Below are 144,179 nucleotides of genomic sequence, written 5' to 3'. Positions count from 1 at the left end.
AACTATTGTTGTTAGGAATTAGTTTCAGGGAAGAAAGGCACTTTTTAAGCTTGTTACGGTGTGGTTTCGTGACCACACGAGCGTGTGCCACACACTGGTGGTTCACACAGCCGTGTACAATTGGGAATTAGGGTTTTGGGCAATTTTTGGTGCTACACAGCCGTGTGGCTAATTTTGAGGATTTTAGTCGGCATCTATACGGGCGTGTGTTTTGGACACATGGTCTTGTCCCGTAGCCACATGGGCATGTGAAGTTTCCATACGACCATGTCTACTCTGAACCTAATTTGGCATTTTAAACAAAGAATTACACAAGCTATTCATACAGTAATGTCCCCGAACACACGAGTGTGTGTCATCTTCACACGGTCGAGTGCCTCCCTTCACACAAGTGTGTGCCTCTTGCACACTGTAACACCCTAAAACCTGGCCTAGAAGTTTAGGCCGAATCTCAGAGGTTACATTGATCACCGAAGTGATCGTAGTAAAACTTTGGTTCTACAAGTGAGAAAACAAACAGAATTTTGGTTACATAAAAATTTTTAGTTATCAAATCCCGATGTTCAAACACAAAGTAGTTCAATCCAAATAACATCTACTTGCATTTAACATAAAATTTCATACCACAATATTTAAAACAGAACTTACAGTCCAAAATCAGTTAAATAAAACTGAGATTTACAGAAAACACTTTATTAACCAGTTTTTTTTAAAAACATGACGTTTTCGAGACCTCTGCATACTGAGTCCAGCATCAGAATTCAGAAATGTACCTGAAAAGGGAAAACACTAAAGGGGGTGAGCTACACGAGCTTAGTGTGAGTTCGATACATGACTAATAACAGAGTTACGAAACTCAATTCAATAGCGAAACAGGCTTACAAATATACACAGAGTTAGAAAGTAAACTTAAAACTAACGTCCCAACAGAATGTAACAACTCAAGCATGCCAAGTCAAACACAAACACTCAGTCACAAGTGTTATTCAGTCAGACAAAATACAGTGACATAATCTTACACCCAGAACACTCAAACAGATGCGTATGAATGCAATCAAGTAATAAAAACCCACCCATCTAGCCAAAACAGCTCTTTGTCCCCGACCACACCCCAAAAGATCTGTTTAAGCTTATCCAACCAAACATACCACATAGGACCTCGAAAAGCCAATCCAACCCTACACACCATGTATGTAGACTAAGTCACTCATATATTAATACACAACAGGGCTAGAGTATATGCAATACAATACAATACGATAATTCGTTGTACAGACATGTTGCAGTTTAAACTACCAGATCAGACAATGGTATGCAGCAAAGTTGACGTACGTGTGGTATAGTGCGGTAAATCGCTTTACAAATAAGTTACGGTAAAACTGCCAGATCAGAATCAGTCTTCCTTCTCTTCATATCCAACCCTAAAATTTCTTTATGCAAGTGCATTTATGCTTCTAACCTCACAAAAACATTAAACACATCGATAGACAGTCAGATAAAAACAGATATGCACGCACACCCAGCTAACCGGGTTTAGAATCAGACATCTCACACAATAGTCACAAATAACATATAAGTAAAAACCCAAATTAGAGTCTTAACTACCCTCACTAAAGCCTAGCCAAGGGTCGGAACACTCAAATACATTTGCAGATAAAAAACATACACAGAACTAAAGTTGATGACTTAGGACCACATGGTCGTGTGCTTTGGCCGTGTGGAAATGCCTAGACCAAATGGGAGGTCAACACGCCCGTGTGGGAGGAAGCACATGACCGTGTGGGCCAAGGACATGGTCTTGTGAACAAGTCGTGTAATTCTCTGTCCATTTGTGCTAAAATAGAGTACAAGGCAGACACGTCTGTGTGTCCAAAACACATGCTTGTATGGAATCCCTAAATCCTCAAATTAGCCACACGACCGTGTGGCTAGGCTATATGGCACCAAATCACTAAATCCCTAATTCCAAAACACATATGCCTATGTGCCCAAGGGACACAGCCATGTAGAAATCAATAAAAATCCCTAAATTGGCCACACAACTGTGTGGCACCAAAACTTGCTGGAAAACCCTAATTCCTAAATGCACACGGCTGTGTGGACCGCCCATGTGGCCATCTGTGTTGTCACAAAACCACCCATAAACAGCTTAGAAATCGATTTTTCCAATCACTAAATCGACCCTCAATTGATGGGATTCAAAAACACACCAACATATACAGATTTCCATGCCATTCAATAGTATTACTGAACATCGACAACCAATTTCCAAAAGGCACATAGATTGTTGCATTCCTCCATAATCAAACTTACAATTCACAAATAAAATTGAAAAGTCTCGAAACCCACACTTGATTCGTGACCAAGGATGTCCAGACACTGACTCGAAGACAAATGAGCGAAATTCTCCCAAAGCCCACAAGTAAAACCGTTTTCAAAGAAAAAAGAAAAGAAACAAGAACAAAAAGAAAAGAAAACCTAGAAAGAGGAAAAAAATATCCAACAAGAAAAGAAAAAATAATAATAATAAAATGAATATAAATGGTTATAAATCTTAACTTAAAACAAAACTACTATTTAACAAAACAAAACAAAATAATAATATTTCTCCAAAACGCACACACAAGGACTCGAACCCAAAACCCAGAGGCACACTAACACTAACTCAATCACTAGACCAGCAAGCCCAATCTGTCACTTAAACGCCCAACTAAACACAATAGCGCAACCTTCTCACTGACCCTATCCACAAAACTCAAAACTTCTAACCCCAAAATTTAGGGTGTCACACACACAGTCGTGTGGCCCTATTTTGCAAATTTTCATTTTGTAACATAATTTGACCCGTTCTAATACTTGTGTCACCCAAAGTTTGTTGGGGCCTCCGTATAAGTGTTAGAGACTCTGATACGGCTTAAAGTCGTGTGATTATTCGTAAATATAGTGTTAAACTTTCAGTTTGTTCAAGTGTGTTTGTAATGTGTTTTATGAATTGAAACATGTTTGATGATAGGACCTGTGCTAATCTAATATTGAGCCGTAAATGAGTAACAGCATGTCTGATTCTGTATTTTGTTTATGTATGTTTGTCTACAACCAGTGTGCATTTTGCATTTGCATCAAAATTCTGGGATTTTGGTTGTAAAGAGAAGGGAGTCTATTTGAGCATTTTAACTGCAATATTTCTGTGTATGGTGGCTTAGTTCCACATATATGGTGTGTAGGGTGGACGGGCCTTCAAGGTCCTATGTGGTGTGCAGGGTTGGTTGAGCTTCCTATAGCTCATTCATGGTGTGAATGGGATTGAAGTGGTGTTTGGTTGGTTGGGTGGGTTTTTAATCTGTTGCATTTGTTTTGCATCAGTACATACATTTGGCTATTTGCTTATTTGAAAAATATGTTAAATATATTATAACGTATTATGATTATTGCGTACGGTTGGAACGTTAGTTCTGTGTTTCGATATGACTTTTGGAATAAATTCTAAATGAGTTACCGGTTTGAGTTTTTGTAAGTGAATTTCTTACGGATACTGTTCTAAATCATTGTTGTGCTTTCCGTCTTTTAATCATTTGTTGAATTCAAACTCACACTGAGCTCGTGTAGCTCACCCCATCTTAGTTTTCTTACTTTCAGGTATCTTGCGAGACTATGGTACGAACTAGGCACATCAAAGGTCTCATAAATCTTGGTTTGTCTCGGTTTAGATAAAAGTTAGCATATATTATTACATTTGGTTTTGAGAATAATTATAAGGCGATTTAAGGAACTGTGGTATAGTTTTGGTCCATCCGGACTGATTGTTAAATAACATGTTTTATGTTTTGAACATCATTTTGGAAATTTCGCGCACATTTTTGTTTTCAATTGGGCTTCTGCTATTGATCCAAAATTCCAATTTATTTGAGAAAATTGCATATTTTTCTGTACATAATTTACTTGATATTTTGAGTTGCAATTCGACTAAATTGACATTTTGAAACCATATAAGTATTACCATTTTAAAGTGCGAATTAATTCCTGTTGCAAAATGTAAGTTGTTAAATGATTTAATTCGGTTTTTGACAAACTGTGTTAGAAATGAGTTTTAAACGATTTTTTTTTATTAATTGCTTTTCGGTCACTTCGGTGGTTAATATGACCTCCGAGATCCAGTTAAAACTTTTAGGCCAGGTTTTAGGGTGTCACACTATAAATAAATCAAGAACTCTTACTTCATTCTTAAATAGGAAAATTTTTATTTTTAATTATAAAATATCATGTTTGACTTAATAGTCCGACACATGAATAAGTTTAATCATATGATTGTAAATCAATATATAATTTGTTTTTTTTATGCTATAAAATTGAATTGATCATTTTAACAATACATGAAAAAGCTCTCATCCATGTTTAGAGGTGATTATTATTCGAGACAACTCACTTTTTCTTGATTTCTAAGTTTTTAATTTAACTATTATGTAATACTAATGAATTGTTTATGGACAATTAGAGAAATAACTGAAATATTAAGGTGAAAAAAATTATATTTATTATGAAAAAATAAATTTAATGCCAGCTAGACATCAAATTTAATTATTTACTGATTATTTATTTTTATCTTTAAATGAGCATATATTTCTTGTATGATTTTTATAAAACTAAATTAATTTGACATCCTTTCATTAAGTTTTTATAAGGATAAATATGAAATTTACACATGAAATTTTATCAAAGATATAATGTAATACATTAATTTTAATTTGATGTAATTATCACTACACCAAAACAGGCTTTTAGCGGCGCTTTTTTAGGCCTTTAGCAGCGTTTTTTAGCGCTGCTAAAAGAATTTGCGGCGCATTGAGAAGCGTCACAAAAAACGCCGCTAATGACAGCGTCGCTAACTTTAGCGGCGCTTTCCCACAAACGCCGCTAAAGACCATGACCTTTAGCGGCGATTTTCCCACAAACGACGCTAAAGACCATGATCTTTAGCGACGCTTTTCCGACAAACGCCGCTAAAGACCATGACCTTTAGCGGCGCTTTTCCCACAAACGCCGCTAAAGACCATGATCTTTAGCGTCGCTTTTCCGACAAACGCCGCTAAAGACGATGACTTTTAGCGACGCTTTTCCGACAAACGCCACTAAAGACCCTGACCTTTAGCGACGCTTTTCCCAAAAACGCCGCTAAAGACCACAACCTTTAGCGATGCTTAAACAACAAACGCCACAATGAAAATGAGTTTTAGCGGCGCTTTTTAACAAACACCGCTAAAACATGGCTTTTGAAAAAATATTTTAATTAAATAATATTTATTTGTATGATAATTATTATATTATGTTTTGTTTTGATTTTAAGGATAAAAATATTAATTAAATTAAAATTTCTATTAAAATTTTAACTATAAAGCTAAATATATATTTCTATGTAACAGGAATATAAATTCGTACCGATTTCAAATATTTCCTATAAAAACCTGTCATGACAGTGATATATATTGCATGCTTGATAATATATCAACCATCACAACCGCATATATTTCAAGACAATTCACAATTCTTAAACACCCATTCTCACAGAAAAATTTGCTAAGTATGACAGGCTTCAGATTGTTGAGAAAAATCAATACAAAGATTTATAACCTCAAGCTATCAAACAATTCCATTCATCTAAAGACATCCTTCATAGAAAATTTATGAGCACTATGTCATACTCATTTATCAGCTATTAAAAAATTAACGGCATGTATGACCTTGCAATTCAATTAATCACCACATTTCGTCCAGCAAGCACTTTATTGGCTTTCTATAAAATTTAAGATTCTTAGACTATCCCCAGAAATTATCAGTCTAGATATTCAACACCACATTTAAAAGGGAAAAACAAAGATAATCCGTTTTTAATGACTTTTCCATAATTAGTGACTACAAAATATGCTACTCAAAACAATAACATTTGAACATGCTAATCAAAATTCTGGACCGCTAGACACAACATAAAAAACCTCTTGATAACTTAAGCCACGAGTTGCATGCATAAGATTTTGGTGGACAAAAATACCAAGCCGAGGAACAGCAGAAGCAATTTCAGTCTTCCATGGGCTGATTCTCTTCTGTCTGTGCTTGGGACACATTGACTTTGATTTTTGGAAGACAAAGAGATGAATCTTGTGCAAGTGCGAGCGGAGCTTTGACCAAGTGAATGCCCAGCTCCAATTGCTTCCTTGCTTCTTTCTGCCTCTGGACCTTGCCTGTCTTAAGCCTGGAAAAAGATTTAAAAATGGAAGGGTTATTATTTACTAAAGTGCATGTTATAATATATTTCAATGGGAACTGAAAGCACCACAAACCAACCTGTTTTTGATGTGGTCAGATGCCCTGTCTGATCTGATTTTATCAATCTTTTTAATGGCCTTCAGAGTATTCTCTGCAAGGTTTCTATCATATCTCTCCGGCCTATTACGTTTTCTCTCAAACTCAAATGTTGAATCCTGGTGCAAAAAGAAAAGAAATAGAAATCATGCAGTGTTTTGGTATAAGCATTGTAATAATGCAATAAAAAGTCCAAAATCAATGCCTTAGGTCTATCACCTGTGTCATGTCCTTTCCATGCAAACGCCTATAGGCCTTGGTCCATTTTACTTTACGGGGATTCCTCTTCATCTTGAAGTTCTTGTGGCATTTCGATCTACAGAAACAGAAAATCTGCAAATGTTTGGACCATCAGAAATTAAAATCAATGCAAACAGCACGAATGACATGTAGGGAACATAGTACTATAAATTATTTTAATTGATGCCCTCAATCTGGCATAAATGTTGCTGAAAACTGCATGTATCTGAACACTGCCAAGCATAAACACATACCAAGTATCAAATTTTAGGCCACTACATAGAGAAATGCAACAAAAAATAAAAATACTGCAACGAGAGTAACTAAAAAATGGATGAGAAAGACAGAAAGGCGACTTCTGGACAAACCAAAGGCCAACTCCATAGAATCAAACCAAATGTGTAGCATGATAAGCCAATATGGATAATAACTAAATAGAAACAAACAAAAGCGAAGAACCTTTAAGAGCAATAAAGTAATATAACCTTTGAATACATGTAAAAGTAAGAAAGAAACTCCTACCTTGGCATCGTTGCGAACAAATTGAATACCATGCCCCGGATATACAGTGGAGGAACAAAACCAGCACTTCTCTAATCTCATTCTTCTTAAATTAACTAACAAAACACAATTTCCTAAACAGAAAATAACATTGACAATATCAAAAATCATTTCATAAAGAGACTAATTAGCAAAATTTAAGGGGGTATCACAATCTTAAATTGCATAAGTTGACATTAGCATGAAAAGAGAATCATGTATAACCTGAAGCATATGATACTTCTGTACATTCAATTCATCAGGTTTTCAAGTTTATTCGTCAGAAATTATCAAGCATAGACGAGACATAAAAACCCTAATAAAGAAATTCCACCTAATTATTTTACCCAAGTGAAATATTATAGACGGTGAAGTATTAAACCATTCCAGGTACCATAAAATAGAAATAGGAGTCATTTCTTACCGCAAACTAGCTACAATAGCCAACACACAATCCCTTCTAGCTCCTATATAAACAAATAATCATTAATCCTATTCACTGCATCCCAATCTGACAAGCTTAGAGTAGTCAATAAACCAATTATTCATTAATGTATAATAACAAAAGAATCGAACATTTGGTCTCTATAATGCAAATTAAATGACAGCTTTAGATGAAATTAAAATAGGAGATACACTGTAGAACATACAAAGATAAGGAAAATAGTAGCAAATTATTTCTTACATGCATTGTAAACATGTTTGCGCCGTAAAGGTGGAGCACCTACTCACCATGTACTGACCAAACTTCTCTTTGATTGCAGGCAAATTAGCACCACCACCATTACCTAGCTCAACCTACTAGTTAACAATTATAAATTTTTTTTCTACTAGTTAACAATTATAAATTTATAATTTTTTTCTCATCAAAAATCTTTTACCAAATTTTCTTATATTTTCTCATCAACCAAACACCCAAAATACAGAAATATTATTAACTCATGTTAACAATAAATGCGTTAACGATTAGAAATAGTATTCTTCATTTGGAAGCCAATGAAGCTACAGAAGGATGAATCATTAATTTGTAACGAAAACTGCATGGAACAGTGGCTAGGACAAAAAGGAATACAGATTTGAACTTAAAAACTGCATAAACTATATCAATGTAGGCATAAGTAGAAGGATGTTCTGGTTTTGCTTGTTTAGACTAGTTGAATTTTGAAATTCTTTATCTTTTCCCTCGGTATAAAGATGATATACTTTTACATGTATTTCTTACATGAACGGCACTAGTGGTATTTGAAAATTTGAATAGCAGCAACAATTCTTCAACAGTTATAGAAAATGGCATCAGCATATATAAATTGTCTAACTAGGTAATGTCATCATTATTAAAAAGAAAAAAAATGACTATCAAATCTGTAGATATCTACCTGCTTGCAAGGTCAATACCAATAAGGTCCTTTACAGTATCTATATTTTCACTATAGAAAGAAAAAAAAAGACAGCGAGAGATTAGAATTTTTTTCTAAAAGAGATGTTTGCTGCTAAATTAGAAATATATATGCTAGAGAAGCATTGCAGTGGCAAAAGAACTATGCAAGGTAACACTGCTCCAAATAAGAGATCCCTAATTTTGAAGAAAAAGTTTGATAAACCAAAAGCAACAGCTTCAAACTGTTTCAGTTGTTTCAGTTGTTAAAGGCACCATGGACTTGCTCAAATTTTGCCAGTAAGTATAACTCAGTATATCTAAATGACAAATAACAAGAAACCTACCTAGAACCAGCTGATCGAAGAGACTGAGAAAGAGTGTATAAAAGTTGTGTCCAACACTCTTCAGCATCCTGTAAAAGACCCCAAATTACATATCAGAATATAAACAAATCTGGGAAGAACAATTACAAAAGAAAATGATAAAAGTTTGGGAAGAACAAAATAAGAATTGAATTTCATCATTTTTATTAAATAACGATAGATATGTACCAAAAGAAAACCAACAGTTCCATATTTACCATACAACCCGCTACGATGTCTGGTAAAAATATATATGAATTAATCATAAATAATTCAATCTCACGGGCAACCATTAAACCTTACCACATAAGCCACCCTGATTAAACTTGTTTTCCATCCAAAGATCACAGTGCAATGAATCAAATAATAATAATAAATGAATCCCTCAAGTTTTGTTCTCAGTGGAAATAATAATAAATAGAAGCAAAATTAGCCGATAAACACATGAAACACATTAAAAAAGTGAAGGTAAAACAATTGATAAACCGAACTTTGTGAGATAAACATGTAAAAAGCAGATAAAAGAAAATTTGTGAGATAAACATATAAAAAACAGATAAAGTTTGTAACCCAAATTAAACAATTAAATATACCTGATTTCCTGTCTTTTTTTTTTCTAAATAAATAGAATGGTAAACCATGGTTGAATTCTTTTTCATTGAAATGGAAGGGAAGGAATTGAGCAAGTAGTATTGGAAACAACTGAAAGAGACACATTTTCTAAACTGTCATTCAAAATTTCAGTCATGGCTGCTATTATTGCCTCGGCTTGCTTCGAAGGCAGACCTTCCGCCTCTGATCTCCTAACCTATAAGTATAAGCACCATGTCTTCAGATATTTTCAAGATTCCAAAAATCAAACAAAAGTTCAGTTTCTAAAACAAAAGAAGGAATCATTGTAATTTACCAAAGCTAAAGTGTCGATGAGAAACAATCGCTTTCCATTAGATTTAACGAGCTGAGAACAGTGCATCCGCTGTGAAAATAGAGTGGGAGAAGCTAACAATCGAATCGCAGAGGGAGGAATCGCAGCGCGTCGTTCTGCTCCTCCAAATTTTTTCGATTGGGATTTTATGAACAAATCAGCGCGAATTTGGGATTTTTTAGTTTTTGGGTTTTAGGGGGAAATTTGGGGAAAAAAGCAGCGCCAATTTTTTTTAAGCAAAATAAATTTTGTGGCGTTTTAAAAAAAAACGCCGTTATTGATTATATATCAAATGGTTTAGAATAAATATTAGTATTTGTGGCGCTTTTTCAAAAACGCCACTAAAGTCTCAAAAACTCAATAAAATGACGTTGTTGGGCCTAGTTTTTTTGCGGCGCTTTTCTAAAAACGCCACTAATGCTCATTTTTAGCGGCGTTTTTCGAAAAGCGCCGCTAATGCTTATTTTTAGTGATTTTATTTATTTATTTGTTAAAATTTTTTATTTTATTTATTAAAAATTATTAGTTAAGTGATTTTATTTATTTATTTATTTTTTTAAATCTAATATTTAAATATATCAAATGGTTTAGATTAAAAATATTTAAATATAAAAGCATTAATTGATTGTATAAAATTTCATCATTTAACAAATCTCAAATAAACCTTAAATCCTAAACCATTTAATATATATAAAGTTTATCGATTATCTCTTAAATAATTTAAACTATAATCATAATTTTAATATATTAAAATTAATATTATCTCTTTCACAATTATATAAGAAATTATTTAATATATAAATTAAAAAATACTAATTAATCTAAACCCTAAACCCCTATCCCCTAAACCATAAATCATAAAATATACCCCTAAACCCCTAAACCCCTAACCCCTAAACTTTAAATCCCAACCCTTAAACAATAAACCATAAACCGTAATTCTTAAACCCATAATCCATAAACCTTAAAATAATAACTCTTAAACTTTAAACCCTACACCATATACCCTAAACTATAATCATAATTAATTCAATATTTTAAAATTAATACTTTCTCTTTTACGATTATATAAATTAAAAACAATCAATCATGTACCAAGAACACTATATTTAATATATTAAATTATTTAATATATAAATTATTTATAAAGAATTTAAACTATAATAATAATTTTAATATATCAATTTAATATTATCTCTTTTACAATTATATAAGAAATTATTTAATATATAAATTTAAAAAACTAATTAATCTAAACCCTAAATCCTAAACCCCTAACTCTTAACTCTCAACCCCTAAACCTTAAACCTCAACCCTTAACCTATAACATTAAACCATAAACCGCAACCCTTAAACCCTAAATCTTAAACCATAAACTATAAACCATAACCCTTAAACTCATAATCCATAAACCTTAAAATAGTAACTATTAAACCTTAAACTCTAAATCATATACCCTAAACCAAAAACCTTAAACTATAGAGATAATTAATTCAATTTTTTAAAATTAATACTATATCTTACGATTATATAAGAAATTATTTAATATGTAAATAAAAAACACTCAGTAATGTACCCAAAAAACTTTAAAATTATTTTAAAATAATAGTATTTTAAAATTTCCATTTTTAATAAATATTTTTCTTTTTTTATTTCAAATTATTTCTAAGTGTCATTATTTCAAATTTATCCATTTTTAACAAATATTCAATTAAAAATAAATAGAATTTTAATTAATATAAATAAACAAATTAAATAGTAATTAGACAAATAAAATGTTTTTGCGGCGCTTTTCCAAAAACGCTGCTAAAGACCAGAGCATTAGCGGCGCTTCTCCAAAAACGCCGCTAAAAACCAGAGCATTAGCGGCGCTTTTCTAAAAACGCCGCTAATGTCCCGAAAGGTCGATCTTTAGCGGCGTTTTATTTAAAGCGCCGCTAATGCTCGATTTTTAGCGGCGTTTTTTACCCAAACGCCACTAAAAATGCCGCTAAAAGCCTGTTTTGGTGTAGTGTATATACAAACAACTTTAATTTAATTCAATTATATACATGGATAAAAAAGCACAAATTTATTTTCATGTTAGATAAATATAATATTTATGTATACCATATGTAAATGTAAATGTAAAATGATGCTACATGCTACATTGATAATAATATTTTTAGTAATTTGTTAAAATTAAATCGAATAAAATAAATTATGTATAATTATACAAAATCAAAATTCATGTATTAAATTGTATATTGGACCACAAATCATGTATAGTTTTTATGACTTTTTATCATTAAATATATGCCAAATAAAATAATATTCTCAATTAAATTAAATATATATTATATTACTAAATTAAACCAACGATTTGTCTCAATTATTATAGGTAAATTTCCATGTCACTTGCTTTTTTTAATATTTTATTTTAAGTACAAGTGTAACGTAAAAATTTAATATGGCTTCGTTTTATTAATGGTCTATATAATGGTTTTGGCTCACCATTTACTTTTTAACCTTATTTGAAAATACTTGTATAACCAATAGAATAAACCTAATATTTTAAAAAAAATTATGCTCAATCAATTTAGAAAGATATGTCCAAGGGTAAAATTGAAAATGACTCAATGCCCTAAGGGATAAATGCGAAAGAAAATAGGCAAATGAGAGGCATATATGCAAATTTACAAAATTAACAACCCATACTAAGGCTATATAAAGATGATGAGAAATCAGAAGGTTCATACAAAACAATAAGCATTGTAGGTTTTAGCACAACGATGGAGGTGTAAAGTGGTGAGTCGAGCTCGAGGATGAGGAAGTGGGAGAGACCACCAGCAGTAGCAACAGGCTAAGGAGCAGACACCATTTACGCTAGCCACCTTCAAGGCGGTGAAAGAGCAGGCTGAAAAAAAGGGCAATACGATGTCATCGGGTGTCATCGTCAAGTACTTTGACAACACCAATGCTCCCTATCTATGACTGGTTGCTCGTGGGTTGGATTGTCAAAGAGCACTTTGTTCCGTCTGATTTTAAAGGTCGCGACAGGATTTATAAGGTATATCAAACCACCATTGTTTCCTTCATCCTACATACATGAATGCAAATCTTAAGATTATAATGATGATGATGATGATGATGGTGCAGTACAACTATGATCCAATTGGGCATCTATACCACGGCAAACGTTAAGTCTTGTTTGCATGGGAGAAATTAAACATCATTTGCCTTGATACTTAATTATAATTAATCAGAGGTGAAAATGCCATGGAATCCAACACACGCACACACAGAGAAAAACCCAATTTTATTTGGCTTATATATATAAATTATCTTTCTTTTTTCATTATTTTTTTGAGTTAATTAAATTGCAGGGTTTCTTTTTTAAACATATTAGAGTTATGAAAAAGTTAAACTAGAACAAGAACTTAAACATGTCAGAGTTCTTGTAATCTTAAGATTTGCATACATGTATGTAGGATAAAGGAAACAATGGTGGTTTGATATACCCTATAGGTCCTCCCGTGACCCTTATAATCGGATGGAACAAAGCGTTATTCAATAATCCAACCCGGGAGCAACAGTCATACGGAGTATCAATGTTGTCAAAATACTTCCCGATGACACCCGATGAAATCCTATTGCCCCTTTTTTCGGCCCTCTCTTTCACTACCTTTTAGGTGGCTAGCGTCAATGGCAACTACTCCTTAGCTTGCTGCTACTATGCTGTCGCTGCTACGACTAGTGGTCTCTCCCACTTTCTTTTCCTCGAGCTTGACTCACGACTCTCCACCTCCATCACTATGCTAAAACCTACAATACTTTTTGTTTTGTATAAACCTTCTCATTTCTCATTATCTATATATAAGCCTAGTGTGGGTTGTTAATTTTGCAAATTTGCATATTTGCCTCTCATTTTCCTTGTTTCTTTCGCATTATCCCTTAGGGTATTGAATCATTTTCAATTTTACCCTTGGACATATCTTTCTAAATTAATTGAACATATTTTTTTTAAAAAATTAAGTTTATTCTATTGGTTATACAATTATTTTTAAATAAGGTTAAAAAGTAAATAGTGAGCCAAAATCATTATATGGACCACTAATAAAACAAATCCACATTAAATTTTTACCTTATACTTAAAATAAAATAATATAAAAAACAAGTGACCTTGAAATTTACCTGTAATAATTGAGACAAATCATTGGTTTAATTTAGTAATATAATATAGATGTATTTTTATTTTAATTGAGAATATTATTTTATTTCATATATATTCAATGATAAAAAAGTCATAAAAACTACACATAATTTTTGGTCTAATATACAATTTGATACGTGAATTTTGATTTTGTACAATTATATTTGTCTATTAGTAATAATATTAAGAATAGAGTTGGAAATAAAAGAAAGATGCAAAGTGATATCTAATTTGATTTTTAGGATGTGTTTGGATACTACAAAGTATTTAGATGAAAGTGTAATTATTAGTATAGAAATTACACTTTTTTATAATTACAAGAATTGTAATTTTCTAAATCAATTTGATTGATAGAGTGTAATTACATCATAATTCCTTATCTTCTGTGCTGGGTAACGATCAAGTAGTGACTATTTCCCGTCTGGGTATGAGTGCGATATATTCTTTTTCTTCCTCGTTATATGTTATGTATCCTTCTTTCACGTGAAGGTTAAGTGGTTTTATTTAGGTCTATAGCTTCCAATGTAATCATTTTTGGGATTTCTGTAGGTGAAGATCGTGTGACGATTACTCCTCCAGTGAGTTAAGTGCTTTAAGAGGCACTATTTCTTTGGGTAAGTATCTAAAAGTTCAAATTTGGAGGCTAGTTGTGCGTATTGTTGCAAGGGCCGAATGCCTAATGCTTTGGACCGAACGCTTGGTTTGAGCAATGGTTTGTTAAGTTGTGTTCGACTTAGGTAGTTATGTTGATTGATTAAGTTTTGGTTTCGTATGCAGATCTAAAAGTGTTGCGGTGGTGATGCCACTTTGACTGCAAACTGGTGTGTAACTCTAATCCTGAAAAATCAGTAAATGGTGCGAAGTCAAAAACCTTATTATTGGTGAGCACACCTACTTGTCGATTACACTGACCAGCGCTGGGCACAACTTACTATTTTGAATTTATATGATAAACATTGGGTGCCAAATTGGTGTGATTGGTTGGATTCGTGTATCCATCTGGGTCAGGCTAATAGCGAGTAACTGTGTAATTACAATTTGTGCTACTAGAAAGAACATAAGGAATTATGATATAATTACACTCTATCGACCAAATAGGTTTAGGAAATTACAATTTCTTGGAATTATAAAAAAAAGTGTAATTTCTATATTAATAATTACACTTTCATCTAATTATTTTGTAGTATCCAAACACATCCTAAAAATCAAATTAGATATCATTTTGCATCTTTCTTTTATTTCCAACCCAATTCTTATTATTCTTACTAATAAACAAATATAATTGACCTAGAAATTTATTAAAAACTAAACTTATTTTTTTTGTTTGAAATGAAGGATAAGAGCACAATCGAAGTAATTCAAAATAAATAAAACTATTGTTGGGTCACTTTGTTTTCAATAGAAATGAAGGAGAATTAAAAAAAAAGTACCTCCTATTAAGAACTAAAGTTGCAAATGTAACCATATCAAAAATAAGTTCTAAAAAAGCTATGGGTTACTTGAAATGTTATTCCAATTTTGATCCTTCAACACCTCATATGATATTCATATTACTTTGTCAATTTTTCTCAATAATATTGTTAATAATAGTTGTATTTGATATTAGGCGTAATATTAGAATTCAATCTTCAACTAGGTATAAGGATGTTTTAAAGGAAAATCTTGTAAGACAAATGTTTTCTATTGTTTTTACGGTGGAAAAGTACTTTTGGCCTTGCAACAACAATAAAGAACACCCCCTTACTTACTTTTAATCTAACCGATGTGAACATTTATTTTCTCAAAGTTTCTGTAGAAATTGTATTGACTAATTTGAATCTAAATACTGAACTAAGTGAAGAAAAAAAAAACTCAAGCTATGAATAAATCAAGAACTCTTACTTTATTCTTATATAGGAAAATACTTATTTTTAATTATAAAATATCATTTTTGACTTAATAGTCCGACACATGAATAAGTTTAATCATATGATTGTAAATCAATATATAACTTGCTTTTAACAATACCTGAAGAAGCTCCCATCCATGTTTAGAGATGATTATTATTCGAGACAACTCACTTTTTCTTGATTTCTAAGTTTTTAATTTAACTATTATGTAATACTAATGAATTATTTATGGACAATTAAAGAAATAACTGAAATATTAAGGTGAAAAAAATTATATTTATTATGGAAAAAATAAATTTAATGCTAGTTAGACATCAAATTTAATTATTTACTGATTATTTATTTTTATCTTTAAATGAGCATATTTCTTGTATGGTTTTTATAAAACTAAATTAATTTGACATCCTTTCATTAAATTTTTATACGGATAAATATGAAATTTACACGTGAAGTTTTATCAAATATATAATGCAATACATTAATTTTAATAACACTCAGCTGAGATATCACACGTTTCGTAGACCGAGGCTCCAACCTTGAAGGACTATGATCTCTTTTCTTCCTATAATCTACACACCTACCCTAAACCATTTCTCTAGTTCTTTATATGCTAGCCTCGAACACTTTCTCTAGAACCTCTCTCACTACATGAGTCAATGCCTCAGTATAACCAATAAATGTAACACCCCTTACCTGTATTCAACGCCGGAATAGGGTTACGGAGTATTCTCGGACTTATTACACAATTAAACATACATTTCTCATACGTTTTTTCCATTTCAATTATAAACCATTCATAATCAATCACATTGTCCCTAATATAAGCCTACAAGGCCCAAAACACGCATTAGGAGTGGTTCGGGATTAAACCGATAACTCAGGAAATATTTGGAAAACTTAGAAAATTTTACAAAATACAGGGGACACAGGCCCGTGTGGCCCGACCGTGTGTCTCACACGGCCAAAGACACGCCCATGTCACAGGCTGTGTGGACATTTGAAATGGGATCACATGGTCGTGTCCCAGCCCGTCTCTAACCCCATGTAACTCTCTGACTTGTTCACATGGCCAACCACACGCCCGTGCGACCAGCCCGTGTGTCCTTCGAAGTGGCCTCACACACCTGTGTGCCAAGCCGTGTGCTAGGCCGTGCCAAACCTATAGGGTATACTGACTTATGCCACACAGCTAAGTCACACGTCCGTATGTTGGGCCGTGTGGAGCATACTGACTTGATTTCTAATTAAACACCAGGGGACACACGACCGTGTCACCTGACCGTGTGTCACACACGACAGAGACACACACCCGTGTTTCTACTCGTATGGATAAAAATAGGCTATTTTCCAAGCCATCTTTCTCACCTAATTTGCATACACCTATACCAACCAAAGTTTGCATATAACCACATCTTCAAATGGCATCTAAACTTATCTAAACCAAGTTCAAATCATGCTATATCAATACCATAAATCACAAGACACACAAGTATCACAATAGGCCATTCAATTTCATACCAAAATCATATTATCAAATTATTAATATGGTCACTTTCATTTATACAACACTTTACCTAAAACCACAAGCAAACCGATCTCAAATCTCAACCATTTGATACTTCTAATACCAATTCACAACAAGCATATAAATGGAAATTATACACAACATATCAAAAGGCCTTTTTCATATATATACATATATCACCAACATGCCAAAATAAGCCAAATCACATGGTTATAAACATAACGAACCATTTATCATTTACAAGCCAACTCAAATGGCTAAATCCATTACCAACACATACCAAAATGACCATATCTCCTATACATGTCATATAACCAAATACATAAGCTCAAAAGCACCAAAGTGATAGCTTGATAGTGTGATGCAATCTCCAACGACTCCCAATCCGAGTTAGCTTCGATATCACTATAAAACATAGAAAAGTAAACAGAGTAAGCTATAAAGCTTAGTAAGCTCGTATGAATTAATAAGCAAAACTCACCATTCAATTCACCATTCGAATAATATGAACATAATATACTACAAATATTTAATCATAAGGTTAACATATATTTAATCACATAATTAATCATGAATTCACAAGTTCCGTAGATTCAATGCTCATATAGTTTCTGTACATACATGTACCAATACGTACAAATTTCATACTCATCCATATCCTGGATATATCCATTGAACCATTTGGAATACTATCGGATACTCGGGAATCTCACACTCTAAGTGCCACATACATTGTCGAAGCTATTTCAATCACATATCTCATAATGCTCACTCTCGAGCCATCAACGGATCTGCTCACACAAGCTGACAGTCATGACGTAGCTACACGGTGCTACTCACACAAGCTTACGAGAATCTGCAACACATGCCGGATAACTCAGCCACTGATAGGACGAATGGAACAGCACCCAAATTACATAACCCCGACTAATCTATTCCTAAGGTTCAGCCGGGATTTCACATTTTCCAAATCGTCGTCGAACATATCCACAAGGTTGTATTCACAATTTATTCAATAATAAAGCCGTAATACCTCGAAAATTTTTACAGTAAGATACTATCCTTGATATAGTAAAATAAGGAAATAAAGTGACAAAAAGGAAAATTTTGAGTTATGTCAATATTGGGAAGTATATTATGATATATTAATTCAAGAAAGGACTAAATTGTGAAAGTGAGAAAAGTTTTGTTGCACAAGAGTAAATACTCAAAATTTAAGGGGTTAAAGTGAAAATATGAAAAATTTAAAGGACTAATAGTGTAAATATTTTAAGGGTGGAATGGTCTAGAAACTAAGGAAAATGGATGAATTAGGGCCAAATTGAATAGGTGAAGAACTATGAGGGACTAAATTGTAATTTTACCAAATTAAATGATGGCTCAAGGATGGAATTTTAAAAGATAATAAAGGGAAAAATGGTCAATTGGAAAAGAGATAAATATAGAAAGTATTGATGATGTTGATGATATTTTATAATTATTTAATTAGATAAATATTATTTTATTATTATTTTATTATTTATTTAGTATAAAAGGAAGGAAAGATGAAGAATTATCATCATCTTTCCCATGCACTAACGTGAGAGAAAGAGAGAAACAAAGAAAATTTTGCTTTCTTTAAAATTTGGTCCTTCTACCAAAAATTCACCATTTTTACCCAAAAATCAAAAGAATTTACATAGCTACCAAGAGAGAAAAATGTTAAAAAGACTATGGGAAGTTAGAATATCAAGTTGGATTCAAGAAATGGAAGCTGAAGGAGAGAGAAAATCAAGATGAAGATTGAAATCAATAGAACAAGGTAAGAACATCATGATTTCAATATATTTTTAAGTTTGATATTATTGAAAAAGCATGGGATTGATGTTAATGTAGAGTTTCCTTACACATGGTCCTATGTTCTTGATATGTTAGTGAAGAGAAAACAAGAGAAAATGATGAGAAATAGTGTAGAGAAAAAAAATAAAGGTGTTATAAACATGGTAATTAATATCTTGCACTAAAACAGTTTTGGACAGCAACAGTGGTCTAACTTTGAAAAATCACCAAAAATTGTGAAAACTGAATTAGAAATTTGAATAAAATATGAAATTAAATTTTATTTAAACTAGTTTTTCATAGAAGAAACAGTGTAAGTAATGAAATTGTAAATGGTGAGATATAACAAATTTAGTTAGATAAGGTCAGAATGATTTCGGGTTCCCTTGTCCTAACTTTGAAAAATCATCAAAAATTGGATAAAAATAATTAGGGGCTTAAATTTATATGATTAGAATTCTGAATGAGTCTATTTTCAAGATAAATAAACAGAAACATCATTTGAATTCTGTATGAGGAGATAATTAACTTTTAGTGAAGAAGGGTCAAAACTGTCAGACAGCAGAATAAGGGTAACTTTAAAGAATAAACTGTACTTATTGGCTAAATCAAAAATTTTGAAAATTTTATGGTAAGAAGATATGTGAGTCTAGTTTCATTAAAAATTAGCAGATCTTAATTTCGAGTTCTGTAGCTCAAGATATAAATAATTTAGTGACTATGATGCAAATGGACAGTTTTGAATATACATATAAGTAAATAGTGAAATTATTGATAATGTTACTTGTAGCATGTTATATATATTAAGGATGTGGAATGGAGAGGAGGGGGAGGAAAACAAATATATGAATTTTCAGCTAGCAAGGGTTTTGTTGGGTTTTTCACACAGGAAGAAAAATAGAACCAAGTTATCTGGATGAAATATGAAGCTCTTGTTGAAGCTAGAGCAACAAAGTAATAATTCCGGATGAAGTATGAAGTAAGTTTGAGATTCAAGGACTTAGCAGTTGCAACCAAACGAACAGAAGCAAAAGGGATGAAAAATTGAGAGAAGTATTTCATCCGGGTAACATACATACTGCTGTTTGTTGCCACCCTTAATAGGTTTACATTTAAAATGGATAATTTGTATGTTTTAGACTCAGGGACTAAATTGAATAAAAGAAGAACTATAGGGGTAATTTAGTAAAAATTCCAAAAATGACCAAAATGAAGGAAATGAGTTGTTTTAGTGATTAAATTAATATATTGAATGAAATCATTAATTTGGATCAAGATTGGGTGAAAATCGGGGAAAATGAAAAATTTACCAAAATGCCCCTAAATCTTGATATTTCTGAAATTTCGCCAAGTAAGTTCGTGTAACTTGAATTATATTCTTAAATGCTTGGAATGTATGTTATTGATGTGAATACGATTTGAATGTTCATTGTATGAAAATTGATGAAACATTGATATATTTGATAAAAAGGGAAAGAAATCTCAGTTGAATGAAAGGAAAATTCGGTGGATCTCTGAAAAGGAATTGACGGTAAAAAGGATCTAGCCCAGACGGGTGATCCTATTCTGATATAGCCCTCCCGAAGAATATGTGGAAAATGGACTTAGCCCGGACGGGTAATCCGAATTAGGGTCTGAATTTAGCCTGGACTGGTAATTCAGATCCAAGCTCATTAGAGTAATTGTCGTTGCAGGGGATTTAGCCTGAACTGGTAATCCCGACAATACTCTATGAGTTTATATTACAGGGGATTTAGCCTGGACTGGTAATCCCGCTATAAGGATGAGGTTCACGGGAGTGTGCTTTCTGAAATGAAATATGTAAGACCATGGTTGAAAGATACCATGGCAACATGATATGAAATGTGTAAGACCATTGTTGAAAAATACCATGGCAACATGATATAAAATATGTAAGACCATGGTTGAAAGATACCATGGCAACATGATATGAAATGTGTAAGACCATGGTTGAAAGATACCATGGCAACGTGACATAAAATGAATAAGACCATGGTTGAAAGATACCATGGCAACATGACAGAAAATGAGTAAGACCATAGTTGAAAGACACTATAGCATCATGTCGAAGATAAATAAGATCGTGGATGAAAGATGCCAAGACATCTGTTGAACAACTAATATTCAGGTAATATGTACCAGATGACAAATGGTTATATGAATTGGTTATACAAAATGGTTGTGTGAAATGTTTACAGGAATTGGTCATATGGAAATATATGTACAAAATAGTTGTATGAAATAATTAAGAAGATAGATAAATTAAATAAGTATGGGTACATCGAATTTAATTTATGTTAAGTTTAATATGAACTATTACTGAAATAAATATACATAAGAAATAAGGAAGTGATGCTGCATGAAATATTGATATAACGAAATGAATGATATATGCTTATGAAGAAATGGTAAGAGAATAATATGTTTTGTGACATGTACATATATGATTATCTTTGATATGTTGATACAAAGAATTTATGTAAGTTGAGACTATTATTAAACTCAAGTGTGATATGTCGAGAAAATAGATATATCAATGTTGAAATTATATGAAATATGTACAAGTATATTAACAATGCTGTTGTTTGATACTTAGAGAAGTGTCAAGCTATTGATTGAACGATAATATGTTTATTTATATGATGCATTGAATCGGTAAGTGTTTAATTGAAATTTTTGTTAAATGATATGTAAATTCTATTAATGCCCCGAAACCTTGTTCCGACAATGGATACGGGTTAGGGGTGTTACAAAAGCATTTAAAACACAAATATATTAACACTTACTAATATACAAACTTACCTCGGATGCAAAAATAACGAAATAAGTCGATTAGTCCGATACTTTATTTTTCCCCTGATCTAAATCTGAATTTCACTTTTCTTGATCTATATGTAATCAAATTTAACTTATTCAATTATCATTCTATTCAATTTAGCCCAAAAAGCATATTATGGCAAAACTACACTTTTGCCCCTAATATTTCAACATTTTTACCAGTCCTTAGCTCATAAAAACACAAATTCATGCAATTAAGTTCCTACCCATGCTAGCCGAATTTCATTTAATATCATAGAAGCCCATATTTTTCATTCATTTCACATTTCCACCACCAAATTTACACATTTCTTAATTTAATCCCTAATATGCAATTTCACCTAAAATCACTTAACAAATATTATTTATCTAACAACAAGCATACATTTTCTATCATCAAGCATCAAAATACACCTGTATTCATCAATGTAAAAACCCTAAACCTTTAAAATTTTACAAATTAGTCCCTGGGCTAGCTAGCTTAAGTTACAACAATTCTGAAAACATAGAAATCATTAAAAACGGGACAAGTTTGAACTTACATGCATGAAAAATAGCTTGGCCGAACCCTAGCTATGGCTTCCCCACTAAATTCGGTTGAATAAATGAAGAAGAAAGATGATAGCTTTCTTTTTCTTTCTTTAATTTTGATTTATTTTAATAATTACCTATTTACCATTTACTTATACATTAAAACATACATAAATAATGTCCATAAATGTCCAATTAAGAAACCAATGGTCTAATTACCACATAAATCCTTCAAATATTTAATTTCATAGCCATTTAGTACCTTTATCTAATAAAACTCAAGTTTTACGCTTTACGCGATTTAGTCCTTTTTATCAAATTGAGCATTCAAACGATAAAATTTATTAACGAATTTTTTACACAATCATTCTATCATACTGTATACATTAAAATAATAATAAAATAATTATTTTTACCTCAAATTTATGGTCTCGGAACTACTGTTTTGATTTGACTAAAAACGGGTTGTTACAACAACAATGATTAATCAAACACAATCTTGCCTTTCCCTATCACCAGGAGAAATGAATTTAGAAGGAATTTTTTATATTGATGGTTTTTTATTATGTGTTTTTGAAATCTCCTAACTTGGCTTTATATAGAGGAGAGAAAATGAATGAAGAGATTTAGACCAATTCATGAAGAGTTTTGTTGAAAAAATAATAGATATAAGTGAATAGAGACAATGAATGAAAAAAAAATGCAATATTAAACCAAGAGACACAATTGTTTAATTTGAGCATCAATTTATCATTCATCTCTCAACAATTATTTTCCAACAAAAATAACTTTCTAAAGTCATGACAAGAATGTTTATTATCTATAAGATATGTTATTGAAGTTGTTGGACACTTTATAAAAACTTTTTTTATAAATGTTATATATTATAACTTTTATATTATTTTTAACTTAATTTATATATTATAAAAAAAAGGTTATAACCTAGTATAATTCTTTTTCCAATTTTAGTGTATCTAAGTTTTTATAATTAAAGTTACAGACTATTTACATCGTGAACCCAAATATTATATGATAGATGTTAATTATGCAAATACATAAAGGCTTTTTTGCACTATATTATGGGGCATGATATCATTTGAGAGAATGGAGCTAGACATAAGCACTAGAAATGGCTCGTGAACTCTTTAAATGAAGACATTTAAAGTTTAGAAATGTGGTTGAGAGGACATTTGTTATTCTAAAAAAATATTTCTCATATTAACAGCATCACCTTAGTATGCCATATAAAAATAAGGTTGGATCGTACAAGAATATTGATAAATAAAATCTATACTTCGAAAAGTATATGAAAGAAAGAGGTCTTGATAATCTTAATGATTTAGATTCAAATGATGATGATGATGATGAACTTGGTCAAGGACCAACATTTGACGAAAAGGAGCTTATGTTGTTAAATATTAAAGAGGGAATAACCAACAAATATGGAACACTAGAACATTTAGATAAAATTTTATATGATGTTTATTTTTCTTGTTATTTTTATTAGTAATCGTATTATCAACTACTTTTTTGGACTAACATAATACATATGATAATTTGATTTTAATTTTTGTTACTTAATTAGATTTTATTATCGTGCAAATATTTTTTATAGTAATTAGTATTTTAAAAAATATAAATTATTTAACTTTGTAATTACAATTTGAACTACCAAGCATAATATAAAAAATTACAAAATAATTACACTATGTCTACCAAAAACCTCTAAAGAACTACAACTCTTTGTAATTACAATTTCAATTATTCTATGATGTCCGAATAAACTCTTAAGAAATTACAAATCTTTATAATTATAAGAAGGTGTAATTACTATATTAATAATTAAACTTTCATCCAATTAAAAATTAAATTAAATATCACTTTTGCTTCTTTATTTTATTTCTAACTCCATTCTTAATATCCTTACTACTAAATAAATAAAATTGGGCTGAAAATTTTATTAAAAACTTTATTATTTTTTATTTGAAATGAAGGATTTATAACACTATCCAAATTATTTATTCAAAATAAATAAATTTGATGAACTAAAACAATTAATTATAATATGTTAATTTTTTTTGTTAATTATACATGATTTTAATTGATATAATACTAAATTTAATTGTCAGTGTTCATATATTTTGTGTACATGTTGATAAAATGCGTAAATATTGCGGACTAATTTTAAATCGTGATTAAATTGATAGAATGTGTAAATGGTGTTGGTTAAATTTATTAAATAAAAACTAAATTGATAAAAGTTATAGATATTAAGAGCTAAATTTATTACTATACCAATCAAAATCATGTATAATTGAAGAAAAACATGAACGCTGTGATTAATTCTCTTTAATCTTTTACTTTTAAAATTGACAGGGCATAAATTGATCTCATTTTTTTATAGGGACCAATTTGTCAAATTTCAAATTTAAGACAACCGTAAGAGGTTTTTTTACCAAAAAAGAATTAATTTCTAACTGGGTTTAGGGTCGAACTGTGGAAGAGCCGAGCCCAACACTGCGGTCCAAATCTGATTTGAAAAAAAAAAGCACGTGGAAATAACATTAACATTATTATAACATAACAGAGTACTTTGGAGTTCAGATCTAAGTTCAAAGACTCAAACCAAAAATCTTTGTCCTCTTTTTTTGTGTCTCTTTCAAATTTTCATTTCAGGTAATCTTTCATTTTATTTTCTTCCTAATCTAAAAATTTTACCTTATTTTTTTCAATTTCAAGATTTGGGTATGATTTTTTAGGCTATATTTGGCTAACGTTTATTGTTTTTATTATATATAAATTTAATTTTAAGGTATTGTTGAGGTTCAACCCAGTTAATGCTCATAGTTAAGATTTTCTTTTCATTGGTTTTTCTCATCAACCAAACAGAAAGTGTTTTTTTTTTCTTTTTTTTCAAATTCGTTATTTGTCTGGGTTATTTTTTGAGTAAAAAGAAATTCCCCTTTTTGTGGATTTTTTTTTTAAAAACGAAATTTTAACTTTGATTCTCTTAAAAATAATAAGCAAATAATCTATCATTCTTTCATTAAATAGAATAAAGTTAACTGTATAATTTTAATTTTTTTTCTTGGATCATCTTAAAATGAGAAAATAACAAGGATTTCATGTAGTTTGATGGGTAAAATTTTATTTACTTATTTGAAAATCATATATGTGAAGTTCATGTACTTTTTTTTTTTTGCAGGGTTTTTGGTATGAGGAGATACAGTCCTCAATACTATAGTCCACCAAGGAGAGGTTACGGAGGCAGAGAAAGGAGTCCCCAAGGAGGGGCTATGGTGGTGGTGGTGGTGGTAGTGGTGGCGGCGGCGGCGGTGGAGGAGGGTATGGGAGAAGGAGGGAGCAGAATAATGGAAGCCTTTTGGTTAGAAACATTCCTTTGGATTGCAGGTAAATATTTCATCATGAACCCCTTTTCAAATGCTGGTTAAATGAATTGTTTTAGTTTATGTTTTATTACTGTTTACAGACCTGAAGAACTTCGAATTCCATTCGAGAGATTCGGACTTGTTCGAGATGTGTATATTCCGAAAGATTACTATACAGGGTTTGTATTTCATTCTTCTTTGCATTGTTCTAATGGAAGTTTATTCTTTGTAGTTTATGATTGTTTAAGGCATCTTAGGTTATGTTCAGTTTAGTTTTATCCAGATTAAGCACGAACTCCGTGTTTTTTTTAGTCGAAGCCGAGATTGTTCAGAAAATTTGATATTCAACTCCCTGCCACAACTGGTGTAACATTCATTCTTTGTAGTTTATCTTTGTTTTAAGGCATTTAGGTTATGTTTGGTTTAGTTTTATTGGGATTAAACTTGAGCTTCATGTTTTTTTTCTTCTGTCAAACCCAAGTTGGTTGGTTCGGAAAATTTGATGATCAGATCCTTGCCATACTTGGTAAAACATTTATGCATAAACCGACCATAAACTGATTGTCCTTTTCTTTTTTAGCAATTGCTAGCTATAAAAACGGCAATTTGTGGTATAAATGGATGGTTTTATGAAGTTTTGTGATAGGTGGCCATCTACTTTTTTGTATTCTAGCGTTACATTTTATGTCATTTGTACGCTTCCTTTGAATTGCTTTTCCTGCTATCCCATAAAACGGGTTGACCAGGCCAAAAACTGCTGAGATTGTTCTCATTTTTTATATTGAATGAGAAATCGGAGCCGACTTTTCTCTATCTTTGGCCATTGCTAAAACTACCATAGCTCACCGTGTACTGTCTTTTTCTTATTCTCCTCTTAGATCTTTAGTCATTGTATGGTCAGTACATATAAACAAAGTTAATTCCTTTGGATTGCTTTTCGTGCTATTTCTTAAAACACTCGTGTTCCTTTTCTTTTCTTTTTTTTAACCTGGAGTGAATTCAATTTTGAACTGGTTTGTCAGGGGGTATATTGGTTTGAAGTAAAAAACAAGCCGAAGCCCCACATTTGATGAATCCGAGGATTTTACGAGTAATGATCATATGAAGAATGTTCCTTTATGAAGCGAAACTATATAATTACACAATCAAATAGAGGTTTTTTTGAGGAAGAAGATTGATTCACGAGACCCCGACCAATTGAGGACTACTTGAAGAGATATTTAGTTAGAGGAAAATTGTTGATATTGAGTGCTTCTTATATTTTCAAGCATGTGAAGATTTTTCGACTCACTTGCTCCTTTTGAAGTTGCCTTTGATAATATTAAGGGAAAAGGTCAGCCACTAAGCCCGTTTTTATGTAAATTTGGACCACATATGGAGTCGTATTTGGATGTGAAGTGTACAAAGTGATGGCAATGTAGAAGTAACATTACATTCTAGTTCCGACATCCCCGTCCCATCTTGTTGTTAACTCGCATCCGTAAGTGAAGGCTAGCTGTATGCTTTCTGCAGGGCTCCTCGAGGGTTTGCGTTTGTGCAGTTTGTCGATTCTTATGATGCTGCCGAAGCTCAATGGCGCATGAATGGGAAGATATTTGGTGGGAGAGAGATATCTGTCGTTGTTGCTGCGGAATCAAGGAAAAGGCCAGAGGAGATGCGGCATAAAGCAAGGCAAAGGTAATCTCTCTCTCTCTCTCTCTCTTAAGTGCTCAGTGTTTTGTTATTTTACTTACATTTGCTTGGAGATTTATATGGCATGTAATTCTCCAGAGGACCATCGGGATATGGGGGACGATCATCTTATTATGGTATGTTATTACGGACATTAAATTCTGTTTTCATAGCATCCTTGTTAGATACATATCCATATCTGACACTCACTTCCGATCCCGAGTGTGGTGAAATGGGTAGTTTGCTTCAGATATATGCAAATTATCATTCATTTATTTTTTTCCACTATGTGATAGTAAACTAATTCGTTGCGGTTCCTTACACGATGTGTTAGGGCGTTCCCGGTCTCGTTCAGCATCTCCAACGCGCTCCCCTCACCGTCCTTCAGGTTCTAGAGGCCGATATCGCTCAAGGTAAGCTGTCAAATTGCCATCAGAACCTTGAGTGTTAGCAAATATTCAATGGTTAAATATTGGTATTGTCAGGTCGTACTCCCCTGCTCCGAGACGAAGAGGAAACTATTCAGTTTCACCAGATAGAAGACATGAAGACCATCCAAGATCCCCAAGAGGTCCTCCACAAGGTTGTGGCGGTGATTACAATCCCGGACCATATTCTCCAGGATATGAAAATGCTGGTGGAAATGGCTATGGCGAGTAAGTCAGTCTATTTCACCATTTCAACTGGCACCCCATATATGCAAAGAAATGACCTATTACGGGCACAACACGACCGATATTTACTGTAGCTAACCACTGTGATATTCATATTGTCCGCAACTTAGCCCATAATTTAAATCGAATCTATCCTTTGACCTACTTGTAGGAAGTCTGCATACGAATCTGAGGAAGCACCACGGGCTGCACGGAGGCCATCGCCACCTGGTAGAGCATCAAGGTCACCGCCTGGGTCCAGGTCTAGGTCGGCAGACCCATCACCTAGGCGTAGCCGTTAAAAGCAGTCGATAATCGACCGCAGAAGCGGGCTAACCTTATGGTTTTTAATATGGCATTTATCATATGGTAGATTTTATAATAGTAGGCTTGTTTATGTCGGATTTTGAGATAAGAGAATGGATTGCATGGAATTTGAGGATTTAAATTTGAATTTTATGTATTTGTAACAATCTTTCCGGCTTTTTTTAAGAAAAATTAAACACCCCTTTCAATTTCCAGATTACTCAATCTACTTGAATTTTTAATATAAAATTTAAATTTAAATTTTATTTTATTTTTATTCCAAGTTAATCCTACCTAACATAAATTAAAATGCCATTATCAAAATCTTTTCATTACTCGTAATTCATTCTCAATCCACAAATAAGAAAATAGTGCATTTTAGTGCACTCGAATCTATGTCTTCTTACATTGGTAACAATATTTATGCCAATTAAATTACCATTTAACCAACAAAACTTTTATAATTTAAATATGAATTATTATTTAATCAATAAAACATGTTGATTTAAATTTAATTATTAAAAGACCTAGTTTTTTTTTTTTTTTGGTAGCCATACATTTTAAGAAAAATATTTATAGTAGATTATCATAACTCATTAAATTTTCGTCTAATATTATATATAATTAACGCTACCTATTGTACCAAAGTACTTGATTTAATGAGTAAATGCATGTAATTTCAGTTAATATTTCTTCATAATTTTCTCTTAGCCAAAAATTAACACTAAGAAAAAACCTTTAATAAGCTGAGCAGTATCAACAGCCGTCTTAGCTCAGCCGGTAGAGCGCGTGGCTTTTAACCACGTGGTCGTGGGTTCGATTCCCACAGACGGCGATTTTAGAATTTTTAGACCTTTTTTTGTTTTTCTCACATTATTTGAAATTTCTTTATGCAAGAAAAGAATCTGTGGAGCTAACATTTCGGCTTTACCAAACGCACTTCTGATTAGACGCATCACATAAATAAATAAATAAATAACAATTAATAAACAAAACTACCAAACGCACCCTTGACTCGAAAAGCGACTCAAGTCAACATTCTCTCTCATGTATTCTTATTATTGCTGTTTCATATTAAAAATATATATCTCTATAAAGTTAGATATATTAATAATTCATATTTATATAATTTAATTTTTTAAGAATATATTTCATATTATATTTTTTTATAAATTTATATTATTTTTTAGAGATAAATCTCAAAATTATATATGAATTATAGTTTAATGTACAATTATATACATGAAATTGTGATTTAATCCAGTCCTGGTAAATTATTAACACAATTATTAATATAAAATTATTTTATGTTCATATATTGTATACATAAATAATTATATTTATTCAATATAAAAATAAATTGATGTATTTGTTTCTTTAAATGTGTATGATTAAATCAATATTGAAGTTTCAAATGTACATTTGAACCATAATCAGAGTTTCATATGTACAATTGCACTAAATTAAAGTTTATATATACAATTGCACATTAATAGTGGGTTTAGATGGGCGATGGGGTGCAGTGTGTTTAGCTTACTTTTTGTCTCACTTTACAGTATCGCTACAGCATCTAATTTTACTGTCACCGTTATTTTTACACTAACCGTAAATAAACACACCAACCATCCAAACCCACCCTGAATCAAAATTTGTGTGTAATTTTAAATTTTATCCCTACTTTTTACTACCATAAATCATATCTTATCCAATATTACTTAATATATTCCTTGCCATGTCTCAACTAATCTTTCATTTTAAAAGAGAAAACACACCAATATTTGACTAATTACCATAATTGAAATATGATTTATTTACTTAAACAAAAAGAAAGAAGAGAATCTCCATTCTGTCTTTAAATAGTAATTTATTGTATTCTAAAAAGTATTATATATATTTTGCATTCTAATAATAACATAAATTCCTAAGCTAAAATCTATAAAAACATAATTGATTTAGTTAACATATTTTAGGGTTGTGTAAAATTAAAGTTATGTTTTTTATATTTTTTTGTAATTTTTATAATTAACAATTTAACTATTTAACTATTGAATTTATTAAGATATTTGTAATTAATATGCATATAAATTTTTAAATTGATCTGAATCTAAAACATTATCTATATAAATATATAATTAACGATTAAAAGTTATTAATATCAAACAAATAGTTAAATTTTTCTAATTTATGCCAAACATATTATCCATATGAAAATAATATGGAATATGATAATTAAATTATTAAAATATAACCGCTTAAATTTTAAACAAGTATAAGGAAATCTCTCCCTTACATTATTAATTAATAAGCAATTTTCTACTTATTTCTCCTATTGAAATTAGCAAAGGCATTATATTTAAGTTTTTAATTGAGACGCTAATTCTATGTTTAGGTTTAAATTTTCAGTTTTCATTAACCACGGATTTAGTCATTGAATAACTCCTTGTTAAACTAGTAATTCTTAATTATCGTGCAATAATAATTAAATAAAAATTATAAAAGCAAAACAATAATAAAAATTCTCTAAAAACTAATAATAAAACTTATATTAAGCCTATAACAAAAATATTGTGTTGTAGGTATAGAAAATTTAGGTTTGATCTCTCGAAATCTTGTTTCTTTCTCAATTATAAAATAAATTAATTAATTAAAAATTCATAATGAATTTGTTTTACTTTTCAACCAATTTAATGAATCAGTTATAATAGCTCAACTCATTGGAAAAATTCCTTTTTCTCCTAATCCATTTTCTTTTTCTTTTTCTAATTATTTTCCAACCAAAACACTAGATTAAAATAATTACACTAAATTATTATTTTTTTTAAAAAGAGTTGAAGCCACGAATGTGTTGACTGTTCATGGACTTCACGTCTGCAATTTTATAAACTTTCCAGTTTTCCAACAATTAAATAAATTCATGAGATGGCCATGCTCTTCAAATCCATTTTACAACTCACCGCCCAATCACCTCCACCGCTTCTTCCCTCCAATTTTTCGCTTCCATTAATGGCGTCATCCCGAATATAATCTCTTTCTATATAGATCGATTTTATCTTGGATGAATTTCAAAACTGAAATCTGTGTTATTGAAGAAGACGATGAAATTCGAAGATTTTTTGATGGAACGAACTGAGGAAAAGAAGAAGAAGATTGAGCTTCAAGAAGAGGTAAGCATTTGAGCTCCATTATTTAAATTTTTTTGTTAATGCAGGAATTAATGGAGTATTTTTAAGGATCTAGTGAGTGTTTGTTGACAAACAGGTCGATAAATTGCAAGCGGAATTAGATGAAGAGAAAGAAGTGAACAGGGTTTTGCGGCGGGCGCTTGAGGCTTCGCCGCTGTCATTGTCGCAGCAGCCGCCATTGCTCCCACCGTTGCTTCCGTCTCAAGTAAGTGCATTTATGTATATACACACATATGGATGATGCAGATTCAGTACACTAGAATTTATTTAGGATGGTTGAACTAAAACCCGATTTATCCATCCATCCATCTATTTCTTATCCATTTTTTATTTTAAATACAGAAAAAAAACGATATGTTTTACTTATTAAAACATTTTATGTATTTTTTTATATTTTTAGTATATATACTAAAATCATATATACAGGTGTAATTATCATTTTATTTTATTTAAAATTTAGAATTTAATCACATAATTTGATAATATATTTTTAATAATGTTATTAGAAGGTTAAAATTAATAATACTTGATGATATGGATTTCTTTTATTATTATTTAATGATACAGTTAGAGTAATATTAAAATTTAATCAATTACCCTTAATTAATAATAAATTTTCATTTTAATCGAATACATAAAATTGTTTGAAAGAAAAAATTGTAAATAATTAAATAATGTTAATATCCATTTGAATATAGTAATTAATAATATTATAAAAATAGAGAAAAAAAATTAAAATTTCATAAAAAAATATATAATTTAAATAGAGAGATTAAATATCAAATATCAACATAATAAAAGACTAAAACTAGATTTCAACCTATATCTATCTATTTATCTATAATAAATATATATGCCACAAATCTAGAATTTAATCTTTATATTTTTATTTTTAGAAATTTGGTTCCTTTATTTTATGGATTTTAAATTTCAAATTTATAAAAATTGCATAAACTTTTATCATATTTTAATCATATTTTAATAATAACCCATATATATGGGAAAGATAGACCTAAGTGTAAAATTAAAATAATTTTATATACATGGATCAACTTATTAGTAGTTTTCAAATAAAATATGGATATAAAACTATATGTGGGAGTGGCCCAGAAAGTTCCTGTATTTTGTGAAAGTTAAGGATTTAATAATTATATTTTATTTGGATCAATTTTAGTTCTTATATTTTTTTTAATTGGTCAATTTTAATTTTTGTATTTTTTGAAATTTTGGTTCTAATCCAAATAGTAATAGTTAAATTTATTTAGTTAAATTTAATTATAAGTCTTGTATACATACAGGCATAGATTTAATTCATGTCCTCTAATTGAATCATTTTAAATCCCTATACTTTTTGAAATTTGAAATTTAAAATTTAAATCTTGGCATAAATGGCAGTCATTAATCCATTTATTGAAATTTTTAGTGAGTACTATGTGAAAATAACATGCCTACATAGCATTACACAAATGATAATATGTCTACGCATTAGTTTTGGAAATAGCAGAACTTAATAAATTTAATAGTTATTGTTCGGTGAGGATTAGAATTTTAAAATTTGAAAAGTATAAAGTCTAAAAATATCAAATTAAAGTATAAGGACTAAATTTATAACTTTCATAAATTACAGGGACTAATGGCAGTATTTAATTTATAACAAATTGTAATGACCTGACAGATGCGCACTAAATTGCAATTGACACTTCCAATATTGTATACGTACTTTTTAAATTTTACGTCAGGTTCAGGCACTTCTTGCTGAACTAGCAACGGTTGAAGAAGAGATTGTTTGGCTGGAGAGAAAAATCGATGACCTGAAAATGAAACTGTATCAAGAGAAAAAACTAACCCAACAATGGAAAATCCGGCAACAACAGAATCAGCTCATATGCAAACCACCGAGAAATGACGACGATGATCTAAATCAACGAACCAGATCCCAAAATTATGATATCCTCAGAAAAAGGAGAATTAAAAGCCATAGGCGAGCCTCCATGGGTTCTGCTTCAGATATCCTAACCTTGTCTTCCTCACAATGCTCTACTGGTAAGTTTATGATGATGATGATGATGATGATTTAAAGGTATCCATGATCAAATTTTAAGAGCTTTGTTTTTTTTTTTTTAGCAGGAGAAGTTAATCAACGATCAAAGAAATTACAAACATGGAGAATTCAAAAGCAATGCCCGATCATCAATGACAAACCAAATGAACTGTCGGAAGAACTTGTGAGATGTTTAATAGGCATATTTCTTGAATTGAACCAGCAGGGATCACAAGATAAAGAAGGATCCGCCATTGTAGCAAAGCTTAGCTTCTCTTGCATGGCTTCGAGAGGATACTCGGCAAAGAACTCATTGATTAACTTCAAATCACCCATTTTTGGCTTCAATCAAAATTCATCAAACATTGATCCTTACGGTATAATCCCAGAATTTGATGGCCTTTTTAGAGATATTGGGGATTACAAGAACTTCATCCAAATCACAAGACATTCCTTCGATCTCACTCGATTCTCTGATTGCTTAGCACCAATTGGAAAGTTGAGGTATGTACGCCCTAAACCCTACGATTCTCACAATTTAATCCTTTTACTTTACTTTAATATAATTCCATTGTTTTACAGGATATTGTTGCATAGATTATCTAATGTTGACTTGACATTCTTAACCTACAAGCAAAAGCTGGCATTTTGGATCAATATCTACAATGCCTGTATTATGCATGTACTGTAAGACACCTTTAAAACTCAAAAAAATATATGTATTTTAGAATAATATGATCATCAAATTAAAAGCAGCAAAATGTCTTAATTATACTTTAATCACAATTTCAGGTATTTCTTGAACATGGGCTACCTTCCACACAAGAGAAATTATTAGCACTTATGAATAAGGTAGACTTGTTATCACTATCAGCCCATTATTTTGTGGTTTCGTGTTCTTTTTTAATATATATAGCTATTATCCATAATTATAATATAAATAATAATTATAAATTCATTTGGCTTTGATGGTGCAGGCTGCATTGAATGTGGGCGGTATAGTACTGAATGCTTTAGCCATTGAGCACTTCATTCTTCGCCATCCATGTGAATCAGAATATGTGAGTCAATATACACATTGTTTACAATTTACCTCTTGCATATATATATATGTATGTATTTATATTTATTTCATTGTATCTATTCAATCGTGAATTTAATATGTAATTAAGAAAAAAAAAACGAAAATCTATTCGAATTATAACAGATTTTTCATTGATGTGATTTGACATTGGAAGGGTCCAATGGATGAGAAAGAAATGCTACTAAGACATGCATATGGTTTGGGGTATCCAGAACCCAATGTAACTTTCGCCCTGTGCCGAGGCACGTGGTCCTCACCAGCAGTAAGTCTTTTTCATATTATTTGAACTCGGATGTTAGTGTTGGATACATGAAAGTAATGAAAATGAAAATGCAGTTAAGGATCTATACAGCGGATGAAGTAGTGAACGAACTGGGGAAAGCAAAAGTTGATTATTTGGAAGCATCGGTCGGAATTACGAGCAAGAAGAAGGTTTCATTGCCGAAGCTACTGCAATGGCATATGAAAGATTTCGCGGACGACATGGAATCGTTGGTGGAATGGGTTTATAGCCAATTGCCGCGTTCTGGGTCTTTGAAAACATCCATTATGGATTGTTTAAACAAAGAATCTAAATACCAGTTTGCCAAAATGGTTGAAGTTCAGCATTATGAATCTGAGTTCCGATATCTGCTTTCCTGCCCTTATAATTAATTATTATGTTATTCGGATTCAGATTTTAAGTTCGAGTATATTTATTTTTTAATATTTTGTAGGTATATTTTGATAAACTATTCAATTGATCCAATTGGTTCAATTAATTAAATTATTAAAAAATTAAAAATAAAAGCAATTCAACCATTGCAATTCCTTATCCTAAATTAGTACTCCAATTGGCCAATCTGTTCAGATTTCTTTAGACTTTTAACGAGAAAGGTTTTAAATATTTTATATTTATATAAATTTTGATCTATTAATAATTTTATATTATATTAATATGTGTATGTATTTTGCAAGTTTTTATGTGTGTAAACTTGTATAAGGATTGAGGTTTTTTTTTGTTTTGGATTACTATATGTAGGAATCAAGCTAAAAATTTTGTTTTAAGATTAAAATAAAAAAATTAAGGTTAAAGTTAAAATTTTCACTTTTACATTACTTAAATTTAATTATAAATTAATAAAATAAAAACACATTTTTAATTAAAAAGCTTAAAAATAAATGAAATTATTAATTTTTAAAATAAGGAAAAAAAATATTATTTCATTTAATTTAATAATTATTTTATTTTAATCATACAAATATTCTTTAATATTATTTTAGATAGTGACACAAACTATTACACTTTAACTGACAATAAAACAAAATAATTTTCAGGTCGCAACTTCATCCATAAACTCCTTAAATTGTACAGTATTTTGTTTATTTATTTATTTTTATTATGTAATTTGTTTAATGATTGAGTTATCACATACAAGATTTATTCGAAATTTGAAAATTTTTATTTAAAGATATTAAATCCAAAAAAATAAACTTTCATGAAAAAATTAATTCAAACTTAACTTAAATATTGAAAGTCCAAATTTGAATTTTTTTTTAATTTTTTTAAGTTTATAATATATTTTATTATGCTACTTTTAATAAATAGAAATTAAAAGTATAAAAATTAAATTTAAAATAATTTATAATATTATAATATAAAAATTAAAATTTTAAGTTTATATTTTACATTAAATAAATTAAGTTTAAATGAAAATTTATTTTATAAATTTTTTCCACCACATCATTTATGGTCACGTAACTATAGATAACATAATGAAAATGATTCATAAAATAATTTATCAATTTATATAAATATAAAATATATTAATATCAAATCAATTCCAAAAAAATATAAAATATAATAATATCATATTTAGACTCAATCTCAAGATACAATCATATCCGTCTAATATTACCAGGTGTCAAAGTAATTGCACCCTTAAATAATTCCCTGAAAGTAGACAATAATAAATAGTCTTTTATACACTAACAATTGTGTAATCTTAACAAAATCAGAGCTCTTGGGAGAAAGCTCAAAATTCTCAGAATCAAAGCAGCTCATATCTTGTGAAGGTAAACAGTTAATTTTTTTTTACTTCTTTTTGTTTTCTTCTTCAATTTATTTCATGAAAATCCTTGTTTTTGCTTTAATGAGAGTTGCATTTCTCTGTGAAAATTTCTTGACTTCAGTCAAATCGTTTCTTTTATCTTTTTGAATTTTAGATATTGTAGTTGTAATGATCTGCTGCTTGTTTTGATTTTTTTTTCCTGCATTTTTGTTACTGTGATCATGAATGGGGGGAGGGGGCAGTGGAAATGATCGTTTAGGTCCTTGCATGCATTTTCTGTTTATAAAATTTTAACATTCTGGCGTTGTTTGGTTCCTGTGAAAAGTAGGTGAAGAAGAACGGACAATATTTTGTTTGGTTAGATACTGCAATGCAACGTCTTTTTTCTTGTAATTTTGTTTTCTATAGAAAAATGAGAAACAATGGATTGAAAATTAGCAAATAATTAACATGCAACACTAATTAAAATCATAGTATTTCGATTTGTTTCTATGTTACTTGGACTCGAATGTGAGTGCGGATTATGGGTATGTGTTCGATCGTCTTCTATTTTTCCGAAGTTTTTTCTGTATGTTTGGAGAGTTTATAGAGTATCATATCTACTTCAATAAAATAAAATAAATGGTCGGAGCAACATATGGCTTCTGTATCTGGCAGGAAAAGAAATGCAGTGACAAAATTGTACTTGAGCATTTTAATTATTTACGTATTATCAGCTAGATAATATTCGAGGCTTCTGTTTGAAGGAGAAATTATGTTTACAATTTTGTAATTTAATTGGCCTATAAATTATTCAGACCTATAAGGAAGTGTATGGTTTGCTATTGGATGTTGTTTGATGTTTTGTTTTATTGTACCTTTTAGGTTCCCTTGAGAATGGATATCAGCTCAGGAGATGATTCGGATATAAGTGAATCTGAAATGGAAGAGTATGAAGATAAATCATATGAAAAACTAAAGAATGGGAAGTACACAGTCATGGTTTCGGATGAAACTTATACTTGCCCGTATTGTCCCAAGAGTAATAAGCAAAAGTACCGATACAAGGATCTCCTTCAGCATGCTTCTGGTGTGGGAAATAGTAGTTCTGCAAAAAGAAAACCACGAGTGAAAGCCAATCACCTAGCTTTGGCGAGGTATTTGGAAACAGATCTTGTGCCTGTGGTTAGTTCATCAAAACCTGTTGTTGAAGAGGATCCTCCTAGTGGATGTGACCATGATGAGAAAATTGTTTGGCCGTGTACTGGAATTGTGGTTAATATTCCTACTAAAAGGTCCGCGGATGGGCGATCTGTAGGAGAAAGTGGATCCAAGTTGAGGGATGAGTTGATCAGGAGAGGGTTCAACCCCGTAAGAGTTCACCCCCTTTGGAATTTCCGTGGTCATTCCGGGACTGCTGTTGTGGAATTCCGTAAAGGCTGGCCAGGGCTACATAATGCCTTGTCGTTTGAGAAGGCTTACGAGGCGGATCACCATGGGAAAAAAGACTGGGGTGCTAATGATGATGTTAAGCATGGTCTTTATGCTTGGGTTGCCCGTGCTGATGACTACACTGCGAGTGGTATTATTGGAGACCATTTACGCAAGATTGGTGACCTTAAGACCATTTCCGAGCTCATGGAAGAAGAAGCCAGGAAACAAGATAGGCTTGTATCAAATTTGACAAATATCATCGAGACTAAAACCAAACACATAAAAGAACTGGAAGCAATATGTTCTGAAACTTCCAAGTCCCTTGAGGTTTTAATGGAGGAAAAGGAAAACCTTCTTCAAGCATATAATGAAGGTGTGTTTTTAATTCTTATCAAGTTGTAATAATACACACATTCCATTCATCCGTTGGTTTTATTCTGTTTTTGAGTGTTCAGTTCTGTTTGCAGATGGTAGCCTACGTCGAGTCTGTTACATGTCATTAATGTTTTTATACAATACTGTGGTGTTCCGTTACTTTAATGTTTGAAACTGTTTTCGGGTACTACTGTAGTCTCAAAGGTATCAAACACATGTTGCTACTGTTCACAGAGATTAAAAAGATTCAACTAAGTGCAAGGGAACACTTCCAGAAGATTTCTAGTGACCACGAAAAGCTTAAGTCACAGCTAGAAACTCATAAAAAGGAACTGGAATTGCGTGGAGTTGAACTTGAAAAGCGAGAGGCACTCAATGAAACTGAAAGAAAGAAGTTAGCTGAGGAGCTTGAACAGGTGCTATGCTTCATTTTTCATTTTCACTTTAGCTTGTTCTCCTCCTTAAGTTTTATATTGAGGTGTTCTCGGTGAAAATACTGTTTCTTATTCTGTTCATATGACCACTTCGGAATTGATGCCATTGGAACTCATAATCCTGGTGTAGAGTTTCTTCTTTTGCAACCATGTTGTCCTGAAATCAACATTTTTGTTCCTTATTGACAGTCTTGATAGAAATTCATCTATCACAAATTGTGGAGATAATCGTTGATTCTCAAAATCATTAATCTCCTGAATAATATGTAATCATATATTCTGAAGGGTAAACATAGGTGCCTACATTGCAAGCTAAAATCTAGAATTGGTGATTTCCTACCATTAATTTCTTTTATCATGAAGGCAAAACGATAAAAAGAATAAAATCAACTTTGGTTGCTCTTGCAGCATCTTGATGTGTTTCATTTTAGTTGTATACTCAGGAATGTTGATCAAAGAGTTACTGGGGAATCTAAAACTAACATTTTTCTTCTTCAAGAATGCTGTTCAAAATAGTTCATTACAAATGGCTGCTTTGGAGCAAAAAAGGGCTGATGAAAATGTAATGAAATTGGCTGAAGATCAGAAGGTTTGTTTATCATTCGTGCCCTTTTTTTTTCTTTACCAGAATACTACCTTTCCGGTTTTACAATGCTGAGAACTTCTTATATGATTGGACCACCAATTATCCAGAGGCAAAAGGAGGAACTTCACAATAGGATAATTCAACTGGAGAAACAATTAGACCAAAAACAGGCATTAGAACTGGAAATCGAGCAACTGAGAGGTTCGTTGAATGTAATTAGGCACATGGGAGAGGAAGATGATAAAGAAGTATTGCAAAAGATAGAGGCAAGTCTTAAGGATTTGAGAGAAAAGGAGGGAGAGCTTGAAGATTTAGAAGCACTGAACCAAACTCTTATTGTGAGCGAACGTAAGAGCAATGATGAGCTGCAGGATGCTCGCAAAGAATTGATTAATGTGAGTTTTCTTTTCAACCTTGTGCATTACTGCAGACTTTAGTTAGCAGATGTCCACTTGAAAGTCTTTAAACATCTTTGAACATATATTTTTCCAATGGTGATATTGAGATTATGATTTGTTGCCTTACAAGGTAAGCTCACTTGATCATGAATTATATGATGCTATTGGGAAAACCAAAATAAGCCAAAGAAATCAGGTTCATTGGATGGTAGTGCATGGTTTTTAGCTAATTGGTTGTATTTCAACACCTTTTCCTCACTAAAAACTAATGGATATGATAAAAAGATTAGCTGAAGCACAGGTGATCAAAAGCAAGTTGGTTGATTGTGTATATTTTTTTTTCCCCCGAGATTTTGCAGTTCTGCCAAATGAAATATGGGTTAAGGCTTTGCAACTGTTTTTTTTACTGAATTGTTAGGTTTATCAGTCAAATTGATTTGCGAACGTGCTTTTCATATAATTTCTTAAAACTCTGCTTCAGCCTTTATGGCTCATGACACTTTCTATTCAGGAAGTACTAATTCAATCACTTTGTAGGGATTAAAAGAAATATCAAGGCGTGCAAATATCGGTGTTAAGAGAATGGGGGAACTTGATGGTAAACCGTTCCTTGAAGCAATGAAGAGAAGATATAATGAGGAACTAGCTGAGGAGAGAGCTTCGGAAATGTGCTCATTGTGGGAGGAATATCTGAAGGATCCGGATTGGCATCCTTTCAAACGCATTAAACTTGAGGGACGAGAAGAGTATCAGGTCTGTATTTCATGACTCCCCTTAAATTCATGCTGCAGTCCCCCTTTTCCCCCCTTTCTCAACTTCAGCACTGTTACTATGAAGATGTCATATATATGTGTGTGTAAGTGTGTGTGTGTGTGTGATTAGTTCATGGTAGTTCTAAAGTTGCATTGCTCTCTTCCTCCTCCATTGTAAAAAACATGTACACTATTAGATTTCCGTTGGAGCCTACCTCGTGCAAAACATTTTATAATCACAAATGTCAATTTCAGGACAGCATTACTCATTGGTTTTTGTTTGTCCTTGGAAACTTGTAAAAGATAGAACTGGATAAACCCTTTACCTCTAATTGTTCCACTAATCATAGCTACAGCTATGTATGTATTATGTATTTATATATGTGTGTATAAATATATTTCCTGATAGAGAAGTAAATCTTTAGTTGGGTGCAATCTCTTGTAACAGTCCAATGATGTACTTCAAGATTCACCAGTCTTACCCGCACTTACCTTTTAGGTTAGCCGGCTATAATTTTTATCTTTGTTTGTTGTAGGCATCATAGAGGGCTGTTTTTCTACATATGCAATTATTCATTCTGTTCATTGGATATCCGGATGCAGTTCTCGATGTTGAATCAGCTAGAAAATAAATTTAAAAGTTATCATTATGTTTTTTCTTGTGAAACACATCTAGCGTGTTCTTTGTTCCATTGCTTTCTTGTCGGTAAAAAAAGGGTTTGCTCAAAGTTCGATAATTGCTGGTTCAGGAAGTGATTGATGACGAAGACGAAAAGCTGAGAGATTTGAAAGCTGAGATGGGCAATGAAGCATACAAGTCTGTCACTTCGGCCATAAAAGAAATAAACGAATACAATCCAAGTGGAAGGTACGTAATTTCCGAGTTGTGGAACTACAGAGAAGGAAGAAAGGCAAGCCTGAAAGAAGGTGTCGAATTCTTACTGGAACTGTGGGAAACCGTTAAACGCAGACGAGGAATGACCTGAAAGGATGCTAACTCATTATTCAGGTAGGTATTGTTGAAAATTGATTCTGAACCCTTGGAGATGTTTATCTTGAATCGCTAATCATAGTATCTTTGTTTTCATCGCAGGAAATAATTTTCCGACTACCTAAAGACTGAATGCATATTCGGAATATCGGATTCGTAAGTATTGCATGAATTCCATGTTAAATAAATTTTCAGCTCCCAGCCCATGGTAGAATATACCTTAGTGGGAAGAAACTGCATTGATTTTAACATGTTGAATTCAAGCTCATGAATATGGTATGTAAGACCTTTGAGAACTTTTCTGAGTCCATGGAAGACTTTTAATGTAGCCTTCACGGTTAGTGCAGGGGACACCTTCAACCTCTTACACCTATTTTCCTTTCTTTGTTACTTTTCTTTTTCTATTAATAGGAAATGATTATATTATTTATATTTGAATAAATATCGAATATAAATATATTTATTTAATTATTTTAAAATTACTTATATACTTCGAATATATATAAAATACAGATTAAAAAAAATCCACAAAAGCAAATATGAAGAACTCTTTTCGTTGTTCTAAACAGGTTCTGAACACGAAACCAGAAAAACTGAGTTTAGACTTTAGAAAGTGTTTGGGTTATCTGTTTATTTTGATAAAATTTGAGGGTTATTTATTTATTTATTTTGAAAAGTGGGTTACAAAACTTTAAATTTTTTCTTGAACTTTAATTAGGATATCTGACGAGTATTTGATCTGTTTTTTTTTTGGATTTGGAGCTGATGTGGATAGATATTTCGGGTATTTATTATTTGAATTTGTAAATTTTTTATTAGAATATTAGCAAAATTGAATTTAGATTTTTGTGAATTTGAATATTTGAAAAATGATAAAAAATTTTAAAACTAGATATCCAATAGATAATAGTGTTTATTTCGGTTTCGGATTTGGTTGGTAATACTCGGATATTTTACCTAAATTGCTATCATTCTTGCTGTCTCATGAACTTAATCATATTTTCCATTTAAAGAGTCAAATTATTATTATTTTTAACGGTAATATAAATTAAACTATTAAATTTTTAAATACAGAATGACAATTCATATATATTAATGTTAATTTTTTAAAAACTTTTTATTTATTTTTTGATTTTTTATTATTAGAAATTTTTATAATTTTTAAATTATTTTTTGATGTCATATAAGACAAATAATGTAATGTCAACATTTTTAAATAATAGCATAATGACTTATTTGCCTCTTAATTTTATAAAAAAATTTATTTTAGCCATTCATTTAATTTTGGTCTCTTTTAGTCCTTGAAATTGCGTTGTTTGTCCAATCACCCCAAAATGTATAGAATTTTGCTGATGTGGCATCCACGTGACAATCAACATGTATATCACATCAACAATTAATTTTTTTAAATTAAAAAAATATTTTTTAAAATTTTAAAAGAATAATTAATTGTTAATGTGGCATCCACGTGAATGTTGTGTCCGCAAAGTTAACAAATGTTAATTTTTCCATCCATCTTGGAATGATTTGACAAACACTGTAAGTTTAAATACTAAAAGAGGCGAAAAATCAAATGGAGGGCTAAAATAACTTTTTCTTTTTGTAAAATTGGAGGGTCAAATAAGTCATTATGCCTTAAATAACTAATGTTTTACTTCACTGATAATACTCTAGAACGACATATTTTATGTGCTAATTGTATCATTATTTTGAGTATGATCCTACTAATTTGGATTATTTTGTGGTCTTTTATCTTTTAGGGACTAAATTGGAGGCAAGAGGAAATTCAAGGACAAAAAGTATAAATTTGAAGATATAATGGGCCAACATGCAAAGAAAGAGAGAAGTGATGCCAAAAATGCAAACATGGAAGACCCAAGGACTAAAATACAAAAGAAGGGATTTTATAGCGCAAGACTCTATTTTAATTTCAATTATATTAGGATAATTATTAAGGATTTTCATTTAGATTTAATTTTAGGATTTATTTTCATTTATCTTTATTTATCTTTAATTATCTTTATTTATTTGTATTTATCTTTTAGAATTTTATTAGGAATAGACTAGGTTTTCTAGTACTATAAATAGGGGATGGAGTGTCATATATTTGACATCTCTTTTTCCTGTAAACACTCCCTCTCCCAAAAACCCTGTCTTTTTATTCTCTCCATATTTTCTTCAATAAAAATCCCATATCTATTTTATTTATTTCTTCCCCAAAAATCATGAGTCACTAAACCAATCTAGCCGAAGGTTGTCAAAATTCCCCAAAAAGATTCATGAGGCTTAGAATCCGCGCTTAGCCTTCTTAACAGGGTATTCATCGCTTCTCCGAACTACGGGGCTAACGCTTACGTCCATGTCCCTTAATAGGTGATCTTTTCAACTTGTGCAAGAAACGGCCCCTTTGTATGTTTTGGAAAGATTACACAGTCGGTTCGTTGGCTTTCTGCGTCAAAGGTTGGCGAATCCAAGAGACAAAACGGTGCGGTATTCACCGTTGGGAAGTGGTGATTTAGCAGAAGATAGTCACACAAAAGCGATTATTGGCTAGAGTCAGGTTCCGCCAAATCTTAAGTCTAAATCTTTGGAGCTGGCAGTCGTAGGCGTCCTCTTCCACTATAACTGGCTTATCCTGCTCGAGAAGGGTTACTTAAAAGCCAAAGTTTGAACCCAAGGCGGAACGAGACAACCAGAGGCTGGAATCTCACCACATAAGAAACTTTCTCTTTTCCCAACTCTATTTATTTTTCCTCATTTTAATTTCTGCAATTTATTTAATTTCGCAATTTCAATTCACTTTAAATTCTGTTTTTATTTTTCTAGATTCTTAATTTTATTTTTTTATTTTTCAGGAACGCATGTTTTCTTGGCCAAGAAATTGTCCAAGATTTCAAGAAACGAGAATTCATACAATCCGGTCTCTGAGGATTCGACCCTACTTCCCATTTACTGTTATTTTTACTATTTTATAGGGAATAGGATATTTTTTGTGCTCTCAACGACCGCATCAAATTTTGGCGCCGTTGCCGGGGACCGATAACGTACTAATCTTGTTTTTTGTTTCTTATGACCAGATCTGCCCCAGGAACTCTTGCGTTTGATTCAAAGATTGAAAAGACTGCGAGAGCTAATCGCAATGAAACAAAGCTAAAGAAAAAGCAGCCAGCGGTGGTTGGGACTCAAAGTAATCTACCGCTAGAAATCAGAATCGACAACGAAGCAGAGTCTAGGGTTAACGAAAACTCTACTCAAACTTTTGAAGGTGAAAAAGTAGAAGTCGATTCCCCAGAAGAAGTTCTTAACACTAGGGTTGACATAAACCCTAATTTAGCACCTCAACCTATAGCTCAGACAATTCGGCAACTGGCCGAAGCGCCGACGAAACAACCGCCACTATGCATCACGTATCCTACTATGGTATTGATTTTGAATTAAAGTTAGGCTTGATCCAGCTACTGCCAACTTTTTGGGGGTTACAAAACGAAAATCCCCACAAGCATTTGAAAGAATTCCATATGGTTTGCCTTAGTATGAAACTTCAGGGGGCAACTGAGAATCAAATTGAACTGCGTGCTTTCCCTTTTTCCTTAGTAGATTCTGCTAGGGAATGGTTATTTTATTTACCTCCTGGATCTGTAACGACTTGGGCTAAATTGTCTCGTTTGTTTCTCAACAGGTTTTTCCCAGCATCACGTGCAGCCGAGTTAAGAAGAGAAATCTTGGGAATAAGGCAAAAAGACGCAGAGTCTCTATACGACTATTAGGAGTAATTTAAGAAGTTGTGTGCAAATTGCCCACAACACGGTATAACGGAACAGTCTTTGCTCCAGTACTTTTATGAAGGCCTGAAACCCATGGAGATGAATATGGTAGATGCCGCGAGTGGAGGAGCATTGGTCAACATGACTCTACAACAAGCAAGAGACTTAATCTCCACAATGGCTGCAAATTCTCAGTAATTTCGAGCCAATCCTAAACCCTCTAGAAGGGTTCACCAGCTAAGTTATTCGACCTTAGAAGATAAGGTTGATAGAATTGCTAATATTTTGAATTCTCTTGTTGCAGAAAAAGTAAAGACAGCCCGGGTATGTAGAATATGTGCTACCCCTGAACATACAATTGATGCATGTCCCAGTTTGAATGATGATACTATGGCTCATTTAGATGCTATGGGAAATTTTCTTAGGCCACCACAAAGGCGATACGACCCTTACACTAATACCTACGACCCAGGATGGAGGGATCACCCTAACTTAAGTTATGGGGCCAACCTATGATTTAACTAGTCAAACCAAAATTGGTTCCCACAACAGGCTCGAGATTCAGGTAATTCTCTAGGAACCATGGTCAATAAATTAGCAGCTAATATCCTTGATTTTTAACAGCAAACTCTTAATTTCCAAAGAGAGACGAAGGATTTCCAACAGAAAACCAAGGCATTCATAAGGGAGTTGACCATATCAATTGAGAGATTGAACTCTTAAGGGAAGTTGCCATCACAAACAGAACCAAACCTGAGGCAAAACGTAAATGCAGTGACACTGCGAAGTGGAAAGGTACTGAAACCAATTACTGGCAGAAATATTGGTCAAGAAACCGCCCAAGAAAAACCCAAAAACGACGAACAGGTCCGAGCAAAACCCCCACTGTCGAAAATCTAACCTCCATTTCTAGGACAATTAAACTAGTGTCGAAAAAGTAAGGAAAACAAAGAGATCCTCGAAACATTCAAGAATGTCGAGATCAATTTACCACTGCTGGATGTAGGGGTGAGCAAAATCCGATTTGATTCGAAAAATTAAATAAAAAAATTCAAATTTTGAATTAAATAGTTCGAGTTATTTGAGTTAATCAAGTTATTTGGATCAACTCGAATAAAAAATTAAGTTTTTCGGTTTAACTCGAATATGAATTACACAATTCGAGTTACCCGAAAATTCGAATAAGAAAAGACAAATCTACGTAGTTTTGATAAATGTTTACTTTATTAAAAGTTAAAATTCAAAATAATTAAGTTAAAAGGTAAAACTACGTCGTTTTGATAAATGTTTACTCATTAAGTTAAAAGACTAAATCATTATATTGTTCATGCAGTTAAATAATCTTGTACTTCATCTACTAGTTAAATAATCGATCCATCTAAACACAACATTAAGTATAAATAATAGGATTCGTTAACTCGACTCGATTTGACTCGAAATTTTTTTACTCGATTCGATTCAATTCGAAAAAATTTCAAATTGAGTTCGGTTGCTAAAATAGGATTTGTCAACTCGACTAACTCGAAAATTTTTGACTCGATTCGACCCGACTCGATCAAATACTCACCCCTAGCTGGATGCCATCAGACAGATTCTGCGATACGCCAAGTTCCTCAAAGAGCTTTGCACCAACAAATGAAAACTAACAGGTAATGAAAAGGTAAGTGTTAGTGAGAATGTATCCGTAGTGCTACAGCGAAAAATGCGGCAAAATGCAAAGATAGGGGTATGTTCGCTATACTATGCAAAATAGGCTATTTGGGGATCAAGAAGGCCATGTGTGATTTAGGGGCCTCCATAAATGTTATGCCTTATTCTATTTATGAATCACTTAACGCAGGTTTTCTGACGAAAATAGGTGTTATAATTCAGTTGGCAGACAGGTCTGTTGTGCACCCCAAAAGAGTCCTTAAGGACGTACTGGTAAAAGTTAACGAACTTATTTTCCCTGCAGATTTTTATGTGATAAAGATGGAGGAGGAAAACACTACTAGATCTTTAAACCTCCTGTTGGGCCGACCTTTCATTAGTACCGCTAGCACTAAGATCGACGTTTGAAATGGAACTCTTACGATGGAATTTGATGGGGAAATCATGAAGTTTAATGTTTATAACGCCATTAGTCATCCAAGCGAAATTTTGAGCGTAAATCGTGTCGACATAATCAACTCATTAGTAGATGAGACTTTTAAGTCGATTTATGAAGATAAATCTGAATTTATATCTGATGACTATGAATCTGTTAATGAGTTATTGTCTCCATCAAATACTAAAATTTTACCTTCTGTTGTGCAGGCTCTAGAATTGGAATTGAAACCGCCTCCCGAACATCCTAAGTATGCGTTTTTGGGAAAGGTAATACCTTACCAATCATAGTTTCCAACAATCTCTTTAAGCTCGAGGAAGAAAGTTTGATTCAGGTACTGAAAAGTCATAAGGACTCGATTGGCTGGACCATTGCCGATTTGAAAGGAATAAGCCCCTTGACATGCACACACAGAATCTACTTGGAGGAAAACGCAAAACTGAGGCGAGAGGTCCAAAGGTGATTAAACTCAAATATGATGAAGGTGGTAAAAAAGGAGATAATCAAATTGCTAGATGCTGACATAATCTACCCCATTTTTGACAGCAGATGGGTAAGTCTGGTTCAAGTCGTGCCCAAGAAAACGGGTGTGACAGTAAAGAAAAATACCGAATGTGACTTGGTACCAACTCAAGTACAAAATGGGTGACATGTCTGTATTGATTACAGGAAGTTGAACTCTTACACTAGAAAAGATCATTTCCCTCTTCCTTTTATAGATCAAATGCTTGAACATTTATCAGGTAAAACTCACTTTTGTTGTCTTGATGGATACTCAGGTTTCTTCCAAATTCCAGTCGCACCAGAGGATCAGGAAAAGACCACTTTTACATGCCCATTCGGCACTTTTGCGTACAAAAGGATGCCATTTGGACTTTGTAATGCACCAGCCATATTCCAGAGATGCATGATGAGTATATTTTTTGAATATGTGGAGAAAATTATTGAAGTTTTTATGGATGATTTTACTAGGTATGAAAATTATTTTGATGAATGCCTTAAAAATCTCACGATAATTTTGAATAGGTACATAGAATTTAATCTTATCTTGAACTATGAAAAATGTCATTTTCTGGTAGACAAGGGTCTGATTCTAGGTCATATAGTTTCTGCCAAGGGAATTGAGGTCGATAAGGCCAAAATTGACATTATTAATTCTTTGTCATATCCCTCCACTGTAAGGGAAATTCGTTCTTTTATTAGCCATGCAAGATTTTACAGGCGTTTCATAAAAAACTTCTCAAAAGTGGCTGAACCATTATGCGAGTTATTACAGAAAGATAGGAAATTTGAGTTCGGCCCAAAATGTAAGGAGGCTTTTGATACACTCAAGCAGAAGTTGGTGACCGCTCCTATAGTGCAAGCACTAGATTGGAACTACACTTTTGAAATTATGTGCGACGCAAGCGAACGCAGTGTAGGGGCCATGTTAGGGAAAAAGATAGACAAAGAGCCTCATGTTATTTTCTATGCCTCAAAAACCCTAGATACTGCATAAAGCAACTACACCACTACGGAAAAAGAACTCTTAGCAGTTGTATTTGCTTTAGATAAATTTTGATCTTATTTATTGGGATCTAAAGTGGTTATTTTTTCTGACCATGCAGCTCTTAGGTACTTGATCGCAAAGAAGGAGGCGAAACCAAGGCTCATTAGATGGATTCTGCTGCTCCAAGAATTTAACATCAAAATTCGTGATAAAAAGGGATGTGAAAACCTGGTGGCTGATCACTTGAGTAGGATAAAAACTCCATTTGATGATGTTCCTATAAAGGATGAGTTCCCTGATAAAAGTTTATTTTTGACCGAGGCTTACTATCCATGATATGCGAATATAGTTAATCTCTTAACCGCAGGATCGTTACCCACTGAGTTAGCACGTTCCGTGAAGGACAAGCTTAGACGGGAAGCTCGGTATTACATTTGGAACGACCCATACTTGTGGAAACACTGTTCAGATAAGATAATAAGACGATGTGTTCCATAAACCGAGGTAACCTCTATCCTTACTTTTTGTCATACAGAAGCTTGTAGAGGTCACTTCAGCCCTAAACGGACAACTCACAAGGTATTGGAGTGTGGGCTATATTGGCCCACAATTTTTCGCGACACATATAACTTCTGTAAGTCTTGCGATAAATGCCAACATACAGGTAATATCACTAAACAAAATCAAATGCCCCTATCCCCAATTCATGTATGTGAGATGTTTTATGTATGGGGTATCGATTTCATGGGCCCCTTTATTTCTTCGTTTGGAAACGTATATATACTTCTTGCAGTAGACTATGTTTCTAAGTGGATAGAAGCAAAGCCTATTCGCAATGATAATGCTAAAACTGTTGTGGAGTTTTTAAAACGAACTATTTTTTCTAGGTTTGGCACAACTCGAGCTTTGATTAGTGATCATGGTACCTACTTTTGCAACAAGGTCATGGAGGCACTATTATCAAAATATGGAGTTCATCATCGTATAGCAACAGCCAACCATCCCCAAACAAACGGCCTAGCAGAGATTTCGAACAGGGAGATCAAGTCCATTCTGGAAAAAATAGTTCGGCCCAACTGAAAGGATTAGAGTCTTCGGCTCAATGACGCGCTTTGGGCCTATCGGACGGCGGATAAGGGCCCAATTGGCATGACCCCGTATCGACTTGTTTTTAGCAAAGCGTGTCATCTACCAGTAGAACTAGAGCAAAAAGCTTGTTTGGCTAATCGACAATTTAACATTGAGTTAGAGCCCGTAGGGAAGGCAAGAAAATTGGACATTCAAGAATTGGAGGAAATTCGTAATGATGCCTATGAGAATGTTCGCATTTATAAAGACAAAACAAAATTGTTTCATGATAAGAAAATAGCTCAGAAGCATTTCTCGGTAGGGCAAAAAGTTTTACTTTATAACTCCGTATTAAAGCTATTTCCAGGTAAGCTTGAATCTCGGTGGCAAGGACCTTTCATTATGACCTAAGTATTCATTCATGGTGCAGTTGAAATAGAGAGTGAAGAAATAGGAAAGCGGTTCGTAGTCAATGGCCAACGGTTGAAGCCATTTTACAAAAATTTTCAGGCCCATACGGTTGAAAAAATTCAGTTAGAACCACCATAGAACCATTCACAGCGTCAAGCTAATGACGTTAAACAAACGCTTATTGGGAGGCAACGCAATTTTTTTTCTTTTATTTTAGTTTGTTTTATTTTTATTTATTTTTTCTTATTATTTTATTATTTATTATTTTTAGATATTAATAAAATTCTCTTCTTTTGTCTAGGTAAACCAAAGCAACAATAGGAAGAACTCATTACCATAATACACGAACGACAGTAACTGCACGGGGAGTTCTTTTAAACTTTTTTTCTACCTATTTATTTATTTATTTCACATCGAGGACTATGTGTTTTAAGTAGGGGGAGACATTCCTAATTATTTCTATCGTTTTAGATGCTGATTTGGTTGCTGCTGCCCATATAATTTTAAAAAAAAAATATTCTGCTTCTTTTCATGCCCAAGAATTTGACCACGACTTGCCCACTATTTGACCCACATGCATGATTCTTATTTACTGAGTTAATTATGATTTTGCTTAATAGATTTCATCTCCACTATTTTATTTCTTTTAGTTTAAATGATTATGATTAATGGAGTTAACCCTATCTTAATTTTGGTAAATTTGATTAAGTCTAAATTCAAGAGGACACTTAATACAATTGCATGCTTAAAATATGTTCATGGCTATTAAGGTGGTTACTGATTTTTGACACTTGATTGTTTTTCCTAAGTCCTCCAAAATTAAAAATTCGTTTAATAATAATAATGTTTCTGTGGTTATGAGTGTAGCTTAAGACGTGACTAGCTGAGTAACCAGGGTAGGGTGCTTAGGTTGTCATCCTATTTCGCGTCAAAAGGTTGTGTGACGTGTTAGGTAAAACTCCGCTAACCGGAATTAATTTTTAAGAATGTGTTGGGCTGAGTAACCGGGGTGAAGTGCTTGGCTGTCATCTCTCTTCACGTCAAAAGGTTCGATATATTCTTAAGAAAAACAAAAATTAGGAATATGTTGGGCTGAGTAACCGGGGTGGGGTGCTTGGCTGTCATCTCTCTTCGCGTCAAAAGGTTCAATATATTCCTAAGTAAAAATAAATAAATAAAATTAAAATTTTATTTAAAAAAAAAGAAAAAAAAGACATATTAATAAAGTGTGAGGACTAAAGATAGAAATGAATAGGGTGTCTTGATAGGTTTGGTAAATTACCTAATTTTCATGAAATAATCCAAGTCGATCTTGATTTTTGTGTGTGTTAATTGGAATACTTTTTTCAATTTTACTTAAAGCAAGCTATGGGTTCTCTTTATTTTTCATATGCATTTTTGACTAATTTTTATAAAACTTTGGAGTAGTATTTCTTTTACGGCAGGATTTAATTTTCACAGTAGACACGAACCATACTTGAGGGCAAGCATGGGCTAAGTAGGGGGGATCTGATAATACTCTAGAATGACATATTTTATTTGCTAATTGCATCATTATTTTGAGTATGATCCTACTAATTTGGATTATTTTGTGGTCTTTTATCTTTTAGGGACTAAATTGGAGGCAAGAGGAAATTCAATGGCAAAAAATGCAAATTTGAAGATATAATGGGCCAACATGCAAAGAAAGAGAGAAGTGGTGCCAAAAATACAAACATGGAAGACCCAATGACTAAAATGCAAAAAAAGAGATTTTATAACACAAGACTTTATTTTAATTTCAATTATATTAAGATAATTATTAAAGATTTTTATTTAGATTTAATTTTAGGATTTATTTTCATTTATCTTTATTTATCTTTAATTATCTTTATTATTTGTATTTATCTTTTAGAATTTTATTAGGAATAGACTAGGTTTTCTAGTACTATAAATAGGGGATGGAGTAGCATATATTTGACATCTCTTTTTCCTGTAAACACTCCCTCTCTCAAAAACTCTGTCTTTTTGTTCTCTCCATATTTTCTTCAATAAAAATCCTATATCTATTTTATTTATTTCTTTCCCAAAAATCATGAGCCACTAAACCAATCTAGCCGAAGGTTGTCAAAATTTCCCAAAAAGGTTCATGAGCTTAGAATCCGCACTTAGCCTTCTCAACAGAGTATTCATCGCTTCTCTGCACTACGGGGCTGACGCTTTCGTCCATGTCCCTTAATAGGTGATCTTTTCAACTTGTGTAAGGAACGGCCGCTTTGTACGTTTTGGGAAGATTACACAGTCGGTTTGTTGGTGTTCTGCGTCAGAGGTTGGCGAATCCAAGAGACAAAACGGTGTGGTATTCACTGTTGGGAAGTGGTGATCTAGCAGAAGATAGTCCCACAAAAGCGATTACTGGCTAGAGTCAGGTTCCGCCAAATCTTAAGTCTAAATCTTTGGAGCCGATGGTCGTAGGCGTCCTCTTCCACTATAACTGGCTTATCATGCTCAAGAAGGGTTACTTAAAAGCCAAATATTGAACCCAAGGCGGAACGAGACAACCGGAGGCTGGAATCTCGCCACATAAGAAACTTTCTCTTTTCTCAACTCTATTTATTTTTCCTCATTTTAATTTCTGTAGTTTATTTAATTTCGTAATTTCAATTCACTTTAAATTCTGTTTTTATGTTTCCAAATTTTTAATTTTATTTTTTTATTTTTCAGGAACGCAAGTTTTCTTGGCCAAGAAATTGTCCAGGATTTCAAGAAATGAGAATTCGTACAATCCGGTCCCTGAGGATTCGACCCTACTTCCCCTTTACTGTTATTTTTACTATTTTACTGGGAATAGGATATTTTTGATGCTCTCAATGACCGCATCATTCACATTTTTGTTAAAAAATGATTTGACTATTTTTGAAATGTTAATGATCAAATTTAGCTAAAAAGGGCTAAATTGACAAAAAAATGTAAAAATTGAGAGCTAAATTTATCATTACACATTTATATCATTTTTAAAATTTTACTTTTAACATTTCTAGATTTTGATTTTTGTGAATTCAAATATTTAATATTTAATTTGGATTTAAATAGTGATATTCGGATAATTTAAGATAATAAACTAGATATAATTTTTTCAGCAAACTTACCTATTAAAATTTGAATAATTAAAAAATAATAAATATTCAATCCATTGTGATTCCTAATAAAATTTAAATAGTTCAAGTCAAATATGGAAGTGTGGCATGTAACTGAAAATATTGTAGTATTTATATAGAAAATGTAATATTGTTTGAACTGGACCAGTTGGATTAGGAACCAAACGAGGTACTGACTCGAAGAAAGTTATTAGATCCATTAATTTAGGACTCTGTACAAATTAATTGAACCAAGCAAAAGGTTGATTGAATTGAGTGGTTGAACCGATTAAATTAATTTTTTTAACTTTTAATAATTTATTTAATTCAATTAGGATAAGTTGGATGGATTTGGCTAAACCCTAAAACTTTTAGAAAATGAGAGAAACAACGAAATTGAACATAAATCAATAAGAGTTGTGTTTTGTTAATAGAAAGGAAGCTGTCTTGCATGTTGTTTTTACATATAATATATTGTAACATTCCAATTCCAAAGGCATAGCCAGGGGGACTGGCAGGGACCCTAGTCGTCCCTAAAATGGAAAATTTTCCATTTATGTCCTTTAATTGTTTTTTAAAATTTTTAATTAGTAAAGGTAAAATTACATTTTAGCCTCCTTAAAAATGATAAAATTTTGATTTAATCCTTTAAAAAATATAAAGATATAGGTTATTCAAATGGTAAAATTACATTTTTACTATTGTAAAAATTAAAATTTAATTCCAGCCCCCTAACAAAATTTTTTGCCTTCGCCCCTATTCAATTTAGCTGAATTTTTTCTCCACATTTTCACTTATTAAGGTTGTCCACTATCCAACCAATCTATAAACACTTTGGGTTTTTTTTGGGGGGGAGGGGGGTAAATCTAAATTACTCCCAATGTTGAGTAAATTTATATTTTGGTTATTTGACTTTAAAAAGTTACAAATGGTAATTGAATTATTTGAAAGTGTTCATTAAACTCATTGAACTTTTAAAATGATTGATATATGGCATTCTTTGTTCACACCACCTGCACTAATCACAAGCTTTCTTTTTCCTTCTCTTCTACAATTCAGTTTTTTTAATGAAACAACTTTGAACATCGCGAATATGCGAACCAAAATCCAAACAATTTTTCTTCAATCTCGACTCTAACCATCAAAGGAACTTAGATCTAAGGTATGTCTTTTTACTCATCGATGGATACTAATCCACCGTACCGATCGTCGAATTGTCGCTTGGAGTTCTTTAGTCGAACTTTAGAAAAGAAAAACTTAATAGCCTAGTGATTTAAATAAAAACTTTTGAATAGTTCAATGAGTTAAATGAAAACTTTTAAATAGTTCAGTGATAATTTTGTAACTTTTTAAAGAGTGATGAAAATATAAACCTACTACTAGTTTAGTGACCTCGGGTGTAGTATACCCCATTTTTTGTACAAACTTACTTTTATTTATAACTAGATCTGTTCATGCGTCAGATTACTTCTCCAAAATTTGAGAAGGGTTAAATAAAATTATTAGGCTCAAAAAATGGATTTGGATAAAAAATTAGACTCATTTTGAAAAAAAAACTTGTTTTTCTAAATTTGTAATACATTATATTATATTATTTTTATATATAATGTAATTTATAATGTATAAAAATTAAATCTATAGTAATCATATGAGCGAGTCTAAAATAGCTTGGGTTAGTCATTTACAAATATGACGAGTTTAGACAAATTTTAGGCTCATATTTTAAGTCAGGCTGAGCTTGGGCAAACAAAAAACATTTTAATATCGTCTAAAGTTCAGCTTAAACCAGGTCTAACTCAGCCCATGAACACATCTACCTTTAATCTCTCTTCAACCCTTAAATTAAAAGAGAGCACACTTAAGCTCACTTGAATTTCATCCTCCTCATTGCTACAATAGCAACAATCGAAAGGACGTGGGTTTGGATGCGCTTAAATTTCTTTTGGTGTAACGTTTTGGAGATTATAAGTAGAAGTAGGCATTATATCTAAAAAGAACTTTTTAATATAATATTTATTTTATGTAATCACAACATCCTAATAATATTATGGGTAAATACACCTAATATCGCAAAATTATTAATAAGTTTACGTTTTGGTCACTCAACTTCAAAAAGTTACAAAATGAACATTGAATTATTCAAAAAATTTCATTTAAGTCACTAAACTATTCTAAAGTTTTTATTTAAATTATTGGGCTATTAAGTTGTTGTTTTTAAAGTCTACTCAGTGATGGTCACTAAACTAACTATAAAAACGCACCTATCGAACAATAGTATAGCTATGGTGAGTAGGAAATATTGTATCCACGAGGACTAAAAGTACTAGTAATTATCGTTTTTCTATCATTTAGCTGACAATTTGGAGTGATGTGTTTTAATCTAAAATTACTAAACTAATTTAACTAAGAACTCAATAGAGAATAAAATAGGAAAATAATCAAAGATTACCAATGAGATAGACAATACCCAGGAAATAATCCATTTAGACTTCACCTATTATTATGAATCTAAATTAAACGATTTATTCACTTATGTCTTGATCCGTAGAAATCTCTAAGTTAAGTTAATATCTCTTTCGAGAGTAAGAACAATTGACTTTAGGTTTATTAATTGAAATCTCTTTCTAATTAAAACCCCTATCGTCGCATTAACTCGATCTATGGATTCCCCTATTAGATTTGACTCTAATCCAATAGATTTATGTCGTCCTATTTCTAGGATTGCATGCAACTCCACTTAATTATACTAGATCTACTCTTAAACAAGGCCTTTTACTCCACTGAATTAAGCAGAAAATATTAAAACAAGAAATAAGCATACATAATTGAGAACAAGAATCAAGTATTTATCGCGTAAAAAAAATAAATAAAAGGATTCATCATAGGTTTCATCTCCCATAGGTATCTAGGGAATTTAGTTCATAATCCTGAATAGAAACATCTCAAAGTCAGAATAACCATAAGATATAAAGAAACTCAATAAAACTTCGAAAGAAATTAAAAGAAGATCTTTGATCTTGACGGGGATCTACTTCTGAGTTGATGATAATACTCTAGAACGACATATTTTATGTGCTAATTGCATGATTATTTTGAGTATGATCCTACTAATTTGGATTATTTTGTGGTCTTTTATCTTTTAGGGACTAAATTGGAGGCAAGAGGAAATTCAAGGGCAAAAAGTGCAAATTTGAAGATATAATGGGCCAACATGCAAAGAAAGAGAGAAGTGGTGCCAAAAATGCAAACATGGAAGACCCAAAGACTAAAATGCAAAAGAAGAGATTTTATAATACAAGACTCTATTTTAATTTCAATTATATTAGGATAATTATTAAGGATTTTTATTTAGATTTAATTTTAGGATTTATTTTCATTTATCTTTAATTATCTTTATTTATTTGTATTTATCTTTTAGAATTTCATTAAGAATAGACTAGGTTTTCTAATACTATAAATAGGGGATGGAGTGGCATATATTTGACATCTCTTTTTTCTGTAAACACTCCCTCTCTCAAAAACTCTATCTTTTTGTGCTCTCCATATTTTCTTCAATAAAAATCTCATATCTATTTTATTTATTTCTTCCCCAAAAATCATGAGCCACTAAACCAATCTAGCCGAAGGTTGTCAAAATTCCCTAAAAAGGTTCATGAGGCTTAGAATCCGCGCTTAGCCTTCTCAACAGGGTATTCATCGCTTTTCCGCACTACGGGGCTGACGCTTCCGTCTATGTCCCTTAATAGGTGATCTTTTCAACTTGTGTAAGGAACGGCCGCTTTGTACGTTTTGGGAAGATTACACAGTCAATTCGTTGGCGTTTTGCGTCAGAGGTTGGCGAATCCAAGAGACAAAACGGTGTGGTATTCGCTGTTAGGAAGTGGTGATCTAAGCAGAAGATAGTCCCACAAAAGCGATTACTGGCTAGAGTCAGGTTCCGCCAGATCTTAAGTCTAAATCTTTGGAGCTGGTGGTCGTAGGCATCCTCTTCCACTATAACTGGCTTATCCTGCTCGAGAAGGGTTACTTAAAAGCCAAAGATTGAACCCAAGGCAGAACGAGACAACCGGAGGCTGAAATCTCGCCACATAAGAAACTTTCTCTTTTCCCAACTCTATTTATTTTTCCTCATTTAATTTCTGCAATTTATTTAATTTTGCAATTTCAATTCACTTTAAATTCTGTTTTTATTTTTCCAGATTCTTAATTTTATTTTTTTATTTTTCAGGAACGCAGGTTTTCTTGGCCAAGAAATTGTCCAGGATTTCAAGAAACGAGAATTCGTACAATCCGGTCCCTGAGGATTTGACCCTACTTCCCCTTTACTGTTATTTTTACTATTTTACAAGGAATAGGATATTTTTTGTGCTCTCAACGACCGCATCCGTTGATTTTGATGGTGTTCTTCGAGTGTTTTCTCTAATCTTCTCTGATGGCTCCCTTATGTCTTCTTCTAATGGGTATTTATAGACTTCAAAATGCTCAGAAAGCCTAAAAATTGGGTTTTTCCCCTTATTTGGGAAGTAGAATACGAAATCGACACGGGCTGGACACATGCCTATGTATGTCCAGCCCGTGTGGAAATGGCCAGGCTGTGTGGCTGTTGAAAATAGCTCTATTTGTCCGATTTTGGCTCGTTTTTCACTCATTTCGCTACCAAATGCACTTCTAAGTATAGAAACATGAATTTTTAAAGGATTAAAGCATCAAATTCACTAATTTGCATAATTAATCATCCAAAAAAATATTAAGAATAGGATTAAAATATGTTACATTTATAGCTTATCACCTAGTGAGCTCCAAGCAACGATACGATGATCAATACGATCGATCAATACTAGACTTGATCATGGGTCGGGTCACCCACCCAGGCCCTAAGGCCCGCCGAAAAAGTGAAATGATTTGGGCAAAAATATAAGCCCAAAAAATGGGTTTGGAAAAAAAAAGGCCTATTTTCTAAATGGTTCGGGCCTTGGGTAAGACTTTTTGGCCTGGGCAAGACCCGAATTTGCCTAAAATTTTCACTGCTGTTTTGTTGCCATTTTGATGTTGTTTTGCTGACATTTTGCTATTATATTCTTACTATTTTATTGTTATTGTTTGGATATTGTATAACTCTCATTTTATTATTAATTTTGATATTTTTTAGAGGCATTTGCTTGCTAAGTTGAAACTATCTTAGTGTTATTTAAATACAAAGTGTAATGACCTAGTTTCCAGTAGTATCAGAAAAACGATTTTGAGACCTCGTTTTCATAAATCGAGTTCATAAATATTAAATAAAAATATTTACAGAGTTATCATATAAGTGAATTTAATTTTTTTTATAAGTAAATTAGCCAAAATTGTATTTAATTAAGACTCAGAGATTAAATTGTAAAGTCTAATCGCTATAGATTTTTAATTAGAAAATGGCTTGAGGACTTAAATTGCAATTAATCAAAGGTCCAAAATAGAAACTAGAACTTAATTAAATATGTTTTAGTGGAAAGAAATGATTATAGGATTATTAACTTGATTAAAACAAATTTTGTTTAATTAAATTAATTAACACGTTAATATTGCTATAAAAGGAATAATTTCGGTGGCATGAGAGAGGTATGGTCTTCTCCAATAAATTGAAGAAAATAAAAAAGAGAATTCCACGCCATTAACAAGGGTTTCAAGGTTTATACAATAAATTAGTTAGTTTAATTTAGTAATTTTTTTTGTAAGTTTTATGTTTTTAAGGTCATGAGAGCTTGATTTAGCTAGTCCATGCATCAATTTGTAAAACTGTTAAAGTTTTGAAAGATGTCATTTTTGATAATTGAAAGTTTTAGGTGTTAAATTGATAGGTTTTAAGCTTAGATATGAAAAAAGACTAAATTGTAAAGCTAATTGATAGTTTCTTACATTAGGGAATAAACTGAACAAATTGTAAAATTGGATGTAGAAATAAGAAATATGAGGTCCGTAACTGATAATAGTGAAATCATATTTTAATTTGGAATTTTAAACTGAAAGTTATGTTAGTCCCGAGTTTAGGGACTAAATTTAATAAATTGCAAAATTTATATAAAATGAAAATTGATTGTGAATTTTGTGGAATATTGATGGTACTATATTTTTATGTTAATCCGTAGCTACCGTCGACCCGGATTCCTCAAGAGGGAAAGGAAAAGTTAAAGTCGTCGACAAATAGCTCAAAATTTTTTATTTGTATTTCCATAATTCGAATCACTTCAATTGTAGCATATTTATTCTTTTTTTCATGGTAAGATTATTAGGTGAGTTGAAATTGATCGATTGAATTGAATTGATACGATTTTGATAGATTATTAAGATAGAAGACTAAATTGAATAGATTTAAAAATATTGTAACTTGATGTAAATATAAAATTGACTTTAAATTAGGTTGATTCGTGCTATTATACATATTAATTGATGATTTGGTTGATGAAGTGTGAAATTAAGTTATATTCGGAATTGGATAATTGGTTACCCTATTAACTGTTTGAGCAGAGTCAGATATAATTAGCATGCTATAGGATAGATTGAGTACGAGTTATTTTGACTACGATTTGATGAGTGCTGGGCACAATTTTTACTTTGGTTATACTTGTAATAGCCCATTTTCAATGATGTCAAAAACAATGGTTTTGAGACCATAATTCTGACAAGTGAGTCAATATTTAATTATTTATATAAGGTTTACATGGTTTTATTAGAGTCGTATTAAAATTAGGTTAAGAAATTATAATGTTTACTTAGTTAATTAGAAGAAAGGGACTAAATTGTAAAAGATGCAAAAGTAAGTTTCTATTAGTTAAATAGTTAAAGAAATGCAAGGTAATTGACTTAGGTGGTTAATAAACCATGTTCTAAAGTGGTAGACATTTATGGATACAATTTTGGTTATGTGTTAATTAAGTTAGTAAGGTTAAAAAGGTAAATTAATAATAAATAACATAAACAACTAAATAAAGAATTATCATTTTGTTCATTTTTTTTCATCTTGTTGCCGAAAAATCACCATTATTGAAGGGGAAAGTTTTGATTAAGCTCTTCTCTTGCATGGTTGTGTAATTGAGGTTCGTTTTTAGAGATTTTTATGTTTTTGTTATCGTATTAGCTTAATTTAGTTAACTCAGGGTCAGTTCGTAAAACCATTGAATGTTTAGAAGTTCACCATGCTTGATTTTTGAATGTTGTGATGATAAGTGCTTTGGCTTATGGCTAGTTGATGGTTTTGAATCATTTTAATAATGTGATTTTAGTTAGTTTTGATGGAAGGATTAAATTGTTAAAATGTTAATCTAAGCATGGGTTTTTATGTGAATTTTCGAATGTAGTGGACTAAGCATAGTTTCTAAATTATTCGGTTAAGCTTAATGTGGGTTTAATTGGAATATTTTGGAAGTTTTGGATTGTAGGGATTAAATGACATAAAATGTAATGGGGTAAATGTGCTAAATATTATTAAAGAGTTAATTATAAGATTTAAAGTGTTTTGAGATGTTAAATTGAATTAATTGAATTGAATTATTATGTTAGATCAAGAAACAAACCCATCAATTGTTAATCAGGGAAAATAGAAGGTTGTTGAGTAACCGTCGTTGCATAGCTATAATTATCAGATCTCGGCAAGTTCGTTTTATGTTTATGCATGGTTATGTTCAATTCTTTGTTAATTGTTTAATCTTTTAGTTCTGTAATGTACTATTAAAAGTTGGTTCGTAGTGTATATCATAGAATTGAGTGGTTGTGCAATGTATTTATCGGGCTTAGTGTTTAGCAATGTAACACCCCTTACTCGTATTCCGGCTCGGAACAGAGTATGAGGTATTACTAAGTTTTTTTAAAAAAATTTCGACAGCATTTCTGCTTAATTTTGCTTAAACCTCCTGCAAATTTAAATCACAATCCAATATATATATATCAACCAAACTCATTTATAATAATACTCACAATTTAACTATTAATGAACACCACATTTTAAATCAAACCATAACATATATTTACATGATGATTCCATATTTCATAGGTCGTCTATACATGCCATAATTTTCCGGAACGATAGTAGCAAAATACCCCAAGTGTGAAGGATAGTGTGGATGATTGTCTGACTTCGTTCCAAATTTCCGAGTTGTCGGAAGTCACTATAATCAAGGGAAAAAATAAAATCGAGTAAGCATATAGCTTAGTAAGTAAACACATGATAAATAAGTAATTACTCACATAACTACACCAAAATATAAACTTATTCATGAATAACTTCATTGTTTAGGCAATTTCCAGCAAACTGTTTTTCTGCGTCATAGTCGCTAATTTATTTTTATCCGGAGCTACAGGGCTCCAAATTGAGTTTCGTAAATTTTCCCTGAAACTAGACTCATATACCATTTCACCATAAAAATTTCAGAATTTTTACCCAGAAAATTAGTACAGTTTATTCATTAAAACTTCCCCTGTTTCACTGCCCAACGGTTCTGACCCTTCCTCAAAAAAATTCACTTAACTCTCTGTACAAAATTTTAAAAATGGTTTTGCTTGTTTCTATTAAAATAGAGTCAATAAGGAATCCAGGAATATAAATTTCACACCATAATTATTTTTGTACAATTTTTGGTGATTTTCCAAAGTTAGAACAGGGGATCCCGAAATCAATCCAGCCCTGTTTCAGTAAAATTCAGATATCTCCAAAAATACAACTCTTTTGCTTATTCTATTTATTTGATATGAAAATAGACACATTCAGCTTCAATTTCATATATTATTCAGCTTCCCATTCATTTTCCACCATTTATGGTGATTTTTCAAAGTTACACATCTGCTGTTGTTCAACACAGTTTATAACTAAATCGTTCTTTTTTTCGTTTTTGATATTTTCTCCCATCTCATACATGGATCGATTTAGTATCCAACTCAATATTTGCCCCATAAAAATTTCCACCATATGGCAATATTCACCTTCCACACTTTTTCGTTGAGCACTCGGAATGTTAACCGTTATTAGTGGATCTCGCACTTAGCACCACCACTTAATCGGGGAATCAGCACTTAGCAACCCCTTGGGGAATCAGCACATAGCAACCCCCTTTTTATTTCAGAGATATGGTGGATATCGCACTTAGCACCACCAATGAACTGGGGAATCAGCACTTAGCAACCCCTCGGGGGAATCAGCACATAGCAACCCCCTTTCACATTTCAAAGATACGGTGGATATCGCACATAGCACCACCAATGAATCGGGGAATCAGCACACAGCAACCCCTTTATGTACAACATACTTCGGCTTATTCCGAGTGTTCAACCCATAAATCATATATTGCAACCCTTTACCACCTTTCCCGATTTAACAACATTTTTAGGATATGGCCAAACATTTATTTTAATTCCAAATAAATCTCAACATATATCAATTAATGTCAAAATAATACATCAAGTCACGTGTTTACTTACCTCGGTGCAAAATATCGTAATTTTGCACTTCACTCCACTATCTTTTCTTTTCCTCGTTTGAGATAATCTTCACGTCTTTCTTGATCTATAATAGCAAATTTAACTCATTTAATGTTCACATTCATTAAAATAATCCACCACCCAACTTTTTGAAAGATTACAATTTTGCCCCCAAACTTTTGCATAATTACACTTTTGTCCCCAAGCTCGGAAATTAAACTTCATCACTTATTCTTAGGTTTTATGACATGCTGAACATTTTTCCCTTCTATGGCAACATCAAATTCTCACTCTAACATACACTTATGAACAATAATTATTTTACCGATTATGCCTATTTACCCGTTTTCGCTTAAAATCGCTTAGCAAAAGTTGTTTAACATAATTTATAGCTTCATATTCCACCATAAAACAGCAAAATAAACACATTTCACCTATGGGTATTTTTCCAAATATGAGCCCTAACACGAATTATTGCTAGAATAAGCTAAACCGAGTTACGAGGATTCCAAAAATGCGAATAACATTAAAAACGGGGCTAGGATGCACTTACTATGAGCTTGAGAAAGCAAAGAAACCTTAGCTATGGCTTCCTTCAAATTTCGGCAGCAACTAATGAGGAAGATGATGATTTTTGTCATCTTTTTCCCATTTTATTTTTTTATTACCAAATGACTAATATGCCCCCACTTAAAAAAAATCTATTTCTCTCATTTCTTATGTCTATTTTGTCCATCAACTAACTAATGGTCTAATTACCACATAAAGACCTCCAATTTAAAATTTCATATCAATTAGATACTTCTACATATAGAACTCAACTTTTGCACTATTTACAATTTAGTCATTTTGACTAAATTGAGTGCCCAAACGTCGAAATTTTCGAACGAAATTTTTACGAAAATTTTCCGTGAAATTGTAGACCATAAAAATATAATAATAACCATATTTTCCCTCGTCAAATTTGTGGTCCCGAAACCACTATTCCGACTAGGCCAAAATCGGGCTGTTACAAGCAAGCTTAGTGTCGGTGTATTTATCGAGCTTAGAACCTAGCAGGCTTCGTGTGGGTGTATTTTATCGAGCTGGATACCTAGAAGGCTTTGTGCCAATATAGTTATAGGGCTTTATGCCTAGCAGGCTTCATACCAGTGTATTACATTGTCTTGGCTATTGATGAATTGTGATATTTGCCTTTTTGACGTGTTATGAAACTTTGAATTGAGCTATGAAGTAATTAGGTTGAATACCTGAACTTACTAAGTTGTGTTGAGCTTACTTGGTTGATTTCATTTTGTAGGTCTCTTGGAATCGTGACGTCGATTGGATCAGCTCGAGAATTCACATACTATCTTCCATACTTTTGGTAGTTATTTTGTTCATTTTGGGTTGGTTAAAAGTGGAATGTAACTAGGGTGACCTTGTAGTTATACCGTTATAATATGTTGTTGAATTAGTAATTTAATATGGTCATTTTGATGTTTGAATGGTATGCTTGATACCTTGGTGGTTATATATATAGAAATATGGAGTATTGATGTGTATATGGCAATAGTTGTTGTATATTTGATCTAGTTGAAGTTTGTGTTTTGAATGGTTATCTACATGTGGTGTCAATGAGGACACATTGGTTAGGCACACATGTTGTACGAAATTGGCATGTTTTGAGGTGTATTTGATGATACTTAAAGGATAGTTTTAGGCTTGGCTTAGTAGCCAAGATAGATGTAAAAATTGCCTTATTTTAGAAGAAAATTTCGGTACACACGACTTGGGACAAGGGCTGTCACACGGCCGTGTGTCACACATGGCCTATCCACACGGCCATGTGTCTTATTGTTTTTTGGCGCAAGTTTCACATGGCTTGCCACACGACTGTGTGTCCTAAAATAGTTTATCACACATTCAGCGATACGGTCGTGTGACCTACCATCAAATGCACACACAATTTGGCACACGGCCTGTAACACGACCGTGTGGCCTTAATTCGAATATACACATGGGCGAACACACGGGCTGAGACACGACCGTATGACCCCTGTTTTCAAAATTTTCAACTTTTTCCTAATTTTTCTGTTTTATTTCGAATTGACCCCAAAATGTTCCCAAACTATTTTTAAGGCCCCTTAAGCTCATTTTAAAGTGCATGTTTGTTATAAATCAAATGTGATTGATTATTTGTAATTACACTTGAATATCTATTTGTAAGTAATGTTAAATGTTTGAAAAGTTCATTATAATACTCATAACCCAATTCGGCGACGGAGACGGGTTAGGGGTGTTTCAATATCGATAAGCGTTGGGTGTAATTTATTTACTTCAGATTGTCTGATGAGGCACTAGGTGCCAAATTAGTGTGTTGGTTGAATCCATGCATCTGTTCGAATCCAAGTCAAGTTAATAGTGAATTAAAATGCAAAGTTGATAATGGAATATAAGTTGAATTATTATTGTGAAAAAGTATGTGAATCGAAACTATAAGTCCGGAGAATTGGCATGAAAATGGGATGAATTAATCAATTCAATTCGAAAAATTACATGTTAATATGATGTATCTTATGTTAGTCAATTGATCAAATATAAAAATGAATTGTATATTATAGTGACACATTATAACATGATATTTAGTACTCATTTGGAATTTTATATTGATTACATATTTTCTATTATCTTGTATTTTATCGATTGAATTATAGAAATGCAACTGAGCTTCATTACTCAGCGTACAGTTTTGTTTTTCGTGCATAGGTTAAATACAATTCAAGGTCTCGAGCACCAACTTCAGCATCCAGTTAGAATTCCAGACTCAACAAAGTTGGTGAATCTTTTTTGTTAGTTAAATGGCATGTACCTAGTTGAGTCAAGTTTTAGTTTGCTTTCTAAGTCTATGTTTCTTTTGGAATTGGTTCTTTATGATGAATAGTTGGTCAAATGGTTGAAGGTGTTTATGAAATCTTTGCTTATATGTTGTAAAAGGTTGTAAATGGCGGCAATGTGAATGTGGTGGATGAAATGGTATGTTTGGTATATCATAAATGTTTAGTTTATATATGTTAAACTCTTAGTGTATAGTTATGTATAGAATTGGAATGTATAAATTGGTTGTTTAAGGTTTATTCTGGTCATATGGATATTGGAATATGTATGTTCGAACGTCGTTGTGACAAGAAATGACCTATCAGGTCACGGTGCAACGAGGAATTTGATGTCCCAACGAGGCTAACACAATAAGCGACCTTGCGGCGTCGAGTGGTCTGACGTCGTGATCTGACAAATTGTTTGGCAACATCATTACAAAGAAGTGCTAGCATCAATATATCAACATTATATTTTGATTTTTTTACAATTAGGTCCTATTTCTACCTCGGGTTAGTTTTAGGGCTTTCATAAGCTTGTGTAGGACCCGATAATGATTATGTATTGTATTGAATGTATATTTTGGTTGAATTTAAGCATTCATAGTTGCTTCGGCAATGAATGTAACATCTTGTAACTTGGACTCGACGATCGGATTGGGTATTGGGGTATTACATAAAGGCTTTTCTTAATGTATTTTCAATTTTTGGGAAACAATTATTTAATATTTTTAGTGTATTTGATGTATTATATTTTTTAAATTTTTTTATATAAAAAATTTAATACAAGCAAGCTGGGTCAGGCTCGAGTTTAGCATTTTTATTTGGGTCAAGTTTAGACAAAATTTTAGGCCTATTTTTAGGGTCGAGCTAGGCTAGAGCCTAAAATTTTGTATTGGCCTAGCCCGACCCATGATCAGGTCTATTTAATACCAATCGACTAGTAAAAGAACATACATTATATCCAATTTGATATGATAGTCAATTTCAGAGATCAGAGAAGAAAGCTATTGGGATTTGGTTTGCAAATTCATGGTGTTCAATGTTATTTCATGAAAAAATTGAACTATAGAAGAGAAGGCGAAAGAGAGCTTTTGATTGGTGCAAGCAACGCAAACAAAGAAGGCCATGCGGCAATGATTTTAATAGCTCAATGTCTTAAATGAAAATTTTCAAATAGTTTAATGACCATTTTGTAACTTTTTGAAGTTGAATGACTAAAACGTAAACTTATTAATAGCTTAGTGACATTGGGTGTAGTTTATCCTAATATTATTTGGTGAAATATAAATAAAGATATGGGCATTGTACATCGCCACATCAAACCATGGTCGACTCAAAAAGCTAATTTTATTATTTCAAAAATAATAAAAATATGTGGATTAACTACAAAAATAGTCGCTTTTGTTTGCCTTAGATCACATTTTAATCACTTATGTTTGAAATGTTACGTTTTAGTCACTTACGTTATCGTTTTGTTACGAAATGGTCACTCTATCGTTAAGTTCCGTTATCTCCTTAACATCGGTCCTACGTGGCAGTCCAAATGAGTTTTAAATGCTAACTTGGATATCCAGATGCTGGGATGAAAATAGGTTTTTAACAGCGGCCCTACGTGGCCGTCCAAATGAGTTTTAAATGCCAACTTGGATATCCAGATGCTGGGATGAAAATAGGTTTTTAATTAAATAAAATTAATTTGAATTGCCACGTAAGACATCTAAGTCGACATTTAAAACCCATTTAGACTGCCACGTAGGACCGTTGTTAGGGAGGTAACGGAGCTTAACTATAGAGTGACAATTTCGTAATAAAACGATAATTTAAGTGACTAAAACGTAACATTTCAAACATAAGTGATTAAAATGTAATCTGAAGCAAATAAAAGTGACTATTTTTACAGTTTACCCAAAATATATTGATATTAGTATTATTATTTTAATAATTAAATTTAAAATTTAATTCGAATAGTGTGAAGTCGGCCCAATTTAAAATTCATAAATGTCTTCTGGTTGGGTCGAGCGGGTTTGATTTCTACTTTCTCAATTTTGAGTAAAAAATCATTCGTTACGATGAACAAATAATTAATTACTTCAATAATTTCTTCGCAAAATTTGAGGTCTTCTGAGAACCTCAAAAGCCTCAAATTCGAACCTTTAATTTGTGAAGGTAAAATTCCGATTCTAATTTTCTTCTTCATTTCTTTTTTACTTCAATTTATTCATGAAATTCTTTACTCTTCTTTTGCCAATAAGTTGCATTTTCAGTGTGAAAAATTTATGGACTCAGTAATTCCTTTCTCTTCCTTTTTTTTCATTTAAATATTGTAGTTGTTCTACTGTTTGTTATTCATCTTTTGATTCCTGCAATTTTTGTTTTAAATCTAAACCGTTGCATGCATTTGTTTTCTTGTAATTGTTTACTTCCTGCCTTTGTTTGGTTCCTGGGAGAAGTAGTTGAAGAAGAAAGTAAATTACTTTATTTGGTTTAGATACTGCAATGCAGCGTTTTTTTTTTTTAAATTGTGCTTGTATTTTTATATTTAACTTTGTCTAATGATAAAAAAATAGCGAATTATTAACATCCAACACTAATTCTACCTATTCAAATTAAAATCATAGTATTTGGATTTGCTTCTATGTTACTTGGCCTCGAGTGTGAGTGCCGGGTATGTGTTCAACCCGGGTATATAAACAGTTGCTTATTTTGGAAAATGTACTTTGTGTATAATTGTACCTTGTTTTAGTTTGGTTAATATCCTATTGTTAAAAAGGTTATATAATTGAATTAATTATTTTGCTTTAATGTGCATGGTTTCTGTTTGAAGGAAAATTATCTTAAAATTCTGTAATTTGGTTGACTTATTAATTGTTCAGACCTATAAGGAATAGTATAGTTTTCTGTTGAGTGTAGTTTGATGTTTGTTTTGTCGCTATCTTCTAGGTTTCCGTTAGAACGGTTATCAGCTCAGGAGATGATTCGGGGGTATAACTGAATCTGAAATGGGAAAGTATGAAGATAGATGTTATGAAACACTAAAGAAAGGAAGATGCATTGTTAAAGTTTCGGACAAAACTTATATTTGCCCTTATTGTCCCCGAAGAAAAAGCAGTATTACCGATATGAGGATCTTCTTCAGCATGCTTCTGGTGTGGGAGATAGTAGTTCCGCAAAAGAAGACCAATAGTGAAAGCCTCTCACCGAGCTTTGGCAAAGTACTTGAAAAAAAATCATGTGCCTTTGGTTAGTTCATCAAAACTTTCGGCTCAAGAGGATACCCCTAGCGGTCATGACGATGACGAGAAAATTGTTTGGCCATGGACTGGAATTGTGGTTAATATTCCGATTCGAAAGTCAGAAAATGGGCAATCTGTAGGAAAAAGTGGATCCAAGTTGAAGGATGAGTTGATCAGGAGAGGGTTCAACCCCATAACAGTTCACCCACTCCGGAATTACCATGGTCATTCAGGGACTGCTGTCGTGGAATTCCAAAAAGACTGGCAGGGGCTACATCATGCCTTGTCATTTGAAAATGCTTACAAGGCAGATCACCATGGGAAAAAGGATTGGAGTGCTAATACTGAGGTTAAGTATGGTCTTTATGCTTGGGTTGCCCGTGCTGATGACTACAAGTCAAGTAGTATTATTGGAGAACATTTATGCCAGACTCGTGACCTTAAGACCATCCCCAAGCTCATGGAGGAAGAAGCCAGGAAACAAGATAGACTTGTATCATATTTGACAAATATCACCGGGACTAAAAACAAGATAGACTTGTACACTGCCGTCCAGAAATGTCCGTGCTTCAACGTAATTAATCATATCTTGCTCCATTGAAGTTTTATAAGCTTTTGAATTAAAAAATATCTCTATATTTTTGAATTATCTGCTAGATAATGTGCATGGCTTCTGTTTGAAGGCGAGATATCTTTAAAATTTTGTAATTTAGTTGGTTTGTTAATTGTTCAAACCTATAATGAAGTAGTGCATAGTTTTCTATTGGGTGTAGTTTGATTTTCTGTCTTGTTACCTTTTAGGTTTCCTTGCCAATGGATATCAGCACGATAGATGGTTCGAATATAACTGAATCTGAAATGGGAATGTATGTAGATAGATCTTATGAAAAATTAAAGAATGGGAAGTACATTGTCAAAGTTTCGGGTGAAACTTATTCGTGCCCCTTTTGTCCTCAGAAGAAAAAGCCAAATTACCGATACATGGATCTTGTCCAGCATGCTTCTGCTGTGGCAAATAGTAGTTCTGCAAGAAGAACACCAATAGTGAAAGCCAATCACTTGGCTTTGTCGAAGTATTTGGAAAAGGATCTTGCGCCTTTGGTTAGTTCATTGAAACCTGTGACTCAGGAGGATCCTCTTAGTGGTTGTGACCATGATGAGAATGGGAAGCACATTGTCAAAGCTTCAGATGAAACTTATACGTGCCCCTATTGTCCTGAGAAGAAAATTTACCGATATTTAGACCTTGTCCAGCATGCTTCTGGTGTGGGAAATAGTAGTTCTGCAAGAAGAACACCAATAATGAAAGCCAATCACCTGGCTCTGGCTAAGTATTTGGAAAAGGGTCTTGTGCCTTTGGTTAGTTCATTGAAACCTGCAGCTCAAGAGGATCCTCTTAGTGGTTGTGACCATGATGAGAAAATTGTTTGGCCATGGACCGGAATTGTGGTTAATATTCCTACTCGAAAGTCAGAGGATGGACGAACTGTAGGGGAAAGTGGATCCAGGTTGAGGGATGAATTGATCAGGAGAGGGTTCAACCCCATAAGAGTTCGCCCACTTTGGAATAACTGTGGTCATTCAGGAATTGCTGTCGTGGAATTCCGTAAAGATTGGTCAGGGCTACACAATGCCTTGTCATTTGAGAATGCTTATGAGGCAGACCATCGTGGGAAAAAGGACTGGGGTGCCAATAATGATGTAAAGTATGGTCTTTATGCTTGGATCGCCCGTGCTGATGACCACAAGTCAAGCAGTATTATTGGAGAACATTTACGCAAGACTAGTGACATTAAGACCATTTCCAAGCTCATGGAGGAAGAAGCTAGGAAACAAGATAGACTTGTATCATATTTGACAAATATCCTCGAGACTAAAAACAAACACCTAAAAGAGATGGAAGCAATGTGTACCGTAACTTCCGAGTCCCTCAAGGTTTTAATGGAAGAAAAAGATAACCTTCTTCAAGCATATAACAAAGGTGTGTTTTAGCTATTGTCTTGCAGTTTAAGTTTTATTATGAAACTACTTTTATTAATAAAAATATATACATTATATGCATCCGTGATTCTTGGTTTTATTCTGTTTTTGACCGTTCAATTTCATTCGCAGATGGTAGCTTGCATCAGGTCTTGTACATGTCATTACTATTTTTGTACAAAACTGTCGAGCATTAACTTTTATGTTTAGAAGTGCTTCCTGGTACCACTGTTGTCTCAAAGGTTCAACTTATTTTGCCTCTGTTCACAGAGATTAATAAGACTCAACAAAGTGCAAGGCTACACTACCAGAAGGTTTTTAGTGACCATGAAAAAGTGAAGTCACAGCTAGAATCTCATAGAAAAGATCTGGAATTGCGCGAAGTTGAACTTGAAAAGCGAGAGGCACTGATTGAAAGAGAAAGAAAAAAGTTGGCTGAGGAGCTTGAAGAGGTACCATGCTTCATTCTTCATTTTCACTTTTGTGTGTTCACCTGCTAAGTTTTATGTGAAATTGTTTTTGGTGAAACTTCCATCTCATAGTTAGTTCATATGACCACTTTAATTGCATGCTTAGGACTGGAAAATATAGATGCTAACATATTTCTTCTTCCAGAATGTTGTTCAAAATAGTGCATTACGGTTGGCTGCTTTGGAACAAAAAAGGGCTGATGAAAATTTAATGAAATTGGCTGAAGATCAGAAGGTTTGTTTGTTTGTCATTCGAGCCCTTTTTTTATTTTAATACCTCGCTACTTCCTTGTCAGTTTTAGAATGCTGAGAATTGATGACATGACTAGACCATCAATTTTCCAGAGGCAGAAGGAGGAACTTCACAATAGGATAATTCAACTGGAGAAACAATTAGCTCAAAAGCAAGCATTAGAACTGGAAATTGAGCAACTAAGAGGCTCAATGAATGTAATTAGAGAACTGGGAGACGAAGATGATGACATAGTTCTGACAATCATAGAGGCAAGTTTTAAGGAGTTGAGAGAAAAGGAGAGAGAGCTTGAAGATTTAGAAGCATTGAACCAAACTCTTATTGTAAGCGAACGTAAGAGCAACAATGAGCTGCAGGAAGCTCGCAAAGAATTGATTAATGTGAGTTCTTTTTCTTTTTTCTTTTTAAAATGCTTGCACTGAGATACTTGAACTTTACTGCATGAACATTTGAAAGCCTTTTAAGATCTTAAAACAATATATTTTTCAGATGTAGGATATTGGAACTATGATTTGTGTTGCATTATATGATAAGCTTGCTTAATCATGAATTATTTGATGGTATTGTGAAAAACAGAATTAAGCCTAAGTAATTTATGTCCAATGGATAGTAATGCAGAGGATTACTATTTTCTCTTGGTGTTTCGCTTTTTCATTCTATTTGAATGCTTTTCCTAAAAACTAAAGGATACAACAGAAAGAGGATGAAGCACAGGTTTTTAATTGTATAAATGTTTTTTTCCTGGAATATGGAAGTTCGGATTCCCTGCCTTTTATGAAATGAAACGTCAGTCAGGGCCAATTAAGATTATTCCTTGAGTTTCATGTACAGCTATTTGACCTCATTATAAGCTTCTAAGGCTTAAGAAGATTTTCATATATGGTTACTTTACTACTGTTTTGTAGTGCTTATCATATATTTCTTAAAATTCTGCTTCACCCTTTTATGGCTCGTCACTCTTGCTAGTCAGGAAGTACTAATCCATTCACTTTGTAGGGATTGAAAGAAATATCAAGTTGTGCAAATATAGGTGTCAAGAGAATGGGAGAACTTGACAATAAACCGTTCCTTGAAGCAATGAAGAGAAGGTATAATGAGGAACTAGCCGAGGAGAGAGCTGTGGAACTGTGCTCATTGTGGGAGGAATATCTGAAGGATCCAAACTGGCATCCTTTTAAACGCATTAAACTCGAGGGAGAAGAATATCAGGTCTTTAGGTCTTGACTCCTATTAAATATGTGTTGCAAATTCACCCCTTTCCCTTTCTCAACTTTACCACTGGTACGACGTAGATGTCATGTATATATGTTCTACTGCTTTGATCCTAGGTATGGATCCTTTATAGAACTGAACATGACTAGGGATACAATTGCCAGAGTCCTATTACTTCATGGTAGCTCTGAAGTTCTGTTGTTCTCTTCTTATGTTACTCGGACTCAAGAGTGTCTATGGATATGTGTCTGACATTGGTATATTCAAAATTTTCTATGTTTTCCTATGTAGTTGGAGGATCCTTTTAGGGTTATTTCTCTGTACCCATATCTCGATATGCTTCGGACATAGGTGTTAAATAGGGTGCTTTAAGAAATACTAAGAGTCGGAGCAAATATAACTCTTCCTCTGTTGTAGCAAACATGAATGAATTAGATTGCGGCAGAAGCCTGCCTAACATAAAAACTTTCATAATCATAAAACCTTTCCGGACTGTATTGTTAGGTGTTTTCCTGTGAAACTCATCTTGCTTGTTCCTTGTTCAGTTTCTTTTCTGACTGTACGAAATGGTGTGCTCAAAGTTTGATAATGATGGTTCAGGAAGTGATTGATGATGAAGATGAAAAGCTGAAAGATTTGAAGGATGAGATGGGCAATGAAGTGTATAAGTCGGTCACTTCCGTTATAAATGAAATAAACGAATACAATCCAAGTGGACGGTACGCAACTTCCGAATTGTGGAACTATGGAGAAGGAAGAAGGGCAAGCCTGCAAGAGGGTGTTGAATTTTTACTGAACCTGTGGAATGCCCACCAAAGGCAAACGAGGAATGACCTGAGACGATACTAACTTATTTTTCAGGTAGTTGTTGAAAAGAGTAAAAGTTCTTCAAATGTTCTGTCGTAAACATGAATCTCTGATCACATCTTTCGTTGTTTTGTTGCAGGAACTAATTTTCTGACTGCTTATAAGGGGAGCAGTGTCCTTGAAATATCTAAGAAGGTTCTGCAGTGATGTTTTATGCTCTGTAAGTATTGTTTATATCAACATATCATTGTATCCCATGTTAAATAATTGTCAGCTCCCTGGTGTAATTATATTACTTTCTGGGAAGAAACTATTGCATCCATTTTAACATGTTGGATTCAAGCTCATTATTTTTGCATCGGAATCATAATCATAAAACGAAGCCGATGTAAGACCTGTTGACTTGATGCAATCTTTTGTGGTTAGGCTATATTGTGTATGAAACCTTTTGAGAACATTTTTGAGTCCATTGGAAGACATGTTTACTGGGTAATGTAGTCTTCTATATTGCTATTAAGTTGCTGCTCCGTTGAGGTATCATCTTCCACATCCAGGTTTTTTTTTTAGTATTATTTATGTCCGTTTTATGGTCCGTGTTTGAGGCGTTCGAGATTCGCTGTTACCTCTTCCAATAATATTGTCTTTAATGTTTAAACCTGATATATTATCCACAATATTCACATTATAGAACATGATATAGTTACACAAATGATACTGAAATATAATAAAAACATAATATAAAATGCGAAATAATTATCAGTATCTTAAAATTAAAATATACATATATAATGAATATATGAATATTTTAAAAATAAATTTCATCTGTTCCAGTCGAATATGGAGCGACATTTTAGGATTTTAAATTTTGGAGTCTTCTAAGATTGGCTTTTGAATATTAAGATTTATCATATGGCTTTAATTACCCAAATATTTTCATTTTTTAATATATAATTTCTTTTTTATACAAATTCTATTATTAATCCATATCTTTTGTCAAACTTTTAAAATTGAGTATACCATTTGTTTAAACGTACTTGAATTTACGTGTTTTTAATTGGTGATCAAAAAATTGTTTATTGTTTGTTATTAAATTAAAGTTAAAATTTCTTTCTTTCAAAAAACTTTTATTAAAAAAATTCATATTAATATATTTTAAGTTTCTTTTTAAAGGAATATATTCTAAGATTTGAATATGAACCGTAGATTAAAAATAAGGAGGTTCAAAATTTTTGGTTTGTTTTCTAAAGAAGAAATTGTATTTAATATGTTACTAAATTTTAAAAAATTACGATTAAAGGTGTTTATAGATTTGGTCGAGTCAAATTTGGTTGGGATTATGCATGATGTTAGTAAATATCATGTATAATTTAAGTCTAGTTCGATTCGAAATAAGGTCCTTAAATTTTGTTCATGTTTGCTTTAAAAAACTAGTCTAAACCTATTTAAACCCATTTATATATTTTTTAAAATATTAATTTATTTAATATTTAGTAATTATATATATTACTACCTTTATAGATTTTATTAAATCTAAACAAACACAACTTAACATACTTTTTAATATTTATATTATATTATAGTATATTTAATTTTTATATGATATAAATTATATAATATATAAAATAAAATAAAATAAATATCATGAACTTGAAAATAATCTCAAACTTGAATATTAAAATCCAAACTTAATTCATATTTTAAGTCAGAAATAAAATTTTTTCAAATCCAACTTTAAAATCTAATAATTTTCTTCAATTCTTCTCAAATTTTAGACCTTCGAACAAATTTCTTTTCTTTTTATTTATAACATTTTAACTCATGCCACGTGTCACTGTTAATGGTTAAAATTATATATATATTAGATGCCAACAAAAAATAATGGATTAAAATTTAAAAGTATTTGTTTTAAAGAAAAAATATTAAAAAAATGGTGATTATCATTGTTGGAATCAATTTTTATTCGGCGCAAAATACTTCATTAAACACAACTCCCAAACCAAAGAATCAAACAGTCCAACTTTAAGCCCAAAATACAAAAAAATAGACTAAACCCTAGCCCAAGCTTTTAGCCCAATAACTTAAACTTTTTTCCAGCGAAGTGAAAACCCTAGGCAAGCTGCTGCTCGTGCCCACGCCCAGCGCCCCTCCCCCGCACGTCGCGCGCCTCCTCCGAGTCGTACGCCCTTCACCAAGCCACGTCAGAGGCGTATCCGCCTAGGAACCTACAAACGTGTAGAATAGATTGTAAAAGAGTCGGCTATAAAACCGAAACAAAGCAATTGTAAAAGGGACGTTTTTTTCCCTCACAGCAGAATACACAAGCAATAGAACATCAACAAAAGCCCGTTTACAGTCTTAAGAGGTGTTTTTTTTTATTTCTTTTCTTCGGATTTTCGGTTAATGTTTGTTTTTTTTCCTCTCTCTATCGATTTTATAAACTGTTTTTTTTTAAGAAAAAAGGAGACTCACCTGGGTTCACGCCGTGATCGGTGTTGGAGACGGAGGCATAGAAATGTCGATGATCCTCCATTACGGCTTCCTCAGAGTTGGGTTGAAATCTTAACTGAGATTTGGGGGGGCGTGGGGTGTTATTCTTTTTTTTTTTTCCAAAAATGGCAGAGCAAATGAGGTGGGTTAAATGCTTGGGTTTTACCAAATAAATGCCATTCAATGGCTTTTGTTTTAAATGGCAATTGAAATAGCACCGTTTAGCGCTGGACCCATACACTTTGGCTCAAAATGGGTAATTTGTGTGTTGAGTCCCCCCCCTTCGTGCTAGGGATCAATTGGGCTCTGCTTATTCTTTCTTCGATTTTTTAAATTCATCCCTGGAATTTGCGTGTTATTCCAATTTAGTCCACGCCTAGATGCAGCGCTTTGGGACTTGGGGAATTTACATTTTTAGTTCCTACTTGTTTGTGCGTATCTAGTTCAAGTCCTTGATTTTGTTTTAATAATTTGATTTGTTTAAAACTATCCTCTAGATTTTGTTTTTGTTTCAATAGAGTTCTTTTTTAGTTTTTAAAATTCTTTTACTTTTTTTATTTATCTATTTTAAATATTTTATTTTTTTTTAAAAATTGTTTTACTTTGTAATTTTTAAATTTTCTTATATACAATTTATTTCTTCTAAAACTCCTATTTTACTATATATTTATTTTTAAAAGAAAAACACTATTATTCATTATTTTTATATACTATACTCATTAAGTTTTACTCTATGTGCATTATAAGTTGTTAACAAACATTTTTTTGTCTTATTGATTTTATATTATATAGATTGTAATTCATATATATTCGTTAGCATTTTTTTATGGTACTAATAATTCATTTCTCCCGTCTGGTATGCATATTATTTGCTTAAAATTTGGCCTGAGCATACGTTGCAATTTTTTTTATGTACATAATTGATGTCATATTCTTACTAATTTTAGTTGTAAATTGTTTTGTATTGCATTTATGTTAAATTTTATCTTATAATCTTTGTTTTGAAATTCATTTATATAATAAATTTTATATTTGTGCATAAATATTTATACATTGCCTGCTTGCCTATTGTTGTTTTATGCATTTTAATTTTTATATTTGTACTTTTTTCATTACAGTCGATGAAGGGTGAGCTATAATATTAATTGTTTGTTTCAAACTGTTCATTTTTTTTTCCATTTTCAAATAAATCTTATAAATATGCTCCTCCGTTTTTATAACCATTCATGTTTCAAAAAAACCCTCTCAGCATAATGCAGTATTTCGTGTTGGGAAGTTTGGGAGGCCGTGCCCACTCGTGCTGGGCTTCAATTTTTCATTCGGCTAAAATACAGAATATCCTTTGGAAATTTCGTCCATGCTTTTTAAAAAATTAAAAGGAGGCAATATTTCCTATTTGGGGAGTTTGAGAGATCGTGCCCAATCGTGTTGGGTTTCATTTTGTTCATTCGACTAAATATGGAATATCCTTTTTTTTAAATTCATCCGCATTTTCTTAAAATAAAACGAGGTAATATTTCGTTTTTGGAAGTTTGGGAAGTCGTGTCCAATCGTGTTGGGCTTCAATTTTCCATTCGAGTAAAATATGGAATATCCTGTTTTGAAATTTCATCCACGCTTTCTTAAAATAAAATGAGGTAATATTTTGTGCTTGGAAGTTTGGGAGGTCATGCCCAATTGTGCTGGGTTTCGATTTTTTATTCGACTAAAATACAGAATATCCTTTTGAAATTTCATCCATGTTTTCTCAATTTAAAATGTGGCAATGTTTTGTATTTGGAAATTCGATAAATCGTGCCCAATCGTGCTGGGTTTCGGTTTACCGTTTGGGCCGAATAGTCAAATATCCTTTTAAAAGTTTTAAGTGCATGTGTTTTGGAAAATCCTGAGATTGATATTGTGTCAAGGGTTCAAAATATTGTATCCAATTGTGCTGGACGTAATATTTTATTCCTTCTAAGCAAGAGAGTCTCAATATCCAATTCAAGTTATCCAAATGTTTTAAAGGAATTGTTTTTTAAACTCTTTTTCAAAGCTTCAACATTAGGACGTAAATTGATCAATACGGTACCAATTTTGGGCATTGCGAGGGTGTTAATCCTTCCTCGCATGTAACTGACTCCCGAATCCATTTTCTAGTTTTTCGTAGACCAAAAACGTTGTTTTAATAAATCGAAATACTTTATTAAAATGATCGATCACAAGGTGACCCGATCACACCTAAACAAAAAGGATTGGTGGCGACTCCATTTTCGTTTTAAAGTCGACCTTCATTTTTCAAAATAAAAATGGTTTCGACAGCTTGGCGACTCCACTGGGGACCAATAAGAGAGTTAAGCTGTAAAATTGATTATTTTCTGTCCTTCTGTCGAAAATTTAAAATTTGATTTTTAGCATACAATCCTTTTACTGCATTACATATTGCATGACCAACGTGGTCACACCCTTTAACTGGAAGTGAGAAACTATGCCTTCGTGAGATTTTCACCTCCGCATGGGCTAGTGGACTGCTTCCGAGATACATTCGTACCTATGTCTTCGTGAGGTTTTCACCTCCGCATGGCCATAGAGAAATGTATTCCCCTGAACCGAACTCAATCCGTATGAGCCTATAATGGGTGAAGGTTGAGGAATCTGCTGGTTCGGGTACTCTTTTCTTTAGAACTGAACCACATATAGTGAACCCTAGGGATCTACCCTAGATATAGCTATGTTGAACTTTAGTGGTACCAAGATAAGTGTTTAATTATTCTCTATTTTTTTGGATTTTATTATCCGGTACTAACTCGTGTTTTGATTGCATATCATTCCATCTTTAGGGAGGTGTCGATTCTTATTCAATTACTAAGTTAGAAAGCTTGCTATGGAGAACGAATTCCTTGATAAAGTAGAAAATAATGCGGCTGTCCGTATATGGTCAGAGAATATGCAAATTGAGAAAGGGGATAGCCTGGCTGAAGGGTATACATCAGAGTTATGGGACTCCACCTGGATCAGTGTGACACAGAATGAGGTCCAAGAATTGAGGGATATATGGGATAGTTGGGGCGATGAGACTAAGCAACTGTTTTACCAAAATTTTGGTGACCTACCTTACCTGCTTGACATTAAGGTAGACAAGAACTTGTTCCGGGCCATAACTCAGTTTTGGAATCCTGCGTATAGTTGTTTCACTTTTGGAAAGGTGGACTTGGTGCCTACTGTAGAGGAGTATACAGCTTTGCTTCGTTGTCCAAAGGTTCAAAACGATAGAGTGTATTTTAGGGCTGCTAATGCCCAACCTTTTATAAAGAAATTGATGAGTATCACCGGAATGAGTGAACAGTGGGTTGCTGCCCGAATACAGCAAAAAGGTGAGGGTAAATGTATTCTCTGGGTGTGTTTGAGAGATCTGGTCGTAGCACAGCCAGACATAAAGAAGAGGGTGGACATCTTCGCCTTGAGTATCTATGGTTTGGTAATTTTCCCCAAAGCTCTAAGGCATGTAGACGAAGCACTAGCCGATTTATTTGATCGGCTTGGCAAAGGAGCCACACCGGTGCCGGCAATTCTAGGTGAGACGTTTAGGTCCTTGAGTGCATGTCGGAAGGCATGCGAAGGCAGATTTATAGGGTGCACGCAGTTATTGTCAATATGGTTCCATAGCCATTTTTGGAAGGTGGATAAAGTTTCTTATCGGGTTTTCTCCGAGAATTATTCCCCACTAAAGGAGATAACAGCCATGCCCAGGAGAGACGATATATCAGAGGAGAATTGGATCGCGCTCCTTTGAAATCTCTGAGAAGAAGGCGTCGAGTGGAAAGCTCATTGGTTAGTTCCTGATGAGATCATCTATCGGTGTGGTAGTTTTGATTGGGTACCTCTGCTTGGAATTTGGGGAGCTATTGGATTTGCCCCATTGCTCATGTTAAGGCAATATAGATCGAGACAGTTTGTACCGATAACGCATGGGTTAGCTCAGAGTGAGTTCTCGTATAGGAGGAGCCATTATAAGAAGAGAATCCAAGAGATTGCCGATGCTTGGAGACAGACATGTCAGATGAAGAGGTTGGCGGTAGGTTCAATGACAACCCCGAAATATGAGGGGTGGTTGCACAGAAAGACCAATGATAATATCCCTCAGCCAATGTTAGGAGACGTCAAATCGATGGATGAATACCTACAAGTAATTCCTTCCGAGCTAGAGATCATCAAGCAAGACTTCGATGAAAGAAATTCAGAGTTAAGGAAGAAGATAGAGCAGTTGGAAGAAGAAAAAGTGCATTTGAGGTTAGATGTCGATGTTCAGAAACGCGAGGCCGAGAAGTTAAGAAAGGGAAAGAGAAAGGCCGAAGAGGACTTGGACGGTTTGAAGACTGATTACAAAAGGCTGCATATGTCAATGAGAACAGCTGGATTGGGAAAGACATCGGAGCAGTGGCAACGAGAAGTTCAAGAGGAAAAGGCCAGAGCTGATCAGTGGAAGAAGAGGTTCCACGATGCTCGAGCACGGGAAAGCGCCTTGACGAAGAGTTTGATCGAAGGCCAAGATGAGAGGCAGATATTAGCAGCTCGGGTAGCGGAATTAGAAAGGGTGTTGCATCAGAGTCGTGGTCATAACTTGGGCATTGAATTAAAGGCAAGCTTAAGTAGGATCGAGGATTTGAAAGGAAGGGTAGAAGAGCTTAAGGGCGCATTACAGAACTGTGAGCATCGAATTGAATTCCTCGAGTCGAATAATGAACAATTGAAGGAACAACTTCGTCGATCGTAGGACCAGGTCAGGGATAGAGATCATATCATAAGTGAAGCCGTGGCACAGATTCGATCAGTGGCTGATTATTTACAGACTTTAGCGGTTCAGGCTGATGTGCTAAGTGTGAAGTATGAGTTAGAGTCGGACCGGGGTCGTGAGTTGGCTTGCCTTCTTGATAAAGTTAAAACTTTGAGCATTAGGGCAAAGTCGTATATATAGTCTATTTTATGTAAAAGATTTTATTTTTTAAGAAAGTTTCTAAATGGAATTGGATCAGAATCGACGCCCTTTTAGTTTTGTATTCATTTCATACATTTGCATTTCATCGCATCACATGCATTAAGTTTCAAAAAAACTCTTAATTAATTTAAAATTATATTATAGTTACCCTGGAACATCAATACTACAGGCGCAAAAAAACTAAAGCTATGGATCAAAGGCTGGAAAAATTGGAACAAATGCAGAGTGAAATGCAGGAACGGCTGCAAGCACAGATGCAAGAGCAACTGGCCAAGATTCTGCAAGATATTAAAGATCAGATGCAAGAGTCGTAGAAGGACATGATGAATCAGCTAAGTCAGTTGTTGCTCGGAGGGCCAGGAAAAGGGAAGAGCCCTATAGTCAACCCAGATGGTGATAGCGAGATCCTTACTTACCCTCCAGGTTTCACCCTAGTGCATACCCCAGTACCACCTCAAAGGGTGTCTGTTAATGTCAAACCCCAATATCAGGCAGGTATTTCGGCACCAATAAATTTCTCGACGGGCTCGTGTTCTAAACCCAAGGACAATCGGGTAAATCTTTCGGTCCCCGACTTTGATGAGATGGCAGAGGTAGGGAAGGCAAAAGGAAAACTCCCAGAGCAGCTGGAACTCCGATACAAATGGCTGGAAGAGAAATTTAAGGTGCTGAAAAATGCAAATTATCAAAGCGATATGGATGCTAAAGAGTTGAGTTTGGTTCCGGATCTAGTGCTCCCTCCGAAGTTCAAAATGCCAGAGTTTGAGAAATACAATGGAATCAGCTGCCCTGAGGCCCACATCACGATGTTTTATCGGAGGATAACTGGTCATATCAATAATGATCAGTTGCTCGTTCACTGTTTCCAGGATAGTCTGAGTAGGGCTGCAGCCAAATAATACAATCAGCTGAGTCGTACCCAAATTAAATCGTGGAAAGACCTAGCACAGGACTTCATGAAACAATATGGCCATGTGACGGACATAGCGCCCGATCAGATCACGCTACAGAATATAGAGAAAAATTCAAATGAGAGTTTCAGACAGTATGTTCAAAGCTGGAGGGAAGTCACTACACAAGTTCAACCGCCGCTCTTAGAAAAAGAGACAACCATGCTTTTCATTAATATTTTGAAGGTACCTTTTATCAATCACATGCTGGGAGGCGCAATAAAAAGTTTCACGGACATAGTAATGTCCGGTGAAATGATTGAGAACGCGATAAGGAGTAAAAAGATAGAGACTGGGGAGAGCGCCAGAAGGTCAGCCTCGAAAAAGAGAGAAAATGAGGTCGGCAATGTAAGCATGGGACATGTAAAACCAATCACGGTTAATCAACCAAAAATGATGGTCGTGGGCCAGTAAGATTCGTCAAGACAGGAACCCAATACAAAGCGGAATACGGAGAAGCCCCAGTTTACTCCTATTCCAATAACATATCGGGAGTTGTACAAAAATTTATTCAATGCACATGTTGTATCCCCGTTCTATTTAAAACCGTTGCAGCCCCCGTATCCCAAGTGGTATGATGCAAGTGCCCAATGTGAATATCATGCGGGTATTACAGGACACTCGATCGAGAATTGCACCTCTTTTAAAAGAGTGGTCGAAAGGCTCATTAACGTAGGTGTTGTCAAGTTTGATGAGGTGCCTAGCGCAGGAAACCCGTTACCCAATCATACTGTTAATGGGATAAACACGGTAAACAAAAATATGGGAAGGAGAGTTAAGTTGGATATAGCGGAGGTGAGAACCTTGATGAGGGAGGTTCTAAAGAAGATGGTAGAAAGAGGTCTAATCATACAAGACTTTGGGAGCAAGTCTCGAGAAGTAGGGAACTATTGTGAGTTTCACGGTGAGGAGGACCATGAGATAGAAACATGTAACGGATTCAGGGCCCTGGTACAGGGTTTAATGGACAACAAGGAGATGGAGTTTTTCGAGTTCGCTGAGGAAAAACATGTGTGCGCCTTAGAGAAGGGGCTAATAAAGAAGGTCTGTGAAGTCAATCACCCAGTGGTGATCATTTTACGACCGAGAACAAATAAAGTTGGAGCAAAAATGATGCCAAAAGTGGTGATTTAGAAACCGGCGGCTTTTCCTTACAAAGATAACAAAAGGGTGCCTTGGAGTTATAATTGTAATGTGACATTGCCAGGAGAGAGAAGGTTGGCCAGCACACCAGATACGGAAGTTTTGCCTGTAAAAGAGAAGTCTTTAATGTCGAAACGAGGGGAGGGAAGAACAAAACCACTGGTTAATGAGCCAGTAACAGCAGATAAAGCTAAAGAATTTTTGAAGTTTCTGAAACACAGTGAGTATAGTGTTGTGGAGCAGTTGCACAAGCAGCCAGCTCGCACCTCGATACTAGCTTTGCTTCAAAATTCGGAGGCACATCGTAATACGTTGATGAAGGTGTTGAATGAAACCTATATTGCTGAAGACATCTCAGTGAACAAACTGAACCGACTCGTCAACAATATTAGTGCTGATAACTTTATTTCTTTCAGTGATGATGAAATACCGCCAGATGGCATGGGGTCCACCAAGGCTCTGCACATCACTATCCGATGCAAAGGGTATACATTACTGGGGGTATTGATTGACAATGGATCGGCGCTAAATGTCTTGCCCCTATCCACATTGAGCAGGTTACCCATAGATAGCTCTCACATGAGGATGTGTCAGAACATAGTGAGAGCGTTTGATGGCACCGAGAGGAAAGTAATGGGTAGGATTGAGATCCCTCTTCTGATCGGACCTAACACGTATGAGGTAGACTTTCTCGTGATGGACATCAGGCCTTCTTATAATTGTTTATTGGGGAGGCCTTGGATTCATTCAGCAAGAGTAGTACCATCATCATTGCACCAGAGGCTGAAGCTAGTAACGGAGGGTCAGCTGATAACCGTAAACGCAGAGGAAGACATTATCGCACCCGTTGCTAGTGATACGCCATACATCGAGAGTGATGATGAAACAATTTAATGTGCCTTCCGGTCATTAGAGTTCGTAAACGCAACTTTCATTATTGAAGGAGGCAAGATTCCAACGCCAGAGTTATCTGAAGCTACAAGGAAGAGCTTACAATTGATGGTAGGAAAATGAGCATTGCCTGGAAGGGGGCTCGAAAAATACCTCCACAGACGAGTCGAAGTACCGATTTTAGTTAGAAAATAGGATCGTTTTGGCTTGGGACATAGGCCGAACGCCAAACAGAAAAAGGAGGAGCTAGTGAGGAAAAATAAGAGACAAAGGGCACGATTGAGTGGGGCAGAGGTTAAATGGGAGCCAATAACTTTCCCCCATATATCCAATATATTTGTGTCAGGAGAAATTATTCATCTTAAGTCAGAGAGGACAAGAGAAGAGGCAGTTGAAGAGGTGATGGGAAGTTTAAGCATTAACGTCATATTGGAGGAGAGGGCGATAGAAGGAAACTTATCAGGCATCCGCCCTTATGAACTTTGAAGTGTCCTAAATAACTGGACTGCAGAGGAAATTCCTGTAGTTCTTAGAGATAATATAGAGTAATATTCAGAACACACTTATTGTTTTAAGCCTAGAAACAATAAGAATATTTTGTGAAATAGGCTCATGTTCGAACACCTTTGTTTTCAATAAAAAATGCATCTTTTGTGTTTCATTCTGAGCAAATCTTTTTGTTCATATTCTCAGCATATTCATAATCATGCCATACAAATAAGCCACCCTTAGATTTATTCTTTGGATATTTTTTTGTTATAATAGTCTCCAAATATCGACGTCACGAACAGCACCGTTACGGACTCAAAATCTCTTTTCGAGCCAGATATGTGTTTAGAGGAATCTCAAGATTTTGAAGATGATGAAGAATGTGGGTTATCTCTGGATTTGTTAAGGATGGTAGAACGGGAAGAGAAACAAATTCTACCCCACAAAGAGACGACCGAGAATGTGATTTTGGAATAAGGGAAAGAAGTGAAAATCGAAACTTGCATAACTGAGGAAGTAAGGCGAGACCTCATTAAATTGCTACAAGAGTTCAAAGATGTCTTCGCGTGGTCGTATTAAGACATGCCTGGGTTAAGTGCCGACATTGCAGTATATCGAGTCCCTATAAAAAAAGAATACAAGCCTGTTCAACAGAAGCTTCGAAGGATGAGACCCGGCGTTGTAGTAAAAATAAGGGAAGAGGTCAGGAAGCAATTCGACGCTGGGTTTTGCAAGTGGTGAATTACTCGGAATGGGTTGCTAATGTTGTCCCTGTCCCAAAGAATGATGGAAAAGTGCGAATGTGTGTGGATTACAGAGACCTAAACAAGGCCAGCCCAAAGGACAATTTTTCGTTGCCCCATATCGACACGCTGGTGGATAATACGACGGGTTACTCGTTATTCTTTTTCATGGATAGTTTTTCTAGATATAATAAGATAAAGATGCATCCTGCAGACATGGAAAAGACCACATTCATAACATTGTGGGGAACATTTTGCTATAAGGTGATGTTATTCGGGTTAAAAAATGCAGGAGCAACGTATCAAAGAGCCATGGTGACCTTGTTTCACGACATGATGCATAAGGAGATTGAGGTTTACGTCGATGATATGATTGTAAAATCCCGAACAGAGGGGGAGCACATACAGGTTTTGAGGAAATTATTCTTGAGGCTGAGAAAGTTCTAGCTAAAACTCAATCCGACAAAATGTACTTTCGGGGTTAGATCAGGAAAGCTGCTCGGTTTCGTTGTCAGTGAAAAAGGAATCGAGGTTGACCCCGACAAAGTCAAGGCTATACAAAAATTGCCCCCGCCACGCACTCAAAAGGAAGTTCGAGGTTTTCTGAGAAGATTAAATTACATTGCCCGATTTATTTCGCAACTAACTGAAAAAAGCGATCCCATATTTCGTCTTCTCAAGAAACATAACCCAGGTGTGTGGGATGAAGAGTGCCAGAAGGCATTTGATAGAGTTAAACAATATTTGTCTAATCCCCTAGTGTTGACACCACCCAACCCGGGTAAACCATTAATATTGTATTTGACAGTATTTGACCACTCAATGGGATGTGTACTGGGCCAACACGATGAGACAGGAAAGAAAGAAAATGCGATATACTACCTCAGTAAGAAATTCACTGAGTGTGAGACAAAGGTATCCGCCAATTGAGAAACTATGTTATGTTTTGGTCTGGACAACTCGGAGATTGAGGCAGTACATGTTGTACCATACGACTTGGTTAATCTTGAAATTAAATCCTCTTAAGTACATGATGAAGTCAGCCGCTCTGAATGGAAGGATGGCCCAATGGCAAATTCTAATTTCTGAGTTCGACATAGTTTATGTGAACCAGAAGGCTGTAAAAGGAAGTGTAATAGCGAATTTCCTAGCCAGTAGAGCTTTAGAAGATTACGAGCCCTTAAACTTTGATTTTCCCAATGAAGATCTAATGTATGTGGCAGTCACTCTAGAAGATTGCCCCTGGAAACTGAATTTTGACGGAGCATCAAATGCTGTTGGTAATGGAATTAGGGCAGTCTTGATTTCCCTAAATAGAGATCACTATCCGTTTACTTGCAGATTGGATTTTGATTGCACAAATAATATGGCAGAGTACGAAGCATGTATCATGGGCATCCGTGCAGCCGTAGAACGCAAAATCAAGGTGTTAGAGGTGTATGGGGATTCCGCACTAGTGATCTATCAGCTCAAGGGTGAATGGGAAACAAGAAACTCAAAGTTAATCAATTACCAAGAACTGGTTCTGGACTTAATCAAGGTGTTTGATGATATCACTTTTTACTATCTCCCACGTGATGAAAATCAGATGGCTGATGCCCTGGCTACGTTAGCTTCCATGTTTAGAGCGAATAAACAAGAGGATATGAAGCCGATCCAGATGGGTATTTGTGATGCTCCAGCTCATTGCTATAGTATCGACGAGGAGGAGGAGAGGGATGATCATCCTTGGTATCAGGATATTCTTCGATCTGTGAAAAATCATGTATATCTTGATCAGGCAACCGAAAATGATAAAAGAACATTGAGGAGGCTGGCCGGTAACTATGTCTTAGGCGGTGAAATCTTGTATAAAAGAAGAAAGGACCAAGTACTGCTAAGATGTGTTAATGCTGTTGAAGTAAAGAAAATCCTAGAAGAAGTCCATGAAGGTGTCTGCGAGACGCATGCCAATGGGTTTACAATGGCCAGGCAAATCATAAGATTCGGGTATTACCGGTCTACAATGGAAGGAGATTGCGTTAACTATGCCAAGAAATGTCATAAGTGTCAAATTTATGGTGACAAGATCCATGTGCCTCCTTCTCTTCTTCATGTCATGACTTCCCCATGGCCTTTCTTAATGTGGGGCATGGACGTCATTAGGCCTATTTCACCGAAGGCTTCTAACAGACATCATTTTATCTTTGTGGTTATTGATTATTTCACCAAGTGGGTGGAGGCTGCTTCATACGCCAGCGTCACGAAGTCAGCAGTCAGCAAGTTCTTGAAAAAAGAAATCATATAACGATATAGCATGCCAGAGAGGATTATATCTGACAACGCGTTAAATTTGAATAACAGCGTGATAATAGAGGTCTGCAGTCAATTCAAAATTAAGCACCAAAACTCATCACCATATCGCCCGAAAATGAATGGGGCAGTTGAAGCGGCTAATAAAAATATAAAAAAGATCGTGGGGAAAATGGCTGAGACTTACAAGGATTGGCATGAAAAGCTACCATTTGCTCTCTATGCTTATCGAACGTCGATCAGAACTTCTACCGGGGCAACACCTTTCTCATTAGTTTATGGGATGGAAGCAGTTTTGCCTATTAAAGTCGAGATTCCTTCTCTCCGAGTTTTATCTGAATTAAAACTAGATGAAGCAGAATGGGTCTAATCCCGGTGTGATCAGCTGAACTTGATTGAAGAAAAGAAGCTGAAGGCTATTCGTCATGGCCAAATGTACCAGAAGTTTATGATGCGAGCTTACAACAAGAAAGTTCGCCCGAGAGTATTCCAGGAAGAGGACTTGGTATTTAAAAAGATTCTCCCTATGCAAAAGGATTTCAGAGGGAAATGGATGCCAAACTGGGAAGGACCTTATGTAGTGAAAAAGGCTTTTTTCTGGAGGGGCACTGATATTAGTAGAAATGGACGGCAAAAGCTTCCCCAACCCGATAAACTCAAATTCAGTTAAGAAGTACTACGCTTGAAAAAGAAGAGGCCAAGGCGAAAAACCACAAAGGGCGCTTTGAAAAAAAAAGAAGAAAAATGGAGATGCCAAAGTGAAAACCCGCAAAGGGCGCCTTGAGACTAAAAGGGTTTTGAGTTGAAAACCCAAAAAAGGGCAGCTCAAATTGTGAGTAAGGATGGGGCATGTTGTGACCTTGTTCTACTAGAATTAACAAGAAGGTGGAGCATTACATCTTGAAAGCATCAACGAAATATCTTGGGCCTCCTAAACACACATCTGGCCTCCAAGGGTTTTCGAACAGTCCGAATAGAGGAGCTCACGCTGCTATATCTGGGGCACCTATTTTCCATCTCATATATCTTTTGTACCTTAGTAAAATTTGTTGTCTTGATTAACATTTTACCTCGAGTTTCGCTCTCAATAAAGTTTCATCTTATCCATTATGATAGCCTACTTCAAGCATTTTTTGTTGAAATATTTGGTTAATGGACTAATAACATTTTCACAAAAGGGGTTCTGCATATTACTCTAGAAGTTTCTAAGTAGTGTAAGAACCCGAAACAGGTCAATTATTCAGAACCCACCAAACCTAAGGGTCAGAGTTACTTGAGAGGTAAAAAGCTTAAGTGAAGACTACTGCTTCATATATGTGTCAGTTAAACGAGAGGAAATACGTCAAGAGAAAACGATGAGCAATAACAGCTTAAACCTTAAGGGAAAAAGAGAAAAAGAAAAAGAAGACATTTCTCATGACATTCAGCATTCATACCAATGTCATTCATAATACATCTAGCTAGGAGCACTTGATTCATTCTAGTCATAGCATCCTAATTATTTGATATAAGCATCACGTCTAGCTAGGAGCACTTGGATTATTTTGACCATAGCATCCTAGTTATTTGGCATAAGCATAGATACATGAAACCGAGTCTACAGGGCATGTCCCAAAGGACGGTGTAGTAACATTGGTGAGGGTAGATCTTATTGTCTTGAAGTTGCAGGAAGCAGACTGAAAATTACAGATCTTATCTCCATATATTGGCTATGAAGCAGATCAGAAATGGCGAGTCTTATCTCCATGTACCGGCTATGGAGCAGATTTTAGCCATTAGTCTTATCTTCCTGAAGTTGCAGGAAGCAAACTAAAAGTTACAGATCTTATCTCTATGTATCGGCTATGGAGCAGATCGAAAATGACAAGTCTTATCTCTCTGAAGTTGCAGTGGAGCAGACTGTAGATAGCAAGTCTTATCTTCCTGAAGTTGCAGGAAGCAGACTAAAAGTTACAGATCTTATCTCCATGTATCGGCTATGGAGCAGATCGAAAATGACAAATCTTATCTTCCTGAAGTTGCAGTGGAGCAGACTGAAGACAGCAAGTCTTATCTTCCTAAAGATGCAGGAAGCAGACTAAAAGTTACAGATCTTATCTCCATGTATCGGCTATGGAGCAGATCGAAAATGACAAGTCTTATCTCCCTAAAGTTGCAGTGAAGCAGACTGAAGACGGCAAGTCTTATCTTCCTGAAGTTACAGGAAGTAGACTGAAAATTACAGATCTTATCTCCATGTATCGACTATGGAGCAGATCGAAAATAACAAGTCTTATCTCTCTGAAGTTGCAGTGGAGCAGACTGAATACGGCAAGTCTTATCTTCCTGAAGTTGCAGGAAGCAGACTGAAAATTACAGATCTTATCTCCATATATCGACTATGGAGCAGATTTTAGCCATCGGCCAGATCTCCCCTAAACTGTAGCGGAGCAAACTGAAGATGAGTTCTTATACCCCTGAAGATATAGTGGGCTAGATGAAGTTACCTGAAGGAAAAGAGCATCACGAAGGCCGGGCAAAATTGACCCATTTGAAGTCTTTGTTCCATCCCCGTTACACGACAATGAGCAAAGAGGGGCAGCTGTTGGACTCAATTTTTACCTGGCGCAAAATACAATTCATTAAACACAACTCCCAAACCAAAGAATCAAACAGTCCAACTTTAAGCCCAAAATACAAAAAATAGACTAAACCCTAGCCCAAGCTTTTAGCCCAATAACTTAAACTTTTTTCCAGCAAAGTGAAAACCCCAGGCAAGCTGCTGCTCGTGCCCACGCCCAGCGCCCCTCCCCCGCACGTCGCGCGCCTCCTCTGAGTCGTACGCCCTTCACCAAGCCACGTCAGAGGCGTACCCGCCTAGGAATCTACAAACGTGTATAACAGATTGTAAAAGAGTCGACTATAAAACCGAAACAAAGCAATTGTAAAAGGGACGTTTTTTTCCCTCACAGCAGAATACACAAGCAATAGAACATCAACAAAAGTCCGTTTACAGTCTTAAGAGGTGTTTTTTTATTTCTTTTCTTTGGATTTTCGGTTAATGTTTTTTTTATTCCCCTCTCTATCGATTTTATAAATTGTTTTTTTTTAAAGAAAAAAGGAGACTCACCTGGGTTCACGCCGTGATCGGCGTTGGAGACGGAGGCATAGAAATGCCGATGATCCTCCATTGCGGCTTCCTCAAAGTTGGGTTGAAATCTTAACTGAGATTTGGGGGGGTTATTCTTTTTTTTCCAAAAATGGCAGAACAAATGAGGTGGGTTAAATGCTTGAGTTTTACCAAATAAATGTCATTCAATGGCTTTTGTTTTAAATGGCAATTGAAGTAGCACCGTTTGGTGCTGGACCCACACACTTTGGCTCAAAATGGGTAATTTGTGTGTTGAGTCCCCCCCTTCGTGCTAGGGATCAATTAGGCTCTGCTTATTCTTTCTTTGATTTTTTAAATTCATCCCTAGAATTTGCGTGTTATTCCAGTTTAGTCCACGCCTAGGTGCAGCGCTTTGGGACTTGGGGAATTTGCATTTTAGTTCCTACTTGTTTGTGCGTATCTAGTTCAAGTCCTTAATTTTTTTTTAATAATTTGATTTGTTTAAAACTATCCTCTAGATTTTGTTTTTGTTTCAATGGAGATCTTTTTTAGTTTTTAAAATTCTTTTACTTTTTTTTATTTATCTATTTTAAATATTTTATGTTTTTAAAAAAAATTGTTTTACTTTGTAATTTTTACATTTTCTTATATACAATTTATTTCTTCTAAAACTCCTATTTTACTATATATTTATTTTTAAAATAAAAACACTATTATTCATTATTTTTATATACTATACTCGTTAAGTTTTACTTTATGTGCATTATAAGTTGTTAACAAACATTTTTTTGTCTTATTGATTTTATATTATATAGATTGTAATTCATATATATTCGTTAGCATTTTTTTATGGTACTAATAATTCATTTATCCCGTCTGGTATGCATATTATTTGCTTAAAATTTGGCCTGAGCATACGTTGCAATTTATTTTTATGTACATAATTGATGTCATATTCTTACTAATTTTAGTTGTAAATTGTTTTGTATTGCATTTATGTTAAATTTTATCTTATAATCTTTGTTTTGAAATTCATTTATATAATAAATTTTATATTTGTGCATAAATATTTATACATTGCCTGCTTGCCTATTGTTGTTTTATGCATTTTAATTTTTATATTTGTACTTTTTTCATTACAGTCGATGAAGGGTGAGCTATGATATTAATTGTTTGTTTCAAATTGTTCATTTTATTTTTTTTCCATTTTCAAATAAATCTTTTAAATATGCTCAACCGCTTTTATAACCATTCGTGTTTCAAAAAAACCCTCTCAGCATAAGGCAATATTTCGTGTTGGGAAGTTTGGGAGGTCGTGCCCAATCGTGCTGAGCTTCAATTTTTCATTCCGGCTAAAATACGGAATATCCTTTGGAAATTTCGTCCATGCTTTTTAAAAAATTAAAAGGAGGCAATATTTCGTATTTGGGGAGTTTGAGAGATCGTGCCCAATCGTGCTGGGTTTCGTTTTGTTCATTCGACTAAATATGGAATATCCTTTTTTTAAAATTCATCCGCGTTTTCTTAAAATAAAACGAGGCAATATTTCGTGTTTGGAAGTTTGGGAAGTCGTGCCCAATCGTGCTGGGCTTCAATTTTTCACTCGACTAAAATATGGAATATCCTTTTTTGAAATTTCATCCACGCTTTCTTAAAATAAAACGAGGTAATATTTCGTTCTTGGAAGTTTGGGAGGTCGTGCCCAATTGTGCTGAGTTTCAATTTTTCATTCGACTAAAATACAGAATATCCTTTTGAAATTCCATCCATGTTTTCTCAATTTAAAATGTGGCAATGTTTCGTATTTGGAAATTCGATAATCGTGCCCAATCGTGCTGGGTTTCAGTTTACCGTTTGGGCCGAATAGTCAAATATCCTTTTTAAAAGTTTTAAGTGCATGTGTTTTGGAAAATCCTGAGATGATCTTGTATTAAGGGTTCGAAATATTGTATCAATCGTGCTGGACGTAATATTTTATTCCTTCTAAGCAAGAGAATCTCAATATCCAATTCAAGTTATCCAAATGTTTTAAATGAATTGTATTTTAAACTCTTTTTCAAAGCTTCAACATTAGGACGTAAATTGATCGATACGGTACCAATTTTGGGCGTTGCGAGGGTGTTAATCCTTCCTCGCACGTACCTGACTCCCGAATCCATTTTCTAGTTTTTCGTAGACCAAAAACGTTATTTTAATAAACCAAAATACTTTATTAAAATGATCGATCACAAGGTGACCCGATCACACTTAAACAAAAAGGATTGGTGGCGACTCTATTTTCGTTTTAAAGTCGACCTTCATTTTTCAAAATAAAAATAATTTCGACAATCATCTATATAAAATGTAATTTTATGATATTATATTATAATGAAGAAGAGGAGTAGAATAATTATTTGAAATAATATTGGATGCAATTTAGGATTGAAAATGAAAGATTTATATGTTTCCTAGAGAGGTGTTAAATTAAATTAATGGGAGAGGGAGGCTGTGACCCACTTCCATTTTAATAGTTTATTTTATTTTTTATATAACTATTAATTTTAATAGTTTATTAATATGTATTTTTTTATATATTTTGTAATTAATATTTATATTAATTTTATAATTAAAATTCATATCAATCTAATCAGTCACTTAAAATTAATGTATTTTTCCTAACGTATAAATTTATTAAATTGAGTCTATAATCTCTTTTTATAGAATTGATATATGTAAACATTTTGGGCAGAAAATGGACGAAATAAGCCGCAAATAAAACCGTGTAGATTTAAAGAAGGCAATTTATTATGTGTTGAAGAAAATTTGTATAAATCTATTAATTATGCTGTCTTGTTCTCACATTTTCTCTCAGCATTAAATTCACTATAAACGGTGTACTCAGCTCATTTCGGTGCCTTCATCAGTGGCTTTTGATTGATTTTAGGATACCATCTTGGATTTTCTTTTTTACTATTCCAATTTGAATTTCATTAAGTATTTCTTAAAATAATAAAAATTAATCTAATGGATTTTGTAGCACTCTTAATAACCCTAGAAATATGACAAGAAATTAAAAATTATGGTTATTTGATTTGAATCAATTTGTCTAATGGAACCCAAAATCGATTATGGTATTGATCTGAAGAAAGTCATTAGATCAATTGATCCGAAAATTGGTACAAAGTGATTGAACCGAGCTAAAAATCGATCGAACAATAATTTTTAAATTTCTTTTTATTTTTATGAATTTTTTAATTTTTTATTTAATTGAAACATATGGACTAGTCGAACTGGTTGGACCCAGAAATTGATGGCTTGATCATATTTTCATCCATTGATCTGAAACTGGAAATCTTGCTAAAACTAAAATTAAGATTACCATTGTTTTCAAATAAAATAAAGTGGACAAAACAAAACTACGAAAGTGTAGACAAAAATCACAATTTTGTGGATTGAAATAAATAAATAGAAACAAGTAAAATCAAGAAATATTATTGAAGAAGCTACAACTAGTTCGAAGGCTGACATTGTCGTCGTCGTTGGCAAAGCAAAGATTTGGATTGAAAAATTGAGTAACAATGTTAAAAAAAAAGATTTGATTTGAATATTCGAATTTGTTATCTATAAAATTGAAGTGAATTTGAATAATATATGTTAAAGAATTAATATTTGCATCCGTTCTAAATTTATCACATACAAAATGATTTCTTAACTTGGTATTATGAGTCAACTCAACATGAACTCAGTTATGAAATTACTAAAATATCTTTACTTTAATGGTTAATTAATATTATTGTAAAGGTATTTTTGTTATCTCATACTTTTATATAATATTTTAAATAAAACAATTTGAAAAAATTATTTAAGAATCAAATACAAGACCAACAATTCAAATAAAAATCTCTTACCACTCCACCTATAATCATTTGTTAAAAAAATTTAAAAATATATATTTTTTATATAAAATATTTTTATTCACCCACATCGTGGGTGTGACAAAATCTAGTATTATTTAAAAGGTTGACTGAGTTTATATCACCTATTAATTGAGTTCTAACTCAGTTGAAAAATTATCGAAATTTCGTTTTTTATATAAAATAACAAACATTATCATGGGGACATTTTTTTTCCTTTTATATTTTATGTAAAATCTAAAAAAATACATCTTATAAAATTTAAATCTAAGATAACATTTCAACCAAAGTCTCGTTTATTTTTTACATCAATTTTTTACGTAATCTATTCCAATGCTATAATTTAGTAAAAAATTAAATATACCTTTCAAAATAAAAAAAAATATATTTAAAGTTTAATATTAACGTAATTAAAAATGGGTTATGTGATTATCTTTTAACAATTGTTATTTTATGAGGGAAGAGCATTAAATGTAATTAATAATTTTTAATTTATATATATTTTTAAACGAGACATTTCATTTTATTATACGTCAAAGAGTAAGGGCTCTTCACCCATTAAATTCAGTTGAATTCAAACTTTCAATGATAAGTGCATGAGTATTAATCCTTTAATTATATATTACCAAAAAAGTTAATTAAAAATACACAATACACGTAAACAATCTAACCCTCAAAAGAAACACCAAAAAAAAACCTAAACCCATTTCCCTCACCCCAACCTCCACAAAAGATTAAAATATGTTATAAGTTCTTGTATTTTTTAAATTTAATTTATATATTTTAATTTTCAAGAGTTTGATTCTTTTATTTTTTCAGATTTCAATTCAAATTCAATTGTTAATGCTATTAAATTTTTTGAGAAAAAATTTGTTGATTTGATATTTTGAAATTAAAAAATACTTACTTGACAAATATGTAATTAAAAAATAACGTTATAATGAATTTGAATTTAACAAAAAATAATAATAATTATAACATTTGGAACTGAATTTTGAATTTTGAAAAATATAAAGGTTATATTCTTGAAAATGAAAGTACACGGGCTCAAGTCTAAAATTTCAAAGAGTACAAGTACTTGTGGCATTATCATGCCAAGAAAAAAAAGCGAAAATGAAAGGCAAGGAAAGTGGATGACGGGAAACCCGAAGGGTGACAACCAAGGCAAGGAAAGTGGATGACGGGAAACCCGAAGGGTGACAACCAAGGCAAGGAAAGTGGATGACGGGAAACCCGAAGGGTGACAACCACCTACGCATCACTATCGGAAGAAGGCATGAAGCCCTTTCCCAAAGGTTATCCATAACTAAATTGACAAGACAGAAAGACCAGTGACAAAATGACAAGAGAGATTGAGAGTGTAAAACGAAGCTAAGAATTTTTTTGAGGCGATATTAAATAGTATATTTTATAAGAGCTAAAATATAATTTTACCATTTAATAGTTTATATTTTTAAAGGAATAAATCAAAATTTTATCATTTTTAGAGAGTTAAAGTGTAATATTACTATGTACTAATTTAAAATTTCATAAATTTTAAAAAATCAAAAATAAAAATTTCTATTTTAGAGAAGTCAAGACCTCTGCCAACCCTCTAGTGTTGCCCCATGAAGGTAAAAAGAGGTGAATCAACGACACAAGTGCCGACCGGTTAAAAACCAAATCGCAATATTTTACAAAAAAAATTGAATAAATTAAAATAATATGATGAAAAAGTACATAAAAAGTATTCTAAAAATTTTAATTGTTATTTAAAATTATCAAAAATACTTTACATGAAAAAAAATGCAAACATGAATAAATATTATCACCTTCTCTTACCGATACATGAATGTATATTAAGGGTTAGTTTTTCATTATCTTTTGAGGAGTGCGGTGAGAAAGTATTTTTAAAAATTTTAACTTAAAATTTAAGTGTATTGTATTGTTGTTAAAATGTGTTTTTGAGAAATGAAATGTCTATTTTGGACGTGATATTATAAAGTAAAAAAATATATATTTAAATAATGTTAAATTTCATTAATATTACAATATTTGAGGAAAAAATAACAAAACAATATTATTAATATTTTGATATAAAAATATAAATTTAAATATTTCAAAGCAATTAATGTGAATTGTTAATAAATTATATTTTAATATTTAAAAATATTTTAATAAAAAATAACCCTATATTCAATATAAATATTATATAAAAATAAAAGTTAAAAGTAACATTTTACTTTAAAATTACTTTTTCTATACATAAAAGTGCATTATTTTTTATTGCTTATGATGCAAAAAGTGTTTTTGTGCTCTAAAAACATTTTTAAAATGCAATGGAAAAACAGGTGTAAATAGCTGGAGCTTCAAAAAAAAAATAAAAATCGTATGACCAATTTAAGAATTTTCTTTTAAAAAAATATAAATAAATAGAAAAACTTTTTCCTTCAATTTTTCTAATTTATTTAATTTTTAAAAGAGAATAATGAGTTTTGCTACCAGTATTTAAGGAACCAAAGCTACACTAAACTGAAAAAACTTTCAAACAACAGTTATATTTTACGTACAAAACAAAACCGAAGATCAAAGCACTCTTTTTCCAAAACTAAATCAATGGCTTCTTTTCATTTTCTGCTTCATTTGACAATTTTGCTCCTCCTTTTCCATCAAAAATTTTCTTTTCCTTCCAAACAAACACTCTTTTTACCTCTCAAAACAACCCTTGGTCGAACCCCACTTACCTTTGCCCGTAACTCTAAACTTTCCTCCTCCGCCGCCACCAACAAGCTTGGCTTCCACCATAACGTTACTTTAACAGTTTCTTTATCCGTCGGCTCGCCGCCACAGAATGTCACTATGGTCCTCGACACTGGGAGTGAACTCTCATGGCTTCACTGCAAAAAAAATCCCAACTTAAATTCCTTTTTTACCCCTGAACTTTCCAAGTCTTACATTCACATCCCTTGCGCTTCACCCATTTGTAAAACCCGTACCCGAGACTTATTCGTACCCGCTTCCTGCGAACTGAATAATAAGCTGTGCCACGTGGCTGTCTCTTATGCCGACGCTTCCTCAATTGAGGGAACTCTCGCGTATGAGAATTTTGTAATAGGGTCCTCCATCCGACCCGGGTTTTTATTCGGGTGTATGGACTCAGGTTTTAGCTCGAATTCAGATGAAGATTCGAAAGCAACCGGATTAATGGGCATGAACCGTGGGTCCTTATCATTCGTGAGTCAAATGGGTTTTCCCAAATTCTCGTACTGTATATCGGGTTTTGACTCTTCTGGTGTTTTACTTCTCGGCGATACGAGATTCTCGTGGCTTAAAACGTTAAATTATACTCCTTTGATTCAAATATCCGATCCATTGCCATATTTTGATCGGGTTGCATATACGGTGCAATTAGAAGGAATTAAAGTTGGGACCAAAATGTTGGACCTACCAAGATCCGCTTTTTTACCGGATCACACGGGTGCGGGTCAAACAATGGTTGATTTGGGCACCCAATTTACTTTCTTAATGGGTCCGGTTTATAATGCGTTAAGAAACGAGTTTTTGCAACAAACAAGAGAGGTTTTACGAGTTTTTGAGGATCCGAACTTTGTTTTCCAGGGAGCAATGGACTTATGTTACCAAGTTGACGAGTCACCCGGTACGAGTTTTTCGAATTTACCACGAGTTAGTTTGATGTTTCAAGGGGCCGAGATGAGCGTATCGGGCGAGAGGCTATTGTATCGAGTACCCGAGATGAATAAGGGGAGTGATTCAGTGTATTGCTTCACATTTGGAAACTCTGATCTATTAGGTATTGAAGCGTTCGTGATTGGCCATCATCATCAACAAAATGTGTGGATGGAGTTTGATTTGGTGAAGTCAAGGGTTGGATTTGCAGAGATCAGGTGTGATCTTGCCGGTCAACGTCTAGAGATGGGTCTTTAAAATAAAGGAACCCACCAAAGGATTAAAATGGAAGAGACATGTTTTTTTGGAGTTCAGAATAAAACCCACATAGTCCAATCATGGCCCATCTTTATAAATAAAGATGGACCGTTGATCGTACGACGTATGGTCTTGATTGAAAAAACCATGGGACTTAATTTTTCATTGTAATATTTAATTATATTAAAAAATTTGTATCCATATTTTGATTTTATGAAAACTTGTGTTAAATTTTAGCTGAATTTATGTAAATGGGAATTATAATTAAAAATTCTGAAATTAGAACTTTTATTAAATGCATTTATTATGTTAGTGTTGATGTCATGCTAGTGCTCGAGTTTTCATATCGTGTAACATTATCAAGAATATGTAAAAACCCTAAATAGAAATACAATGTATGTATTAAACATGTGTAACTGTGTTTGCCAAACTAGTCATGCTCGTGGTCGTGTTTTCATATCGTGTCTAAGATTACCAACTATAAGTCTAATCGATTAACTAATTTCTGGAAGGGCTCTAATCAACAAAGTAGCTAAGCACCAAAAACAAGAGGGCTATAGTGACCATTTTCCAACATTACCAGTATGCAATATCACCATTAATATGGCTGACATGAAATATCAGTTAAAAATTTGTTTTTTTATCAGTCTATATCAAATATAAAATCCTTCTTTAACTATTTGCCTTTGCCCTTACCTTTTCCTTGACCTTTCTTGGCCTCCAACTTGGCTTGAATACGAGAGGCGGCAGCAGCTTTCGCTTCTTCTCTCTTCTTTTTTTCTTCCTCCTTCACCGAAGCAGCAATTTCCCTCTGCTTCTTCAGCTCCCTGATTTTAAGTTTAACGAATGTTAAAACAAAGTTCTTATTGTTCCATGTATTAGACAAGATCTATGCAGAGAGAATTATGCAAGAATACGAGCAGAATAAGGTGCGGGAAAAGAAATGCAACTTACTCTAGCCTAGCTCTCTCTGCCGAAGCACTACCAAGACTGGAACCTTTGCGTGGCCTGCAGGACAGTAACTCCACCTCGAAGATAAGGGTAGCACTGTATACAAAATATGAAATCACATTCATTCAAAGGAAATTAGAGAAATACAAATGGCCCAATTACTAGGTTAAATACCCTAGCAAATCACAATCATCCTGACTATTTTACTCGGACTCAGGTGGAAATAGGATGCAGATATGCTCTGAAACAGGTATGTTCAATTTTTTCCTCTACGTTTTTTTCATGTATTTTGAGGGCCCTTAAAGGGTTATATCCCATACCATGCCCGGATATGCATTAGATGCGGATATCGGACACCGGTACTTCAAGAAAAGAAGAGTCTGAATCTGAACAAAATAGGTCCTAACTATATCTGTAAACAAAAGATAGTGCTAATTCAAGATCTCATATTTCGGCCATCATAGCCATTGACAAGCCAATTGCATTATAATAACAATCAAAGATGAAAATAAGAATCAAGTACTTGGGTGGGATATCGGGGGGAGATCCAGCAGCACCATAGGCATACTCTGGCTTGCAAGTTATTTTCGCAACTTCACCAACCTGCCGAAAAGGGAAAAAAGGATATGTCAGAGAAGCCTAAATAACTTAAAAACGACATAGAGAAATTATATTTTGACCTTCATAGTTTTTAAAGCAATGTCCCAAGCCTGAATAACCGTGCCCTTTCCAAGCTCAAAGGAGAAAACAGAGTTATCTTCATGTGTTGTATCAAAAACTTCACCAGTTTCAGCTAGGGTACCTTCATAATGAACTGTTCAAACAACAAAGAAGCAAATTTTACAAATCCGGAATCATGTATAAAAATAAAAGAAAACGAAATTTCAAGCTGACCAAACACATTATCATTTCCGGTGAAATTCAGCAAAGGTTTATATATGAATGGATGAATAAAATATCACTCATCGTAGAAACCAACTGTACACTTCATGCGAGCAACAAGTGCATACCATCAACCATCGGAAGATCCTCGGAAGGGGCAAGTGCACCCGCTTTGGCTCGTGTTACAATCTTCTTAATAACACCTCCATCACCAGTCAAATCAGTTACATCATCCATTGTGCTTAGACTTTTAAAAACCTGATCAGGTAAGAGAAACAAGAGTAAAACAAAATCAACCTTTTTGAATCTATAAGGATTAAACAATCATTTCAGTGATACATGGACAATAAAAACAATCCCATGAACAGAGAACCGGATGATGAACCTTTAGAAACAATTCAACTACGAGTAAATGTTATTGTCCTACAAATAAGAATATAAGGTAAACACCCCAATCAACGGACAAGAATTTGATCATTCCTACATCTTTATAAACAAAAAGAAAGAAAATTTGGCCTTTTCACGCAGTGCAGAGGCAATTATATGGATCATAATGCCACCATGGTACCTTGATTTTAACATCAAAATCAACAAAAATTTAAGTAAGGCAGAAGAAAGAAACATACCAATTTCACTAATTTCCTCGCAATTTTCTCTCAATATTAGGGATAAATACATAAAACCCTGAATCCACAGCCCTAATTTCTTCCACCATTTTTCACATCAATTTCCCCGAATGGGAAATGTCAACTAGTTACATAATTTGGTTCTTTTCTCTCAAGAATTGTAATGGAAAAAGCAAACACCTCCCAAAATAGCCAAATTCATTAACTTTCCTTCCACTCTAATTTCAATTTTAAAACTACAGTGGCCTAAAACCCTAGGTAAAAAGATCAGAAAATAAAGAATTCCTTAACTCACCTGAAATGGAGCAAGGATTGAGGATCCGAGTAGTTATCGAGGGATTGGTTATTCGGGTCGGGTCGGAGATGATTTTTCGGGAGGAATCGCCGTCGATTCTGGTGGCCATAAAGCTGTCAAAGTGGGGTTTTCTTTAGGGTTCGGCTGAATAGATAAAAGGAAAATGAAAATTAAAATGGAATTCCGAAAATGAGAAGGGAAATGAGATTCGGACTCGCGCTCTAGAGCGTGGAATACACGATGACTTTGAAATTACTAAATTAGACATGATCAAACATTAAAATTAGAAAAATAATTATTATACAAAAATTACATTAACACGTTTATATTTAAAAAAACTAGTATAAGAATCTTTTAAAACATTTATAATATACGCATAGTATTTCTTACGTCAACTAGTTTGAAAAAATTAATGTGTTTCTCTTAATATTATTTTTAATATTTTATTATATTTTTATAAGACGTTTGCCGATTCCTTTAATTTTTTTTTAGTTTAAAATCTCCACTGATAATTCACCAAATATTATTCCTGTAATGTAAACTAAAATACATTCAACATGAGACACATGTTAGCAAGCCGAGTTGTGAATCTAATTTTTTTAAGAACTATTTATCAGCTTAACTTGTGAATTTAAAATAAAATATTAATTTATAATAATATTTATATTTTATAATTAAATTTAAATATTTTTAATTATTATATTGTTATTCTAGCCAAATCAAGTTGAATTATAAGTTTTTTTAAGTTTCACTAAATAGACTATACTCAAGGGTGAAGTCAACAAAATTTTTTAGGGTTAAAATTAAATTATATATTTTTATGATCGTAAAAATTAAATTTATCATGTTTAATAATGTATATCTTTATAATTTTTAAAAAATTAAATTAAATTTTTATCATTTTTTAAAGATTTAAAAGTGTAATTTTACCATTAATAATTTAAAATTTTATAAAATATGCCCGAACAAAACTAATTCATAACATATACATAGGCCGGAACTAAAAACCAATGAAAAAACAAAGCACTATGTGCAAATTGTTAGAGATGTTGAGAGCATTTTGCGTGGAATAACGCGCGATTGTATAGCGTGGGTATATGAGTGATTCTGTTTGTTATTGGGAACTAGGGACAAATTGATTGATTGGGAATTTATTCGACTTAGGGTGAGTTTGGATGGGCGGTGCGTTTACCTGCGGTTAGTGTAAAAATAGCGGTGGCGGTGAGATTAGATACTGTAGCGATACTGTAGCGTGAGACAAAAAGTAAGCTAAACGCACCGCACCGCACCCAATCGCCCATCCAAACCCACACTTAATTGCTCTACACATATTACAACTGCGACCTCATTTTAATTTGGTCCTTAAATTTTAAAATATTCTAAATATATCACTAAACGTTTAATTTAATATCAATCAAGTCCTTTTATTATTGAAGCCATTAATTTAATCATTAAATGGCATGTAAAATCTTATGTGACATAATTTAAAATGAAAATTTTAAAGAAAAGTAAAATGTTAAAACATAACTTTAAAAATTAAAAACTAAAAATAAAATAAAACCGAAAAAAGAGAGAGTGAACAATAGGTTTTTTATAAGCTTCGAAAACTTTAAAACCAAAACTTTTACAGCATATATTTTTAAAATATTCATTTTAAATTGTATAACATAAGATGAGACGTCTCGTTTAATAGTTAAATTAACTATTTTAATAACGGTTTTAAATTATATTACATAAGAAGAAACTCTTTAGAGGTGAAGCCAAAAAATTATTTTAGGAAGCTAAAAATAAATAAATAAAATTTAGGAGGTAAAGTACAATTTTACCATTAACTAATTTGTGATTTCCTAAAAAATAAAAGCCCCTGAAACTTCCAAAAGTTTGAAATTTTTGTTGAGAGTTAGCTCTATTTATAGATTAAAAAAATTACTTTTTGATTATCTAACTTTAAAAAATTATAAAATAATTATTAAAATATTCAAAAAATTTCATTTAAGTCATTGGGCTATTAAAACCGTTGTTTTATGACATTTTTTGTTCGTATCGCTTATACCAATCAAAAGCTCTCATTAACATTTTCTTCTACAGTTTAGTTTTTTTTAATGAAACAATTTTGAACATCACGAATTTGCGAACTTAAATTTTAAAATTCACACACTTTTCTTCTTTGATCTTCGGCATTGACTGTGAAATCAACTTAAATCTAAGAAATAATATTCTACTTGTCAATGAGTACTAATCTACTATACTGATCATCGAATCTCCAATTAAGCCCACTAGCCAGATTCTAAAAAAAAGCCAATGACTTAAATAGTTTTTTTAATAATTCAGTTAGCTTTTGAATATATTTCATATGTTACTTGAAAATAATTCATATTTTTCTTAAACGAACTTGAAGTCTTGAATTTTTAGAGTTTTTGGAAAATTTGAATTAATTATAGCATAATTTCAACCATTATTAATTTTCTAATCCTTTATATGGATAGTAAATTTGATTTCGATGAGGTGAAAAACAATAGTGACAGTGAGTAATTACTATAGCGGTGAGATTGGATACTGTAGTAGTGAGATAAAAATCATCAGTAAAATATGTGTTTAGATTCAAATGTAACTATATCGGTGAGGTGAAAATAAAAAGTTACTATTAGGACAATATATTAAAAATATATATAATAGAAAGTTTAAATTATTTTATTTTTATGAAATTATTAAAAACGTGTAAAATTATAATTTTATTTAATAAAACAATATCTATCACAATATTTTTTATAAATAATAATTAATTGTTTTGTAACCATTTTAAATTATTTACTATATTCAATGATAAATTTTATTTAATTATTTTTATAGTTAATCATAAGAAATACTAAATATTATTTTAAGAAATAAATCTAATAAATATTTTATTATATTAAATATAATTTTTAAAATTTTATTTTTTAATTCGAATCTAAACTTAAAAAATTAATATAAATACCGATCCAAATAGCAAGGTGCATTTGAGCATAGAAAAGTGTGAAACACACTGAACAGTGTGACCCAAATGGAGCCTTTCAGACTGTTTCAAACAATTTGATACATGACATGGAAGGATAAAATGTAGCATTTACATTTTTATATCAAATGTAGCATTTACATCATACATTTGACGTCACATCATTTTACCATATACTCATTCATCAATTCCAATAAATAACCAGGTTTAAACATTTAATCATAAACACTATGCACTTAAACCCAATTTCATGTTTTTGTTTACTTAATTTAACAAATTTATATCTAAACATCATATATATTTATTATAAAACTTAATTAAATGATTGTCACGAGTTAAATAAGTACTAATTTAGAAGAAAAAAATAAAAATATCCTTATTTTATAAAGAAATTTTGTATTTTTTATATAGAAAGCACACAAGATAAGATTGGAACTCATCTCAGTACCAACTAGGTCAAGAAAAAATAAAAATACACCCTTTTTACAAAAAAAATAAAATAAATAGTATTATTTTAAGGATGTTTTTGTCATTATTTTTATCTTTTATATAAAAAAATACACACATAACAAAATTTAAACCCAATTTTTTATTTTTATACTTTATCATTTAACCAAAGTCTTATTTATTATTTATATTTTAAAAATATATATATACACATGATATGAAATGCATAAATTCAGTCAACTTAAATAATTGTTTAGTAGAAAGCAACCACTCCAATTGACTTAATTACTAAATTCTACATAAAACCGTGTGTGAACTTCAACCAGTCAAATGCACACATATTTGAACCTAAGTATTAGATTCATGCATATGTCTGATAAAAAAATGATAATTTTCTTTAAAGAATTCCTTTTCAAATATATAAAGGTTTCTAGAATGTCTTATTTTCTCAATGAAAGCTTAGGTGATTTGGTCCAATCATATTCAGATGTGGAAAACATTATGCTCGGTATTTAGATTTGAATGTATCTTAAGTCTAAAAGATGGAAATTTTTATAATATAAAATCATTAACGAAGTAATACTTTGTTGCATTTGACTATGACTAAATATGACAAATGATTGAGATAATATCAAAGTAAAAATGCATGCATCAATACCACTAGCTACATAATGAAAATCGGTTAAGATATTAATTTATTAAATCGTTAAATAAATTATAAAAAATTTGTAAAAGTATTTGAAAAAAAATTTAACTAATTTATATCGATTTTTGAGTCAATCAATCTAATACCTTTTCTCATATCAATATTTTAACCAGTTATTGATCCAACCAATAAGTCTAATGCGATTCAAATGGTCATAGCTACATCAATATATATATGGACAAATTTAAAGAAAATTTTGAACTAATAGACATAGTTTTATTGTATTATTGTTTTTATCATTTTATTTCTTTTTCTTGTTTAAAAGAATTATGATATTAAAAAAATAGTTTTGTTGAAATATCTAGTTATATAAGTTTTTATGTATACAAGAATATAATGATAATTTTATATAGCGAAGCGGGATAAATAATTTCGTACTCACTATCAAAAAAAAAAAATTTCATCCCACCCCTCCTCTCCTCTACTTTCCAAACAAAAACATCCACTCTATTCAAAGTGGACCAATTCAAAATCTATCGAACGGTTGAAGTTTTACGATCCCTATGTTCAACACATATGATACAAAATTATAATAATTTTTAAAAATCTTCCAAATACATAATTCTTTTTTTTTAAAAAAAATTACCCATATCAAAGACATATCGGAAACTTACCATCAAAGTCCGAGTAAATTTGACTATAAAATTTACAACTTTGAAGCAAACACAATAAGCACTATTTTTATGCATACAACATACTTAAATATCATTACCATTCCCCTAAACAGCGACGTTTTAATATAATTACGCATCTGTTTCGTTAAGAATTTGGAGGTGTGTAAAAGGCGTTATCGTTGCTGCTGTTATTCCCGGATATATTTTACGTGTTATGAGCATCGATGCAATGACCTCCAGCCATATGGTAAACGCCGAAACGATCTGGTACATGTTGCATTTCAGCCTCCAACAGCATGAGAATAAGCACCAGCAATGATCTTACATAACCTGGTTGGAAAATACGACAAACGGTCGTCAATATCAAGTTTTGTTTTCAGGAATTTGAGTTTATGTGTATGCGTGTGTGTAAGGGACGGAGTGAAGCGGATAGATCACCTTATCTCCGCCTATGTGAAATCCGTCACTGGATTGTAACCATCAAAAAGGCTGCAGCTGATTTTGCAAGACTTTGCCTTTCCATGAGTAGTTGAAAAATATGCGGTTACGAGGCAGGCACCCAACACGAGTGTGCATAAACAATCCGTCCCTTCCACCCTTGAAGCAACCAATGGTTATCCTCGTCGATTACAAAGTCCTTGTGGTAGCTTGTATTGACTCTCTCCTTTGCCGTCTTCATCATCTCCTTATCCAGTGGCAACTGTCTGAACCCGGCCCTTGTAGTCCGGACCTGCCATTGCTTGTATGTCTCGGGCCTCTCAATTCTTTCAGCACCTTCGCATGCAATGACATTCATAGCCTCCCAACCAAATATCTCTCTCTCGATTAGCATCCGTTCCGGAATTTCACGGGGCACATTTGTCTCAAGCATATCGAATAAAGTGGAATAATGGAAGAGAGCCTCCCTGAATCTCGTAATAAAGAATGGAGCACTGTAGGCACCGTTCACAATCCCTAGTATGAGAACATCGGGATGCAATTTCCTCATCAAGTTCAGAACTTTATTCCTTGGACTCTCCACAACCACAGTCTCATCGAGCAGATTCCGAAGCCTGTAAATGCAGTTTACAATAAGCACTTCACCACTTTCAATCTTTATGTCCTCGATCTGAATGGTGTCCCATTTTTGTGCAATTGCATGGAACTCGAATGGAACTTTGAAAGTCTCAGCATAGTTTGCAAGACGACGCCCTGTCTCCTCAACCCTTTCTGCTGGCCGGAAACCAGGTTGCGGAAGATCAATCCCTGTGATCTTTAGTTTAGGTGGTCCCCCTGGTCTAGTTGAGAGACGCCGTATAAGACAAGGCCATTGGAAGCCATATAGAATACCGAAGTCAATAATGTGAAGCCTAGCTGCATTTTCTGCAAGATTCATTATCGTCGTATTAGAGAAGAAATCCGAGAGCTTCCTAAAAGGGCATGCAGCAAGAAACAGATGGTAAGCTTTCAAGACGTTAGCAGCTGATGTCGGTCTCGTGAAAACAGGATTGTAACTCTGGGTCCCGGAGCCAGCTAAGCGTGCCTCTAGACCATCGACAAAATAGTGGGCCAACCGTTGCATCCCATCACCCATAGGCGAAGAATGCTGCCTGATTTGCTTCAGCAGCTCATTTGCACTCCTCCGATCATCGGTCGCAACAGCTTGTGCACAAAGAGTCAACAGAGTCCTCAAATCCACCACATTCCATTTACCTTTCTTTGCACGTGCCTTCCCACCTGTAGGACCTTTTGACTGTCCGTTCTGCTGCACATTCTTGTTTGTTTCGTGTTGCAAAACTTTTTGAAGGTCGGCTAAGCTTTGACAATTCAGTAACACTGTATCAAACATTTCCGGGCTTACAGTGGATTCAGTATAAACCGACGACTGCTTGTTACTCCTGCCGTTGTATAAATTCACATCCTCGGGATAAGGCTTCTTCTTTCCCCTCGGTCTGTCTTGCAATAACTCATTTTCCACCTTCTCTACCACACTTTTAGCCTCTTCCTTCACCTCTTTGAGAAACAGTCCGTCACTCTCTACATCGACAAACAAGTTTCCGCGATTCGGAAGGAACCTACTTGCTTCCTCGAACCCTTTTCTGAATTGAATGACTGACTCACTATCACCAAATATTTCAGGAAGCCGGGGAGTACTCACCGGAGAATCTGTAAAGCCGTCTACGAGACTACCAGCACTGTTCCCGGAACTATGGGATGAATTGGCCTGAGAACTGTAGTTTAAAGACATTTGCACGCCTAAATCATAGTTGCATGGAAGATTGAGTAAGTTACCGTCACCACTACTACAACTGCAACAACTTTGACCACGAAGTTCATTTGAGCTTTCATGGTTTTGATATTTCAATTCGGGTTCCAGAGAAGGTGGATACTGTTCTCCAAGAACCTCATAAAATGATTTCTCGGCAGCTTGAAGGGCTGCCGAAGACTCTTTAAACATGCAGGTCTTATCTTCCATATCTTCCTCCATTAACATCTCACTTATGTACTTAAGCACTACGTCACTAAAGTCATAATCCTCGGGCTCGTTCACACTTGCAGAAGGCAGCAAATTTATCGGAATCATAGCAGGTTGCAAAGGAGGAATACCAGCAAAAGTTTCATTCTTAAACCCGTTATTAAAGTTCGGGCTCGATATTGCTAACAAAGTTTCATCATTTACTCTGAATCTATCAACAGAACTGTAAAGCCCCTGCAACGACGGATCCATGATGATACGCTTCACAAATCAATAAAAAAACCGAAACTCGAATTTCAGAACTATCAAAGCTCTTCACTTTCAATTCAAAAACTGATAACCCAAAATAAAACCTAGGAAAATTCCAACCTCAAATCCAACACCTCCCCTCTAGGTACTATTCCTTGTCCAAAAAACCAACACAATTTCCAACAATAAACTACTATGTTCCTTCTCAAAAATACCTAAAAAAATCAAAATAACACAACATCAAACATAAAAAGAACTGGATTCTAAATAAAAAAATGAAAATTCTGGGCATTATATTATCAACGAGAACAGCAAATAGCATGTTTTTACAATATAAAACATTTTTTTATAAAAAAAATGAGATATTTGAACAGTAATGAATAAGGAAACTTAAACAAACATAAACCAAAACCCAGATTGAAAATGATCATTTCAAGAACAAATATAAGAATCAAACTGGGAGCACACACACATATATACCCAAAAACAAAAGATTCTTTAAGGGTTTAAAAGTCAGACAACCTTAAAAACACATCAAAATCTTTTACAAGACAACCTTAAAAAAAAAACATCAAGCTAGTTTTACTTTTAAAAGAACAGAGAAAAGATCAATAGAAGTAAAGTACCTGAGCTGAGAATCTTACAGAGAAAGAGAGAAAAGGGGAGACAAAGGTTAACCTTTGTTGGAATTATAAAGAAAAAGAACAGACTCAGTGGACAATAAGAAAATTAATTTTTAAATAGGGTGATGATGTTGGTTGAATCTTAGCCGTCCATTCATTCCTAAATATAGTATTTGATTTCATAAGATTGGTATTTCTTTTTCTTTTAATTAAGTCGTCTCTAAAAAGAAAAAGAGTTTTTTCTGACTTTTTTTTGAGTCTAAAACATGTCAGACATGTAAGCTTATTTTAGATATTTCTAAAACTTTCCTGTTAATCCAAAAAAAAAAGCATTATTCATTTTAGCAAGTATTATAAAGTTTAGATGTAAAAGAAAAAAATTATATTAATATTACAAATCATTATTTTTTAAATGGACCAAAAATATAATAATATTTTTATTAAAAATGAAAACCATAGACCACTAGACACATTATACATTTACTATCTTATTTTATTATAATACTGTAGTAAAATAAAAAGATCTATACAGTAAAAAGTCAGCACAAATTAAATTTGTATATAACTATTCTTTCTCTAATCAACTTTGATTAAAACAAAATTCAAGTAAAATTTATATATTCTTATTTTTATTATTTTACTATTGTTCTACTTATAAGTATCAGCGGATTTTCATTATTTTACAGTAATATATATATACATAACTATCACTGGATTTTCATTTTATGATTTTTAATACCATAACTATTATTTTTATCCATTTTATTTCGAAAATGTACCGGCATCCAATAACAATGTGGCAATGTGCCACATGTCATGTCAACAATGTGACAGATCACATTTTTGTTGGCAATTTTTTTATTTATTTTGTGGCAAAAGTGGAACTAAGATAATGGGATTGAACCAAAGTTGAACAAAAAAAAAATCAAAGTGAAAAAAGAAATGTAGTTTAAGGACCAAATAGTGAATTAACTCTTTAAAAAAATATAAAACATACTATATTTATTCTAAATATCACACTAAACACAGATTAACATTCTATAATTTTATACCCCACTTTGAAATTAAATCAATAATATCTGTGTATTAGCCTTCTTGCCATCCTCATCATTTAGCACTAGTGCAAATCAAAAAAGAAAATTCCTAATAAACACACTAACCTAATCCTTTACATTAATTAATCATAAATATCTTGTCTTTGATTCCCCTAACTTCATTGGATATGAATTACAAATTTAAATCAAAAGAATGAATTGCCAAAAAGTACTGAAAAATGTGGTTAGTGGACTAATCTTATTTCATCTAATCATTTTATTTGCAGAAAGTGCCAATGGCTCCCCCACCATGAAAAAACCAGGCCAATAAATCAAGTGAGAGTGCAACATTACATAAATAGTAAATAATTTGTACAATGTTTCATGTCAGTGTGGCTGTGTGTGCTTTTTGTTTTCCTTACATTGTACCGATTGGGACACGTGCAACACCCTTTCTGTCAGCTTCAGTGGTGTCTGTGATGCTCGGAGTTCCATGACGATGATGGTGAAGCTTGCTTTGCTGCTTTTTAGCTTGATGCTGAGCCCAGTAAGCATGGGCAACCAAAACTCTGTCCAGGAGTTCCTGAGGTACTGGATCTCCTCGCCGTTGTTGCAGGGAAATCTTCGCCGTGTGAACCAGTGTTTTCCATTTATCCTGAAGATGGTAGCGATCCGTAATTAGAAACAGTTGATACAGGTATTACCGATAAGAAACTCCTGGTTGTACAAAACATGTTGCTTAATCCATACCCCAAATGCATATATAAGCTCAAAGATTAGTTACCAAAATAGAGTTTGCAATGAAAATAAATAATGAAAGCATTGGTTAACGAGGCTTATCGGTCTTGGGAGACCAGTATGGCTTCAGCTAATTCACAACAAAATTTTACAAGCTTTTGCATAGGCATCTGAGCACGATAGATAAATAAAAATTCAGTAATCGTCCTGGTCGTCCTGGAGTTGATCGGTTCTTTCTCAATGGTACACCCGGGCCTGAGAAATCTGCTCTAATGGTTATCGTACATGGTAAGTCCCATTCATTGCCCATATCTCTTCATTGAACAAGAACGAGAAGAAAAAGATGAGTAACGTTACCTTCAAATTCACATAAGTCCGATGGTCAGCACTCTCAAAAGCTCGCAATTTAATATCACGCCACCTACATAAGAGAGAAAACGAAATTAATCTTGAATATTTATAATTGCATCCTCTTCAAAGAGCCAATCCAACAACTACTTTTACCCTCCTCCGCAAACCCATGAAAAGAAATAGTAGTGCTCAGTAGAAATGTGAACAGAAACAGCGGCAGCATAATATATTATACCTTCCAGTACCAATCTCCTCAACTGCCTGTACCAATGCTTCGACTTCTGATATGGAAAACGGCCTCCAGATTCGACACTGTGCAAGCTCAGATTTTTGGAATTTCTGGTTGACTGCGACAGCAGTTAGTGCCTCAACATTTGTTGCTGGAACTGGAACCGGAACCAGAGCCCTTGACTCCAACAGGCTTTGATCGGTTGGCATGTCAGTTTTGGAGGAAACAGGTTCATGGTCAGTCGCAGGATTTTCTGAATTGGTCAGAAAAGGTAGGTTGGGTGTGCAATTCGGAATGCCAGTATTTACAGCTGGAGCGGCCAGAGAGCTGGAAACCAAGCAGTAATCAATCAACAGTACAACTAACTCACAATATAGATACATGAAATAAAGTGATATGAATCAACAACCAGTAATAAAACAACCTATCATAAACCATAAAAAATTGTAGGAATATTCTGTAAATATTTTAGGAATATTTTGTAGATATTTTTTTATTAAAATCCCTTATTTTAAGGGATCATATCTCCTATTTAGTATCTTTCCTAACTTAGAGTTTCCTAAAGTAGTGTCATAGGTTGTATATAAAAACTCTGATTTATGTTCTATTTAATAAAAATAATACTCTGATTTCTACATGGTATCAGTTTAGGTTACGATTTCTTTTTCAACCTAGGCCATGTCCGAAACTCCTTCTCCTACTTCGGAGATTACTTCAAATCCAGAAAATTTTTTTGGTTCCGATGCTCCATCAGATTCGTCTAGTCTGACTATCACCTGCCATCGATTGAATGGCAACAATTTTCTTGAAGGGTCTTGTGAAGGTAATCTGGTCATAAAAGATCCAGAAGGTAACCTTTCTTCTACTGCATTTTTCTCCTCCCAGTTGACTCCTAATTGGATCCTCGATTCTGGTGCTACGGATCATATGACTGGTAACAAGGCATTGTTTCACAATTTTTTCCATACCTTTGGTAAAGCTGTCAAAACGGCTGATGGTACCTTGTGCAAAATAGAGGGACATGGCACTGTTATTCTCAATGAACAGATTGCACTTAAAAATGTTCTCTTTGTACCAAATCTGGCGTGCAATCTCATCTCTGTTAGTAAATTGTCCACAGACTTGCACTGCTCTGTAATTTTTAATGATCGTGATTGTACTTTGCAGGCACTAAACTCGAAGAAGATGATTGGTAAGGCCAGCTTGCATAATGGTCTCTACATCCTCCCTACCTTGCAATTCTGAAGGTTGAGAATGAAGATTAGAAGGAGATACCTGTTGTGGCTGAAAATCACTCCATGTTTCCCCCTGAATTTCAGCCTGAGTGAAATAGGAATCCTGCTCATAAAATGTTATATCCATAGTGGTGAAAAATCGTTTAGAAGGAGGATGATAGCATTTATAACCCTTCTTAAGTGAAGAATACCCAACCAATACACATTTTAAAGACTTAGGATCTAACTTGGACTTATTAGGAGCAATATTTTGGATAAAAACAGTGCAGCCAAAAATTTTAAGTGGCAGAATGGAGGAGATAGGCTTAAAATGAGGAAAGTGCTGCAAAAATATAGATTGAGGCGTTTGAAATTTTAAAACCTTACTAGGCATCCGGTTGATTAAATATGTGGCAGTTAATAAGGCTTCCCCCCACAAATATTTAGGAACATTAGTGGTAAATAGAAGAGAACGAGTAACTTCAAGAAGGTGCCTATTTTTTCTTTCGGCAACGCCGTTTTGCTGTGGGGTTCCAACACAAGAACTAATCTGAACTATGCCCTTTTCCTTAAAAAAATCACCTAAAGACCTAGCAAAAAATTCACTGCCATTATCAGATTTAAAGAGCTGGATTTTAGACCCAAATTGAGTGAGAACCATGTTATAAAATTGCACAAAAACACTAGCAGTTTCAGATTTATCTTTCAGCAAATAAGTCCAAGTTATCCTACTGTGATCATCAATAAAAGTGATAAACCACTTACAATTATCAGCATTCTTCACCCGAGAAGGGCCCCAAATATCACTATGGATCAAAGCAAAAGGGTAAGAAGGCTTGTATGTAGAAGGAAAATAAGATGATTTAGTATGTTTGGCAAGAGAGCAAACTTTGCAAGAAAAAGAATTAGGCCTTTTATTAATGAATAGAGCAGGAAACAATTTTGCAAGGTATTGGAAACTAGGATGGCCTAAACGAAAGTGCCATAACATAACAGTATCAACTTTTCCTAAAGCGGTAAATGACTTGGAGATCTCGATTTTAGGAGAAAGGCTGTCGGCTGTAAATGGATCTTTGCTGTAAAGTATAACTCCAATGGCAGTATCCAACGATACAAAGCTAGACTAGTGGCCAGAGGTTTCACGCAAACATATGGGATAGACTTCACAGAAACTTTTGCACCTGTGGCAAAGCTTAACACCATTCGAGTACTCCTAAGTTTGGCTGTAAATTGCGATTGGAAATTACACCAACTTGATGTAAAAAACGCATTTCTTAATGGCAAGCTTGAGGAAGAAGTCTATATGCAATTGCCACCTGGCTCAAAGTCTATTGAAGGTAGCAACAAGGTTTGCAAGCTCAACAAGTCTCTATACGGGTTAAAACAATCACCCAGAGCTTGGTTCGAGAGGTTCACTAAAGTCATTCTTCAAAATGGCTACAAGCAGTCCCTTGCCGATCATACGCTTTTCATCAAGGTAACTTCTACAAATAAGAAAGCTATCCCAATTGTGTATGTGGATGACATCATTCTTACTGGAGATGATGAGGAAGAGATTAGCAATTTGAAGAAGTTGTTAAACAGGGAATTCGAAACCAAGGACTTGGGAAAGCTAAGGTATTTCCTAGGAATGGAGGTGGCAAGATCAAAAGAAGGACTTGTGATCAACCAGAGAAAGTATGTACTTGATTTACTCAAAGAAACTGGTTTTCTTGGCTGTAAGCCGGCTGATACACCAATGGAGGCAAACTTGAGATTCAATAAAGAAGATGAGTCCTTAGTAGACAGAGAGAAATTTCAAAGGTTAGTTGGGAAACTAATCTACTTATCCTTGACAAGGCCAGATATAGCTTTTCCCGTAAATGTGATAAGTCAACACATGACTAATCCTACTGAAGAGCATATGGCAGCAGCAAATAGAATTCTCAAGTACTTGAAGAAAACTCCAGGACACGGCTTAATGTTTAAGAAGACGCAAGACAGAACTGTTAAGATTTTTACAGACTCTAGTTGGGCTGGAGATCTCACTGAAAGAAGATCCACTAGTGGGTACTGCACTTTTGTTTGGGGTAACCTTACAACTTGGAGAAGTAAGAAACAATCTGTTGTTTCAAGAAGTAGTGCTGAAGCTGAATTTAGAGCACTAGCTTTGGGGATATGCGAAGGAATTTGGCTACTTAAATTACTAAAAGAACTTGGCACAAATCAGGAGGATCACTTTGAAGTTTTGTGTGATAATCAATCTGCCATTCAGATTGCCAAGAACCCAGTTCAACATGACCGAACAAAGCATGTTGAAATTGATAGGCATTTTATTGCTGATCAAGTCAACAAAAAGACAGCCACTCTTTCTTACATTCCTTCAAAAGGACAGATTGCAGACATTCTTACCAAGGCTTTGCCAAAACCTGTGTTCAATAAATTCCTATTCAAGCTGGGATTATACAATGTATATTCTCCAGCTTGAGGGGGAGTGTAGGAATATTCTGTAAATATTTTAGGAATATTTTGTAGATATTTTTTTATTAAAATCCCTTATTTTAAGGGATCATATCTCCTATTTAGTATCTTTCCTAACTTAGAGTTTCCTAAAGTAGTGTCATAGGTTGTATATAAAAACTCTGATTTATGTTCTATTTAATAAAAATAATACTCTGATTTCTACAAAAATCACCTCGTTAAATTTTGCAGGGTGGCGTCATATGATAATAAAAGAGGTGGTTCTTCAGAGCACATGGTTGGAGGAGCTTTTGCAGGACCAGGCTCCAAAGTGAAACCGAGAGCATCCAGATTATCATCACAGGAAATACCAGCCTGTGATAGAGCTCTGCTGTCATCTCTCACCTTTTTCCCTTGAAGGAGTAGCCCAACACGTATTCCACCTCCAATTAAGGCTGTCACTGCCTCCATTACGGTCCTCTATTCACATTTACATAACATCAATGGTAAAAGTTAGAATATATGGACTAATAAAATAATTATATTAACCGATGTACAATAAAAACACAGCATTTATATACCTTCAGTGAACCAACAGTTGCAGTTTCAGGCACCTCGATGTAAAGTTCTGGAATCCTAAAGGACTTGATGCTAAATTTCACTGTACAAGAGAACAAATCCAAATTAGACATTCCCCAAAACCAGAGCAAAAAATATATGCAAGTAACATGCAACAGTCTATCAAAAACCATCTGCACCACAAGAATCCTTGAGCTGGTAGGATGCTTGATGAGTGATGACCTGTAAACACGGATGATATCCCACAGGCAACACAGCAGAATAAAATAGTTTTGAAAGACTAGTTACATCCCAGTCCAGAAATCTTTAAACTATTAAGTGCTATAAAGACAATTGCAATAGTGAAGCACCTCTATCTGACATTGCAGCTGTGCTACACTTATCACCAATCATATCCTTCTCAGGATAACTAGTAACGCTTTTACGGTCAAAGATCTTCCTCTGTTTATAAAGCATGTCATACTGACATCTGTGGTAGTTGTAGTATGTCTTCCGCTTGCAATACAGAGGCCTTTTTCCTCCTTGAAATATATGAAACACAAAAATCAGCAAGAAATAACTTGGTACTTCAAAATAAGATGCACAAGAACTTTGGTTAGAAGCAGACACGTAAAGAGTGACATGCTATGAATGCTAAAACTATTGGAACCACTCACCAAATCTAGAATGTTCAAAATCCTTCAACTTTGCAGCAACTTTCCAGTATTTGGATGTCAGCAACTTCCTTATTCTTCGGTCTCCGATATGTGTTGGAGGTCTAGAAGCCTTAAACCTCTTGCTAAGTCTCTTTAACCTAGAAAAGTTTTCTTCATCATCTCTATTGCCTAACTTAATATCATTCCTACGTCTTGTAAATGGAACACTAGGAACAGGGTCCCGACGTGATAGCAATTTGACAACTCTATCAAAGTTAACGGGATCCTTTGGAGGGCCTTTATTAGCAATATTTAGAGCCTGAGTCTCCAAACCCGTAGGATCTCGCTCTTGTTTAAATGCATTCTCAGTTTTACCATTATACGACTCCCCAAAATAAGGGGAGTGACCATCTACATTACCCGGAAAACTCCCATACTTTAAATCGCCATTGATTTCCTCTGAGCAAGCAGGATCCGTCTTTGTCAAAGTGCATTCCAAGATGGCATTATTTTTAGCACATCTGAAGTCCTTCGAATCATCACCATTTTCAGTAGTCAACTCTGAGGCAGCAACGCTTGCTTCACACCTTCCTTGCTCAAAACATTTGGGTTTCAAAGGCTTATCTTCGTACTGGATTTCCTGTTTAAAACAATTTTTACCTATAGAATCACATTCATGTCCTTCTGAAGCATTGCTCGAAGCAGAACTTTCACTCTCCTGCAGTAGCTTCCCAGCTAGAGAAGCTAACATTTCGAATGCGCAAAACTGACTTTCCTCAACTGTACACTTACTTTGACTCCTCCTCTGTAATCAACAATGACCATAGTTTTATACATCAAATTAGAACATCAACATGATCGAAAACTAGTACAAGATCAACAGCCAACCTTAAAAGACAATGTAAAAAAATCGAAACATACTCAAGTCAATCGAGGACCATAGTTTTATCATCAAGTTGGAGATCAAAACTAGCACAAGTTCAACATGCAACCTTAAAAGACGAGGAACAATACAACAAAACATACCCAAATGGATTGTATTTTATAGATCGAGTTAGCACATCAACAGGATCAAACAGAACCTTAAAGGACAATTACAAAAAATGAACATACCCGCATGGATCGAGGGGCTCGGGGTACATCGTGGACATTGAAGGCATTGAATCCATAATCTAACCTCTTCTTAAACACCATATCACACGCATGCTAAGGTAATTCAATCCCTCAACAAGAAGAAAATATTCCAGACTCAAATTCTCTGCACATAAACCAATCCAAAAATAGAGTAGCTCATATATCAGAATAATAACAAAGATAACCACAACAAACCTTAATATATATATATATATATATATATCTGTGTATATAACGCAAATTAATTTTGCTTGATCACTGAAAAAACAAAAGAAAATTCAACGGCCAGAATTTTTTTAAAATGAACATATCAAATTTACGGATCCTAAAATGGTATATTAAGAGAAGAATACAGTTGCTTAGCTTTGATCAAATTCAAATTTCTGTTAAAATTAAAATTTCCACTGTGAAATTTAAATTAGAATTGATTGAAAATCTTGAACTTAAACAAGAAATTATACAATTAAACAAAGCAAAAAAAAGGGTTAAATTCTTATTCTCTTTGTTTTTATTTTTTAAATAATTAGTGGAAGCTAAAAAAATCCAATAAAACTTAAAATTCAACCGAAATTCCAACTTTGGCACGATTAACATTTTCGAAGCGAAAAAAGAAGCTCAGATCTCGATCCAAAGTATAATTCGATTCGAAATTTAATCACGTAAAGCCCAATTTTACTCACAATTTGGCGTAATTCAACGGGAAATTTAAAAAACTCCAAATAGTAAACCATAAAAAGGACGATACCTTATAATTCAAGTAAAAAGGTTCAAGAACTTACCTTTTGAATTGAAAGGATCTTCAGTTCTTAAATCCCAATATATATACACACACATATACACAAAGAAAACAATTAAAAATGCAATACTTTTAATGAAAATTCAGCTGAAACAAAGATCAGATTTTTATTTTTTTATTTTTTGGTTGAGTTGTTGTAATTTGAAACGAAGAATTTTTTTTACAAAAACCCTTCAAAGCTTAAGAAATTAAAAAAAAAAGCGACATTACAAAATAAAAGGCTTAAACCCATAGTTATTGACCAAAAAACCGGTTGAGCCGGTGGATTAGAGATTGCTTCACTGGCAGTTGAAGGTAATTAAACCCATAGTTTCCAGCTGTCAGAAAACTAGAAAGGAGGAATTACCACGTGGCAGTCGATTACATATCGGATAAGATAAAAAGGATAAATTTTTCCATAAGTCACTGTACTTTTGTAAATTTAGATTTAACCCCTATACTTTTATTTCTAGGAAATTAAACTCTCTGCTTTTTCAGATTTCAAAATTCAGCTGTCTACTTTTCAAGTTTCTGCTAATTTAGTGCCAGAATTCTGACGCTAGCCTGGTGTCTATGGTTTCATAGAAACCTGTTCGTTTGGAAGCAAACAGATGCGCCAGCAGCTGTGATTGTCAACCAGGCTGACAGGTTTTTGAAGAAGTGGCAAGATGCTCCGACTGTTTTATCCAGGGGGCAGTGCGTTCCGTCGGGAAGGAGCAGCAGTCGAGTCACTTGGGAGAAGCCGGCTGATGGTTGGGTAAAGTGCAACGTTGGCACCGCCATCTCTTCTACATCGGGCGGTTGTTTTGCAGCTATTGTTCGAGATCATACTGGGTCTTTTATCCGAGGTTGTTTAGGAACGGCCCCTACTGTTTGGGAGGTACAAATGGCTGAATTGGTGACCATACGAGAGACTCTCTCTTGGTTGAGAACACTAAATTTTAGAAAGGTAATTTTCGAATCGGATTGTGGGGATGTTATAGAGCGTATAACTCTTCACGGCATGACTTATCTGAATTTAGGCTTGTTCTTCAAGACTGTTTGACTCCTTTCGGTGGACTAAACGAATGGTTAAGACGGCTCACGAGCTCGTAAGAGTGACCTTATCTCGATGTCTCTCCCACGTTTCTTTTGCCTATTTTTGATACTGATATTTCTTCTTTACAGACTGATAATATTCAGAGAGATAAACCTATTGCTTTAGATTTTTGGTTTTGTGCTATTGATATTTTTCAGAAATCAACCTGAGTTAACAGTTAATTAAACACCGATCAATATGTAAGCCTATGTTACATTTATGACTTTGTAATGGGCCAAATCTGCCCGGGCCCAACAACTAAAAACCAAAATTTAAAAAATAAATAAAAATTAAACCAAATTAAATGTCCACAAGTTCAAATTACATATCCCAATTTCAAACCCAAACTCAAATTTAAAACTCAAAACCGAATTAATCCTAGCCCAATACTCAATGGCCCAACAACTAATAGAGCCCGATAGGCCTAATCCTTTGAAAGTTCTTGGGAACCCTAACCCTAGCCCCATTCGCTTGGCGCTGCAGCAGCCTTCAGCATCCTCCAGCACTAACATCGTTCGCGCCTCCACGTCGACACAATCGTACCACCTCCGTACACCGCCACGTTCCTGCAAGCAGACAAGCAGACAACAGCAAAATAGAGACAAAAAAGGAGCAGCTTTTTGTATTTTTTTTCTTTTTTCTTCATTTTTTTTTACTTTCGGCTTCAAAAGCCAAAGCCAAAGAATGTAATCAAGGGAGGCACACTTCGCATATTGTAATAGAGAAAAAGGCTATCAAAATCAAGAGGTGATTTCCGATTTAAATCGCTGGGCACTTTTTTATTCTATATTTTTTTTTTCTTTCTCTTTGGCTTTATTATTTAGTTCTTGTTGTTTTTTTTATTTTTATTTGAAGACACGAATAAAAAAGGCGAAGGGCTTACCTTTTCGAACGCGCCATCGAAGTCCCTAGTTCCTTTGTCGAGATCGGAGTTATAGAGGGGATTTTGGGGGTAAAATCGGCGGTCCTTGAGGTAGGGATCCAAGTGGGGTTAACTAGCGAACAGATCACCCTCCGTCGATCACCGTTTGGGGTGGTCAAATGGCGGCTAGGGTCTTTTGAGGCTTGGTGCTAAAGAGGGGTAAAAATCGGCCAAATGAGAGAAAGTATGGGGGTATTAGGGTTTAGCTTTAATAGAGGCTTGAAGAAATGGCCAATTGCCTCTTGATCCCCTGCTATTGTGGATTAAAAATGAAACGGCACCGTTTTAGGGGAAGGGACCGGCGCATTAACCTGTTCCAGGACCAAGCTCTTAAAATGGGTTATTTTGTAGAAGGTCCTTCCCCTTTGCACCGCATTATGATTAGCTCCCATTCGCATTTGATTTGTTTTGATTTCTTTTGAATTTTTCCCAAAATTTGAGCTCTTTTGCATTTTAGCCCGTATCTCAACGCAGTGTTTCGGGATCAGGGTAATTATCAGCTTTGGTCCCTGTGAATTCGCGCCTGTTGCGCATGGGTCCTTATTTTAATATTAGTAGTTTGTTTTATTTATAGATTATCCCTTTCATTCTAATTGCATTTTAATTAGATCCTTTTGATTTGTATAATTCATTTTTTATTATTCGCTTGATTTTTTTTATAAATGTATACTTTTTTTTTGAGTTTTTAAGATGATTTTGTCCTCTTGACATAAGATCTTTATTTCAAATTTTTTATCATGTTATTTTAAATTTTTTTATATAATATATCCTTTAAATGTTTTTATATACTATTAAATACATGTAGTTCATGATAAAGTTGGATTTTTATTCTATATATCTTATTAATTCTATGATTACTTCACATATATTATTTCTTTCGAATCTATTTGCATATATATATATCAAAACCTTATGTATATAAAACATATTTTATCATATTTTTTTGTTTTTAAAAAACCTTTCATATTTTTTAATATTCCTTATTGTATGTGTATGGTCTATTTTGATATTTCATTTAAAAAAAACATTTTGCACATTTTTTGAATTATTGTATCATATAATCATTTTAAAATTTTCTTCATGTAATTTTATGTTTAAAAGATTCATATAATATCTTATCTTCATATATCAATATTCATATATACATATACATGATTTATATCGAATTACTTATTTAAATCCTCTCTTGAATATGTTCATATTTTTTTTACTTATATATATTCTTTATTTCTTTTAAATCCAATTTTGGTATTATATATATTTTGTTTATATTATTATTATCCTCTTGTATAAGCGTTGTTTATATTAAGCTTTTTATTTCATGAACATTAATTATTGTGGATGAACAAATCTTGCTTCATATTATTTTTGTACAATCACTAGTTTTGTAACCACCTAATTTTCAGTGGTGTCGGAACAGTGATTCGAGATCACTAAATCCAACAAATGAGTAGGAAATATTATTAATTTAGTGAGTATAAGTTAAATGTGAAGTTAGGAAAAATTTTGAAATAGTGAAATGTACAAAAAATATATATTAAAATAATTAGAATTGAAAATGAGGTATCGAGACCTCGGGAATTTTAAATCGAGCCATAAATATTTTTATAAATATTTATGGAGTGTTAATAAGTTAGTATTAAAGTTTCGGTAAGAAATTTTAAAGTACTGATAGCTAATTGAACAAAAAGGACTAAATTGTATCAAATGCAAAATTATGAGAAATGATTAAATAGCTTAAATGATAAAAGAAAGAGGGTTTAAAAGGCAAATAGACCCAAAGTCTATTTGGGCTGGACGGCAAGAGCATGAAATCACCAAGAAAATAAGGGAAAAATTGCAAAATTGCAAAATTTACTTAATAAAGCTAGTACTAAAGTGGAATTATCTAGATTTCTCTTTATTTTTCTGCATTCTCATCAGCAAAAACACCATGGAAGAGTTCCCTTAAGCTGGTTTTTCATATTTTTACTGCAAGTAAGTTCAATTCTTGATTATTTCTTGAAATTTTTGTGTTTTTGTGACTTTTACAACTAGGTCCATTTGTTGAATTCATTAGTTCTTGATTCTATGAAAGAAATTGAAAGTTTCTATGAATATTTGATGGAAGTATATGATGATTTGATATATAATTAGAGCTTTAAATTGTTTATATGCTGATTTTATTGAAAGAATTGAATAGAAAGTGAATGTTTGGGACCTAAATTGTAAAAAAGTTTGAAGTTAGAGTTTTATGTGGAAATTCTAAATTTCAATAGTTATGAAATAACTTATAATGTCTAGGAAAAGTATTAATTGAGAAAATTAGTTTAATTGAGGGGGTTAATTAAGTAAGGACTGAATTGTATGAACTGTGAAATTTGGGGCAAAATGAAAATTAACATTTTGCACTAAAACAGTTTTGGATAGCAGCAATAGTCTAACTTTGAAAAATCTCCAAAAATTGTAGAAATCTAATTAGAGGATGAATAAAATATGAAATTAAAGCTTATTGAGTCTAGCAATGGAATTGTAAATCATGAGATATAATAAGTTTTGTGAGACAATGTCAGAATGATTTCGGGTTCCCTTGTTCTGACTTTTGAAAATCATAAAAAATTGGAGAAAAATAATTAAGAGATTAAATATGTTTAAAATCCTTAAAGAGTCTATTTTCAATAGAAATAAGCGGGAACATCATCCGAATCTCGTACGATGAGATCATTAATTCTTAGTGAAGAAGGGTCGGAACTGTCAGACAGCAGAACATGGGGCAACTTTAAAGAATAAAATGTACTTATTGGCTAAACCAAAAATTCTGAAAATTTTATGGCAATAAGATAAGTAAGTCTAGTTTCAGGGAAATTTAGCGGATTTTAATTTCAAGTTCTGTAGCTTAAGATATAAATAATTTAGTGACTATGACGCAAATGGACAGTTTTGAATATACATAAATAAATAGTGAAATTATTGATAATGTTACTTGTTGCATGTTATATAAATTAAGGATGTGGAATGGAGAGGAGGAGGAGGAAAATATGTATGAATATTCAGCTAGCATGGCTAATTTGTATGTTTTAGGCTTATGGACTAAATTGAATAAAAAGTAAAATTTTATGGGCAATTTTGTAAAAAAAATGTTAGAAATGAACAATTTGCATGAAATGGATTATTTTATTATTTAAATTACAAAATTGAATGAAATTATTAATTTAGCTCAAGATCATGGAAAAACATGTTTTAAGGATTAAATTGAACAGTGTTGAAATTATGGAAAATTCTGACATTTTATAGAATTCATAGGTTGTTATCAATTTGTGTGAGAATAATGGCTGGAAATAAGGATTAAATTGCAATAATTTTATTTTATTTTAACCTAAGGATGAAATCGTCATTAATTAAAAGTTCAGGAGTAAAATGATAATTTTGTTTAGAGCATTAGTTGAATGTATTATAACATGAAATGAATGAAAACGACGATCAAATTTCTTTATAAAGATCCGGATGACTTGAATACGAGACTTGAACGTGGAAAAGAAAAGATATCGGATTAATGAAATATCTGATAAATGAATCGGTAACTCCGGTAATGCTCCATAACTCTATTCTGGTGACGGATTCGGGTTAGGGGCATTACAAGTTTCATATTACATAGTTAGTATTTCATATACATTCTTTTAAATAGTTTTATACGGTTATACCTATATAATCTATTTATCTTAAAACTTTCTAACATGTATGCCATTGGTTTAAAATTTATGTTGACATCCATTACTATATTTATGTATATTATATATAATCGATAAATTTTGGGTTTAAATGGTTTTGTATAGTCTTCTTTCTAAAATTCTTCTTATAATACTATTTTTTGAAATTCATTTATATGTTAAAGTTTATATATTATTTACTCTATATTTTTATTGTTTGATGATTTAACTCAAATTTTTATGCGTATATACATATTCCTAGTTTCTATAAAGTATTTCAAATCATAGCATATGCTAGCTTTTATATCATGCTATGTATATTATTGTGGCATATTATTGTGTGTATTGACTTGGTTGTGTTGAATTGTTATATTACTATTTTTGTCATTGTATTATCATATCAATTATTTCCCATGCATGATCGTAATCGTGTTATATTTTTCAGGTTAGTTATACCTAATTATTAGTTTGTTAATTGATTGTATCTCATGTGTATATTATCCCATATCATTGTTTTCCACTTGGTTTACGAAATATGGTTTTATAAAATCCAAATTTTTATGATTAGTTTCATCTTATTTCAAGTCGAATTAATGCGCTTTAAGCTAGTTTTATAATCATTCATGTTTTCTAAAAACCCTTTAAAACGAAGGCGATGTTCGATATTTGGCAATTCGCGGAATCGTGCCCTAATGTGCTGGGTCGCAATTTCTCGTTTGCTCAAAATAATCGAATGTCCCTTTGGAATTTCATTCATGTTTTCTAAAACTCTATAAAACAAAGGTAATACTAGATGTTTGGCAATTCGGGAATCGTGCCCTATCGTGTTGGGTTGCAATTTCCCGTTCATTCAAAACAATCGAATATTCCTTTGAAATTTCACCCATGTCATTAAAGATTCTATAAAACGAAGGTAATGTTCGATGTTTGGCAATTCGGGGAATCGTGCCCTATCGTGCTGGGTTGTGATTTCCTGTTGGTTTTAAATAATCAAATATTCCCTTTAGAATTTCACTCATGTTTCTTAAAAATTCTAAAAATAAGGCAATGCTCGATGTTTAGAAATTCGAGAAATCGTGCCCTAATGTGCTAGGTTTCAGTTTTACGTTGGACTAAATAATCGGGCATCTGTTTGTAATCTTCAACTTATAAACTTTTGGAAATCAAAAATTTATCATGTTCTCGAGGGTATAAAGGATCGTGTCCTATCGTGCTGGATACGATGCTATATTCCCTCGAAACGAGAAGACTTTGACGACCAACTCGGGTTATTCAAATATTATTAAAAAGAACCACATTTCAAAAATATTTTTAATTTTAGACATAAGGACAATATTTAATTGATTTGATACCAATTTTGGGCATAGTGAGGGTGCTAATCCTTCCTCATGCGTAACCGACTCCCGAACCCATTTTCTCATACTTTCGTAAGACCAAAATCGTTATTTTAATAAAAGGAAATATTTTATTAGAATAACCAAATTTCTAGGTGATCCGATCACACCTAAACAAAAAGATTAGTAGCGACTCCATTTCCGTTTTTCAAAAAATTAATTCCTTTTTTTTCATTAAATTTAAAATTTTAAAAAATGGTTTCGACAGCTTCAATTTTTTCTTTTCATTTTATTCCATATTCTTTCTTCATCCCCCTCATTCTTTACCCATTACTGCTGTAACAAAAAAAAAAAAACTCTTTTTCTCCACCATTGCTGCTTCTGCTTCTGCCACTTCCACAACCACCCCACCTCTCTTCCACCCGGGTTTCGACCAAGCAATGCCATCACCTCCACCTCCATCATTTTAGACAATTAGACAGACACAAAGGAGACAAAGAACGAAATTATGGCTTCCATGCCTTTCTTTGCAACTATTCTGTCTCCTATTCTTGATTTTGCCCAAGCAAAAAAGAACCCAGTTTTTTCTTCATCATGGCCTTCCTTGTCTTTATCAATTCCTTCCATCAAATCCTCGCTTGGGTCTTCAAAATCAGCCTTTTTCCAACATGGGTTCTCCTTGCCATCGCTTCCTGCTTTTGGGTTTGTCATTAACTCTAGATCTTCAGGCATTCATGCAAGAGCAGCTACGGATAAAACCCTATACGACTACACAGGTACAAGCTTGGGGTATCTTAAGTTAAGCATTCTTGCCTTGATATTTTGTTCTTTAAGAATGTCATCATGTTTTTGTAAGATTTGTTGAAAAAACACTATCACAGGATTTGAGATTCTAGCTTTCCCTTGCAATCAATTCGGGGGACAAGAGCCTGGATCAAATCCTGATATTAGAAAATTTGCTTGTACGCGGTTCAAGGCATAGTTTCGACTATTTTATTCATCTAACCTAAAAAAATTTTAATATTTATAAAAATAATCATGGTTCAAAAATATTCACCAAAATAACTTGAAATGAACAATAGATTTGAGTTATAGAAATTCAATGGTCAGCACTACTTAGTGTTTTGGCCCCATGATTGTCTGATAATTGTATAAGTTTTAAAAAATATTTTTTTTTGAGTTTAGGAATCTAATGGCCAACATCAGGATATTTTTTTTAAAAAATCGTATTATACTGATATACAAAAATATTAATATTTAAAAAATTGTTTCTAACCACGTAACAGCCGGCACCAAACACATTAAAAAAAAATTTTGTGTTGGCCATCCAGGTACAATTTTCGCTTCCCAAGATATATATTTTTTTACTTTGGGACACTGATGGTCGGCACCAATATATTTTAAAAAAAATTTGAGTGTTGGCCATGTAATGGGCGGCACCAAGTACAATTTCGGCTCCCAATGAATTTTTTTTTGTAAAAATAATGGCCGTCACCAGTGTATTTTTTTGGAGGGACAGCAATTGCAGGCACCAACTTTATCACATTAAAAAAATATTTTTTTCTTATTTTGGAACACATATGGCCGACACCAAACACTATATTTAGTGGATAGTTTGGGTTCTGATTGTGTAAATAGATAAGAATTTTTTTTTGAAAGAACCATTAAAATGAGATGTTTTATAGTATATCAACAAATAAGTTTTTTGTAGTGGATTGTAGATGGAGTTTTTCGTAATGTACAACCGAATTTTGGGGTTGAATTATATACTGTAATATCTACGCTAAACGTTATACCATTAAGGGTTAGATGACTTTCTGCGTCATAGATGACTAACCAAGATGTCCAACACAGATAGACATTATTTATGGTGCAATAGCATTTATTCTGCAACTTATAAGTGGGGTACTAATTCAACGTAGACCTGATTCAAGCAGAAGACGACTAATTGTGAAGAAACTACTATTCCAAATATTGTATTATTTCTTTATAATGTTTGTATTTTCTTATACCTGTAAATTTAATATAGTTGCTTAAGATTTAAGCTTTCATTTTTATATTTTCGTGTATTAATTTATTATAATGTTTGTATTTTTTGTATCTATAAATTTAATGTAGTTGTATATTTCAACTCCCAATACATTCTTTATAATGTTTGGAACACTGATGGTCGACACCAATGAATTTTTTTAAAAAAAAATTGGGTGCCGGCACCAAATACAATTTTCAGCTTCCAATGAAATATTTTTAGGACATTGATGGCCGGCACCAGTGTATTGGAAAGCGAAAATTGTACCTGGTGCCGCCCATCTACTGGCTAACACCAATTTTTTTTAAATATTGGTATTTTTATATATCAATATGATACGATTTTTAAAAAAATATACTTTGGTGCTAATCATTGGGTTCCCAAATTTAAATAAAAAACAATTTTTTCTAAAGCCTAACACAATCATCATGCAATCATGAGGCTAAAGCATTATGTAGTGTCGGCCATTGAATTTTCAAAACCCAAATTTACTGTTCATTTCAAGTCATTTTGGTGAATATTTTTTTAATCAGGATCATTTTTATAAATATTAAAATTTTTTAAATTAAACAAGTAAAAAAGCCAAAAAAAAAATCAAAGATTAAAAATTCCTAATGTTAATGGTATTTTATGCAATTATATCATAATAATTTATCATGTGAAAAAAATGCTTTATCTTATCTTTTCTTTTCTTTTCTCTTTTGCCACGGAGGATTTTTGGATGGAAAATGTCACTGTCATTATTTATTGTCTTTATTTACTTACATTTAAAATTATCAGGATTAAATTATTTGTCTTTATTTACTTACATTTAAATTTATCGGGATTAAATTATTTTAATTTTCTTGAATTTAAAAGAGATTAAAAAAGGTCTTTTTATTAATTTGGTTTTTTAATTCTTTAATACACAAAGATTGAAAGTTTGGGGCATTTTATTTTACATGAATGTATTTTCTTTTAGTAAATTAATTTCATACCTGCTTTGTACACTATTTAAAAAATTTTATGTTTTAATGATTCAATTTTAAAAAATTATAAAATAATTATTATACTATTTAAAAAAATTATTTAAATTAATTAATTGTTAAAATCACTACAATATAATTTTCTCTATTTACACATTGCATTAATCAAAAATTCTCATTTCCCTTCTTTTCTACCATACAATTTTTTTCATGAAATAATTTTGAACATCACAAAATAATGAATCAAAATCAATTAACTTTCTTCCTTAATCTGCAACACTAATCATCAAATTGACTAAAATTTTATGTATATTCTTCTACTTATTGATAGATATTAATTTATCATATTAATTATTGAATTGTTGCTTTGAATTCACTAGTTAAAACTTTAAAAAAAAGTCAACACCTCAACAAGTCAATAACTCAAATAAAAACTTTAAAATAAAAAATTTTTAAATAATTCACCTTTTATAAAATTCTAAAATTAAATAACCAAACTATAAATTCACTCAATAAATAAATTGAAATTAGAGAGAAGCATTAGGCATCTAAGGCTTTATTTTTTTTCATCAAAGTGACAACTAAAAGAAAGAAGAAATATATATTTATTTACTAAAGAGTAAGTTCATTCTTTTTTTTAAGGAATGTAAAACTAAAATACTATATATTTTAACAATTCAAATATTAAATTTATTAATATAATTATAATTACCATGCAAATAAATATTTAAATTGATCTAATACTTTTATTATATTAATTTAAAATATTATATATATTTATTAAACAATTAAATTTTTTTTTCAAATTAAATAGTTAAAAAGTTTTAAATTTGATATATTTAACATATATTAATTTTACTGAGTGGAATAATATTTATGACAATTCATGTACATATATCACATCAATAATTAATATTTTTGTAATCCATATGCATCCGTTAATATTTTTTTACTGTAATTTTTTTTTATTTTTTAAGTGATTTAACGAACAAAGGTGAAATTGACGTAAATGATAATAAAATGAACAATAAAATTATTATAAAAGTGACATTTTGGACAAAATCTAATGGAAAAATGTAACACAATAGACAAAGATGTTAATTTTTCTTCTGAATTTTGATTCATTATTTATTATTATTATTTCATTATCGTTTGAATAAAATGAATAAAAATAAAAGCAAAATTATTTTTAAAAAAATCTCACAATAATAAGACGATGTAAGGATTATAGTAAGCAATAATTTATATACAAAATTTCTTTCGTAAAATTTGTATAAAAACATAATCAATATGAAATATGAAACAAACAATTAAAAACAGAAATGTGAGATGGAATCAGTAGACAAAAAGGGATTAAAAACCCTTCATCTGTGGATGCCATCCCTACGGTTGTCTGGCCGCCGCTTAATTTTTTTTCTTTCTTTTCTTTTCAAAAAAGAAATATAAAAAAAAATTAAACCTTTAATTTCTGCACTGTTGTTGAAGAAACAAAGCCTTACAAATAATTGCTTTATTTCCTAAAAATACAACAAATGCAAATATATTGTAAAAACTAAAAAAGGAAAAACAAATTAGGGCTCATATCAAGTGTAAATTTAGGATTTTCAAGTCATTGTGGGGTAAAAACCCGGATTTAAAATGGGCAGAAAAAAAGAGAGAAAAAAAATGCGAGACACCAAAGCCTTGGAAAGAAGGCGGCATCTTCGATTTTTTTTTTCTTTTCTTTAATGATCCCACTCAAGCCTCTCTCCTTTTAATCACCGCCCTTTGTTTGGATCCTCGGAAAATTAGCTTTCGTAAACGAAATCTAAGGGGAATTTTAACAGAAGGAAGGCTTTTGAAATTGCAGAGATTTGTTTTTTTGGGTTGTTGAGAAGGGAAGATAAGGAGTTTTTTGAGGGAGGCGATTAGGGTTTTTCGATTGAGAAATTTATTAATGGGAATTTTCATGTATATATAATGGATTTTGAGCTAGGTTTACGGTTTTCTTCAGTAGAGCCCATAGATTTCTTTTTTGGGCTTTTGCTTGTTCATCTTCATCTGAGGTTTCGGTTTTACTATTAAAAATAAAATACTTTTTCTAGGGTAAGTTTACATTTTGTTGACTTAATTTTAAAAAGTTATAAAATAGTTATAAATTATTTGTAATTTTTTATTTAAGTCACTGGATTATTAATTTTTTTATAGAAAAAAGTTCGACTAATGAGTTTAAGCAATAATTCAACGATCGATATTGTAGATCAATACCCATCAAGAAGTAGAAAAACATATCTTAGATCAAAGTAGATCTGACAATCAGTATTAAAGGCAAAAAAAAAAGTTGTTTAGATTTCAGTTCGTAAATTCGTGACATTAAAAGTTGTTTCATTAAAAAACTAAACTATAGAAGAGAATAAGTGTTGAAAATTGATAAGGTTATACAACAATAATTTTAATAATCTAGTGAGTTAAATAAAAATTTTCGAATGGTTCAATAATTATTTTGTAATATTTTAAAGTTGAGTAGTAAAACATAATCATACTAATTGTTTAGTAGCAAACTCTGATACAACTAAGAAAAGGGTCTTAATAAATTGTAAAAACTTTATCTAAATCATAAAAGATCTAAACACTTTTTTATTCTCTTTTCATAACTATTTTTAAGTAGAAGATAATATGTTCTTTTTGTTGATACAATAGGAATAGGGAAAAAGAGTAACATAGACAGTTCGAATTAGTTCGAATTAGTGAAAAATAATTGTTTGATAAGAACTTTAACTATCACTCTATTTAAGTTAAAACAAAAGATAAAATATTTTAATATAACATATATCATGATTGTTTTTCAAAAGAAAGATTTAATAGAACTTTTAAGTTTAACCGGAAAGGTGAAATTTGAATATAAATAATTGGAAAAAAAAAAAGAGAAAAATCATATGAAGAGAAAATATTAAGAATTGAGAAAGCAAAATCATATAATTGGAACAACAAAAGGCAAACGATAGTTTTGGAACAATCTCACATCATTACATAAAATAGAAAAAGGGTTTTCTTTTTCAACCCAATACTACTATAATACGAGGTCTAGAATTTGTAAGTGCAAGTTCCATCATCACTTCTAGCCGTTGGATCAAAGTTATCAGCATTTGGATCAGTGCACCCTTCGGGAACTGGAACCCCAACTTGTTGTGCTGCTTTGCCTGCCAACAAACACACCATTCTTTGTCACTAGGATCAAATTGTAAAAAAAAATATTTGAGTTCGGGTCGGTTTTAAAAAACCCGAATTTGGTTTAAGAGAAAAGACGAAAGGGGGTTATCTAACCATAGAAAGTTCCTCTATTGATGGAATCTTCATTAGCTTCACCGAGGGCAGCTTCACTCAAGTATTTGTCAGCCAATTGGACTCTCTTAACATTCTCTTGCTCAGCAACAAGCATGTTTCCATATTCCAATAGCTTTTCAATGGTCATTTTTGGCTGCTCAAATGTTGGAGGTCCTTCCCTTGAGTTCACTAACTTCTTCCCTACGCTTGCGACTCCGACCTCACTGATCCATTTCCTCACTTCGTCATCGTAAACCCGAGCCCTCAAGGCACCGAAGAAATCTACAATTTATCAACCCAAAAAGAAAAACCATTGTTAATTGTAATATATCACTCGAATGATCCGTAATTGAAACTGTGACAGAACGTGTCATTGAGTTTTGGGGTTTATTTAAAAATTTCAAAACTTTAAGGAAACTTGATTAAAATTTTTAAAAATTTTGAAGGATTTAATAAAAAATTTCAAAACTTTGGGGGCCAGGATCCCCTCTGCCTCCAACGTAGTTCCGCCACTGAAAACAATGAACCCACGTAATAACATATTTTCAGATAAGTAGTGGAGGACTAAATTTCAAACTATGAAGCGTATAGGGAATGTAAGCATAATTAAACCTAGTGAAAAAAATTTAATGAGAGTTACCGATGGATTGGCCGGGGAAGGTGTCGACGAGCTTAACAATGTCTTCATCTCGGACGCCGTCGGTCCTGAAAATACCTTTGCAAACACCGATACGGTCGTCCCTAGTTGGTGCCCAGTAAAATTTCTCCATACGACCGTCACGGATGAGAGGAGCATACAGTGTGGAGAAATCGTTACCAGTGACGATGATGGGGACACGGGGGTTCTCTTCCTTGTTGTACATACCGGGGAGCTGGACGTTGGTGGGGTTATCGGCGATGTTCATGAGGGTAGCGTTAACCATCTGGTTGTTGACGGTGTATTGGGTGGTTCCTCCCATACGACCGGCACCAGCATCGAGATCATTAATGAACAAGGCGCACATTTTGCCCTTTTTGATTATGTCGGCGGCTTCACGGTACCTTTGCCTGATCAACTTGGCTGGTTCACCGGCGTTTCCACTTTCCAGTTCTCCGGCACTCATCATGATGGGGCTGGAAGTTATTCATTGTTTATAATTTATCAGTTATCACAGCATATTTGTTGAATAAAAACAAATTTATGTAATAATTTTATTTATAATAAATTGATATAAAGGATAAACGAGTTTTTAGATGAAATGATAAGAAAAATGGACAATTTTTGCTATTAGAATTTGTATTTTGTATAAATTATGGATTTAATACATGTAAATTAATTTCATCAATATTACTCCTTGTACTTTTTAAGTTTTAATTTAATCCTAACCCAACAACAATAGTTAAATCTATTTGGTTAAATTATGTAATTAGTTTTGTATTGTGCCTAAAATTTAGTCTAATTTACCAACTGGATCATTTTTAGTGAGAATATTTTTTTAAATTCAAAATTTTAGTCTTAATTCAGACGACAACCATTAAATCTATTAATTAATTTTTTTTAGTAATATGTGAAAATAATAAATATAATATTACACATGTGATAATATGTTTGACACATTAAAATTTAAAAATAACAGAATTTAACTTAATGAATTTAATAGTTATCATTTGGTTAGGACTACAATTTTAAAATTCTAAAAGTAGAGAAACTAAAAATGATCAAATTAAAATACATGTACTACATCTACAATTTATGCAAAATACTAGGTTTAATAGCAAAATTAGACCTAAGAAAATTTGTTGAAAACTATAATATTTTAAATTTAAATCCATATTTTTCTATTTTTATATAAAAGATATAAAAGGATACATACATACTCAAAATAATATAATTCATTTTGTAAAGTAATAATATTTTAGTTATTACTCGATTTGATATTCGATTAACTCGTGACATCTCAATTAAAAACTTAATATATAGTATAAATTCATTTGTAAACAATATTAAAAAAAATATAATTACTTTAATATATTTAAAACTATATTAAAATAAAAAAAATTGTTTTTCTTAAAGGAACAATAATTATGACTTTGCTTATTTAAATAGACAAATTTTTTATCCAAACTCAACATAATTATTGAAATAGTTCAATAAATTTAATTTAATATAGGTAATTTTTTTTTCATGTATTCGAAGAAACATGAGTCGTATCTAAATTTAAATACCGAGAAAATAAGAATACTTTAAAAAAAAAGAGTAACATAAGCAAATCAGGAACTTACTTGATACCCATCTTGGCAAACACAAGCTCACATTGGAAAGATTTTCCTTGACCTTTGCCTCCCCAAATACCCAGGATTAGAGGAACCTTAATGTTAGGGAGGGACATGAAGTTCTTGCTGATGTGAACAACAAGCTTGTCCATGAATGCAGGAGCGATGTAGAAACCATCCATGTTGTTGTCCAAATTGTACCTAAAATTATATATAATCATCATATAAGAGGCAGATGGTAGTCGATAACGTTCGGTATAGGAGAGTGGGAGAGTACTTACGTTTTAAGACCTTGGCTGATGTATTCATAGGAACTCATGACAGCATAGTGAGTTCCATCATTCATGGGAGCTTGGAACAAGGAATCCACCATCCCTTTCCCTCGAGTAATGTCTTGTTGGTCGTCCGAAATATCGTAAGCCAACCCTTTCCATCGGTCCTTTTCGGTCTGTGTCTCTTCGTCTATCTCTTTTTCGGCCGCCATCACCTTAAAACTTCCCGAAGGAACCTGCCTGGTGTTGTTGAATCTCGAGCTCACTTTCTTCCCCATGAAAGCTGAGGTTGGGACTGACACTCCCAGAGCTCGGTTGGCGGCGGCAGCGGCGGCGACGGTGGAGATGGCTGCAGCCATGGCTGAGAGAGAGAGTGAAGAAAACAACTGTGAAATTGTTATCTGAATTTGAGAGTGTGGGCTTTGAGGAGCTCAAGTCACTGTGGGTGGGGGAGCAACATTTATAGGGGATAAATTTATATTTTTTTGTGTACCAAAATCAAGGAATTTTCATTTTTGGTCTTAAAATTTTCTCATTCGTTGAAGGCCACACAATGAAGATGATCATGTATACACGTGGCAGATGTCGATTGATTGCAATTCCTGAGTCTTGATTTATCTTTGAGGTTACTATTTATGGATGCTTCTTCGCCACTCAATAGTTTGCTTCATCTATTACCACACACTAGATTGCTAGATTGGGGTTTGCTCCAAGTTATTCCTTTTTTTTTTATTAATTTCAATACACATCCTCAAATTATAATTCAAATTCTAAAATATTCCTAATTGTTAAAAAAAATTCTAATTAACTCTTGAAAGTATTTTTTTCTTGTTTACTTATATTAATTGATAGCTTATTCCTCGTGAATTGAGCTTAAAACTTCAACTTAACCCATATTTATTTTAGATGATTAATATCATTATTTTGAGCTTAAAAATAGAATGAGTATTATGGTGAATGAATTGAGGAGAGAAGATAAAACATATTCTTTTTGTTTCTTAAAAAAAAAGTGCTAGTGACTTTTATTTCAATGTCTTGGTATTATTTTTACTTATATGTTTTATTATTGAATGTTGGAGATATACAAGGGGTGAGCCAAAAAAGGGTGGAGTTGAAAATGAAATTAAGTGAACATTAGGGAAGGGAGAACTAATATTTATTTCTCTACTTTGATCCTTAAGTTACTTGAGTTTATGTTAAGCCATTTGTTATCTTGTTCTTTGATTTATCATACTTTGTGTAACACCCCTCGCTCAACCCGATCGTCGGGTCTGAGTTATGGAATGTTATATTCGTTACAAGAGCAACAACAATCAATTAGGTAGTACTTAATCATTCGCACATGCAATTAAATATCAATCACATTCAATTTATGCTAAACAATCATTTTCAGGTCTTATATGAGCTTATGAAAGCTCTTTTGTTACCCGAGTATGAAATAGGACCAAATTGAAAAATTTTGAAAATTTTATGATCACATCGTAACTTTATCACTTCCATGCTGTGACGTCACCAACATGGTAAGTCATGTCATGACTTCATGCAATTTGACGTTGCGATGTCACTTACCATCGGTTGACGTTGTGACGAGGGATGTTGGTCGACGAGGCATGGCCCCTACTTTTGGCAAAATGTATATTTTGGTACCTATTCCATAACTTCCAGCCAAAACCTTTCAAGATGTTCACTCAATTACCACTTCCACTTGATTCAAATCATATCAAAATATGGCAAACAAGTTCAAACATTCAAATTCAACCTCTTATCAAGACATTCAATACCTATTCATCAATTCGATTTAAATAATTCAAATGTCATTAAAACATAACAACCAAACCATTTAAATTTACCACCAATTTACATATACATTTACTTTATACCTTATGAACCTAAATGACCTTATTATGGAACAACACAAAGCATACATTAAACATACATCCAAGCTTCACATTTAATTTTGCCAACTATAAACATGATCTCAATCTAATCAAAACCAATTCATGACAGCTCATACATCCAAATACCAATATCACCTATGCCAAAACTACCAAAACATGTTATTCCACTTCACTGAATACAAATTTGCACATATTACATATCAATGGCTTATTGGTGATCTGTTGTAATTCGGTGTAATAGATTAAACTAGTTTTTGCATTTGAGGAGCTTGAATACAAGCAGTTTTGTTATGTTTTAGTCGAGTTTTCATAATTTCATTTGCATTCAATAAAAAAGTGTAATTTGAGTCTTTTATTGACCTTAGGGGCTGAATGAGGCCTAAAGGTGAGCTAATATACTTTGTGAGTGTGCAAGATACCTTTAGAAGGCACACTAAACTGAACTGGTCGCTACGTCGCAACACGGGATGTCCATTATCGTAACATAGGGAGCAAAATAGAGAAATCTCAAGACTGCCATCAATGTCACGACACAGCCTGAGGATATCGTGACATACCCCTGAAGATACCCTGAATATGAGCATATAGCCCTCGATGTCACGACACATGCACTAGGGTGTCGCGACATTAGTCCTGTACAAGAAGCACTTACGAACCAGGCGTGTTTTGGTTTGCACAATCAAATGTTTAACATGAAAACATCAGTTGACCTAGGGTTATAGGCTTTTAAACACTTGTTAAAAGGGAGCTTTTGATATTATTAGTTTCCTTTGTAGAATTTAGTTTTCAATTTATTTTTCTTTCTCTTATGATTTAGGTTTCTTTTTAGTTCTTTATATTAGTGTACTTTTGAGAACTTGATTTGTAGATGCAATCAAACTTTTGAGGATTTCAGCACTTCATATATCAAATACAAATAGGATTCTCCAAACTTTACTCTTGTTCTATTCTTTATGCATATATTCAATACCAAGTTTATGGTGTTTATTGATTCCATAAGGAACTAATCCTCTTATGGGGAATTAGTGAGTGGAGGTATGATCTATTAACTGTTCCGTAGGGTTACTCAATGAATCAACTATTTGGTGAAGGAAGAACGTGAAACAAACGCTAGGCTTGACAATCCTGAGAAGTCATCAAGATGGGAATTAACCCAAAATCAGTACGGATTTCGTCTTAAAGTCTTTAATATGGACCTACGAGGCCCAAAATATGTTTAGAAAGTGGTTTGAGACTAAACCGGAAACTTTGGAAAATTTTCTTTTAAAATAGGGGCACACGCCCGTGTGGCCTGGGACATGCCCGTGTGGCTTGGAACATGCCCGTGTGGCCTGGAACATGGACGTATTCTAACTTTTCCACACGGCCTGGGCACACGCCCATGTGATTTGGTTGTGTGAAAACATAATTTTTGACCATTTTAAAGCTATTTTCACATACTAAACACACCCTATTCATGCCCAAAACATTTACTTGTATATCTTAATCAAATAACATTCTTTTTATCCATTTCTTGTACCTAAATACAATTATACACTAATAGAATCCAAGCAATCAATTATTTCAAGCCAAAACATGTATATTTCATTTTCCAATCACAACATCACATTCAACATAGTTTGCATACTTAATTATTCATATAATTACATTACTAAATCAAATCCTATACATGCCATATAAATCAAAATTTGTTTAACAAAATCTACCGGAGTAAATCTGGATAGTGTGACCCTTGATGTAGATCCGATCCTCCGTATGTATATAAGTCAATCTACAAAACAAATCACATACACAAGTAAGCTTATAGAAGCTTAGTAAGCTTATAGGCATAATAACACAAATCTTACCGAACACTATACACAATTATATATGTATTAGTTAAACTATTTCATCCTGCAAATCACAACTTTATTAATAAACTCATTTGAATAATTTTCATGATGCAATTCACGAACTTAATTCTTTTCGGCCCATTTCTTATTTATTTCCATTGTCAAATTAGGGAACAATAATGGAATTGAGTGCTTCATTATCACATTGCCATAGTAAACTATGGACTTTCTCATTGTCACACATCACACACCGAAGCCATAGCCCTACCATGGTCTTATACGGATCACATATCATACCGATGCCATATCCCAGATATGGTATTATACGAAATCACATAATCACATTGTACCGATGCCATAGCCCGGCTATGGTCTTATATGAAAGCATATATCACATCCTTTCTGTCAATTCATTATGGTCATAAAATGAAAGCACTCAAACCATTGTTCCAACTAATTTGTTCATTTAGTTACAGATTATTCATTAGTTAATACAATTTGATAATATTTATCAACAATAAAATACTTTAACAATCATAAGATTTTCATATCAAACATTAAACTTTGCCATATGAACTTACCTGGGCTAATTTGCAAAAGTCATAGAAATTCAGGGACTATTCTTGAATTTTCTCCTTTCCACGATTCACTTCGTTTTCTTGATCTATAATTATAAAATCATTCTTCATTAGCATCTATTTCAATTCCATTATATTTCACAATTTATGCCCTTAATTTTCAAAATTACACAATTACCCTAAACTTTTCAATTTTTACAATTTAGTCCCTGCTCAATTCATTCATAAATTAAACTAATTCCTTTCAAATAGCATTTTATCTAAACTATACAAACTACTTCACAGCCTTTGACATTCCAAGATTCAACACAAAACTCTAATTCCAACAACTTTCACAATTAGGTCCTAAAATAAATTTTTATGCAAATCTCTTCATAAAATCATCATATAATGAAATTAAAACCTTAATTCCATGATAAATCATCATAAACTTTCAGCACTTACTCATGGTAACTTTCTAAAATATTCATAAAAGCAAAAACTAATGAATTAGATATTAGGACCTAGTTGTAAAAGTCTCAAAATCACAAAAATTACAAGAAATAATCAAGAATTGAGCTTACATGTATTAAAATTTGAAAGACCAGCTTAAAAGAACCCTTCAATGGTGTTTTTTGCTGGAGAAGATGAAGAAAAATGAAGAAAACTCTAGATTTTACCTAATATATCATATTTTACAATTTAATTTTTACCCTATTTCCAATTTTGCCCATTGTTCACACTTGATTTTTATTTTTTCCTGCACACTCGTGCTGTCCAGCCCAATAATAGGTGTTTAATTGCTTATTTACCCTCCTTTAATTATTACTAGAGCTATTTAATCATATTTCACAGCTTTGCACTTAATTCAATTTAGTCCTTTTTACCCAATTGACTACCGAAACCTTAAAATTTCTTAACGAAACTTTAATACTAACTTATTAACACTCCATAAATATTTTTATAAAATATTTATGGCTCATTTTATGAATTCAAGGTCTCGATACCTCGTTTTTATCTCTTTTAATCTACAAATTTCTTTTAATTCATAATTTCACTAATTCAAAATTATTTCTAAAACCACACTTAATTTTTACTTACTAATATCTAAACTCACATTTCAGGTTTAGTGATATCAAATCACTATTCCGATATCACTGAAATTTTGGGCCGTTACAACTCTCCCTTCTTAGAAAATTTTGTCCTCAAAATTTCGTACCTGAAAATAAATGCGGATACTGTGATCTCATAGATTCTTCCGTCTCCCAGGTTGCCTCCTCCAATCCATGTCGATGCCATAACACTTTTACTAATGGTACTCGTTTATTCCGTAGCTCTTTAACTTTCCAAGCTAATATTTTCACTGGTTCCTCCGAATAAGTCATATATGATTGTAGCTCTATCTCAGTATGAGGAATCACATGTGAAGGGCCTGATCTATACCGTCTCAACATAGATATATGAAATACATTATGAATTTTCTCTAGTTCTGGAGGCAAGGCCAATCTATAAGCTACTGGACCAATCCTTTCAGTGATCTCATACGGCCCGATAAATCGTGGACTAAGCTTTCCTTTTCTACCAAACCGTAGAATTTTCTTCCACGGAGAAACTTTCAAGAACACACGATCACCCACATTAAACTATATATCTCTTTTTTTTCAAATCCGTATAGGACTTCTAACTATCGGAAACAGCTTTCAAACTTTCTCGAATAATCTGAACTTTCTCTTCAGTTTCCTGAATTAAATCCATTCCCACTAATTTCGATTCACTTAATTCTGACCAATACAACGGAGTTTTACATTTTCTTCCATACAGAGCTTCAGACGGTGCCATTTTGATACTAGTTTGACAATTATTATTATAAGCAAATTCAGCTAAAGGTAAATATCTTTCTCAACTACCACTGAACTCGAGTATACAACATCTCAACATATCTTCCAAAATCTGAATTACTCGTTTTGATTGCCTGTCAGTCTGAGGATGAAAAGCTGTACTAAATTTTAATTTGGTACCTAAAGCTTCCTGTAGTTTACTTTAAAATCTCGAAGTAAACCTCGGATCTCGATCTGAAATAATTGATGTTGGCACCCCATGTAATCTCACAATTTTTGACACATATAATTCAACTAATTTTTCAAGCGAAAAATCCATTCTGACCGGAATAAAATGTGCTGACTTAGTTAATCTATCTACTATTACCCAAATTGAATCTTTCTTCTTCGGAGTCACAAATAATCCAGATACAAAATCCATAGTCACATGTTCCCACTTCCATTCTGGAATCACTACAGGTTGTAACAAACCCGTGGCTACTTGATGTTCTGCTTTTACTTGTTGACAAATCAAGCATTTTGCTACAAATTCACAAATTTCTCGTTTCATCCCTAGCCACCAATACATTTTCTTCAAATCACAATACATCTTCGTACTGTCCGGATGAATCGAGTGCATGCTATTATGAGCCTCTGATAAGATATCATTCTCCAATCTTGGATTATTCGGGACATAAATTCTATTGCGATAGTATAACATACCACCATTATCAATAGAGTACTCCAAGTTCATGTTGTTTTGAACTATTTGTCGTTTCAGCACCAACTTCGGATCTTCATCTTGCAACTCCCGAATTCGTTAAAAGAATACTGGTTTTGCCTTTAATTCGGCTAACACAGAACCATCTTTATTGACAGACAAATGAGCATTTAATGCCCGAAGAGCAAATAATGACGATTTCCGACTAAGTGCATCTGCTACTACATTTGCCTTACCCGGATGATAATCAATGACAAGATCGTAATATTTCAATAGCTCTAACCATTGCCTCTGTCTCAAGTTCAGCTCTTTCTACGACATTAAATATTTCAAACTTTTATGGTTTGTATACACATAACATTTCTCTCCATATAGGTAATGTCTCCAAATTTTTAGAGCAAATACTATAGCTGCTAGCTCAAGATCATGTGTAGGGTAGTTCCTCTCATGTGGTTTCAACTGCCGAGAAGCATATGCTACAACTTTTCCTGACTGCATCAGTACACAACCTAAACCACTCAGAGAGGCATCACTATATACTACATATGGCACACCTGATTCAGGCTGAGTCAATACTGGGGCCTCTGTCAACCTTTTCTTTAACTGATCAAAACTTTGTTGGCATTCTTCCGACCATACAAATTCAACATTCTTCTGTAGTAACCGGGTCATCGACAAAGCAATCGTTGAAAAATCCTTCACAAATCGACAGTAGTAACCAGCTAACCCAAGAAAACTTCGCACTTCTGTAACATTCTTTGGAGTTTTCTAATTAATCACTACTGACATTTTGCTCGGATCTACTCGTATACCATCAGCCGACATAATGTGACCCAAGAATCCCACTTCATGAAGCCAAAATTCACATTTGTTGAATTTTGCATATAACTGCCTTTCCCTCAAAATCTGTAGTACAATTCTCAAGTGTTGAACATGCTCAGATTTTGTCCTTGAATAGATCAGTATATTGTCAATAAACACAACCACAAATCTATCCAGGTAGGACTGAAAATTCGATTCATTAAATCTATAATAGCAGCAGGAGCATTTGTCAAACCGAATGGCATAACTAAGAACTCATAGTGACCATACCGAGTTCTAAAAGCTATTTTCGGTACATCACATTCCTTTACCTTTAACTGATAATACCCAGATCTGAGATCTATCTTTAAAAGCACCGCAGCATCCTTAAGCTGATCAGATAAATCATCAATACGAGGCAAATGATATTTATTTTTAATCGTTACCTTATTCAACTGTCTGTAATCTATACACAGCCTCAATGAACTGTCTTTCTTTTTCACAAATAAGACAGGTGCACCCCATGGCGACATACTCGGTCTGATAAACCCTTTGTCCAATAACTCTTGCAACTGTGTTTTCAATTCTTTTAATTCAGCTGGAGCCATTCTATACGGTGTCATTGATATGGGAGCTGTTCTTGGAAGCACATCTATCATAAACTCAACCTCTCTATCAGGTGGTAAACTTGGTAATTCTTCAGGAAATACATCCATGAATTCATTTACAACAGATAATTACTCTAACTTTGATTCAGAACTTTAAGTATCAAGAACATAGGCTAAATAAGCCTTATTTCCTTTACGCAACAATTTCCGAGTAGAAATAGATGAAATCATTTGAACAATATCATTTAAATTTCCAGACTCAACCAAAACAATATCTCCTGTCTGACATTTCAAACTAATTCGTTTTTCTCGACAATTCACTACCGTATCATGTTTCATTAACCAATCTATGCCCAAGATAATATCAAATTCCTGAAAGGGTAGCAGCATCAAATTAGTAGAGAAATCACAGCCCTTAACTTTCAGTGGACAGTTATGACATATTAAATTAACTACCACACTTTGGCCTAACGGATTTGTAACTTGTACATCATAATCAGTAGACTCAACAAACAAATTCTTTTCAGATGCTAACTTAGTACAAATATATGAATGAGTAGATCCAGGGTCTATTAAAGCATACATAGGAACATCATAAAGATAGAAAGTACCAGCAATTACATCCGGAGCTGTCGCTTCTTCTCTTACTCGAATGGCATAAGTACGAGCAGGGGCCCTAACTTCTGATCGACTAGCAGTATCTTTCATACCCAAACGAGTAGCCCTTGTAGCACTGCTCTGACCAGAGCGTCTTCCTTTTTGAGGAGAAGTTTTCTGTTTCTTCTTCTGTTCCATTTCTTCTACTTGTAATTGGGGACAACCACGAATAAAGTGATCTGTGGCCCCACATTTATAACAAGCCCCCAACTTACTTCTACATTCACCGGGGTAACTTCTTCCACAATGTTGGCACTCAGGCCTTTGGGTATTTTGTACACTACTCACACTAACAGTAGGTCTGCTAGATGCCCTATAATCAGATTGTCTTGGTCTAATCTTTCCCGATCTTTCCGGTGCTAAAGTGGCTCGACTAAATTCCTCTTTAGATTTCTTCATTGGTAAAGCTAAAAATGACTTAGATGCACTTCTTTTGAAAGATTCTTTACTTCTTTTATCTCGTTGCATCTTTCTATTATATACTT

The 144,179-nt window shown here is 33.1% G+C and overlaps 12 protein-coding genes, 2 long non-coding RNA genes and 2 other non-coding genes across 21 annotated transcripts; 8 read left to right on the top strand and 8 right to left on the bottom strand.

The window, feature by feature from the left end:
* Positions 1 to 5,747: 5,747 nt before the first annotated feature.
* LOC107962022 (probable ribosome biogenesis protein RLP24) lies at positions 5,748 to 7,229 on the bottom strand. Its single transcript, XM_016898232.2, has 4 exons — positions 7,117 to 7,229; positions 6,574 to 6,687; positions 6,337 to 6,473; positions 5,748 to 6,244 (listed from the first exon to the last, which is right to left on the bottom strand). The coding sequence occupies exons 1-4, from the start codon at positions 7,195 to 7,197 to the stop codon at positions 6,070 to 6,072; spliced, it is 507 nt and encodes a 168-aa protein (XP_016753721.2). The 5' UTR covers positions 7,198 to 7,229; the 3' UTR covers positions 5,748 to 6,069.
* An 18,578-nt stretch (positions 7,230 to 25,807) lies between these two features.
* Positions 25,808 to 28,826, top strand: LOC107962023 (serine/arginine-rich SC35-like splicing factor SCL30). The gene is given in 8 exon segments (XM_016898234.2): positions 25,808 to 25,871; positions 25,874 to 26,003; positions 26,083 to 26,160; positions 27,494 to 27,658; positions 27,752 to 27,789; positions 27,987 to 28,065; positions 28,138 to 28,308; positions 28,478 to 28,826. Coding segments are annotated over 8 exon segments (855 nt in total). The 3' UTR covers positions 28,608 to 28,826.
* A 547-nt stretch (positions 28,827 to 29,373) lies between these two features.
* TRNAK-UUU (transfer RNA lysine (anticodon UUU)) lies at positions 29,374 to 29,446 on the top strand. The gene has a single exon. It is a non-coding gene; the product is annotated as a tRNA-Lys (tRNA).
* Positions 29,447 to 31,452: 2,006 nt separating this feature from the next.
* On the top strand, positions 31,453 to 35,732 carry LOC107962024 (uncharacterized). 3 transcript variants are annotated; one of them, XM_016898237.2, is made up of 9 exons: positions 31,453 to 31,775; positions 31,870 to 31,998; positions 33,533 to 33,836; positions 33,924 to 34,338; positions 34,417 to 34,516; positions 34,627 to 34,686; positions 34,812 to 34,895; positions 35,073 to 35,180; positions 35,255 to 35,732. In XM_016898237.2, exons 1-9 carry the CDS (start codon positions 31,707 to 31,709, stop codon positions 35,570 to 35,572), a joined length of 1,587 nt encoding a protein of 528 aa, XP_016753726.1. In that variant the 5' UTR covers positions 31,453 to 31,706; the 3' UTR covers positions 35,573 to 35,732. The 3 variants fall into 3 exon arrangements, with proteins under 3 accessions (XP_016753726.1, XP_016753725.1, XP_016753724.1); XM_016898236.2 differs by having other exon boundaries at positions 31,454 to 31,775; positions 33,921 to 34,338; XM_016898235.2 differs by having other exon boundaries at positions 31,454 to 31,775; positions 33,918 to 34,338.
* A 1,121-nt stretch (positions 35,733 to 36,853) lies between these two features.
* LOC107962026 (protein INVOLVED IN DE NOVO 2) lies at positions 36,854 to 42,348 on the top strand. 2 transcript variants are annotated; one of them, XM_016898240.2, is made up of 8 exons: positions 36,854 to 36,973; positions 37,834 to 38,755; positions 38,992 to 39,173; positions 39,691 to 39,780; positions 39,885 to 40,172; positions 40,713 to 40,928; positions 41,677 to 41,936; positions 42,021 to 42,348. In XM_016898240.2, exons 2-7 carry the CDS (start codon positions 37,846 to 37,848, stop codon positions 41,911 to 41,913), a joined length of 1,923 nt encoding a protein of 640 aa, XP_016753729.2. In that variant the 5' UTR covers positions 36,854 to 36,973; positions 37,834 to 37,845; the 3' UTR covers positions 41,914 to 41,936; positions 42,021 to 42,348. The 2 variants fall into 2 exon arrangements, with proteins under 2 accessions (XP_016753729.2, XP_040971996.1); XM_041116062.1 differs by lacking the exon at positions 42,021 to 42,348 and having other exon boundaries at positions 36,879 to 36,973; positions 41,677 to 41,937.
* A 25,775-nt stretch (positions 42,349 to 68,123) lies between these two features.
* LOC107962025 (protein INVOLVED IN DE NOVO 2) lies at positions 68,124 to 74,629 on the top strand. Its single transcript, XM_016898239.2, has 9 exons — positions 68,124 to 68,323; positions 69,098 to 69,964; positions 70,192 to 71,371; positions 71,641 to 71,822; positions 71,986 to 72,075; positions 72,186 to 72,473; positions 73,090 to 73,302; positions 73,906 to 74,166; positions 74,252 to 74,629. The coding sequence occupies exons 2-8, from the start codon at positions 69,851 to 69,853 to the stop codon at positions 74,152 to 74,154; spliced, it is 2,316 nt and encodes a 771-aa protein (XP_016753728.2). The 5' UTR covers positions 68,124 to 68,323; positions 69,098 to 69,850; the 3' UTR covers positions 74,155 to 74,166; positions 74,252 to 74,629.
* Positions 74,630 to 76,031: 1,402 nt separating this feature from the next.
* LOC107963446 (uncharacterized) lies at positions 76,032 to 77,144 on the bottom strand. Its single transcript, XR_001701920.2, has 2 exons — positions 76,582 to 77,144; positions 76,032 to 76,334 (listed from the first exon to the last, which is right to left on the bottom strand). It is a non-coding gene; the product is annotated as an uncharacterized lncRNA (long non-coding RNA).
* A 5,386-nt stretch (positions 77,145 to 82,530) lies between these two features.
* LOC107963115 (uncharacterized) lies at positions 82,531 to 84,561 on the top strand. The gene is made up of 3 exons (XM_016899702.2): positions 82,531 to 82,872; positions 83,080 to 83,568; positions 83,659 to 84,561. The coding sequence occupies exons 1-3, from the start codon at positions 82,531 to 82,533 to the stop codon at positions 84,559 to 84,561; spliced, it is 1,734 nt and encodes a 577-aa protein (XP_016755191.2).
* Positions 84,562 to 90,664: 6,103 nt separating this feature from the next.
* On the bottom strand, positions 90,665 to 91,363 carry LOC107963447 (uncharacterized). Its single transcript, XR_001701921.2, has 2 exons — positions 91,192 to 91,363; positions 90,665 to 90,946 (listed from the first exon to the last, which is right to left on the bottom strand). It is a non-coding gene; the product is annotated as an uncharacterized lncRNA (long non-coding RNA).
* Positions 91,364 to 97,557: 6,194 nt separating this feature from the next.
* Positions 97,558 to 99,226, top strand: LOC107962027 (aspartic proteinase PCS1). The gene has a single exon (XM_016898241.2). The coding sequence runs from the start codon at positions 97,662 to 97,664 to the stop codon at positions 98,988 to 98,990; it is 1,329 nt and encodes a 442-aa protein (XP_016753730.1). The 5' UTR covers positions 97,558 to 97,661; the 3' UTR covers positions 98,991 to 99,226.
* Positions 99,227 to 99,523: 297 nt separating this feature from the next.
* LOC107962028 (peptidyl-prolyl cis-trans isomerase FKBP20-1) lies at positions 99,524 to 101,081 on the bottom strand. Its single transcript, XM_016898243.2, has 5 exons — positions 100,952 to 101,081; positions 100,622 to 100,755; positions 100,465 to 100,544; positions 99,945 to 100,037; positions 99,524 to 99,817 (listed from the first exon to the last, which is right to left on the bottom strand). The coding sequence occupies exons 1-5, from the start codon at positions 101,058 to 101,060 to the stop codon at positions 99,667 to 99,669; spliced, it is 567 nt and encodes a 188-aa protein (XP_016753732.1). The 5' UTR covers positions 101,061 to 101,081; the 3' UTR covers positions 99,524 to 99,666.
* Positions 101,082 to 106,412: 5,331 nt separating this feature from the next.
* Positions 106,413 to 109,940, bottom strand: LOC121203109 (scarecrow-like protein 30). Of its 2 annotated transcripts, none has more exons than XM_041116060.1 (3): positions 109,837 to 109,940; positions 106,945 to 109,425; positions 106,413 to 106,836 (listed from the first exon to the last, which is right to left on the bottom strand). In XM_041116060.1, the coding sequence occupies exon 2, from the start codon at positions 109,211 to 109,213 to the stop codon at positions 107,051 to 107,053; it is 2,163 nt and encodes a 720-aa protein (XP_040971994.1). In that variant the 5' UTR covers positions 109,214 to 109,425; positions 109,837 to 109,940; the 3' UTR covers positions 106,413 to 106,836; positions 106,945 to 107,050. The 2 variants fall into 2 exon arrangements, with proteins under 2 accessions (XP_040971994.1, XP_040971995.1); XM_041116061.1 differs by having other exon boundaries at positions 109,855 to 109,914.
* Positions 109,941 to 111,097: 1,157 nt separating this feature from the next.
* LOC107962029 (telomere repeat-binding protein 3) lies at positions 111,098 to 120,136 on the bottom strand. 2 transcript variants are annotated; one of them, XM_016898244.2, is made up of 9 exons: positions 118,966 to 120,136; positions 118,166 to 118,310; positions 117,074 to 117,857; positions 116,768 to 116,938; positions 116,420 to 116,499; positions 116,074 to 116,318; positions 112,192 to 112,512; positions 111,963 to 112,026; positions 111,098 to 111,522 (listed from the first exon to the last, which is right to left on the bottom strand). In XM_016898244.2, exons 2-9 carry the CDS (start codon positions 118,244 to 118,246, stop codon positions 111,286 to 111,288), a joined length of 1,983 nt encoding a protein of 660 aa, XP_016753733.2. In that variant the 5' UTR covers positions 118,247 to 118,310; positions 118,966 to 120,136; the 3' UTR covers positions 111,098 to 111,285. The 2 variants fall into 2 exon arrangements, with proteins under 2 accessions (XP_016753733.2, XP_016753734.2); XM_016898245.2 differs by having other exon boundaries at positions 119,551 to 120,136.
* On the top strand, positions 118,256 to 121,127 carry LOC121230550 (uncharacterized). The gene is made up of 2 exons (XM_041115456.1): positions 118,256 to 118,263; positions 119,547 to 121,127. The coding sequence occupies exons 1-2, from the start codon at positions 118,256 to 118,258 to the stop codon at positions 120,004 to 120,006; spliced, it is 468 nt and encodes a 155-aa protein (XP_040971390.1). The 3' UTR covers positions 120,007 to 121,127.
* Positions 121,128 to 130,295: 9,168 nt separating this feature from the next.
* On the bottom strand, positions 130,296 to 130,460 carry LOC121231308 (small nucleolar RNA snoR143). The gene has a single exon (XR_005929369.1). It is a non-coding gene; the product is annotated as a small nucleolar RNA snoR143 (small nucleolar RNA).
* Positions 130,461 to 131,911: 1,451 nt separating this feature from the next.
* On the bottom strand, positions 131,912 to 135,402 carry LOC107962030 (ribulose bisphosphate carboxylase/oxygenase activase 1, chloroplastic). Its single transcript, XM_016898247.2, has 5 exons — positions 134,813 to 135,402; positions 134,541 to 134,732; positions 132,919 to 133,391; positions 132,279 to 132,560; positions 131,912 to 132,154 (listed from the first exon to the last, which is right to left on the bottom strand). The coding sequence occupies exons 1-5, from the start codon at positions 135,160 to 135,162 to the stop codon at positions 132,039 to 132,041; spliced, it is 1,413 nt and encodes a 470-aa protein (XP_016753736.1). The 5' UTR covers positions 135,163 to 135,402; the 3' UTR covers positions 131,912 to 132,038.
* Positions 135,403 to 144,179: the final 8,777 nt, after the last annotated feature.

Source organism: Gossypium hirsutum, chromosome A06 (assembly GCF_007990345.1).
Source record: "Gossypium hirsutum isolate 1008001.06 chromosome A06, Gossypium_hirsutum_v2.1, whole genome shotgun sequence".
Classification (NCBI taxonomy): domain Eukaryota; kingdom Viridiplantae; phylum Streptophyta; class Magnoliopsida; order Malvales; family Malvaceae; genus Gossypium; species Gossypium hirsutum.
This window is presented reverse-complemented; position numbering and strand designations above follow the sequence as displayed.

Excerpts from the sequence above, each read along its gene's own strand:
- LOC107963115 (XM_016899702.2), top strand. The coding sequence starts at position 82,531 with ATGAAACAATATGGCCATGTGACGGACATAGCGCCCGATCAGATCACG. Across the intron at positions 82,873-83,079 it reads GAGAAAATGAGGTCGGCAAT|CCCCCGTATCCCAAGTGGTA; the intron begins GTAAGCATGGGA and ends AAACCGTTGCAG. Across the intron at positions 83,569-83,658 it reads AGAAGGGGCTAATAAAGAAG|AAACCGGCGGCTTTTCCTTA; the intron begins GTCTGTGAAGTC and ends GTGGTGATTTAG.
- LOC107962027 (XM_016898241.2), top strand. The coding sequence starts at position 97,662 with ATGGCTTCTTTTCATTTTCTGCTTCATTTGACAATTTTGCTCCTCCTT.
- LOC121203109 (XM_041116060.1), bottom strand. The coding sequence starts at position 109,213 with ATGGATCCGTCGTTGCAGGGGCTTTACAGTTCTGTTGATAGATTCAGA.
- LOC107962030 (XM_016898247.2), bottom strand. The coding sequence starts at position 135,162 with ATGGCTGCAGCCATCTCCACCGTCGCCGCCGCTGCCGCCGCCAACCGA. Across the intron at positions 134,733-134,812 it reads ATCAGCCAAGGTCTTAAAAC|GTACAATTTGGACAACAACA; the intron begins GTAAGTACTCTC and ends ATATAATTTTAG. Across the intron at positions 133,392-134,540 it reads TTTGCCAAGATGGGTATCAA|CCCCATCATGATGAGTGCCG; the intron begins GTAAGTTCCTGA and ends AATAACTTCCAG.
- LOC107962026 (XM_016898240.2), top strand. The coding sequence starts at position 37,846 with ATGGATATCAGCTCAGGAGATGATTCGGATATAAGTGAATCTGAAATG. Across the intron at positions 39,174-39,690 it reads TAGCTGAGGAGCTTGAACAG|AATGCTGTTCAAAATAGTTC; the intron begins GTGCTATGCTTC and ends TTCTTCTTCAAG. Across the intron at positions 40,173-40,712 it reads CTCGCAAAGAATTGATTAAT|GGATTAAAAGAAATATCAAG; the intron begins GTGAGTTTTCTT and ends ATCACTTTGTAG.
- LOC107962028 (XM_016898243.2), bottom strand. The coding sequence starts at position 101,060 with ATGGATGATGTAACTGATTTGACTGGTGATGGAGGTGTTATTAAGAAG. Across the intron at positions 100,038-100,464 it reads CCCCCCGATATCCCACCCAA|TGCTACCCTTATCTTCGAGG; the intron begins GTACTTGATTCT and ends TTTTGTATACAG. Across the intron at positions 99,818-99,944 it reads GCAGAGAGAGCTAGGCTAGA|GGAGCTGAAGAAGCAGAGGG; the intron begins GTAAGTTGCATT and ends ACTTAAAATCAG.
- LOC107962024 (XM_016898235.2), top strand. The coding sequence starts at position 31,707 with ATGAAATTCGAAGATTTTTTGATGGAACGAACTGAGGAAAAGAAGAAG. Across the intron at positions 31,776-31,869 it reads AGATTGAGCTTCAAGAAGAG|GTCGATAAATTGCAAGCGGA; the intron begins GTAAGCATTTGA and ends GTTGACAAACAG. Across the intron at positions 35,181-35,254 it reads GCACGTGGTCCTCACCAGCA|TTAAGGATCTATACAGCGGA; the intron begins GTAAGTCTTTTT and ends ATGAAAATGCAG.
- LOC107962029 (XM_016898244.2), bottom strand. The coding sequence starts at position 118,246 with ATGGTGTTTAAGAAGAGGTTAGATTATGGATTCAATGCCTTCAATGTC. Across the intron at positions 117,858-118,165 it reads GAGCCCCTCGATCCATGCGG|AGGAGGAGTCAAAGTAAGTG; the intron begins GTATGTTCATTT and ends TGTTGATTACAG. Across the intron at positions 116,500-116,767 it reads AGCTGCAATGTCAGATAGAG|TGAAATTTAGCATCAAGTCC; the intron begins GTGCTTCACTAT and ends TCTCTTGTACAG.
- LOC107962022 (XM_016898232.2), bottom strand. The coding sequence starts at position 7,197 with ATGAGATTAGAGAAGTGCTGGTTTTGTTCCTCCACTGTATATCCGGGG. Across the intron at positions 6,688-7,116 it reads TTGTTCGCAACGATGCCAAG|ATTTTCTGTTTCTGTAGATC; the intron begins GTAGGAGTTTCT and ends AAACATTTGCAG. Across the intron at positions 6,474-6,573 it reads ATGGAAAGGACATGACACAG|GATTCAACATTTGAGTTTGA; the intron begins GTGATAGACCTA and ends TTTTTGCACCAG.
- LOC107962025 (XM_016898239.2), top strand. The coding sequence starts at position 69,851 with ATGGAGGAAGAAGCCAGGAAACAAGATAGACTTGTATCATATTTGACA. Across the intron at positions 72,076-72,185 it reads AATTGGCTGAAGATCAGAAG|AGGCAGAAGGAGGAACTTCA; the intron begins GTTTGTTTGTTT and ends TCAATTTTCCAG. Across the intron at positions 73,303-73,905 it reads TCGAGGGAGAAGAATATCAG|GAAGTGATTGATGATGAAGA; the intron begins GTCTTTAGGTCT and ends ATGATGGTTCAG.